The sequence below is a fragment of the Stenella coeruleoalba genome (genome assembly GCF_951394435.1).
Source record: "Stenella coeruleoalba genome assembly, chromosome: 9".
In the NCBI taxonomy this organism is placed as follows: domain Eukaryota; kingdom Metazoa; phylum Chordata; class Mammalia; order Artiodactyla; family Delphinidae; genus Stenella; species Stenella coeruleoalba.
The window spans coordinates 64,076,273-64,215,928 of NC_137155.1; the positions used below are offsets into that span (position 1 = coordinate 64,076,273).

At 46.8% G+C, this 139,656-nt stretch overlaps 1 protein-coding gene across 1 annotated transcript; it reads left to right on the forward strand.

The window, feature by feature from the left end:
- The first annotated feature begins 3,402 nt into the window (after positions 1-3,402).
- Positions 3,403-120,757, forward strand: EEPD1 (endonuclease/exonuclease/phosphatase family domain containing 1). Its single transcript, XM_079931653.1, has 8 exons — positions 3,403-3,849; positions 4,277-5,341; positions 78,754-78,805; positions 107,667-107,777; positions 111,177-111,311; positions 113,483-113,621; positions 117,956-118,150; positions 120,062-120,757. Exons 2-8 carry the CDS (start codon positions 4,464-4,466, stop codon positions 120,259-120,261), a joined length of 1,710 nt encoding a protein of 569 aa, XP_079787779.1. The 5' UTR covers positions 3,403-3,849; positions 4,277-4,463; the 3' UTR covers positions 120,262-120,757.
- Positions 120,758-139,656: the final 18,899 nt, after the last annotated feature.

Sequence of the window (139,656 nt, forward strand, 5' to 3'; positions counted from 1 at the left end):
TCGAGAGGACTTTGTGCAGTGGAAGATGGAGGTGTGCAACCCGCCTGGCCTTCACTCATGGGGTTCAAATAAGAGGATATCCGGCACCTCCATGGCCTTCGAAAGCGTAGTCTCCAAGTTAACTGGCAGCTCAAAGGACTGCCATGAGGCCACTAGGGAGACAAGAGGAGAGGACCCTGGCTGGAGCCACAGGCCGGCCCCTCCCCTGCACCTGGCTGAACTTCTGAGGCTAGACTGTTACCCCCCCACCCGCCCTGCATTTCTCTTCTTCCCTGCTCTTCTCCGTCTTGTCTTCCGTGTTTGTGGGGGAGGGGAAATGGCTCAGTAGAAATAAACGCAATCAAAAAACATGTGCTAATTTATTGTGTTTAAACACAATCATTTTAAAAAACTACCCTGCTTTATTGCTACAGCTGTCACAAGACATTCATCGATCACTTGGCCAGAGGAAGGCCCTCGCCAAAATTCTCTCGTGACCCAACTGAAAAAACAAAACAAAACACTTTTCTTGGGGGAAATCAACGTCTGGTGAAACCATCCTAAGAATGAGACAAAGGTCAATGAATTGTAAAGGGGACAACATTTGGAGCTGTGGTATTGGCTTTTCTTGCTGGGAAAACAAGGCCTGAGGATCACATCTATATGATACATATTGCTGTGAGACAACCACTTCAGTATTTGTAAGCTTAAAACAATGACAATGTATTCTCTCTCATGACACCTGCCTTCTGCGTCCCCAATCCTAACTGGGGAATGTTCACTGGTCTCTTCTGTTAGCTCCAGACTCACCTTCTTGGACCCCTTTGTTCCCCTTCAGCTTCCTCCTCTCCACCCCAGGTCACATATCCATCCCCCCTAAAATTACTGTCTTTTTTTTCTCTTTGTGTTCAAAGAGCACTCCTTTTTATTTTTTGACGATTCCCCCCAGTCTTTATTGAGGTCTAATTGAAGTATACTAAACTGCACATCTTAAAAGAGTACAGTTCTATCAGTTTTGACATACATACTCCAGTGAAACCATGACCCCTCAAACATTTCTATCACCCCCCCCCCAAAGTTTCCTTGTGTCGTTTTTTAATCCATTCCTCCATCATATCCCCAAGCAACTGCTGATCTGCTTTCTCTCTATATAGGTCAGCTTGTATTTTTCCCTGGAATCATACAATATGTTCTCTTTTTTTGCATGGCTTCTTTCATTCAGTATGGCTTTGAGATTCTTCAATATTGTGGGTATTAACAGTTTGTCTTTATTGCTGAGTAGTATTCCATTGTAGGGATATACCACAACTTGTTTATCCATTCTCTACTGGTGGATTTGGGTTGTTTCTGGGCTTTGGCTATATACCAAATTTCCTATTAAAATTCGTGTACAAGACTTTGGGTTTTATGCTTTCATTTCCCTTTGGTAAATACCCAGGGATGGAATTGTTGGCTTGTGTGCTAGATGTATGTTGAGCTTTTTAAGAAAGTGCCAAACTGATTTCCAAAATCATTGTATCTTCTCACACTCCCACCAGCAACGTGTGAGGGTGTCAGTGGCTCCACAGCCTCACCAGCATTTGGTGTGGTCAGTCATTTTAAATTTAGCCATCCTGTTGTGGTTTTTGTTTGTTTTAATGCACAGCAGTTCAGCTTTTGGCTTCATTTCTAAAAGGGGGAACACATGCTTATGTTTCTAGGAAACAAAACCAGATGATGCCTGTTGTGCCAGTGAAGTTAATAGTTCCCATCTTATCCTCCAAAGTGTTCTGGATTAAATAATAAAATATGTTCCAGCCCAACTAGCAATGCCCCCAGGCTGTCCATCCGTAGCCACAAAGGCCCATTAAGGCGTTCTGATCAACCGAGATTTCTTCCTCCTCTAAAGATATTTTTCTGTTAAACAACTTTTTTCCCCCTTATCACAACAGGATTACCGGAGGAAAGGAGTGGCATAATGTAGCCTAGTGCTAGGGTTGGGGAGCAAGTAGAGGAGGTAGAGGGGGTCAGACCAGGTCCTGATGACATCATTTGAGCTGGAAGCAGTCACGTGTGACATAGGTAAGATCTAGTCCTTAACTTTTTCTACACAAGAACCCGGAAATCCCTTAGCTTTTATGTCTAAGCTAGTTTGACTTGGATTTCTGTCACTTGCCATTAAGAGTCCCGACCAGTCGGTATACACAGTCAGCATGGCGATAGCATTTTGCCAAGCCTTGGCTGGCTCTCATTTCACATTTGAAGTGCCTCTGCGTTCCCTGAGAACTGGTTTTTGTTGACCTAGCCTGGGAAATTTAAAGCAGAAGCACCGGTCACATTGGTTGGGGATGAAACTTCAGAGGTCACTGAATACCCAGGATCAAAGTATTCAACGGTATCACCACACAGTTTGTTTAATCGAGTACTGTAGCTCCGTGTATCCACTGTAATGCTGCAGGCTCTTTAATCTTTAAATTACCATTTAGTGGTATCCAAAAACTCTTTTGAATTTTGGGAAGCATCCATCATGTCCAACGAGCACGTTCTTCCTCCTTAATAACTAGATTTAATACTTACAGAAAATATCCATATTTACTCAGTGCGCTAAACGTGCAAACGAGCAACGCTATGTGACCTATGTGAACACATCTCTAATCCGTGGTGCGCGCCGTCTCCTAGTAGCACAGAGTTGCTAGAGCTGTTTGAGGACATCTCCCAGTAAGCAAGGCAAAGGTAATACTCCACAGGAAGAAAAGAGGACGCCGAAACTGGGGGTCAGAAGTTAAAAAGATCCCATTCAGTCCTCTCTCGAACGTTCTCAGAACTGAAGCGAGGCCCCTGACCCGCAGGGGTGCCTCCCCCACTGGGAGTGCCCTCGCCCTGTCCCCACGCCCCAAAGACGGACTGAACTCGGGCTGGCGGCCCGGTAGCTTCCGCCGCGCCCCTGGGTGCAGCCCACCGAAAAGCAGTCGGGCAGGTCTCGCCCCGGGCGAGGCTAAAAAGCCTCCATCCCGCACAACCAGCCCTCGGTCCCCGGTAGCAACCCGGCCTCAGGAGCAGAGGACCCGAACACAGCCTCGCGTTGACCCGCCGCAGCTCTTCTGGCGTCGGCACCGCCTCTTCAGTCTCTAAATCCAGCCTCCGCGGCCCAGGGGCCGCTCCCTCCCCGCTGGGCCGTGCCTCCGCACTCCCCGTGCCATCACCACCCCCACACGCTCTGGCCAGCCCTCTCCCAGCACAGGCCAGCCTCTCACACTCCTGGGCCCAGCATTCCTCCACCTCGCGTCCTGGCCCCGCCCCCGCGCTCTCGGGTTTGGAGCTCCCAGGTCCGGGCCTAGCGCTCGGGCCCCGCCCCCACGTGCCCCGGAGTCCGGGGGAGGAGTTGGCGCTCGGGAGGAGGCGTGGCCGTGGTGCCAGCGGAGGCGCGGGCGTTGCGGCCGGGACTTTGGTTTTGACACGGACGGCGAACGGGAGCAGTGTCTGTGGTGCTGGGGTGTGGACGCGGTTCTTGCGGATCCCGCGTTCGAGTCGGGGGCAGGACTTTTTGTCTGGATCAACGCAACCGCGGCAACGCAGCGAGTCCTGGTGTAGCCGCAAGACTTGGTGCAGCCGCAAGACTTGGTGCAGCTGCAGCGGCCGGATTTCACCGCCGCTGCCGCCTCCGCAAAGCCCTGCAGCTCCTGCCGGTTCTGGGAGAGAGACTCTTGAGAGTTTCTCCAGCAGAAAGAGCTGGGACGCGCGGCCCGAGGCGGCGTGGGAGGGATCCCGCGGCCCGCCCCTGACCCGCACCCGCGTGGGCCGTGGCTCTGAAGGCGGCGGGCCAGCGCCGTCCTGGCCTCAGGCCTCGGAGCCGCAGGTGGAAGGAGGAAGCCCTGGAGGAGCGGCTGAGAGGTGGGGCGCCGGAACGGCGGCGGGTCTGGTAGGGGGCGATAAACCCCTTCTCCGTGCCCGCACTAGTGAGGACGGAATTCCAGAGTTGCTGGTGGCGCTGAGTGCCAGATGGGGGCTACCGAAGCAGGGGAGATGGCCCCAGTTCTGGGAGAGTTGAGAGAGGCAGGGACGAGAGGTGTAGGCTGACGGGGATAGGTCCCTTTCCAAGAGAAGCGGCTTATAGCGTTTTTGGACCCCAGTGTGATAAAAATTGGACCTCACCAGAAATCCTCATGGGCCAGCCCTCTTGTATGTGTGTTTTCAGAGGTTCACAGACAGGCATCAGCCCTGGACTCCTGGCTAAGAACTCCAGCTCTAGGTAGGGAGCGCTAATGCAAACTGATTAACTGACTCAATCGATTTGTATGTTTATTAATTTGTTTTCCAGGTGGCCAAGTGAAAGGTGATTTGGACACGCTGGGCATGGCTATTTAGTGTTTGTCTGTGGTAACCATTTCATGCCCTGAATCCTGCACCTTCCCTTCTGTGCCTGTGAGCTCTACTGCGCTTCCTTCCTAGCCAGAGAGTTCTTCTGTGGTGGTGAGGCCTTCCTGGCCCCTTGATCCTGGCCGGCCATGGGGAGCACCCTGGGCTGCCACCGCTCCATCCCCCGGGACCCCTCGGACCTGTCCCATAGCCGCAAGTTCAGCGCGGCCTGCAACTTCAGCAACATCCTGGTGAATCAGGAGCGGCTCAACATCAACACGGCCACGGAGGAGGAGCTGATGACCCTACCTGGGGTGACACGTGCAGTGGCACGCAGCATCGTGGAGTACCGCGAGTACATCGGTGGCTTCAAGAAGGTGGAGGACCTGGCACTGGTCAGTGGCGTGGGTGCCACCAAGCTGGAGCAGGTCAAGTTTGAGATCTGCGTGAGCAGCAAGGGCAGCTCGGCGCAGCACTCTCCCAGCTCCCTGAGGCGGGACCTGCTGGCGGAGCAGCAGCCTCACCACCTGGCCACCGCCGTGCCTCTCACCCCGCGCGTCAACATCAACACAGCCACCCCGGCTCAGCTCATGAGCGTGCGCGGCCTCACGGAGAAGATGGCCGTCAGCATCGTGGACTACCGCCGCGAGCACGGGCCCTTCCGAAGCGTCGAGGACCTGGTAAGGATGGGCGGGGTCAGTGCCGCCTTCCTGGACAGGATACGGCACCAGGTGTTTGCCGAGAGGTCCAGGCCCCCGTCCACCCACACCAACGGGGGCCTGACCTTCACCGCCAAGCCTCACCCCAGCCCCACCTCGCTGAGCTTGCAGAGTGAGGACCTGGACCTGCCCCCAGGGGGGCCTACACAGATCATCTCCACTCGGCCTTCGGTGGAGGCCTTCGGAGGCACAAGGGATGGGCGGCCCGTGCTGAGGCTGGCCACCTGGAACTTGCAGGGCTGTTCAGTGGAGAAGGCCAACAACCCTGGGGTGCGAGAGGTGGTGTGCATGACGCTCCTGGAAAACAGGTGAGCACAAGAACCACCAGCGGTGTTGGGTGTGAAGGCAGCTCTTGCGTGGCCTCATTTGTGCATGCAAATGAGTGGATTTTGTGGGGGTAGGGAGAGAGCACGATTTTTAAATCAGTGTTCTTGAGGCCCCAGCTAGTGCAGTGTTCTGAGTGGCTGAGCTCTTCTTCTGCTCCAGGATTTTCTGAGTACAGCTGTCTGGGCTTGAGGTCTGTATCTTGAACATGGTATATCTGAGATCAGTTCCTAACTTCGGGGTAAGTGGAGATTGTATTGGTGTTACTGCTTTGGAGAGTATAGTTTGGCTTACAAGACTTCATGGGGTTCACACCAGATCAGGCACTCGGAGCCTGGGAACTATTGCAGTTTTGCATGTATGAAAGAGCTACCTGGATTTCTTTTTCTTGGGAGGCAAAGTCACATTCGTTCCACCAAATATGCATATTTGTGTGCAGAAAATCATCTTCAAGGCCAGGTATTTGCAAACACACGTGCTATGTATATTTACCAAAATGCTGCGAATGAATCACTCTTCATTCTTTTCCTTATTTAGCCTGAAGTTGGTTTTTAGGCTCACAGTTGCAGCCCCAAATGTATGTAACCTCTCCTGTCCCAGAGTCAGAAAAGTCCAAGCTGGAGTGTGGTGAATATTGGCCAGATTTTCCCATTTGAACCGTAGAAGATGAGAGTTGTAGGATGGGCTCTTATCACTGAGTGTTTACATTATTCACAACACTGCTTTCTGTAGGAACTTCCGTTAACCCTCCCTAAAACAAAACAATATTATTGTAGCAGTAACTCCCACTGTTAGTGCAATAGTGTATTATATAACATAATCAACTTGGGGAAGGAAAGAAATGTTTCTAATGGTCCCTTCCCGGGCAGAAACCCTCTGATCCCGGTCTGGAGGGAATTGGCCGTGCCACCCCCCGAGACACAGTATGTTTAGGGCCACTCGCTGCTTTCTTTTGCCCTGAGCTGTTGGTGAGGCCGGTGAGGTGGCAGTTAGTGACATGAAGTGACTTCTCGGCGGGAAATCACAGTGCATCGTGGCAGAGCGTCAGGATAAATGAGTGAGGAGAAAACCAGGTCACAACGTTTCCCTGGCACCGTCCCACTGGCATGCTCCGTCACTGAGGACTGAGGGACCTTGCACCAGCTCAGGGAACGGGACCTGGGGAACCCCTGAGTGCTCTTCCTGCACCGCCATGTCCTCTGTTTTGCAGCATAACTCACTCCTTTTGCAAAATCATCTAGTTCACAGGTGAGAACGGGACTCAGCCTAGGACGTACTTGTCGGGAATGGCTTGGCAATTGTTCTCTCCATCCGTGGCTGCATGGGTGTATGTATGGGCAAGGAGAAGGGAGGAGGAGGAGGGCTAGCTGTTTAATTCCTATCATGAGTTTTCCTAAGGCTTAGTTTGGGGGGTGGAGGAGGATGAATCAGGATCTGAAGTTGCCCCAGTAAGAATGATAGACTGGGTAGCCCTTGCCCACTAACTGTGACAGAGTTTTCAAGCGTGGTCTCTGGACCAGCATCAGCAACTGACTCAGAAATTCTGGGTTTCTGTGTGTTCACGCACCCACTGGCTGGTTCTGATACGCACTAAGGTTTGAGCCCCGTTGTGCTGTGTATCGACAGTCAGCTATCCCTGTGGCTTGCCCTGTAGAGTGCCTTCCCCTGCACTGGCTTTTCTGACAAGGTCTGTGAGTCCAGGCAGAGCTTTCTAGGTACTATCTTCTTTGGTTGTTCTGGTCATCCTGTTATTCAACCATATGATGTTCTTTCTGGCCAGAGTTCGAATAATTTATTCAGATTCTAGAACAGATGAATGTAAAGGGTAGAAAATGGGAGAGTGAGCAAGAAACAGCCGACCTCAGAGTGGGCTCCGATCTGCAGGGCAGACCTGGGGCAGCCAGGGGCACACCGAGGAAGAGCGCTAGCTTGTCCAGCGAGGGATTTGTCCTGGTGTCTCTTGTTTGGATTTCCTCGAGGGGTGATGATTTGTTGAAGGTATTTGACTGCTGTCCTCAGGTGAGAGTGCAGGAAGAGCTTACCGAAACCCAGAAGGGTGTAGAAGGGAGCGTCTGGGAGTGACTTTAAATGTGACTTACGTCCCCATCACATTTCTCACACTTGGCCACATCTGTTGTCCTGTGGGTTGGTGGTTCCTTTTGCCTGTTCGCGACGTGTTCAGTATTCTGGGTGCTCCAAGCACCTTGTTAGTGTCCGGTAAACCTGAAGTAATTGGCTTAGGGCTTGACCCCCTGCAGACCTGGAGTGGGTCCATTTGCCTGTGTGGCTCTCCTAGGGCACCAAAAGATGCCTGGCTGCGATCCCGTGTCCTCAGAACAGCAGTGCACGTTCTCCAAGAGCTGTGTTCATCCTGATTCACAAAAATGTCTCGCATTCCAGTTGATCCTTTTATGAGTAAGAGGAAACACATTTAGTTGGATCAAGAATGGATGCATGTAATTTGTTGTGTGGCTGTTAATTTTCATGCATACATATATACGTAGTACAGGAGTTACCTGACTTCTGGGTGTGCCTTCATAGTTTCCAACAGCTTTCACATTCATTGGATTTCTTCAGTAACTCTGCGAAGTAGGTAATGCATGCTTTTATTAATGAGTCTCCATCTCTGGGTGAGGAAACTAAAACCAAAGAAGTTAAATGACTTACCTCCATCCCACAACTCATTAGTGACTCAGCTGGGACCAGGACCCAGAACCTTCTGACTTTAGACCCATGCTCTTCACAGGCGTGCCGTTTTGTAAGGACCTCACCTTTATCCTGCCTCTTGTTCAGGCATCCCACGCTCTGCCTAACCAAGGGCACTTGCCCAATTGTGTACTAGTCCCATTTTCTTACATTAAATCCATTGTAAAGGAAAAAAAAAAAAAAAAACCCAAAACGAAAACCCTTGGCTCCACCTCTTAATGTGTTAAACTGATGAAATTCCTTAACCTCTCCAAGTCTCAGTTTTTCCATATGTTAAATGTAGCTAATGGGGAAAAAAGCCCACAGAAACACAAACGCTTGGGCACTTCTTTTGCAAAGAGAATAGCTGGCTCTTGTTTTCCTTTCTGTGGGTTTGCTTTAGTAGGTGGGGGACTAAAGCATGCCTGGGTGGGGCTCTAACGGGATAGTCTGTTCTGGCCCTGAGATGCTGCTGCATTGGTGGACAAGTGTGTATGAGTTACAAGAAATCATGTTTTGCACATGAAGCCTGAGATAGGACAGCAGAAAGCTCGATGATCACACGATCACCAGGAGCCTTCAGGGACGTCACGCTATGGCACAGAACCGATGGGTTTCATCAGATTCCTTTGCCAAATCTCAGTCTTAGGCAGTGTTTTTCCTTGTTTTCAGTATTTATGGAGCAAGACTAAAAGAGGAATGCTTCTGCTAAATACTCTTGCAAAATTTGGTGGCAGCCTGCCTATGGAATGAAGATTGTTTCTTTTTTTTCTCTTCCAGTTTTACTGAGATATAATTGATACACAGGACTGTATAACGTGTACAGCATAACGATTTGACTTACAGACGTCATGCGGTGATGACCACAATAAATGTAGTGAACATCCATCATCTCATATAGATACAAACTCAAAGAAATAGAAAAAAACATGTGTTTTTTCCTAAAGAAACATGTGAGAACTCTTAGACTTTACTCTCCTAACAACTTTCATGTGTGACACACAGCAGTGTTCATGATATTTATCATTTTATACGTTAGGTCCGTAGTACTTCCTCATCTTTTAACTGGAAGTTTGTACTTCTTGACCACCTTCCTCCAGTTTCTCCTCCCTCTACACCCCGCCTCTGGTAACCACAAATCTGATCTCTTTTTCTAAGAGTTTGTTTGTTTGTGAGGTATAATTGACCTACAACACTAGGTTGGTTCCTGATATACAACATAGCTATTCGATATTTCTATGTATTTCAAAATGATTACCATGATAAGTCTAGTTATGATCTGTCACTATTCAAAGATGCTACATAATTGTTGACTATATTCCCCACACTGTACGTTTCATACCCGTGACTCATTTATTTTGTAATTTGCAGTTTGTACATGTTAATCTCCCTCACTTACTTTCTCTCCCCCCGGCCCCTTCTGGCAAGCATCTATTTGTTCTCTGTATCTATGACTCTATTTCTGTTATGTTTGTTAATTTGTTTTCTAGATTCCACATATAAGTGATATCATACAGTATTTGTCTTTCTCTGACTTATTTCACTTAGCATAATATCCTCCAATTCCATCCATGTTGTTGCAGATGGCAAAATTTCATTCTTTTTTATGGCTGAGTAATATTCCATTCTCTGTGTGTGTGTGTGTGTGTGTGTGTGTGTGTGTGTGTGTGTGTGTGTCTGTGTGTCTGTGTGTGTGTATAAACAATATCTTTATTCATCTATTAATAGGAACTTAGGTTGCTTCCACATCACGGTTATTGTACATAATGCTGCAGTGAACATAGGGGTGCATATATCTTTCCAAATTAGTGTTTTTGTTTTCTTCAGATCTATACCCAGGAGTGGAATTCCTGGATGATATGGTAGTTCTATTTTTCATTTTTTTGAGGAACGTCCATACTGTTTTCCATAGTGGCTGCACCAATTTCCATGCACCAACAGTGCACGAGGGTTCCTTTTTCTCCACATCCTCTCCAGCGTTTGTTATTTGTGGTCTTTTTGATGATAGCCATTCTGACAGGTGTGAGGTAGTATCTCATTGTGGTTTTGATTTGCATCTCCCTAATGATTAGTGATGTTGAGAAGGTTGCTTCATTTTTATTTTTTGTTTTTTGCTGAGGAGTTGTTCTATTTTGGAAAGTCCCTTTGGTTTCTGAAAGCATAAGTCCTGTGGGAGCTGACATAATCTCCAAAAGAAATAGGGAGGTTTAGCATCCCACTTGTACATTTTCCCCATGGCCTCCGTCAGAAGGGAACGTGAGTCTCAGAGTCTTGAGCCTTTTTACGGTCTGAATCTGTCTTCTTGCCTCGTGTTTGTTTGCGATATCAAAGCACAAGGTGAATTAGTGCCTGGCAGCGCGCACTCATTGTGAAAAAAGAGAGTTTATCAGACTTGATTAGTAGGCTCAATATAGACGCAACCCATCTTGTCGTTTGATTCATTCAATGAAAAACACCTGTTGAATGGCTGCTGTGTACGTGCATATGCTGAATTCCAGAGTTAGACTGGCCCTGTTTTTAAACCAAGTTAAGCAATGTTAATCAGCTTTTATGGCTCAGCCTCAAAACAGTCTGAAAAATCCATACATTTTATCAAAAGTCACTGAGTAGGACTGATACCTGGTTGAATTTTTCCTTTAAGAATAATGGGCTCGGGGCTTCCTTGGTGGCGCAGTGGTTAAAAGTCCGCCTGCCAATTCAGGGGACATGGATTCGAGCCCTGGTCTGGGAAGATCCCACATGCCGTGGAACAACTAAGCCCGCGCACCGCAACTACTGAGCCTGCGCTCTAGAGCCCGTGAGCAGCAACTACTGAGCCCACGTGCTGCAACTACTGAAGCCCGTGCACCTAGAACCCATGCTCCGCAACAAGAGAAGCCACTGCAATGAGAAGCCCGCACACCACAACGAAGAGTAGACCCTGCCCGCCGCAACTAGAGAAAAGACCGCGCAGCAACAAAGACCCAACACAGCCAAAACAATAAATAAAATAAATAAATTTATTTTAAAAAAGAATAATGGGCTCATCCTGAGGGACTGAAAGGTAGATGGATGCAGCCAGACGTAACATCTGGAGGCAAAGTGCCCAGCAATCCCCTTAAAGTAGAAATTGTGAAATCTACTTTGACAGCTGTGGAAACGGAGGCTCAGAGAGATTAAATGGCAGCCATGTGGCCTTCAGAAATGGATGTTGGAATCAGGTTTTGAAGCCAGACCTTTGTTTGATTTCAGAGCAGGGAGTGGAGGTGTCTCTTCCCAAATTCCACGTCCCTTGACTGACCCCCGGCCCACCTGCTCTTTCCTCCCTGTCTTGGGTCTGAGGCTGGCCAGGCATCAGGGCTTTGCCTAGACTCTCGGGACTGTGTCAAGCCGCTGGAGGCCTCTGCTCCCTTCCTGTTTTTGTTCCTCGGAAGGACAGGGCTTTTGGCCAGAGGTAGAGCACTCCAGAGGGCGCCAAGGCCCCTCCACGCGGACCCTCAAATGTGAGTCTGCGACCTTGGCTCCGCTCCAAGGCGGAGTTCCGGTTTTCTGAGCCAAGGAGATCTGGGTGGTTTCCAGAGAGAAAGGTGGTCAGAAATAGGACTGCTGAGGATTAATAAGGGAAGAGAGTGTGAATGAAGGGAAGGCCTGGGGTGGGCGGATGCAGGCTTCATTTCACCAAAGGGAAAGCTGTTACTTTTGTCTTTCCAGAAAGCTGAGCCCATTTGGGATCTGATTTGGTGAGGGTGGGGCGGGGATGTGGAAAGTATTGATTCTTCCAGGAGATATTCATTCCTTTATTATTTATTCATTCATTCAACAGAAATCTTTTGAGCTCTCACTAAGTGCCAAGCTCTGTGTCAGGCTCTGGTAATAAAGTGTAGGACAAGACAAAGCTGGTGCTCTTACGGAGCTTCCATTTTAGGTAAGAAGGTGGACAAGTCGGTTCACAGATAAATAATTATGGGTAGTGGCGAAGGCTGAGGGTGATGGAGGCTTGCTGAGTAGATGGGGGTCAAGGAAGCCTCAGCTGAAAGCTAGAGAGTCAGCTGAGGAGCCAGGCATGGAAAAACTTGGGGGAAAGAGTGCTTCACCCGAGGAGCCAGCAAGTGCAAAGGCCCTGAGAGTGTTTGTTTTGGAGAGAGTGGGGTCCCGGGAGTGGCGGGTGGCTAGGGCTGCAGGGGGAGGCAGGGCCAGGTGGGTGGGCCCTGCAAGGCTTTTACTTTAACAGCGGGAGGAGGCCGCAGAGGTGATGAATTAGCTGTTAGCAGGTTGTTCTGGCTGCGGGGGAAGCCGCTTGGAGTGGGTCCTGGGAGTTGAGTAGAGAGGCTGATACAGAATAAAGGCTGAAAAGGATGGTGACCAGGAGAAGCGGGTGGGGATAAGAGGATCTTTAGAGGCAGAAACTGGAAAGACTTGCCTGTGTTTTGGTTATTGTGGGGATTAACTGGGTAGATTCCTAGAAGACAGGCTCAGAGGCATTTAAGAAATCCCGGGGCTGACTCACAAGCCTCTGCATCGTGTCAGCATGAAGCAGCTTACTGACCTCGCCCCTCCATCTGCTGTGGACAGGTGTGGGATCTTGGTCCATCGTGGATGGAGGAAGAGGCCTTGTGGTCCTCTGTGCAGCCCGGGTGTTGGGCTGTACCCCGCAGTCCTCCAAGCCTTATAGTTGTCCAGCCTCGAGACGAAGAAACAGCCCAGAGACAGTGACAGAGACGGCAGTGGTTTATTGGACTGGGGAATCTTACACAAAGGGTCCTGGATCGACACCCCACCTTGTTCGGCAGACGGTGGGCAGGACGTGGCAGCAGTCTGTGGTACTTGCTGGAGAAGGAGGCTATTGTTTGTAGGGGGGAATTGACGTCCGGTGTGCTCATCAGTTACCAGGGACTAATTAAGCCCTATAATTAAGAGGATTGGGTAGTCATGTGAGTGAATCAGGGACTGGTCGAGCAGGGGATGTACAGAGAACAAGAGAACAGCCATCTTCAATGGCCTAACCACACACCGGGCATCTGACAAGGCCACTTCTGCTGTTTAGTATCAAGTACATGTAGAACGAGGACATATATGGGGAGTTTTAGGTAACTGTTTCTATCAGAAGACATTTCCAGAAGTTAAATTCAACACTGATCGAGCACTTACCTGGTGAGGTCAGAGGCACAGGGAGACCCTGTCCTGGCATCAGGGAGGTCACAGTCTTACAAGGAGACACGCTCACAGGTTCTTACCGGGGTGATGTGTGTTTTGAACGAGGAGGTCAAGCTTAAGAAGCACAGGGGTCTGGTACCTGTTTGCTTGGCTCTTGGAGGTGGGTGGAGACCTCAGCACAGAGGAAGGATTGGGGGCAGGACCAAGTCAGGTGGTTGGAGAGGAGTTAGTCCGGAGTGGGGGCTGGGGTCTGAGCGGCTAGGGTCTTGTCGGCGGGCGAGTCGGCCGCTCCCACTGCAGCCGCCTGGTGAGGGTCCAGGCTGGCCCCCCGCCCGGGCTCGGCTTTGGAAGGCTCAGACTGGGAACGTGGCAGGCTCCCCAACACGGTGCCTCACAGGAGAGAAGAGCGTTGAGGTAGGTGTTATTTTTATTTCAAAATTACCCTACCTTACAAAAGATTTTATCCTGGAGTTCCTTAATAACAGTCTCTGCCAGTAACAAATAAAATCACGCATTTCACTGAAATGTGATGTGTTCATCATGCATGGACACCCTGGTTTGCGTGTAGTCATGTGCAGCTTAGTGGAAATTCCACACCAGTGAGTCTTATCTGAACATCCAGGATAGGCCACAGAAATGTGCTGCTCTGCTTTTAGTCCTCAACAAATATTTAGGAACCTCAGAAACTTCCTGATTCTATTCCTGATGACTGTACACAGGCCAGATCCGGACAGCAATTCTTATTGTAATGTTTTGATTGACAGCTGCCAACCAGCTGGACTCCAGTGGGTAGAAACCCTGGGGAGATGTGCTCAGAGTTAAGCGGTTCATTATAAAGAAATTTTTTTTTAAATTTTAAATTTATTTTTTATTTATTTATTTTTGGCTGCATTGGGTCTTCGTTGCTGCTAGTTGTGGCTCACGGGCTCTACAGCGCAGGCTCATTAGTTGTGGTGCACAGGCTTAGTTGCTCTGCAGCATGTGGGATTTTCCCGGGTCAGGGCTCAAACCCGTGTCCCCTGCATTGGCAGGCAGATTCTTAACCACTGTGCCACCGGGGAAACCCCTGAAGAAGTCTTGAATCCTTGTACTAAACTACTGGGTAAAGAAACCCTGAGTTTTCTTTACTGAGTACAGCTGCCTACCTCTGTTGCTCAGTTGTTTGTTTCCAACAAGCCCTTGTTTCCTGCGAATTCTATTTTGATTCAGCCATTACCTGATTAAGCTGTTAAGCTGGGCCTTCAATTGTTTTATCTAGAAGCTGCTGTAAACTCCTGAAATGTGATGCCAAGAGAATGTTGTTCACGTGGCCACATGGAAGGTTGTGTGCATTTTGGGTGTGGTTTTATTGTGTTCTAGGGATCTGAACCTGGTTTGCTCACCCAAAAGCTGGAGGGTGAAGTCACTACTTCGTGTTTCTCAGCTTATGCTAAAAGCATGGTGTCTTTTAAAGTGGGAGGTCTCAGGTGGATTGTTGTTTTTAAAAATACTTATCCAATTCTCTATGAAAAAAATGTATTTTCATTAAGCAAATTCAGTCTGACTTAAATTTTCATTAAGCAAATTCAGTCTGACTTAAATATTTTTGCAGTCTCTGTTTTCTTAAATGGGAAAAAAGTAAAAATTTTAGTGGCCTCTAAGTACCAGTGATTAGGCTTGGGACTCACCTGCCGGTAGATTTGGGGCTTTGTCCTTCCTTGTTTGGTGAGCAGCCTCTGCAACTGCAGGTCATTGTGTCATTTTACTGGTTAGCTCTTTGCAAAGCGGTTCCCAGTTGTTTTTAATTTGAGGACTCATTTTAAACAGTGAAATACTGCGTGTCCCTCCCCCTCCACATATGGTGCTTATATTTTCAGTGTCCATGACCGTGGTGGTAGTAGTAGTTGTACCAACAACAAAAACAATGATAGTTAACACTGATGATTACTGTGGCTGATGGCTTATACACTGGATACCATCATCAGTCCTCTTACAGATAGAGGAGAGATGGCTCAGGGAAGCTGAGTCATTTTCCCCAGGGTCACACAGCTTTTAGGTGATGGAGCTTGGATTATAATCCAAGCAATTGGATTCCAAGGCTTGATGATAAAAAGCTACTGTTAGTTCACTAATGCTTTTCCACAAATTTGTATTTGATTCATCACCCCAGCCTTTTTACTGGACTAGGTGCTCCCTTAACCAAGACCTTGGTTTGAGTTCCCTAGTCATGATCTTTCATAAGTATGCTGATTAATAATATCATTTTGTGTGTGTGTGTGTGTATCCGGTATTTCTTTATTCAAAGTGGAGCAAGGGTATTTGCAAAGCAATCTGAGTGTGGGAAATTTTTTTTTTTTTTTCCTGCGGGACGCGGGCCTCTCACTGCTGTGGCCTCTCCTGTTGCAGAGCACAGGCTCCGGACGCGCAGGCTCAGCGGCCACGGCTCACGGGCCCAGCCGCTCCGCGGCATGTGGGATCTTCCCAGATCAGGGCATGAACCCGTGTCCCCTGCATCAGCAGGCGGACTGTCAACCACTGCACCACCAGGGAAGCCCGGGATACTATATTTTTATGACTTTCCAGTCTTTTTACAGTCATTTTGCCCACACCTATTTTGACAGCAGTCTCTTTAAACAATTTGCTTTCATAGAAGCTTGGCTAACATTCATCTTCCTTTTCTTAGAAACAACTTTTTCTGCTCACATTCCTGTTTCGACAGTCTATGTCACATTTAGGAGACCATAGCAATATATACAACTGACAAAAACAAGTCTGGGGACAGACACAGCTGACCCTGCATGAGCACGTGATGCCCCACTCAAGAGGGGAAGTGCACAGCTCATCCGCCAGGAGAACTCAGCGTGCCACGGGTGCCCAGCTCTCAGCATGTTTTAGGAAGGGAGTGGGGACAGTCTGGTGGATCCCTTGAGCAGAGGTTGGTTAGGAGAACCTCTGTTGTGTTTTTAAGAACACTACTACCTGGGCTCAAGTTATATTGTTTCTGTAGTCTAGAGACAGCATTTGCTGTGGATGTATATTGCAGACCCCTCACAGTAACTGTGGGTTGTTACTGATGCACTGTTATTTTTTCTAGAAGATTGACTCAAAAATATAACTAGTTATAAGGTCAGGAGTTCATTGACCCAGTTTCTTCCCCCAAATCTCGTGCAACTTTTAGAAATAAAAGAGGTGAAGGAATAATGAGCTCTTAAAAAAAATTTTGACCTAATACCTGTACTAGTCAGCATTTTCTTCGGTGCCTTAGATGGCCCGCTTATGAAACTCATGAGTAACTGTGAGCTGGGAGGGATTTAATAAGCAGGTGGACTGGAGTCGATGGTGTATAAAACACCTTTCCAAGTTTGTAACTCTGTACTGTCTTTTTTAGCCGTTCTGAGTTTAACGTTCGAGTTCAATTTTTGTTCATGTTAAATTCATGTTCATACATGTGAAACTGTGTAAGAGACTCATGTCTCAGTACTCACACACTGGGCTCTGTTAAATGCCAGGCAGGACTGTTTAGAGTAGATTTGTAATCTTGAATTGTATTAGCTTTGATGCTTCCAACATTTACAGTAAAAGTGCAGATAGTTGTTAGATATTGTGAGAGTTTCAACTTAGATATTGTGAGAGTTTCAGCTTGGAAATAAAAGTTGCTTCTGTCCTTTAGACTTTTGGGTAAATTGAAGAACATCTGAGACTCTAGCTGATTGTTCAGAATGTTACTATTTGCAACTATTTATCTAATCTATGAAAATCAGGAATTTCTTGTCATTGACCTACCAAAGCAAGATATAGAAATAAACTGGGTGATGAGTGAGAGATAAGACTGCAGGATTACCCATAACCCCTGATTCCACATACATATCTGTGTTCATCAAAATAACTGTGGTATTTTTATTGATGGATTATATTGATAAAGGCTGTATGTTTAAATGTATGCAGTTCTTCTGAATCACAAAATCCCTTCCAACCCTTAGGCTTTTTCTACAGAGAGGGAAAATCATCACTATTTTTACCAAATGCCCTTCAATTCAGAGAAGGAAAAGTATTTGTTTTTACAGTTAAGATTGTATTAGTTTGCTAGGGCTGTCATAGCAAAGGAGCATAGACTGGGTGGCTTAAACAAAAGATATTTATTTTCTCACAGTTCTGGAGCCTGGAAGTCTAAGATCAAGGTGTCGACAGGGTTGGTTTCTTCTGAGGCCTCTCTCCTTGCCTTGTAGATAGCCGTCCTCTCCCTGTGTCTTCACATGGTCTTCCCTCGGTACCTGTCTGTGTCCAAAGTTCCTCTTCTCATAAGGACATCGTCTTATTGGATTGGGGCTACTCTAATGGCATCCAAATATAGTCACATACTAGAGTACTGGGGGTTAGGACTTCAACATATTGGTTTTGGGGGACACGGTTCAGCCCATAACAAGACGGTGTAAGAAAAATCGCCCGGGGACTTCCTTTTCGGCTTTTTGTGAGGGGCCTGTTCCTCTCGGTTTTTTCCTGGGGCAGTGATGATTTCAAGTACTTGTTTAACAGTTTAAATGCTAGAGAAAGCTGCGTTAGAGTTCCTGGAGTGACAGTCTGCTGGACAAGAGGAACGGCTTTCTGGCCGGGCCACGGCAAGCATACACCAGCAGTTAGGGACTGGGATTTGTTTCCCTTGAACTTCTCTCCTTCCAACTTGCCAGTCCTTGGTTTTCTCCTGAAATGCCAGCAGTGACCTGAAACCTTCTACCCACCCCCGCCAAGGCAGCAGCTCCACTTTGCCAAGTTCTCTGCTTGCCCTTGGCTACAAGTAATGGTGACACATGAGTTTGTCTGCCCTTTAGAACTGTAGTGCCCTTCAGCATTGCCGTGGAAAGGTGTGATTCAGAGGGACCACTGTGAAACCTACTCAACTTCGACTGTCCCTGACCTATTGTTAAGCACCCCAGCTATGGGCTCCCCTATTGGCCTGCGTTTCCCCTCCCATAACAGGCATTCTGTTGTCATTGCCTGTGTGATGCCCTCTGTACTCCCAGACTGTACATACAGCCTAGTTTCGGCACCCTAACACTCAGGAATTTGTGGAAAGGAGAAACGACCCCTGACATCTATTGACTGTTTACTTTGCCCCATGTGCTGTTGCTCAGCCTTTTATATTCATTAACTAACTTAATGTTTGCACCATCCCAGTGAGGTTGGCAAAGTATTCCCACCTTACGCATAAGGAAACTTAAATAATTTAAGTAAACTTGCCCAAGTCACATGGTTGGTGAGTGTAGAGCAGAAGTTCAAAGCTGGGCAGAATTACTCAGAGCCCAAACACTTTTATATTCAGAGGCAGAGAATCCGTAAACCTGGAGATGGAACCAGGAGGTTAAGGAAGGGGACAGTTCTTTCCTAGTCTTTTATATCTAGAAAGTGTGAGAGACAAGTTTAAAAGGGAGGTGCTCCCTGGAACAGGGCCCAGCCGGCGCTTGAGGAAGTCATCCAATTCTATCATCCAGTGAGGTCAGGAATGCAGGGCTTTGGGGACACAGGATTTTTTAAAAATTGAGAGATAATTTCCATACCACATAGTTCACCCCTTTAAAGTGTACAATTCAGTGGTTTTTAGTATATTCACAAAGTTGCACAACCCTCACCACTCTTCCAGAACATTTTCATCACCCACAAGGATACTCCATACCCATTAGTAGTCACTCCCCTCCTCCCAGCCCCAGGCAACCACTGATCTATTTTCTGTCTCTTGTGGATTTGCCTGTCCTGGACATTTCCTATAAATGAAATTATGTAATATATGGCATTTTGTGTCTGGCTTTTTTTTTTACTTAGGTTCATCCATGTTGTAGCACGTATATTTCTTTTTTTATGGCTGAATAATATTCCATTATATGGATATACCTCATTTTCTTTATCCAGTCATCAGCTGATGGACATTTGGGTTATTTTTACTTTTTGGCTATCGTGAATAACGCTTCTATGAACTTTCACGTACAAGTTTTTGTATGACATACGTTTTCATATCGCTTGGGTGTATACCTGAGAGTGGAGATGCTGAGTCATATGGTAATTCTATGTTTAACACGTTGAGGAACTGCCAGACTGTTTTCCAGAATGGCTGCACTGTTTTACATCCCACCAGTGATATACGAGGGCTTCTGTTTTCTGCACATCCTCCCCAACGCTTGTTGTTGTTTCTTTTTTATTATAGCCATACTAATGGGCATGAAGTGGTATCTCATTAGGGATTTTAGTTGCATTTCCCTAATGACTATTAGTGATACTGGGTGTCTTCTCAGGTGTTTACTGGCCATTTGTATGTTTTCTTTGGAGAACTGTCTGCATAGCGCTGGGTGGCCTGTTGTCACACCTGTTTCTAAGCCGATAAAGTATATCTTTGTCCTGACTCCCTTTTCACTCCATAGTCCCCTTTTCCTTGCCCCTTAGTCTTAGGATCATTATACCCGAGCCTAACCCAGAATAATTGTTTTGTAATAGGAAAAAATGCCTGCCATCCTACAGAAACAAACCCCCCATCTGGAAAGGAACCTGGAGAATTCCATTTGGTGTGCTTCATTACATATTCTGGCTGGAGCAGTCTGGCTGCACTGGACTTGTAACACTGTCCTTGAGAAGCACTTGGGGTCCTTTGATTTTCACATTTAAATTATGTGTTTTGGATGGAACTTCAGCACGTTTTTACTTTTTTCCAAAGTCAAAATGTAACATCCTATGCCAGGATTTGCAATGAGAGGTAATTTGGAGGTAGTTCATGACAATATCTGCAAATTCCAGAACCCTGGGCCAGGAAAGAACCTCCCACAGGACTCTGCCTAAGTCACCCCAGACAGATGAAATATGCATAATGTTAATTTCCTTATTCTTTTGAGCCCAGCTGTAGAGCGTTGAATCGTTAGACTCTTAAGTTTATCGCACTCTCTCATCCATCAGTGCTAGGCTCCACTTCTGTTTGGTTTTATTTAAAAATTGTCTTCTTCATCCCCCTCCCCATTCATCCCCCTCCCATAGATTCCCAGTGCACAGTGTTAAATGTATGTCCTTAGACATATCTTTGAAAAATGTAATGGTTTCATCAACAAAAAACCTTGTGTTTTTATGGTTTCCAGCTAGTTCTTTGCTCCTGACTGCTGCTTAGTCATTGGCCACTTGCAAGGGTGGGCCAGTGTCCATCCCCAGGTGATGGCGAACCAGGCTGCCTCAGGCCCCCTGCTACCATGTCCTTCACATACTTTTCTAGCCATTTGGATTTCCCCTCTGGGGGACACCTTTTCTCAGCCTTTGCCCATTTTGTAAAATGTAAAGTTGCTTTTTATTTTTCAGTTGTTTTGAAATGTTCATTTACATTCTAGATGCCAATCCCCTTTTTGGTCTCAGAGATTGCAGAGCTCTTCTCCCACTTTATCACCCTCTGTAACTTTGTCTGTGGTGCCCTGCACACAACAGAAGTTCTTAATTTTGCTGTGGTTAAATCTATCAGTTCCCTTTTGGATGCTGTTGAACGGATCCATCTCACCCCAAGTTCATTCTTACATTTTCCTCTTAGCTTCTTAGTTGTGTGGTTTTTTTATCTTTTGCATTTAAGTTTTCACTCTATCTGGAGTCTACCGTTGAGTAGGTATGAGGTCGGGATCCAGTTTTCTTTTTTTCAATTTTTTTGTCCCGTCCGCAAACAACTTGCTTCTTCCCCACTGATTTGTACGCGCACTTTATCCTCCTTTATCATATGTGCATGGCAAATTTATCGTGTGTCAACTCATGCGTTCCGGTGCTGTAACCACACTGTTGTTAATACTGTGGCATCTGGTCAGGTAACTCTCCTTCCTTGTTTTTCTGCTTAAAAAATGCCCTGACCTGAGAGAAGGGGAGTGGCTGCCTCGACTCTGGCTTCCCCGGGGCGGTGGGTTTCTGCCCTTGACTGCAGGTGGCTGTGAGGTGAGCGCCCGGCCACTGGGCCTGGTGGGGAAAGCGGGCCCCAAGGGTGAGGCTGCCATAGGGCGGGTGGGTGACGCCGTGGAGACCGCCTTCCCTGGGTCGGGCCGAGGCCTTAGGTGCGGCCGGGGCCTTCGTGGGAGGAGACAGTGCCCCGGTGCCTGAGCCCCATCTGGAATGGACGGGTGGATGTGGTGTGCGGATGGGTGCCCTGGTAAGGGTGGGAGCCTCTGCCGGGCTGACCCCCCGGGTCAGGCTCTGATTTGAGGGGCGGTGAAGAGCGCTCACTTTTTGTGCCGGCCCCAGTTGGTTTCTCCGCCGGTTGGGGCTTCAGCCCTCTTCCACCGCTGCACAGGCCGGGCCGGTGTGGGGCTTGTCTCGTCCGCCATCATTCTGCGCAGCGGCTCGTGGCAGGCGCTCCACAACAGGAAGGAGAACGTGGGGAGCGGAGCGGGGCGGGGTCTGGAAAGAGCTTTGGAGCCAACTCTGCCAAGGTTCCAAACGTGGCCACGCCCGGTATTAGCCTGGTGGCGTGGGGCAAGCTGCTTAACCAACTTTGAACTTTGGCTCCGTCATTTGATAGGGGCTGTCACACTGCAACCTTGCTGGTCAGTGCAGAAGGTCAGAGGTCTATCGAGCACCTAACACTGGGCTGCACGTGGTAGGTGCTCAGTACGTAGGAGTTGTCATCTGGGTGTTACCTTACAAGAAAGTTCTCTAGTTCATTAAGCATGTCCTGTGCCAGGCTGTGCCAGGTATTGGGTATCCAGAGATGAATGACCTAGCCCCACCCTTTGACAAGCTCACAGTTCAGGGTGAGATAGTAGTAGGTAGGTAGGTAGACAGTAGCTAACCCCGATGCTAAGATCAGGGTGTAAACTCAAGCTGTGGAGGATGCATCCCTTAGCCCAAGCTAGAGGTCCAAGGGAGGCTTTCTAGAAGAGAAGAAGCCTGAACTGAATCTTGGAAGGTGACTGAAGTTAGCTGAGGGAATAAAAGGCAGAAGGGCATTCCAGGTAGAGGGACTGGCAAGAACAAAGCATGGAGACAGGGAGCATAGTGCATGCTGGGAAAAAAAAAATCTCTAACCAGACAAGTTTTACAATCAGTTTGAGTTTCTCAAATATCCTGTTGGAATTTTGATTGGAAATGCATTGACTTTATACATGAAGTTTGAGACAATTTGACATCATTGAAATGATAAGTCACTTTTTCCTGGAAAATCTGTTTCTTCATTTATTTATGTCTTCTTTTGGAACTTTTAATAAAGCTTAACTTATTTTTCCACGAAGGTCCTGTGCATTCTGTGTTAGCTTAGATCTTAGATACTTTGATTCCCTGTTTTTAAAATCCCCAGAGAATAAAGTTCCAAAGTTTTGTGCTGTTACTAATTCCAGTATTTAACTGTTCTTATTACCATGATACTCTTCCTTCACTTACTGTACATCCCTTATTTGTAGTTTAGGCCCATTTTTCTAAGTCCTTCCTAGTAGAAGTAAAAACCAGCCAGTCAGAACCTCTGTGAGGCTCTCTCTGTATGTTTGGAGACCTCAGTTCAATCTCCTTCCACCTTATATTCTCACCCGGAATAATTTTAGTTCCTTTTGCCTTTCTCCATGATTCATATTTTTCAAGCATAAATCAATTCTTCTTTTTAAATCTCAGATTGCCCTTCTTGTATGAGTAGGTATACAAGTATGAGCAGGCCCGGTGGAAGAACCAAAACATGGTCGCTGGCTTTAAACAAAAAAAACCAAAAAAAAAAAAAAAAAAAGTAGTGACCATAAATTATAAATGTTTAAATTTAAAATTAATTTTCTTTGTTCAGGGCAACGCTAGCAGTGAGTCAGACTTTATTTTATGTCAAATTTGAGATTAAAGAACTTGGAATTATCTTCTATAGTTCAGGCATCATTTACTGAGTCCCATTTTTGCAAATCTTTTTTGCTTCTCACATGTCCATGGATTCCTGCTTGACCACAGACATATGTCTGTACATGCCTCCACCCACAGAGTGTCTGGGTATGTGTGAGTTATAAATATACCCATGTTTTAAAATAGATCTTTGTCTTTACTGTTAATTGCTTCTTTGCTTCTTCCACTTTCTCAGTGAGTAAGTAGAGTTGGGAAGACCTGTATGCAGTTGGCTGTACACTGCCTTCTAATTATTTGCAGGCTCTCCTCCTTGGTTAGTTTCAGCCAAGCCCAGTGGTACTGGCATCTGATTTCACCTAAAAGCAACCCAGGTGAAAATTAGAAGTTTCTTTCTCTTTAACCAGGTTTCCAAGTGGCCTGGTGGCTGCTCCCATGTCCTTGGTCTTTTGCACAGTTCTAGGCCAAAGAGTGAAGTTTGTTTTTTGGCATCCAAGTAGGGACCTTTAGTTTTGATATGAAACATTTAAAACATATAAAAAATATAAATAATACTTGGGCCCTTTTTCCCCTCTTGTCAATGCATTTTACTTTTCTGAGGACCCAGAGCCCTTATATCCCACTGTCATTCCTTTAGGTCCCTCCCACTTTACCCCTTCTGTGCTTAGAAAATTTCTGTCCTTATAAGACTTGATGGGCAGCAGAGTCCACCACCCACAGGGGAAGCTGGAAATGCAAAGGCTCACTTTCCCAGCATCCTTTGCAGCTAGGGCCTGGGCTCTGCAGGTCAGTGTGTCCATTCCAATCTCTGAGTTGGGAGCCAGTGGCACTAACAACTCAGGAACTATGAAGAGTTCACTCTGAATTTATAAACATGTCAAGTCTCTGTGTTGTACACCTGAAACTAATATGATGTTGTAAATCAACTATACTTCAGTAAAAAAAAAGAAATATTTAAATACATCCACCCAAACTTCAATTTATAGGGACTTTATAAAAAGAAGCAGAGGAAAAGAAAAAAGTTGTTACAATTAAAAAAAAAAAAAAAAAGAGCTCACTGTGGCCATAGGGACAGTTTGCACAGGATCGTGTGAGAGAGAGAGTATGGCTGGTGACAGGGAGCGATGTCCAAGGCTGGTTACTGTTAGCTGCACAGGCTGCTACATCAAGGATTTGGCATTGAGACAGTGGGGTCCTTTCTACCATAGTTCTGGGTCATGTTTGCGTCTTGTTCCTGATCGTCCAACCCTAGCTCCTTAATATCCTTTTAATGAAATACTTTTCTGCTTAAATCAGCCAGTGTTACTTTCTGTTTCTTGCAACTAAGAATCTTAACTGGGGGCTTCCCTGGTGGCGCAGTGGTTAAGAATCCACCTGCCAATGCAGGGAACACGGGTTTGAGCCCTGGTCCAGGAAGATCCCACATGCCACGGAGCAACTAAGCCCGTGCGCCACAACTACTGAGCCTGCGCTCTAGAGCCTACGAGCCACAACTCCTGAGCCCGCGAGCCACAACTACTGAAGCCCGCACGCCTAGAGCCCGTGCTCCGCAATAAGAGAAGCCACTGCAATGAGAAGCCCGCGCACCGCAACAAAGAGTAGCCCCTGCTCGCCACAACTAGAGAAAAAGCACACGCACAGCAACAAAGACCCAACACAGCCAAAAATAAATAAATAAAATAAAATAAATAAATTTAAAAAAAAAAGAATCTTAACGGATACACCCTGATATATAGCCCCTGCACCAGTGGTTTTAAAACTCTGTTTAGCCAAGGAAACATTTTTTTAAATGCAGTCTCATCTGGAAGTACAACACATAAAGCCCGTAAGAGGGCGTCTGCTCTGGGTTAGGGGCCCAGGAGGGGCCTGCACCACACAAAGCCCAGTTGAAACACACCTGCCCTGGACATTTTCTGATCCGGGATCAGTCACTGCCTCCCTGGCCTTGTGACAGGCTGTCCTCTGCCAGGCGGCCGCTGGACAAACGGAGGGTGGCGTTTGCTACTGGTTCTCCATGGTTTGTATTTTCAGGGCTCTTCACGTGCTGCCCATTCCAAGACCCTGGCCTTCTCTTTGCCCTCTGATCGCTCTTACCAGCTGAATGGTTATATACCGGGCTCATGTCTGGACCCAGCACAAGTATGGACACCTGGATCAAAGGACATTTGTTACATGTGTCTCTTAAGAGTCCTCTTCAAAACACAAAACCATTTTTAAGATTAGAAAAAACTTAACAGTTGACTAGTCAGTAAGGGCTGAAATTCACCTTCACATGTAAAGAAGGATGTGTTTTAGAGCAGGGTCTCTCAACCTTGGCAGTTTTGAATTTAAAAATTTTTTTCATTTTGAGGTTTACATAGATTCACATTCTGTTGACACTTTGAGCCAGGTAATTCTTGGTTGTGAGGGCTGGCCTGTAGCATGTTTATCAACATCCCTGGCCTGTACTCCCTAGATGCCAGGAGCAACCCCTGCCCCAGGTATGACAACCAAAACTGTCTCCAGATGAATGTCCCCTGGGAAGCAAACTCATCCCTGGTTAAGAGTCACTGTTCTCGAGCTATTCATAAGGGAGGCATCAAGAGCAGTGTGACCACTGTGGGGACCAGGGCCCAGCCTGACCTGGTGGCTTTTCCTTGGCTTCATAGAAGTGCTGGACCTTGGGGCCCAGGCTGGACATGGAAAGAGGGGAGCCAGAGGGGCTGAGAGGCAGACCACCCTGTGCCAGCAAGGTTGAAGAAGTGTGGGTGACTCTTTGCAGTTGGAGGGCTGGGGTGGTTGGAGACTGGGACGTGTACAGTTTCAGCCATGGAGTGAGTGGCATCGATGGAGCTGGTGGGATGTGTGTGGAGTAGAAGGCAAGGCTGAGGAGGTGAGGCCCAGGGACTGCTCTGCACCTGTGCCCCTTGCTGGCACTTCCAAGTAAAGCAGGAACTTGGGAACCACAAACGGATCCACCTCCCTGGTCATGAGGGTGAGCCCAGGATGGGGCAGGGCTGGGGCTGTGGGAAGAGCAGGGAAGCTAAGCAAAGGCCCCACGGAAGGAAGTGTCCTAAAGAGGGTAAAGAGGATAACGCAGGGCCTTCCCAGGGAAGGTCGATGCACTTGCTTGAGGGCAAATCATTTCAAGAACGGCCTGGAGAAGACTCCCTCCTTTACACAGCCCAGAACAGAGCAGAAGTTTGGAAGAAGGAGAGAAGAGGTAGGACTACTGGGCCTTGTTTTATGGTAGAAAAATTGGGTCTCATGGGAGCCCAGTAAATTCAGCAAGTTCTCTTATGCAATGGCTATTTGAATAAAATTTTTTCAGGTTACAGAACGGAAAAATTATTTCCGTTCAGATGCTGGGAGGTACCACTGTTACAGTTGTGAACAGGTAGGAAAAAATATTAGCAGGGTTTGACTTACTTGAGTATTAGTGTTTGTATTTCTGGTGGAGATGTTATCATTTTTCCGTAGTAATGACCCCCTTAAAATAAAAATGAACACTTGAAATAAAACGTTATTTTTGTGTACAGAGAAACATCTCACATTAAAGAGATAATTGTATTTGACTCTAGATCGTGCTAGCTTGATATGTGCTTGACTCTATTATAAATATACTCGGAAACAAACTGCTAATGCCAGAAAGCAGAATAAATCATTTTCAGTGAGGAGCAAAGAGGTGGGAGGGAAATAGCATATGGTATAAAATTGTACAACCTAAAAATAAAGCTGCCTGATTCTCCTCAAGTAGCTCTTAGGTACTCTGAATGTCTTCAGTGGAAGGAAAAATAATAAATCCCAAAATGATTCAATATATTTTGACTTAAAATGTTACTGCATACATTTTTTAGAGACAGAAAGTGGATTTGGTGGTCGGGTCCGGGGGTGGGAATAGGGATTGACTGCAAATGGGCACGAGGAGACTTTTTGGAGGATCTGAGTGTTCTAAAACTGGATTGTGGTGATGATAGCACACTATAGATTTACTAAAAGTCATTGAATTGTACACTTAGTGATTTCATGGCATGTAAATTTTATCCCACTAAAGCGATCACAGAGTTACTGCTCTAGGCTTTAGACATCTTACTTGACTTCTCAGCCATTCTCACGTCTGTTTCATTGGTCCTTTCAATGAGTGTCTGACTTAAGGTAAGTCATTTAAGCTCCCTGTGCCTCATTTTGTCCCAGAAAAGGGGGTGATGGTGGACCTCCCCAGAGGTTGTTGGGACAAATAATTGAATTAATAGGTGTAAAGCACTGACAGCAGCCTCTGGTTCCCAGTATCATCGTCACCATGACCATCATCTGTGTCATTATTTGTGGCTATGGTTGTTTTCTCCCCTCGATGGCCGAGACCTGGCTCTGGTCCAGGCCTCCTGCAGAGCCTCCCATCCGCTCCACTCCACACCCTGCAGTCAGAGTATGACTTCTAAAAGGAAGACCTAACCTTTCTGAAGTTGCTACCGTGGTGGATTCCCATGGGGCTTTCACATAGATTCCATACTCCCCATGCTCACAGGGAGCACCCCCTGCCACGCTCACACTGTCACCCCTCCTTTGTCCCTTGTCTCATCTCAAGTTCTCCAGCCGTCTCTCAGCCCTTGATGTTTCTGCCAGTCAGGAATTCTTCCACTTCCCATCTGGGCTCTGCCTGGGACCATCTTCCCACCCTTTCTCTTCCTGTTGGGGCCAGCACAGGGCCCCTGTGAGGCCCTCTTAATTTTGGGCCCCAATTTTGGGCTCACGGTGGGTACATGAATAATTATTGTAATTGCAACTCCGGAGGATTTGAAATTACTGTAATTACTCATGTACCCACCATGAGCCCTGCAAGGTAGGGCGTGCCCTGCTCCTTGCTGGTCGTAGCTTCCTGCACAGTGCGTGGCACTTGGTCAGCAGCTCTTGAAGATCAACTGTGTCTCTGAAGTGCTGACTTGCCTTCCTGTTTAATTGCCCCAGGGAAGTAACATGATCCTAGTGTGTGTTCTGTGTGTTCTGTTCATCTCAGGAAGCCTTAGGTCTAGAACCCTTTCTCTCTTTGTGCCTTTGCTCAAGAGAAAACTCCTGTTTGTTTTCCAGAGGTTTAACTTAAACTGAAAAAGAGATTATAGCCTTGGCATTTTGCCCGATGGTACTTTTCTAAGGGGAAGATCCTTCTACCATCTGATCTCCTGGGATCTTAAAACTCTAAATCAGAAATGCCTTCTTTGCATGAAATAAAAGAACTTACCCATTAACCAGCTGTTCACCTGCAAACCAGCTTTTTCCTGTGGAGATCCTCTATTTTCTCCACACATGCATTTTCAAAATATATTTAAGTGGAGCAATGTTCCAGGGCTTTAATCTGAGAGACTGAGTGGTTTACCGCCCACCCTGGTAATCAGCCTTTCTCTCCCCCCATCATTGCTGGGCCAATGGGGACTGGCGATCCCCTGAACTTCTATTTATGTGAATTTTATCTCATCCGTTTAATATTTCTATTTTAGCTGTACTTTATAATGTGCATACTGTTAGATTTCTACTTCTGTATAGTTTACCAGTAAGTAATATATAAGTAGGCTACATGCTCAGAATTACTGAGAGTGCTGTAAGGATGGTTGAGGTAGTGATGCCTTATTTTAAAATTAGGAACGGGGACTTCCCTGGCAGTCCAGTGGTTAAGACTCCATGTTTCCAATGCGGGGGGCACGGGTTCGATCCCTAGGGGAACTAGGATCCCACATGCTGTGCGGCACAACCCCAAAATAAAAATAAATAAATAAATAAAATAATAATAAAAAAATAGAATTAGGAACACGGTTATGGTTATATAGAAACTTACCTATATACAGTGGTTTGCAGGCCTTTAAAAATCAGCAGAAGCTTTCCTCGAAGGAAACTGTAGGTAGAACTCTAGAATGTACCAGTACACACACAGACGGAAGTGCCGCGGGCTGGAGCCGGGAGTCTCACCCACTTCACTTCCCCGGAAAGTGTGCTCAGCCCTCCTTGTGCATCACAGTCACCTGAGATGCTCTGAAGACGTTCCTAGGCCCACTCCCACCGAGATGCCCCTCTGCCGGCCTGGGGAGGCAGGCGCGGGTGTGCTCATCAGAGCTCCCCGCTGATTCTGAGAGCGGAGGGTTGAGAACGCTTCTCCCCAGCCCGGTGAGCAATGGCTTCTCTCGAGATTCCAGCCCAGGGCACCTGGATATTGGAACTTTAGTGCCACAGGGAAGACGCCAGGAAGACTCTTTTTCTCCAATAATAAATTCGTAGACGAAGGACTCAGGTAACTGGCAGGGCACAGGATGCTTAGGGGAATTCTGCAACACCTGGAGGAAGTGATGTGAGGTCATTCTCCACCTGTGCAGTATGTGTTCCCCCTTGTCACTACCAGGTGTCACATTGCACTGTCCCCTTTTCTATTTGGGGTTGACAGGAGAGGGCAAAGGTCACAGGGCAGCAGCTCTTTTCTTCCTTCTCTCCTTCCTGCCCACTCCCTCATTCCCCCTTCTAAGTACATGGGGGTTTGGAGGAAAAGTGTCCAGAAAGGCTGCAGGATCTCCCCTTCTACACCCTTCCAGAAACCAGGGCCATGGTGCCCCTCTCTGGCACTGCTGTTGGAATATTGGGGATTCTGTGACTGTACCCATAGCTGTAGCTTGTCATAGACCAGGGTGGTAGGCAGGAGAAACTTTAATAGACACACTCAGGGCACACACAGTGTGGCTTTGTGGCAGCCCCAGGAGGTGTGGACACATACCTACCTTAGAACGGTGGCTGTGAATTTCAGGAGCCTACATGCACCTGCCTTGGTATCTCACTAATGCCAGCTCATCCTCAGATCCCAACTTAAAAATCCCTTCCTCTGGGAAGCTGGCCTCCACCCTGGGCAGATCGGGCCCCTCCCCTGCTCTGTGCCTGTTTGGACAGTGGGCATCAGTTGTAAGTCCATTCACTTCTACCCTAACTCTGTCTTTTGTTCTATAAGCCCATGCCCTCAGCCCCATCATCATGTACCTGGCCTTGTGCAGCATCGTCCCCTTTACTGGTCTCCTGGCCTCCCACCTCCTCGTAACTTGCCAGCTCCAGAGTAGCCTGGATGGTTAAGGCCTGCCTGTCGCTCCTGTCACGCCTCACCTGCATTGCCTTCAGCAGCATTTCCTGAAGTCAGGTTGGATCATCTGCAGAATTACTCAGAGTGATTTTTTGTTGTGGATTCCTAAACCCACTTAATACCTACTAGATCTGACCTCTGTGGATTGCGCCTGGGACATGTGCATTTGACAAGCTCCCCGGTGACGTTGGTGCAGGCAGAAGTTTGAGCACCACTGAGCAGGGTCTACCAGGTGGTCAGAAGTTATCTGTCCACATGCCTTCTTCATCTTCTGTTCCTACCTCTCGCCCCTCCACAGTCCACCGCCACACCCTGCTGCCCTAAATTCCACCCGCTGCCTCTGTTCCCTTCCACACTTGGAAACTCTACAGTCAGTGCAGCACAGATGGGCCAGGTAACCCCTCCTTGCTGAGGCTCTCTTCTTGTGTCCTGTGCTCACCTCTGGATTTTGGCAACTATCGAACTGCCCATCCCAGGGTTGACTTTTAGGTTTCTCAAGGTGAGAGATCATGGGACTTTGCTGATGGTCCAGTGGTTGAGACTCCGAGCTTCCACTGCAGGGGGCACGGGATTGATCCCTGGTCAGGGAACTAAGATCCCGCATGCTGTGCGGTGCAGCCAAAAAAAAAAAAAAGAAGGATGAGAGATCGTATCTTTGCACTCCTAACATCTCACACAGCCTGACGTGAAAGGACTAAAAAGAAGATTTGGGTTGAATTTCCTAGTTGAGGGTGGCCAGGGTAAGAAGCACCTTGAGTTTGGCTTGTGTCTCACAGATCCTTCATGCTCCTAGCCCTCAGCTACCCCTACTCATTTTAGAGGGGAAAGCGGGTACATGTGGAAATACATTGGTGTAGGAGATAAATAAACATGACAACAGAGTTAGGAAACACCTGGAGTTTCTCTTGGTGTCCCCAACCTCAGAACCACAGACCAGCAGGGCAGTAGGGCTCAAGGCTTCCCTTTCCATAGACTTGTTAAGAGCATTTATTTCTGTATCCCATATGCTAAGCTATTCTTTTTTCAGCTCCTTATTTGTCAGTGTTAACAAGGAAGAGGAGAAGAAGGCGCAGGACCACGGGACAGTCTTGGCACATATACTATTATTCCTTCTCTAACATTGCCAACCAAAAAAAGGATTCCAAGACCTTTTTTTTTTTTTTTTTTACGGTACGCGGGCCTCTCACTGTTGTGGCCTCTCCCGTTGCGGAGCACAGGCTCAGCAGCCATGGTTCACGGGCCCAGCCGCTCCGCGGCATGTGGGATCCTCCCGGACCGGGGCACGAACCCGTGTCCCCTGCATCAACCACTGCGCCACCAGGGAAGCCCGATTCCAAGACTTTTGCTACCCCAGTTCCCATCTCTTGTGTTTCTCATCAGTGACTAAAGCCATTGACAAAAATAAACATGATTTATAAAATAGTAGCCTGGGGGGAAGGGGAATTAAAATCTCTAATATGCTTCTGGAATTTATCTTACAAACAAACGTGCACACAGAGAGTGAACTCTGGTTAAGGTTGCATGTTACACGTTTTTCTATGACAGCAGAGCCTGGAAACAGCCTGTGTGTCCACTGTAGCACATGGGGTCCAGCCACACAGGGGGACACTCTGCAGCTGTAACAGAGGAAAGAGAGGGCCCACATGGAAAGATCTCCATTCTATATTGTTAAGGGAAAGAGTAAGGTAGAGAACAGCATATATATTTGTGTGTAAGAAAGGGAGAGAAAAATAAGGCCATGTATTCGTATTTACTTGTGAACGCATTAAGAGAAGCCGGGTGAACACCAAAGATCCGATAAAATGGTCATGTATGGTGGGGGGGATGCATGGGAGACAGGGGGTGGGAGCTAGATTTCTCGGTGTGTCTCTCCAAAGCATCTTGATTTGTTGAACTATGTGAACGTATTACCTTCCAAAATTATATACAAATAAAAGACATCATTTAAAATATTTTATATAAATGTACTGATTATTCTTTTATAATTACATTCATCTCCCTGTATCCATGGGTTCGACAACCTTGGATCAAAAATATTTGGGGGGGAAAATTCCAGAAAGTTCCAAAAAGCAAAACTTGAATTTGCTGTGTGCCAGCAACTATCTACGTAGCATTTACATTGTATAATAATAATTATGTTATAAATTATTATAATCTAGAAGCGGTTTAAAGTATACAGGAGGATGTGCATAGGTTATATGCAAATACTGTGCCAGTTTATATAAGGGACTTGAGCATCCTCAGATTTTGGTATCAGAGGGGGTCCTACAACCTATCTCCTGTGGATACCTTGGGACGACTGTAAAACCAAACTGGTCTCAGCAGCTTTTGCCCCGGCTAAGTCCCCACCTAGCTTTCAGGGCAGGATCAGAACTCCTGATCCCCAGCTCGGGGCTCCATCTGTGCTGTTGCGCGATAGAAGCAGAGGCTCTTTCCCGTCAGCAGATGGACGCGGGGCCAACATGCAGAGGTAGGCACTGAAACGGCACCCTCGAGGTTAAATCCAGCATCTTGTACCTTTTCACCTTTTTAAAGTTTTGCTTCATGTCTGTAGATTGCTCTTTTGGGTGTTCACAACCTGTTAGCCTCTACCCTTCCTGTCATGCTGACCTTTGACCTTTTGCCTCTTCCTTCCTCTGTGGACAGTCATTGCCATGGCAACCCTAAAGCTCCAGTGGGGGGTGAGTCAGGGCTTCTAGATGGACTGGGTCAGGCAGACCTTGGAGAGAAGGCCCAGAGGGATGGCAATCCCTGTTTCTACGCCCCCGCTCCTGAGCCAGTTCACATGCCCAGCTGTCATAGCTGTTCTCCCCGAGCTTGAGCAGCCGACCGTGGGCTCTGAGTGTCTTAGGATGTGCAGATGGCGCGCACATTTCATCGTGCTCTCCACGGGTACCACAGCGTGGCTTGCTTGGCGCAGGTTTTATATTTGGCAGACGCACAGTCTAGTTGTGCTCCTGGGAGAAGATGATACTGGAGGCCCAGCAAGCCTGAGCGTGGTCTCTTTTTGATAAAATGCGGTCACATCTACTTAGTAGACCCTCCTGACAGAGGGCTCCACAGAATTGCCACTTTCCTGTTGTGCTGTCGAATAGTACAGTCGGCTCGGGTCGCAGGGAGCTGTCACGGGGGCAGTGTGGTCAGGGCATCACACTGGATGGCTTCACACTTGATGGAGAACAGCTTTGCTCCGAATAACTGTTATGTTTTTGTTTGTTTTCCTCAGACTACGTGACTTTTTCCACAATGGTGTACCTTTCTGCTTTGTCTGCTCAGAACACAGATTGGTATTCCAGTGTTGATAGTTGTGTAGATCTCATGCCCTGGATGGTCTTTCTGTCTGGGCCTGTCTCCCCATTCTAGCCAGAATATTCCTTGTTTTTTAAATTTATACTATAGTTTATTATATAGTCTAATAAGCAGCCAGTATGAGCACAGAAGCAAATTTTGTGTCTTAGGTTCTGTACCTGACCTGATTTATTTCTTAAACTTTTCTCTAGGACAAGGGAGGCAAGTTTTTTTCTGCAAAGGGTCAGATAGTAAATACTTTAGGCAATTACTCCATTTTCTGTTGTAGCGTGAAAGCAGCAACAGGTGAATGAATGTGGTTGTGGTCCAATAAAACTTTATGGACACTGGGGCCTCCCTGGTGGCACAGTGGTAAAGAATCCGCCTTCCAATGCAGGGGACATGGGTTCGATCCCTGGTCAGGGAACTAAGAGCCCACATGCCGCAGAGCAACTAAGCCCACGTGCCACAACTACTGAGCTCACACGCCTCAACTAGAGAGCCTGCATGCCACAAACTACAGAGCCCACGCGCCCTGGAGCCTGTGTGCCACAGCTAGAGAAGAGAAAAAACTTGCATGCCACAACTAGAGAGAAGCCCGCACGCTGCGATGAAAGATCCCGTGTGCCGCAACTAAGATCCAATGCAGCCAAAAATAGATAATAATTTTAAAAAATCTAAAAAAAAAACTTTATGGACACTGACATTTGAATTTCATATAATTTTCTCATGTTATAAAATTTTATTCTTCTTTCGATATTTTTCAACCATTAAAAAAAAAGTCAAAACCATCCTTAGTTTTACAGGTAGCACAAAAACAGCTGTCAGGCCGGGTATGGCCCATGCGTTTGCAGTTTGCTGACGCCTGCCCCAGCCCAGTGATGTGTTTTGGTCACTTCTAAGAAAGAGGAGGAGGGATTATGTACACTCAGCAGCCCCCAGACAATCTTTAACTGAGAGTTCGTCTTATCTGAGTGACAGTCACAGAATCAAGAGTCAGGTGTGCCCTGGGAATATCAGACCTTGGACTGTGTGAGGGCAGGAGAAAGCTCTGGAATGACAACCCTTTGTTTTTGCCTTCCCCTGAACATTTGCAATCCCTTCAGTTTGAGGCATGAATGATTCTATAGTTCTCTTTCATAATCAGGCAGTTTTTTTTTGTTTTTTTTTTTTTTTTGCGGTACGCGGGCCTCTCACTGTTGTGGCCTCTCCCATTGCGGAGCACAGGCTCCGGACGCGCAGACTCAGCGGCCATGGCTCACGGGCCCAGCCACTCCGCGGCATGTGGGATCTTCCCGGACCGGGGCACGAACCCGTGTTCCCTGCATCGGTAGGCAGACTCTCAACCACTGCGCCAACAGGGAAGCCCCCCAGGCAGCTCTTTAAAACAGTATTTTTGGAGCCCCATTGGAAGACATTCTGTATGTTCTACTTTCTTCTTTTGTTAAGGGAATAACCTTGTAATAAAGAGTCTGAGTCCAAAAATAAATAAATAAAAATAGTATTTTTATAAAATGCGTCACTACAAAAACTTCCACAACATATGTGTAAGATATAAAGAATTAATGATTCCAGGAATGCTCAAATGCCTGCCATCCAAGAAAGAGAACACCATTATTTTGAAGTTCCCTTTGTGCCCTCCCCACGCAGAGATCACTGCTTGCTGGAAATTTCATCATTGTTCATCATTTCTTTGCTTTTCTGTGGAGAGTTTAACCACATATGTTTATATCCATAAACAGACGCATCGTTGGGCTTCATATACGTTGAGTAGCACGCCGTGTATTTGTCTGCAGCTCACTTTTGTTCCACTCAACCTCATGCTCCTGAGATCATCCGTGCGGGTGCACGCGGCGGTGATCTGTTCGTGTCCCTGCTGTACATTCCACCTTGTGGGCGGTGGGTGCACCACAATCGACTTATCCATTCTACTGGTGGTGGACATTTAGATTGTTTCCAGTTTTGGGTTATCACAAGCTGTACTGCTGCAGACATTCTGGTATGTGTCTCTTGGTGCATGTGGGCAAGAATTTCTCTTGGGAATAGATTAGAGTGGCCAGCTTTTGGTGTCTGATTAAGGAATTTTTATTACATCGATCACACCATCATCAAGTATCCCTGTGCCAGACATGATGTAACAATGGTGAGTGTGTGGATTCCCAGATAACCTTGCCCTAAGTCCCATGGGCTGTGGTCCATCGCATTGCTACCCTAGAAAGATGCTGCCCTCTCCAGCTCGTGGAGGTCGCTGGTAAGATATGAGCATTCTGAGTTGGGGATGGCTCCTGTCAGGGAAAGAAAATCATGCCTCTGTGTCTGTTCACGGTTCCTAAGCAGCTTTGATGTTTTACTTTGTGCCCTTTGTGTCGGTGGCAGCATGTTTGTTTCGCGTGTCATCAGACTTTGCAAGGATCGTGTATTCTATATCAGGTTTTTTTAAGCTCCATAGAGAGCCTTTACCTTGGTGTAAAAGTGTACGGCATAAATCAGAATATCCCTTTACCAACTGGCAAAAGGGACCATTTAACATTGGAACAAGTATAACTGGCTGTTATGATATAAATATAGATACTTGAAGTACATTTACCTTCGCTTTTTCCTTTCCAGAGATGTATTTGTTCTGCTTGGTGGGTTGGATTCTTCCTGCGTATGCAGAAAACCAGCAGCATGTAATCGTAGCTCTGCATACCCGGGGGACCCAGAGGCCAAATGGCCAACACTTCGTTAGCATCCCGGCCTCACTCCAGCACCTCTCGGGGCCCTCCCCTTCCCTGCTGTTTCCCTTCCTTCTGTCTTTCACCCTCTTCTTCCTCAAAAGTATAGTTTATTTCCTTAGGGTTCACAGTGAGGGGTGATAATGGCCACTGAGGAAAGGACTTCGGGGCAGGTTGGCTCTCTGACCCCGAGAAAGTTTATCCCAAGTAGGAGCAGTCTGAAATTCCGAGTGTGATTCCCAGAAGGAGAAGCAGGGTCTGTGCCCCTCACACCAATTCCAGACCTTCAGTGGGAATCCATTGGGTTCAGTGGGGAACCCAAAGACGGTTCTGTAGCTTCATTTAAAGACAGCAGAAATGCATCACCACATTCTCCTGTTGGATTGTGAAATAGCAGCAGCCTACTGGAAGGATCCAATAATTGTCCATTTTTCCCTTTATGACTGAATTAAAATGTCTGCATTGATCTGAGGGAAGTAGAGTGATTCAAGGCAAGCAATTAAAAGTAACTCAAGATAAAATTTTAAAAAATAAATAAATAAAATGGATTGAAGACATTCAACTAAAAAAAGTAACTCAAAATAAATGTACAGGTAAGGATGCCTGAGTGTATACGTGTGTGGGTGGAGGTGGAGGCAAGGTCATTGCTGTGGCTGGGGTAGATGCAAATTTGGGCTGATTACAATTTAGTAAGCTCACCATTCTTTCAGTAGTCTTAAGGAAGTATTATTGGAAATGTTAAATACCAAATGTTTTAGCTACAACATGTATTTCTGTAACACAGGTTAGCTCATATGCTATTATGATTATAAGTATGGGAATGGTGTCAGTGTAATGTGGAAGTCAGTTGTTCCCAGCATAATAATATTTTACAACAGTGCACAAATCCAGCAGAACTCCGCAAGGCAAGGGAGAACACAGAACCCAGTCACCTTATTCTTGGTTCGTTTGGCTGCGTGCTCTGTTCAAGAAGTGATTTTGCACGGTTCTCTCTGAGCTGGGTGCATTTTGCCCTTGTCGTTACAGCTCAGCAGCCTCAGTTCCTCTGTCCCTCCTCTTCAGTCAAGGCACCTTTACCTTTTAAGATTTTAAGTGAAGTCTTCTTTCTTTTTTTTTCTTTTTTAAAATTGTGGTAAAATATATGTAATAGACAATTTACCATTTTAGTCATTCTCAAGCATGTTGGCATCAAGAACGTTCACATTGTTGTGCAGCCGTCACCACCATGCATCTCTAGAGCTTTTTTCATCTTCCCAGATTGAAACCACATGCTCATTAAACACTAACTCCTCACTCCCTTTTCTCCCCACAGCTCCCTTTTCTCCCCACAGCATAGTCGATGACAACTATTCTACTTTCTGTCTCTATGACTTTGACTGCTCTTAAGTACCTCATATAGGTGGAATTATACAGTATTTGTCCTTTTGTGGCTGGCATATTTCACTTAACATAACGTCCTCAAGGTTCATCCGTGTTGTAGCATCTGTCCAAATTTCCTTTCTTTTTAAGACTGAATAATATTTCTCTGTGTATATCCCACATTTTGTTTATCTATTCATCTGTCTGTAGACACTTGAGTCATTTCCACCTTTTGGCTATTGTATGAATAAGGCTGCTATGAACATGGGTGTGTAAATATTATCTGCTAGTCCTGTTTACTTATTCATAATTAGTTTTTAACTGTGCTCGTAATTTTTAACTTGTAATTGTTACTTGCTTTAGTTAATTCTCTGGGTACAAATTTGCATCAGTCTTGAACGGTCTCTTTTTTTTTTTTTCATAAGCTCCATTATATTTACTATAGGATTTTTAGAGCATGTACTTTTTTTTGATAATCAATATAGCAAAAATGATTATATTTGAGGACGAGGCCAGAAATGAATAGAAGAGGCACTTCCTGTTCTCCCTAACCATCTGTCAGTTATAATGATGCCATTTTATCCATCATTTCGTGTGTCTGGCACCTGCCGGCCCTGTGCTGGGGTCAGTCTCAATGGTGTAGTAATGGCCTTTGCTTCCCACAACACTCTATTGAGAGGTAGGATGCTGCAGCCAGCAGCATTGTGACTGCAACTGAGACAGGTAGGCTGGGTGGCTGTCATCTGGGTCCTGCAGGGAAGGAGGGCCCTGTGATCCCATGGCTATGTGTCAATAATCAGCTTCAATAAAAAGCAAACTTTCCATCAGGGCCTTTCCTTTGCTCAGATGAGGTCTCCAGTAAATAGGTGGTGAGAGTTAATTCTGCATCCTTTTCCTCTTGTCCTGCTTCCTAGTCATCTGCCAAAATGAGTGGTTTGCGTTCAAAAAAAAAAAATGAGCTCTGAAATGTATAGATAGCTATGTATAGGCATTTATTTTTAAATATGTTTGGAAAGCGAGTAGATGAATGCTTTTGAGACCCATTGGTTACTTCTGATGTTTTATTATGAAAATACTAAATGTTTTTAAGGATTTATATAATTTCATATTTAGAAATGCTTTACAACAATCTATTATCGAATACTGATTTCCACATTATGAAATATCAGTTTAATGCATGACAGATCGTCATTCAGTGGGTTTGATTTGACAGATGCTGTGGCTCTTCAGTAGTCTGATGTAGTGACCAGTGCCACTGAGACCTTCCTGTCCTTCACCCTGGCCTCTGCAGTGGGTGTTAGTGGGTGTTAGACCATTCCCACTGCCCCAGCCGTCAGAGCATGTGAGATCCAGTGAATAGCGCACTGCAGGGGCCGTGAGGGAGGGACCTAGAGCAGTGCCTGGCACAGTATGGTCCTCCAAAATATATTTGCTGATTAATTAACCCAGTTTATAGAAATTTCAAGATGAGTCCTAATCTTAATTTTGAAGGCTGGAACATTTTTCTGGTTGAAACACAGGGATTTTCAAAAATGCCAAGTCCTAGGGAAAAAAATCCGTGAATAGTTTTATTTAGTCTTGAAATATTAATACTGATGTTGTTATTAAATGTGCAAATAACTATGGTATAACAGTGAACTTCTTTATGTTATCAGTGGACATTAATATCCCTAAATCCTTTTGAAGTGCTTTGGCTGTATTAACTTTGGGAGGTAGACTTGCTGAATGTGAGAATCTTGAAATCTAGGCAGTCAGTCTTTACTGAGGTAAGAGCTCCAGTCGGCGCAGGTGCTTTGGCGATAAAAGAATGTGCATACCCTCCACTTCCCATGTTGACCGAGAAGGAAGGCTTCCCAGAAATTACTTACGCACGTGGCCTTGCTGAGGTTATTTAATACTGCAGATAGGAGCAGAGGTCTGCAATTAGACTTGGTTCGCATCCTGTGCCCCAGGCTAGCTGTGTCTGACAGGTTGGGCAAATTACATAATGTTTCTGTGCCTCAATTTCCCCATCCATAAAATAAAAGTGACAGGCGCCCCTTTGGTTTTGATGACGTGAAGATGAGAGGTGCACACAGGAAATCCCGCAGTCAGAGCTGACCACTGTTTTTAGCTCGGGTGACTCTTTTTTTTTTTTTTTAACATCTTTATTGGAGTATAATTGCTTTACAATGGTGTGTTAGTTTCTCCTTTATAACAAAGTGAATCAGCTATACATACACATATCTCCCCATATCTCCTCCCTCTTGTGTCTCCCTCCCACCCTCTCTATCTCACCCCTCTAGGTGGTCACAAAGCACTGAGCTGATCTCCCTGTGCTCTGCGGCTGCTTCCCACTAGCTATCTGTTTTACATTTGGGAGTGTATATATGTCCATGCCACTCTCTCACTTTGTCCCAGCTTACCCTTCCCCCTCCCCGTGTCCTCAAGTCCATTCTGTATGTCTACGTCTTTATTCCTGTCCTGCCCCTAGGTTCTTCAGAACCTTTTTTTTTTTTTTTAGATTCCATATATATGTGTTTGCATACGGTATTTGTTTTTCTCTTTCTGACTTACTTCACTCTGTATGACAGACTCTAGGTCCACCCGCCTCACTACAAATAACTCAATTTCATTTCTTTTTGTGGCTGAGTAATATTCCATTGTACATACGTGCCACACCGTCTTTATCCATTCATCTGTCGATGGACACTTAGTCTGCTTCCATGTCCTGGCTGTTGTAGATAGTAGCTCGTGTGGCTTGTGTCCGTCCTCCACTCTCAGTTCCCGTGACATAATCAGACAAAAATCAATCTGATCCTGACCGAGAAATGACTCTTGCTTGATTTTTCAAAGGCTGTGCGTCATTTCATCCTTAAGCACGGGATTACTTTTGAAGGTGACACGGTGGGAGCAGCGACCAGCACAGAGGGTGGCCTTCGCAGGCTGGCAGAGGGGAAAGCATCTGGCCCCTTCCCCCGGCTTCCTTTGTTCCTTCAGGTTTATTTTAGTCCTGAGTCTGATACCTAATGGAAGCCTGGCACATAAAAATAACACTCAACCGAGTACAGATGTAAAACAACCCGCTCTTTGAAAGGGGGCGGGTGGGGGATGAAGCCTGCCGCTTGATTATCCCTGTTATTTTTAGAGAGAAGCCCACCCTCAAGTAATCACACCTCCTTCCTGGCCTCTGCCTCCTGGGGTTGATCCGGGCCGGCTGAGAGCATGACCTGCACCCACCATACCCCAAGTGCTTCGGCTTCCTCATTTTGGTCTCGTGCCAGCCGTCTTCCCCTGAGTCATTACCGGTCATTGACCTCTTCCCCAGAAGAATGCTCAGGAGGTTTCAGAACTTGAAACCATATCCACATTCGCTTTTACGCAGGCGCTTTAGAGTTCCCTTGTTTGGGCTAGGTGGTGTAACACCAGGCCGCCCTAGGAAATAACCGTGGCGGTACCAAGTTATGAAGTGCCCATGGTTTCTGTCCAGGAAACACTCTCCTGAGAAGAGTTGGTTTATGCCAGCCCTCATTACCTTGGGCAGCTGGGTTGCTGGTCCTCAAATTAAGTGCGTGCTTGGACTGACAAGAGTGAGTTAATAGGATAAGGAGACGGGGCCCCGAGGTCAACCAGTCTGAGATGGCTTTGATTTAGAAGCTAAAATCCGCTGTTTCAGCCTCGAGCCCTTGCTGCGGGTGAAACTTTTCTGGCACAGCTGTAGGTAAGCGTGGGAGGGGGTGTGTGCTGCACACCAGAGAGACGGGGAGAGGCGGAGGCCCTGGAGTAGCCTGGCGTGCCGAGTCCGCCTCCCCTGTTATGGCCGAGACAAAGGTGGCACTGGCAGTGGCTAGCTATCGTTTACTTTCCACAGTGAGACTTGAGTCCACACTGAAGGAGCGAGATGAGCACTGGATTGGGAATGATTAGTCACGTGTTCAGCTGCCTGGTCAAGTGCGAGCCATCCTGGGAGGTGTAAATCTGGGCCCTTCTGATTAAAACCATCCCAGATGCCAACGCTGGGTCTCTGACCAGACGCACTTCATTTTGTGACTCAAGGTTGCTCTTTTTCGTTAGTCTGAGGGAGCTTATCCTGGGGGCAGTTTGTTACCAGAGACCACAGCCTTTTCTGGTTTAGGAGCCTGGGATCCTGAGGCTGTTTGTGACCCCTGCCCCATGCCCTTGAGAATGCATGGGTGGGTTTGGGAGGTCAGGGTCTGGGGCACCAATACTCTTCCAGGTTATCAGAACCTTGGAGGTTAAAATGCCTCATCTTTACAAGTCCTGCACAGGCACATAGGAGCTGAGTCGCATTTACAAGAAGGTGCTGGGCACCCAAGTCTCTCACCCTTTTCTAAAAGCGGAGCGCGTGAGCTTTGCATTGCAGATGTGATTTTTATTTTTAATCGCCGGGAGTGATGGTGTGCGAGCCGTGACGCATCTCCTGCCAGCTAATCTGTATTGTGTAAAAACACACAAACCACAAATTATTTTTAAAAGGGAAGAAAGCAAAAGAACAGATGCAGCAAACCCCTCTTGTCACGTGAGTCGAGGGAAGAACTCTGCAAGAGGCATCTGTGAGCAGTGGCAGAGGGAAGACCCGTGTGACTGGAATGAACAGGCAGCAAATTCTGCCTACGTGTCTTCTCTGCGGTAGCTGACACCTTCCTTTGTCTCTGATTTTCAGGGCGCTGATCATGTCCATTTCTATGTGCATGTGTTCCTTCTTTCTCTTTCCTTAACGTGAATTGGAATAATATTCTTGTGCATAGTGAAAAATATAGAAGTCAGCAGTATACAGCTTGTAGTATCATCACAAAGTGGACAAACGGGGGACTCGAGTGGGAGAATATTACCAGCCCTGCATCTCTGCACTAGGTAATACTGGGCAGACCTGGTTTACTAAAGTCAGAGACTATCATATAACCCAGCTCCCCTTATATTAAAAAAAATTGGTATTAAAATCTAAGAGTAGAAATGATACTCCTTGGGCCACCAGCAGAACTAAATTGTGTTTCCATGAATGAAATTAGAGACCTCTTGCATCAGAAACGAAAAGCATCAGAGTGGGAAGAATTCCTTCTTCCCTCTCCCTCATTCAGGGGCCGGTTGCGCTGTGCATTCTCCCTGAAGACCAGTGATGCCCTGATGCCCCTGGGCAGGAATGGAAGGCTGTGGCACAGCACCCCTTGTGCCCCTCAGTCTCCCGTGTGGGGCTCAGGTTGCTGGAAGGAGGGGGCCTGGGGAGGGACTCCCCCTGTCCAGATAGTCGCAGCCTGACTCTGCTGGGCCCTGACCCTGTGCCTGCTCTGAAGAAACTCCTGGTCCAGTGCTTGAGGCAGGCAGGGCACAGAGTTCGAAGTTGGCAGCAAGGATGCTAACCGAATCTTGGGGTGAGTAGGGTGTCAAGAAAGGGTCCCGGAAGAGCTGATGATAAACGCCGAGCTCCGAAGTGCCCACCAGGAGAAGTTAAACGAAGAAGGCGCCCAGAGAACAGAGGTCCCGAGAGGGAGAAAGTGAAGAGGTTTAGAGTATGAAGGCAAAGTATAGCTGGAGTACAGAAAGGAAGCCTTAGGGGGAAATATGGAGAGATGAGGCTGGGCAGGAAGGAAGGGACCCCTCCAAGTAGGCCTTTCAGAGGCGCAGGGTTACCCCGAGGGCAGAGGGAAGTGTGGAAGGAACAGAGGAGGGGCAGGAAGACCAGTGAAGCTCTGGATTTTTCATTAAGTATTGATGGAGTCACGCCCTGAGGTGGCCAGATTCCCTCTCTTTGTAGAGACAAATCTGGAAAAGCTCCAGGGACCACAGCTTCTAGGAGGCCCTTCCTTTGGACACTGTGGGGTGTTGTTTCATGTTCTATGAGGGGCAGTCTTATTTGACATGTGCCCAGGGCTGTGTTTCCTAGGAGGAATTCAGGAATCCGGGCCATCAGATGCCACCGTAGGTGGGTGACCAGTAGCAGCCTAGCCACCCTCGTCCTGGTGCACTGTTCTTAAGGTTTTTTCTAGAATAATCATCATCTCCCCCTGAGGTGCCCTTTGGGGCCATATCACAGTGCTAGGTAGAGCTGACAGCAAAATTTAGCCTCGGACGCAGCGTGAGGGGTTTGGAGAGTTTTGCCTGGAGCCTCTGTCTCCACCTGAGTCCTCAGGGCCAAGTAGCTTCCACCGATCCTGAGACTCACCAGTCCTGGGTTTATTTTGTGTGGCCTTTGAACTTCATGTTTTGAGTCCTTTTTGTTCCAGAAGAACTGTGGCTATTTGTGTCGTGAGGTCAAGAAAAGACCTGAGTTCATGTATGAGGGACCCTTCGGGTTTCTGGTTCCACGTGGGGAAGATGATGATGTCTGCAGTGGACGTCGTCCATTGGGCATGATTTCTGGGCCCTGGGGTCCTCCTTGGGAACAGCTTGGGTATATGTGGAACCAAATTCATGCTTTAGGGTCCGATCCTGGTCCAGGCATGTTAAGTACATGCTGAAGGAAGAAATCCTGGAACAGTGAATGAATGAGTGAATGCATCAATGAATGAATGCCAGTTCTAACCTGAGGCACAATTTTCGAGGTGGTGATTTTCATCCCAGTTCTTTTGGCGTCCCTCCCTGTCCATTCCTTGTGGCCCCCTCCAAGGTGAGTATCTCCTGGGGCAGGGGAACCTCACAGGACTTCCCCAGGCCTGGCCCCTACTGCTGCCACCTTCTTTCTGCATCTTGTTACTTCTCACTTCCCTTACATCAAAATGTAAGTCTTCTGAATCACATCCCCCAGAGCTTGTAACTACTCGGCTAAGATCCTATTCTCATGGGAAAAGCCCCCGTCTGGCTTTCCAGGGATACTACTCTAGTCCAGGTATGGCAAATGGGACAGACTCTAAGTGATTGTTAGTTCTTGCTAGAGCAGTCGTCCGCAGTGTCCCTCTACCGAAGGTTCAACCTGGGCATCCTTTTAGATGCGGATTGCCTGGTCCCAATCCCAGAGAGTCTGACCCAGCATGAGATGCAAGCCAGTGGTCATAATCCTTCTAACAGAATCCCAGGTGCTTCTGGGGCAGGTGGACAGTGGGGGTGGACAGTACACGTCGTGCTGGGTGGCAGGGTCCCAGGCTACATCTGGACTGGTCTGGGAAGAATGGTGAAGTTGATTTGGGGGCTCCCCCGTGAGAGAATTGGATGGGAGAGGCGGCACTGGGTCCTAAATCAGCCTTCCTCATCCTACCTTGCCTAACCCTTTAGCTTAGAAGTACACATTTTTAAAATGTGGGCACGTGATCAGAAATCCACGTTCCCTGTGTGCACCAGGACTTGTTAGTTGATTCCAGTGGTGATTTGGGTGTGTCTTCACCTGGTCTCCAGTTACTAGACGAGAATACTCGTGCCCCTGGAGACGACTGAATTCTTTCTTTTTGAAGCTAATCCCTCCTAATGCCCTAGATAGGGCTCCTGATGCAATCTTTTTCTGACTCATTTCTTCTTTTTGTCCATTTCTGAATTGCTTTAGTGATCAGGTATTACTGGTTGTCTGCCCTGCAGAGACCCGGCTGGGTCCTGGTGATACAGTAAAGCTTGAGGGGCAGGGCCCCCCCTTCCGAGTGCCACAAGCAGCCGCCCTATTAGTGTGAAAGGTGGGGCTGAGAGGGCTAGCAGGGCTGGCTTCTTGGAGGGATACTGGGGCCTGACAGACTTCACGGTAAGAGGAGGGCAAGGGGAAGCATGTCTGATTTGCTCACGGGAGATAAGAGGAGACTCAGAGCTGCCCTGACCCAGTGAGCCGGGGTCAGAGCCAGGCCCAGTGCATGGCTTCCCTGATGGGATGCTTCTGACCCTGAGATCAGGGGTGGGTCTGAAAAATGTTTCCCCTCTTAATGATTCATAAAAGAAGCTGAGAAAGCCATCCCGTAAGGCCTCATGCCTTTATGAACTGAGTTTGTAGTGTCTTTTCCAGTTTTAGTTAAAGAGCTCTGACAATGTGCAGTGGTGAGCAGGAAACTCTCTAGGTCTGCACACAAAGTGCAAAGCACTTGCATGCTAGAATATCAAGGACCTTCTTCCCTGAAGATAAGAAGGAAGCTTTATAAGATTAGACTCTCTGCATTCCTTGTGTGTGGGAACAAGATGGATGCTATGTTCAATCAAGGCATGGTTGAAGGTTGGTGGGTGCTCTGGTCGTGATTGTCCCCTCCCCGGAGGCCCCAGCCAGAGCTGTCTTCCTGAGCACGTGCTCGGGGTCACTTGGGTGGAGCCTACCCCCCACTCTACCCCCACCGCCCCCCATCCACTGACTTGCTGCTGCCTTGTGGTCTGAGCAGTGAGTCTGGGGGGATGAGGGTGCCCTGCTGGCAGCTCTCTCCATGAGGGGAAGGACCACAGGGAGAGCCGCCTTGCTGCTCCTCCAAAGCAGAAGAGTGCCTTACACATTGCCGGGAGTCTCAGGATTTCATGCTCACCCAGCCAGCCCCGTCAGGACACACAAGTCTCACGTAATGCCTTTGACTGGCATCCCGGCCCAGAAGTGCAGGTTTGTCCTCGGGAGATGGGAGCTCTTTTTCTCTCTGAGAAATCTGAAGACAGTTCTCCAGAAGGTGCAGTGTCTTGCCAACACTCAGCACATTTTGCCCTAGACCCGTTTATCCAGGTCCTGCCCCTCACCAGCCGTTTCTCGTTGGGTATCAGGAAACTAACGAGTTGCCTTGGTTTTCCGGTGCCAGGGCTGTCTGGATGATAAGAATTTTCTAGGAAGGGGGGGTGTTTATCATTATTATCGTTATTATTAAAACCTCATTATCCCCTACCTTTAGAATTTTAGCTGTTCTAATTATGGGCCCGGCCCTCGGAAGGAAGGGGGGAGGATGGGGACTTGCTGAGAGATAGCAGGACACAGTGTTTATGGGAAATGAGGCCTCATGCCTGGAATTAATAATAAGTAATAATTAACAGTAATGTTTGGGATTAATAAGTCTATGACGGGGCTTCCCTGGTGGCGCAGTGGTTGAGAGTCCGCCTGCCGATGCACGGGACACGGGTTCGTGCCCCAGTCTGGGAAGGTCCCACATGCCGCGGAACGGCTGGGCCCGTGAGCCATGGCCGCTGAGCCTGCGCGTCCGGAGCCTGTGCTCCGCAGTGGGAGAGGCCACCACAGTGAGAGGCCCGCGTACCGCAAAAAAAAAAAAAAAAGTCTATGACTTCTGAAACTTCCAGGACTCCCTGGACCAGTCTTGCAGAGCCTTTGGGGGAAAAAAATGAGGTAGAGAGACAGCCTGCCATTGGATAGGCCTGGTTCAGATTCCCATTCTCCCTCTCCTGGCTGGGTGATGGCATCCTTTCTGAGTCTCAGCTCCTGCTTCCCTAAAATGGGAATTATACCCTCTCTCCAGAAGCCGTGGTGCCCCCAGCATCTAGAAAGGGGAGGAACACTGCCCTGGGGGAAGGGAGCTGCAAGCATCAGAACCTTCAGAACGCAGGGGCTTTGGGGACTGTGATGAACTCCCCTCACCTGTATAGGATTGTCACAAGGACCGGCCCCGACACAAGACACACAGAGCACCTGGCCCTTCATAGTCATTTATGAACGGTCGCCGTTATTTATCACCTTGTAAGTCTTGAGTTCTTACTGCTCTTTTCTAAGATCTGTGGGTACTTCCTCCGGCATCATATTGCTTTAAGCATGCCCAGTTTTGCTGTAGAATTAGAGCTCAGTTCTAGAAAGCAGTGCTCACTTTCGAGGAATCATTACCTGCACATTCCAGTTTTCTAGCTTGGATGCCGTGAGTGCTGGATTTGCCCTTCAGAACATTCCTGCTGGGAGGTTGACACCGAGGCTGTTTTGGGTTTACGTTTTGGGGTTGTTTTGTTATTGTTGTTATTACCAAATTTCCCAGGCCGATTCGTGCCCAAGGCTGTTGCTGCAGATTTGCTGGGGTTTTCGGCAGCTTGTCTGTTGTGCCAGCTAGTGGTCAAACATGTACCCAGGCTTCTCTCCTGGGTGTATGAGTTCTGGCTCTCCTCACTGCTCCTCCAGCCCTGTGGCCCTTGAACTGGAGCCCACACCAGAATCATCTGTTCAGACATTTGGGCGGTCTCCAAGTAACTCCTCATGGGATGGTTATTAGTTGCAAAGGGAAAAGTGGTAACTTCCCAGTGGAGATGCCTGCGGACACTACCATGCGAGACATAGCAACCTCAATTATCTTCTGATATGATACCCCCAGAAGAGTACAACCTCATTTCTGTGGCATCTTTGCCAAAATGCGTGATCTGAATTTTATTTTATTTCTTTTTGCGGTACGCGGGCCTCTCACTGTTGTGGCCTCTCCCGTTGCGGAGCACAGCCGCTCCGCGGCATGTGGGATCCTCCCGGACCGGGGCACGAACCAGCGTCCCCTGCATCGGCAGGCGGACTCTCAACCACTGCGCCACCAGGGAAGCCCACGTGATCTGAATTTAATCACACGGAAACAACAAACAGACCCCAAATCAAGAGACATTCTAGTTAACTGGCCAGTACTCTTAAATTTGTCAGGGTCACGAAAGACAAAGATGATGGAACTGTCCCAGACTGGAGGGGACCAAGGGGGCATGGTAGCTAAATACAGTGTGAGGTCCTGGACTGGATCCTGGAGCAGGAAGGAGCCTTAGTGGACACTTGGCAAAATGTGAATATAGTCTGTAGAATATTACAGTTGAGAGTTAATGTTATTTCCTCACCTTTAGTGCTCTGATTTAGGTAATGAAGCTGTGTTTTGTTGTAAGATATTAACTTTGGGGGAAGCTGGGTGAAAGGTCCTAGCATCTTTTCCACACCAGGGTGTGGAGTAAGGTACTTGGATTTTGGAGCCGGAAAGGCCTGGTCTGGGTTCACACCTTGACTCTGATAACCATTAGCTGAGTGACACAAGGTAGGTCGCATTACCTGTCCGAGCCTCCGTTTCCTCATCCGCCCACCACCTGGTGTGGCTGTGAGGATAAATGAGGCGCTGTGTGCAGCCCAGAGTGTGTAACATTCCCTTCCCCAGTGATAAAGAAGGGGTTTGTCTTCTTTCCTACCTTCCAGCCTTCCCCTGACCTGCCTGCCCTTTATCTCCTTCAGTCTCTCCAAGTGAGAGAGTGCCCCTCTTTCAGTCTCCGCCGTGCACCCTCTCACGTGGTGTTTTCAGAAACCTGCACATACATTTACGCCCAAGGTCTAGAAAGCAGGTTCTGTAGATGAGAAACCCTCTGACTGGCTCTTGCTGGATGAAGGCTGAGATAGGATTGAGTCCCGGTCCATCCTGCCTCAGCTGCCCTTTTGCCACCTCAGGCATCCTGCAGGATTCTTGTTCAAAGCCCTCCAGCCCTTCCTGCTCCCGGACCAGCAGCACGGGCATCACCTGAGAGCTTGCTGTAGACACAGAGTCTCAGGCCCCACCCCAGACCCAGAGACTCAGAATCTGCATTTTACCAGGTGACAGGAGACTCAAAAAGTCCTCTACTCAAGGACTTGACATAGAAGAGGGCTCCAAACCGGGAGAGCAGTTTCGTTGCACGTCTCTATGGTGGGGGGCTAGATGAGAGTCGATATGAGAGCTGAGACGTGTGAGCTCAGGATAGAAAAGTCTTCAGGACGCAGCGCTCAGGCCCGGCCTTGTGTGGAATTCTCTCCCCCGGAGACTTTACAGGCCTGAGGCCCTGCCAACAGCCTGGAACTCCAGCCGGGGCCTCTACATGGAGTTGCCTGTCCAGGGTCTTGCCTGGGAGGGGTTGTTTATTTTCTGTGGGACTTGGGTTTCTCACCCTGTGTGCTCGTTCGTGCCAGGCACGCCTGGGGCCTCCATACAGAGGCTGGTGGCATCCTGCTGCCGAGGGTGCCCACAGGAAATGGACAGCGGCACAGGCTGCTGCTAGGTGACACAGGCTTTGTGGCAGACCTGATCTCTCTCAGCTGGACTCAGGTGCTGCGCAGGTTGTCTTTTAAACTAAGCTAACCTTTCTCTGATGACCCAGCTTTAAGTGCCTTTAAGTTTAACCATGATTAGGACTCTATGAGGTGGGACCACCACTAACCCCATTTTGCAGCCTTGGACTCCAGGACTTAGAAAGGCTAACAGGGGCCTAAGGTTACGTAGCTTGTAAGTAGAGCTGGGATTCGAGCCCAGAGCTTCCTTCAAGTCCAGCTCTTGAACCCTATGTTGTACTGGCCCAAGTTCCCTTCCGGTGTCTAAAGCAGGATGGCCACCCCAGTGCCCTCATACACAGAGGGGAGGCAGTGACCCTGCAGTGTCCTTCCTGCCTTTCTGTGCTCGCCCTGGGTGGACCACCTGCCAGGCCCTCTGGCCCTGCCCTCCGGTGGGGCTCGACCTGCTGACGGTCACTCTTGACATGCTGGGGACAGGTGTTGGGTTCTGGGTGTAGCTCTGCAATTCCAGAAGAAGGCAGAATGGCAGGCCGGGAGACCAGGTAGAATATAGGGCGATCGATGCTTGTTATGGTACAGCTCCTGGTGGCCAGGCTGGGCCAGGCTCCAGTTTCCGCACAGTGGCTTTGAAGTGTGGCCACTTTGACAGGGTCTGGGGCGGTCACGGGGTGGGCTACACCTGGGCAGGAAGCAGCTCAGGAAAGCACCGCAGATCGAGGCCACGCTGTGCAGTCGCTGTTCCCGTTCTGCAGTCATTTTCCTTCCTTTTCTTTCTCCTTACAGATGAGCAGAGGAAAGTGGAAAACCACCAGCAACTCTAAATTAATACCCAGCCCGTGTGGCTCATCCTTTCCCCACAACTCCAATGAGGGAGAAGCTGGTGTTTTAAAAACTCTGGTTCTCTTTCAGACTCAACTGAAAGGCTCAGAGGTAATTAGCTATTCTAGAAAGACTGTATCATCACCTTAAAAAGCTGTCTCGGGCTTCCCTGGTGGCGCAGTGGTTGAGAGTCCGCCTGCCGATGCAGGGGACACGGGTTTGTGCCCCGGTCCGGGAAGATCCCACATGCTGCAGAGTGGCTGGGTCCGTGAGCCGTGGCCGCTGAGCCTGCGCGTCCGGAGCCTGTGCTCCATAACGGAAGAGGCCACGACAGTGAGAGGCCCGCGTACTGCAAAAGGAAAAAAAAAAAAAAAAAAGCTGTCTCGTGGGAGTAACCATTATCTGTAGTGGGATGGGAACACGGCAATAAAAATAAACCCTGGACCCTCGTCTGCAGGAGCTGAAGGAAACCAGCCAATTGGTTTAATGAAAATTAGGCAGTGGGCCAAAAGTTGCCACTCTCTCGCTTTTTAATTTGGAAAAAAATCTCATAAAAAGAATACATTTTACTATGAAAATTTAGAGGAGTCGGAAAAGCACAAATAATAGAGAAAAATCACCCTTAATACCACCATTTGGGTGAATTGCTCTCAGCATCTTGGCAAATACACCTCCAGTCTCCATTTCCTTTGTTCATGAATAAATGTGTATTTATACAAAATTGGGATCATGCTGATGTATAGTTTTATAAATCACTTCTTTCACTCAGTAATATTTATCTTTTCCTCATGTCATTAAATGCTCTTATGGGCCGATTGAGCAGAGAGGAGAACAGTGTTAGTAAATATGGGTAGACTTTACTAGCGGCTGAAACAGATTTTTGAGGAGGTGAGATCTGACCACCCCGAAGGCCAAATCTGTGGCGAGCAGGCCTCCTGCATAAGCCCATTGGGTTGCGTGGGTGTGGGTCATTTGTTCATCTGAGTAAGGTGACCTTGACTCATGGCACCCCCATGAGACTGAGGGCTGTCTGGTCCTCAGGGATTTGCGGCTGCCCCAGAACAGACATGGAGTGAAGTCAAGGTATCAGAGCCTGGCAGACACGGGGGACCACCTGGGCTGCAGAGACTGGGGCTGTCACACTCCTGTGTGCACCTCCCCTGTCCTGGTATTCTGGAGAGCCTCCATGGAGTTCCTGAAGTGGCTGGACATCACTGTGTGACAGTGGTTTTAGAAAGGTGTGTCCTGGGACAGTGTAGCAAATGTCTGTTGATTCCTTCCTAGGTGCCAGATCCCGTGCTGGACACTGGGGGTGTAGGGACGAATAAATCCTGGCTCTTTCCCTCTAGGAACTGGTGGAAAGACCATCTGGTAATGGTTATAAGACAGGGTGAAAGGTTAGCTTTAAATGAAGCCGGGAACAGTGGTCCAAGCTCATTTCTGTTCCCACCAGTGGCCTGTGCACACAGGTCACCCCCCTGGGCTCTTAACTGTGCTGATTCTCAGCAGGGAAAGGGTTAGCTGTGCCTGGAGCCCCGGCCCTCAAGGCAGTGCAAGGTGGGTGGGGGGAGAGGGCTGGCAGCTGAACGTGACAGACATCACGTTTCATCAGAAACAAAAGCTAAGAATAGGGTAGAGGTGGCAGTGGTGTGAGCTTTCTGTCACTCACTTCTGTGCTCTTGGGATTTTTTTTTTTTTTACAGTGAGAATGCAGCCATGTTTACTGTGTTTGTATAAATAAAATAATTTAGAAGATAAACAATAGGAAAAAATTAATTAGTCTTGGACTCCAAACTCTTCAAGGACTCCTCTCCTTTCGAAACTGTATCGTATGTAAGTCACTGCCCCACGATTACTTTGCTATGAGGAAGACATGTACCGTATTTCACATGGGAGAGGAGGGAGTGGCCTGCAGAATATTTCTGGCCTCTCGAGCTTTGCAAGGGGTTTCAAGTTTCACTGCCAAAGTGGCCCTTCAGTTCTGGGTCCCAACGCTGTGTGGGGAAGAGTGAAAGCGTTTGTCTCTAGTGTAATTTAGAGAACTGAGCTGCAGGTGAAAAGCATGGAGTGTGAGTCTTCTCCCCCAGATGAGGTGGCTTTAGATTTTGTATTGCATGTTTCACTTTTGGAAATGGTTAACAAATTCCCAAAGTGAGCAGGCCATTTTATCAGGATGGTGGAGTGCGTAGCACTCAGAAACCAGAGCTCTAGCTATTTTGTTTTAAAGGTTTATCACCTCTGCAAAATGGCATTTTCTGCAAAGAGGGAACAGGGGTAGCAAAGAGTGTCGAAGACAAAACCCCATAGAAACTCTCTCTCGGACTCTGGGGTAATGGGGCCACTGACCTAAATAAGGGCAGAAATCCTCCAGTACAATGAGCTCACACTGCCAGGACGGGCTGAATTGAGGCCGCGACGTCCTCCACTCACACTCCAGCCCCATGTGCATTCAAGCCCCAGACGACATGCAGGCCGCGGGCCAGAGACAGCCAGACCTCGGCAGACCCTCCCCAAAAGGGTTTCCTGACTCCAGGCACCTGGTTGAAGGCTGGGTGATAACAAGGCTAAATTCCTGGACAGAGACACTAACTAAGGAATAGGGTTTTATCATAAGAATCCCAAGAAATGAGCAGATCTCGTCAGGCTCCAGGGCTGGGTCAGAGAGAACTGTTCTTGGTAGACCATCCAAGAACAGCGCTGAGGCGAAATACAACGTGAGCCACATGTGCAATTTTCAGTTTTCTGAAAGCACAGTTCAAAAAGGTAAGACAGAATAGGTGGCATTAATTTTAATTTAACCCAATATATCCAAAATATTTCCATTCAACATGTATGCGCATAATCAATATAAAAATTACTAATGGAATGCTTGACCTCCTTTTGCTGTGCTCTTCAAAATCCAGCATGTATTTTACCCTTAGCAGCATATCTCACTTCAAAGCCATCACATTTCAAGTGCCCAGGAGCCATATGTGGCTCATGGCTGCTGTCTTGGACAGTGAAGGTCTAGAAGCTGTATCACTCAGCATCTTACAGAGTGAGGCTGAAAGGCTGCCGGGATGCTGTCTGGACCTGTGGGATCCCTGTAGCTTTTGGTGTAGGGTCCTCATAGCATTCTTCTGCTGTTAAAAAGAAGCTTTCAACCTTAATAAGTTATAGATAATAATACTTTATATTTTCATAGGACTTTTCCATTACAGGATACTTTAGTATGCTCTCCTTTGCACCCCTAAAACTGTGAGAGAGGCCAGGCTGGTACCACTCGTTTGGAAAATGTTTATTAAGGGTCTGTTGGGTGCTAGGTCCTGATTGGCAGACAGCTCCTGCCTTCTTGGAGCTCAGATTCCAGTGAAGGAGAAAAGCAAATCATGTGTGACTGTAGTTAGAACTGTAGTGCGTATGAGCAGGGGCTATGGAAACACAAGAGAAATACTTCTAATTCTGCCCAAGACGTCAGGGGAAGCACTTCAGAGGAGAGATATTTGAGTAGAAAGATGGAGAATGACACCTTCGCTAGGCAGATAAATGGAGGTGAAGGGGAGACGTGTTCTGAACATGATCCATTCGGGTTAGAACTTCTGAACTGGTATGTCCATTTTACAGCCCAGACAGTTCAGGTCACCTGCTCAAAATCCTACTGGGTGTTCATAGGAGATGGATCCCAGAGGAGTTTGAGTTAGCTAGGCCTAGAGCAGCTATTCATCTGGGAAAAGTGTACCTGGGCACGATCTTTAGGAAGGGAATAAGTGGTGGGAAGAGCCCTACCCTGAAACTTAATGATCAGGTGACCTCACTTCCAGGGTCCTTTCCTGCCGGCAGTGACCATTTTTTGTTTTGAGATCTGACTTAAGAATATTTTGCATACAATTCTGTATGGTCGTTCAGTTAAAGTACAATAAGGATGCGTGCTTTAAGTGCTGTTTTCAGTGCTTCTATTGTAGTTACTGAGGAGTCTTGGGGGAGACATCACCATTTCTGGAGGTTTCCAGTCCCAGGTGAACTGACTGCCCATCTGGAATTTCAGTGCAAGGATTTTAACCCAGACAGGGAGCTGGGCTCTTGCCTTTTGTACATACAAGGCCATTGGCCACCACTAGGGCAGGACAGAGCGCCCACATGCCTGCCTGAGGCCTACTGCCCTCCAGGAATGGTGAGCCTCCTCTGCACTCAGCAGTTTTTATTTTTATCTCATCAGCGTGTTCCTCCTTTTAAAGTGTGAATCCTAGTGACCCGAATGAGCTGTCTGCCTGGGCCTGGGCCAGCGGGACCAGGTTACTCCAGTTCAGAGGCAGCTCTGGGCTGGGGTGGCAGGGATGGGGGTTCCCTGTGTGACTGGATGGAGTGGGGCAGAGAGCCAGAGTGGCCTGCCAGACTGACAAGCTCTCAAACTGGGAAAAGGTTACGCTTAAAGTAAAGCGGGCCCTGTATTCCTCCCTTCCTCATCCCCTTCGTAGTAGCTCTTTGAAAAGAACAAGCAAAGTTTGCAAAATTCTGATGTTAATATTTAGAAGCATGAAATCAAGTGTGTGTACCTCTCCAAGTTTGGCTGTAGATGGAATTCAGGCCTGTTGGCTTTGGCGTTCACACACGTGAGGCTCTGCTGAGATTTCATCCATGCTGATGCATCAGAACAGCATGGTTTCATACTTAGACCTTGAGCGTGTGTGTGTGTGTGTGTGTGTGTGTACGCGTGCTCTTTCCCTGGGATTGAGGGGCGGCTGCCCCAGGCTCTCAGGGGAAGGATAGGGTAGAGTTTTAGAAACAGGAAGGCAGACGGCCTGCCCCACCCCACTGCTGGCTCAGGAAACTGGCACGAATCAGAGGGAAGAAATATAATATTTGTGGGCCGCCTGTGCTGTACCAGGAACTGTGTTAAGTACGTTTCCTCTGTAGGCCCATGAGTCCCACACAGCTGCTCTGTGAGCTTATCATTATAGAGGCAGTTTTCCTTCCATAGGGCAGTGGTTCTCCAAGTGTGGTACGCGGACCAGCAGTCTCACCTGGGAACTTGTTAGAAATGCAGATTCTCAGGCCGCGCCCGCGCTCTCCAGACTGAGGACTCTGGGGAGGGGCCGAGCTATCTGTGTTTTAACAAGCCCTCCAGGCAACCCTGAGGCATTTCAAAGCTGGGGAACCCCTACCCCAGAGGTGAAAAACGCAGACCCAGAGCCAATCTGGGCTCAAACCTCAGGTGCGTGGCTTGGGGCAAGTTGGGCAACCACTGTGCGCCTCAGGGTCCTCATTTGTAGATTGGGGGTGTGAGTAGTACCTGCTTCATGGGGCTGTGTGGATTGCATTAGGTAATATATGGTAAAACTAGAGCAGTTGCATTAGGTAATATATGGTAAAACTAGAGCAGTTGCATTAGGTAATATATGGTAAAACTAGAGCAGTTGCATTAGGTAATATATGGTAAAACTAGAGCGATGCTGGCACATGGGGAGCAGGCCCTCAGTGTTTGCTCTCACTCACTCAGAGTCAGCCAGCTTTGATCCCAGGTCTGCTGGACCTCAAAGCCATCTACTTAGAAACCTAATTGTACCAGCTGTCCCTTAGAAACCTAATTCAATTAGCTGTCACCACGTCTCATCCTGCAAAAAATGTAGGCTGCTCTGTAGGCCTAGACTAGCCAGGGGTTCTCCTCTCTCTCTGCCTGCTCCGGTTCCTTAGTAGGAGGTGCTTGGAGCACGGAGAGAAGGATTTTAAGGCCAAGGCCGAGTTTAGCATGTGTGTACCTTTATTGATTAGTGTGTCTGTCTTGGTTACACAAGGGGTTCTTTTCTCCTGCTGTTGCTGGTTGTCAGGCAGCTTGGTGGGAATTTCTGATCCTTTCCTGTTACCGGGTTTTAATGGAGGCTGTTAGGGGTCACCGTGCAATGCGGTAGGCCAGAGGACTGCGCGGGCCGCACACATTCAGGGCGGGGCGGCCGGAGGCTGCGTGTGGCTCCTGGGCCTTGCCTGGCCCAGGAATTAACGTGCTGCTTGGCCTGGTGCTGTCTCTTTTGAGACTTGGGGAGGTGCTGTGGCCACAGGAAAGGGCCGGTTGAGAACCGGGATGCCCTGGATCCTGGCCAAATGTCTTTCCATTTTACCGTGATTAACAGGTGCTTTTAGCCCCATCTTGCAGCTATGGGAAGGGCTGCCATAACAAAGTACCACAGACGGGCAACTTGAACAATAGAGATTTATTTCCTCGTGGTTCTGGGGACTAAAAGTCTGAGATCATAGTGTCAGCAGAGTTGACTTCCGAGGCCCCTCTCTGTGGCTTGTCGATGACTGTCTTCTCTTCCTGTGTTTTCACATGGCCTTCCCTCTGCACCTAGCTGTGTCTAAATTTCCTCTTCTTCTTTTTTTTTTTTTGGCGGTACGCGGCCCTCTCACTGTTGCGGCCTCTCCCGTTGCGGAGCACAGGCTCTGGACGTGCAGGCTCAGTGGCCATGGCTCACGGGCCCAGCCGCTCCACGGCATGTGGGATCTTCCTGGACCGGGGCACGAACCCGTGTTCCCTGCATCGGCAGGCGGACTCCCAACCACTGCACCACCGGGGAAGCCCAAATTTCTTCTTCTTTTAAGGACATCCATCATATTGTATCAGGGCCACCCTACTGGCCTCATTTTAACTTAGCTACCTCTTTAAAGACCATTCTCTGATTACAGTCACATTCTGAAGTCCTGGGGGTTAGGACTTCAACATAGGGATTTGGGTAGAGGTGGGACACAGTTCAACCCATGACGCCCGGCCTTGGACTATCCACGTGGGTCTTTCAGAAGAGGGAATCCTGTGTGTCAGGTTGGCCCTGAGGTCACTGAGTTCACTGAGGGCAGAGAGGAGGAAGGCGGGGAGGGGGGTCGGACATCCGGTGGGCAGTGAAGGTTTCTCAAGCAGAGAGGTAGCTGGAGGTGGAGAGGCGGGGCGGGGTGTGAGGGGAGTGGGGGGAGGGAGGACCCCAGTTTCAGGAGGTGGTTGCTTGTAATAGTGCAGGCAAGTGACAGCGAGGGTCCAGAAATACACGCTGGATCTTCCGGAAGAAAATTTTCCACAATTTTACTGGTAGAGTTTTGAATGACTTGAATACGAGGAAAGGTAGACCAATTTCTTGGATGAGAATACTGTATTTCGCAAAGATGACAGTTCTTCCAGCATCAGTGCCTAGAGTATTTAATGATTCCAGTTAAATCCCAGTGGGCTTTTGGGAACACGACAGAATGATTCTAAGAATCTTTTGAAAGAATAAAGAGCTGAAAATAGTCCAGACGGTTTTTCATGAGAGAGGGTAATGGTGTCTCCTTGAGTTTGTTGCCCACACCCCGTCCCGAGTGACCTTTTAAAAACATGAGTCAGGTCCCATCTGATGGTGTCATCCTGTCGCACAGAACAGAATCCGCCTTCTTTACCGGGACCTGCAGGCCCTCTTGCCCGCTGAGCTCCAGCTACTCGGGCTTCCTCCTCGTCCTGGAGAACCCCTGGGCTCGTGGCCATCCTCACGCTCGCTGCTGCCTCTGCACAGAATTGTTCTCTCTGGTCCAGACTGTCTCCTGCCTCACTTGTTCTTGTGATTCAGCTCTGTGCTCCAAAGGCACCTCAAAGCCTTCCTCAAACATCCTGTCTGCACCACACTCTCTCCTGCCATTTACTCTCCTCTGCTTTTCTCTGGATTATACGCGTCACTTACAGTGAGGTGGGCTCCGACCTGCACCGCCTGGATTCATTGTCTGGCTTTGCCCCTTACTACTGTGTGACTACCTGGGCGTCCGTTTTCGTTGTCTATAAAATGGGAATGACACTGCCTATGTTATGGACCGTTGCGAGGATTAAATTTGACACGTAAAGTGCCCAACAGACCCTGGCACACAGAGTAGGCATTCAATAAATGTTGTTGTTATTGCTTGTTCAACGTTCATTCCCCCACTAGAAAGGGAAGCAGACAGAGGAATTCTTTGCCTGCTTCACTGGTGTGTCCTCAGTGCCCAGAACTGTGCCTCGCACACAGTAGGGGCTTGATAGATATTTGTTGAGTGAATATGTGAGAGCATGATGGTAAAACATATAAATGCACTGTAATTAAAGTAGTGATTGGTATATGAGTAGAGGTGCAGATTAAAGGAACAGAATACCTCAAAAGCCAACCCTGTCTTTTCTGAGAATTTAAAATAGGTTGCTGGAGCATCAGAAATCAGTGGGGAGAAGAGACGGATTATTTATTAAGTGACCAACACAAAATAATTACATCCTCTCTCACAGCATACACCAAAATAAGTTCCAATTTGACATTTCAAGTCAAACCATAAAAAAATAAGGAAATATATGGGAATATCTTATTTTCTAGGGAAGGGTTGGCTTTCTAAGCACAAAGCACTGGGGAAAATAAGAATAAAGAGCAGTGGATTGGACTGTCTTTACAAACTAGCTTCTGTATATCATAAGCATTAGAAACAAAGTTTATAGTCAATGTAGAAGAATTGCCACATGTAACAGAAAAGAAGTCCTTTACTGTATAAATTGTTGCTTATGTAAATCTGTAAGGAAAAAACATTAATAGCTCAATAGAAAAATTAGCCAAAGGGAAGATATAGACCATGCACAAAACAAGTACAAGCAGCCAAGTAATATGGGGGAAAATGTTTAACTTACTGGTAATCAAAGAAATGCAAAGTAAAATGAGATACCATTTTTTTTCCTATCAGGTTACCCAGCAGGGGTTATGTTGAGAAAGGCACTTTCCTAAATAGCTGCTGGGAGTATAGCTTGATAAAGCTTTTCCAGCTTTATCACAGTTTGAAGAGGCTTAACTATATACATACCTTTTGACCTAGTAAATCCAACTCTAAAAATGTAGCCTAAGGAAATAGGTAGAAATGCATCTGATATATGTGCAAAGATATTCATTATTCATAAATAATAAAAATGTGGAAAAAATCTGCACATCCAGCAATAGAGGAAATAGTGAGTTGTGGTACATATACCCAGGAAATATCATCCAGCCTTTAAAATTAATTTTTCTAAGATTATTTAATGTATCAGTTGTTAACCAGGGGCTTTTATTTGCATCATGCTTACTAATGTCCCGTTGGCCAAAGCAAGTCACATGACCAAACGCTGACTCGGGGGAGCAGACCGCAAAGAGGTGACTACTGATGCCCACCAGTGTAACAGTCTACCATAAATATTCATTATATGATTGCAGTTCCTAAACACAAGACACACAAAGACACATGCATATATGGAAATAGGACAGAATGTTATCAGTGGTTATTCTCTAATTTCTTATTCTGTGTATTTTCAAAAGTTCCTATAATAAGTATATATTTTATCATCATAAACAGAAGATATATATTGAATTAAGAAAGTATGGACTTCCCTGGTGGCGCAGTGGTTAAGAATCTGCCTGCCCATGCAGCGGACACAGGTTCGAGCCCTGGTCCGGGAGGATCCCACATGCCGCAGAGCAATTAAGCCCGTGCGCCACAACTACTGAGCCTGTGCCCTAGAGCCCGTGAGCCACAGCTACTGAAGCCCCCGTGCCTAGAGCCCGTGCTCCACAATAAGAGAAGCAACCGCAATGAGAAGCCCGCACACCACGACAAAGAGTAGCCCCTGCTGGCCACAGCTAGAGACAGCCCGCACGCAGCAACAAAGGCCCAGTGCAGCCAAAAATAAAAAAATAAATAAAAAATTTAAAAATTTCTAAAAAAAGAAGGTATGGCTCTGGGTTTGCAGAACTTAATATATGATAAAGGACAGATTCAGGAGATGATTGGATGGGTGGAATTAATTGGTGTTCGTGGCCTTTTAGATGACGCATGAGGCTGGGAGCAGGTGGGTTCAAGAGTAATGTGGCTCAGGCCTTGACTGGATGGTGTCCAAGATGCAGGAAGGGGATGGGGGGCAGGTTTCCTTTAATGTGTTGAGTTTGAGGTCCCTCCGCGGCATTGTAGTTAGAATTCAGCAGCTAGTGGAAATACAGAGCTGGAGTTCAGAAGAGAAGTCAGGGTTGGAGAAGGAAATAGTTTTTGAATCACTGGTAGTCATTGTGAGAGAGAAAATATGATTGGATCCTTGAGTTCACCAACCTTTAAGGTCCTGGCAGAAGAAGTGCCAGGCCCCTTCCAAGCCCTGACACTGCTTCACTGTAGCTTCACTCAGCGCCTTCCCTGGTCCAGACCCGACACCACCACCCCCGCCCCGTCATACGTAGTCTCAGCACCTTGTGCTTCTCTTTTGGAGCACTTGACATGTTTGCAATTAAGTAACCCCTTTTATAATTAATTGATCCGCGGAGGTGCCCCCCACTGGATTGTCAGCTGTGTGAGAGCAGAGCAGGGTCTGTCTCGTCCACTGTTGTTAATCAGGGTTGTCTGGCACAGGTTTTCCAGGAGGGTGAGTGAATGAAAGCACGTAGCAAGCAAACCAGAGAGGTAAACGGATAAGAAGGATTCAGAGAAGGTGTTGGGGGCCCAGGAGAGTTTCAGGAGAAGATTTTCAAGGAGAGAGCAGGCACCAGTGCCAGACAGAGGTGAGAGGTCGAGAAAGATCAATGGAGAAAATTTTAGAGTAGGGGTGCAAGCAGGTCCTGGGGGAAGGGAATGTGTTGTTCAAGAGCAAAGGTGGGCCGTTTGGTCTTGGAAAAGAGGACTGGAAGGTCTTCTGAGTGGAAGGATAATAAAGAGGGTGGGACAAACATGGTCGTCCCTCGGTATCCACGGGGCATTGGTTCCAGGAGCGCCCGTGGACACCAACATTCAGGGGTGCTCAGGTCTCTCATATTAAATGGACTAGCACGATAAATACAGTTGGCCCTCTGTATCCACAGACACCAGCATTCTCCAAAGAGCCCTCCTCACCAAGTCTGGCCAGGGAAATCTTAGATGCGTACCACGTATAGTTGGCTGTGTTGAAATCTTCACGAAAGTGGCATTCTTAGCTATCATACCCTAATTCAGTGGTTCTCAAAGTATGGTTCCCAGTTGGAACTTGTTAGAAATGCAAATTCCTATGTAAATAGAGGACGCTGGGGTGGGGCTCAGCAATCTGTTCTAACAGCACTAAAGCTCGAGAACCACTGCCCTAACTCCAAAAACACAAGCAAGTGTTTGCTGGAAATTAACTTGCTCCCCTGACATTTATGCAGGAGCCTCCAAGAGCAGGGATGTCTGTTTTCTTACCGCCTGCTTCCTGGAAGAGGTTTTGAAGTTGTCAACTCCAAACCTCCTTTGGAATTCCCTGAGGTTGGAGAACTGGGCTAATAAAGTTAGAGGCCCCTGTCTCGCAGAGGCTTCTTCCATGTTACGCGGTCAGCAGTTTCTGTTGGGATCCCGGGCAGCTTTTCTGGCCTGACTCTGAACACGAGTTTCTGAGCCAGCTGGGTCAGGGAGTGGGGAAGGGAATTCGCTATTTTAAATTGAAGACAGTGAATGACCCGAGGGGTTACAGACTGGAGGATAAGGTTTCACACATGGCAGCTGGAATTCATAGCTGTGGTGTCTGGAGCCTGTAGCTTTGAAAACTTGGTGAGATGCTGTCGCTTAACAAAAACCAGCCCCGGCCCACCCTCCATCCTCACCTGGACTCGGCACCATGCTGGGTCACCAAGCTTCTAGTGCGCCTTGGGGTTCCCCGGACATGAAAGCTTGTTGGCCCTGACGTGCTGCTGTTACTTTAAAGAAGATTGACTTAGCTGCAGCTCACAGTATGGACCCCAGCAGCAAATGTTAATCGCTGGAGCGGTAGAGTGGGTTTCCTCTTCTTCGTAATTCAGAGGGACAGATATCCAGAGACCAGCCAGATCCCCACGTATTAGAAGCTGACCCCAGAAACCAGGGGTTAAAATTTCCCAGATAGCCAAGGCCGTCAGCAAAGAGGAGGTGCCCATTTGCCCCTGCAGTGGGGTGCTCACTGGCCTTCTAAAAGCCTGTAGACACGATGTTTGGGGGCCTTGCTGCCTGGGATTTGTGTTCCAGACTGTTCTGCGTTGTTGAACAGTGTTGTGGGTAGATTCTGGGGAGCTGGGACCGGCCCCGTCCCCCGTTGGGGCTGTTCCTGGTGAGAGGCAACAGCAGGTAGGTGCCTGCACTGTGCCTGACACCACAGACTTGTGTCCAGTCTAACTAAACTCTTTGTCATCTCGCACACTTGTGAAGGTAAATCTTCCTGTGCTTCCAAAACCACAGGGAAGATGGGAGCCCTTCGTTCTGGTTCTAGTTTATTCACATGATTCTGAGCCAATGACTAAATCTTTCCAAATACTCTTTCTTTCTCTCTCTCTCTCCCATGAGAGGGCTTTAATCATTACTATTTCCAGCCAGTGGGCCTCTATGTAAAACTTTTGGGACAAAATATTGAAAGTAGTTATTTATCAAGAATATTTGGGAATCTAAAATTTCTGTATACACTATTCTGGTGTCTCCAGAGAATATCCAATTAACAAAGGAGAGGAGGGAGAGAGATGGTTCCAGAGCTTCAGCTAAGTTACAGAGGTCTGGTTGTTTACTGATCACCCTGTACAGGCTGCTAAAGCTCTCATGGGCCTAACGGTGTGACTCAGAGGTGCTGGAAGACGGTCCCCAGGACTGTCCCTGACCCCCGCACCATCATTCACTAGTTCTGATGAAAGAAGAGTTGAAAATGCCAATAAAATGTTCCATTTCTCTAGTGGTCAAATAAACGTAAACTTGAATAGCGTAGCAACACCTTTTCCACCTATTGGATGAGGGAGGATTTACAGAAATTAACTCAGGGCAAGGGAGTAGGTTGTATAACTGCTGGTGGAAGTCTAAATCTGCAAAGCAGTTTTGCAGAATTTTTTAAATCTTAAAAATGCACGTAGCCCTTGACCTCCTGGAAATGTTTTGTTTGAAACAAAGTTATGCAGAAAGTAGTATGTTCAAAGTTTTTCACCAAAATGATAATTAGAACAGTGAAAAATTAGAAACAGCCTTGATGTCCAACAAGGATTATTAATTATAGCATGCATCTATATTTGTATCTATATCTATCTTCATTAAAATTACATAATACTTAATGACATGGAATCATGTCAATTAATAATAATGACAATAATTTATAACTTAGTGGCAGTTTAAAAATAATAGAAACAGCATAAACATTATGATTCCAATTTTATAAACTATGTGTATTCACTTTTTTTAAGTCTAAAAGGGTATAAATCAAGATGATAATGGTCATTCCTAGGTAGCAGAATTATGGTTAATGTTACTTTTCTCTCTCTTTTTTTTTTTTTTTGGTATTTTCTAAAATTTCTGCAATAAATATGTGCTTTGTAAATTACTTCTTTTAAAACAATAAATAAAAGATTCCTGTGAAATATACCCCCATAATTGCTGCTTTAAACAACTTCCTTCCCAGAACATCTAACTGGCTGGTTTGCATTATAAAAAGGGATGAACGTTTGCTTTTTACTGATTAACGAGGAGGCCATTGCCTCTGACAAAGCCCAGAAGTGAATTTCATCTGGCGTAAAAAGGAAGAGAAGCCTTGGCAAGAGGTGAAAGGTCAGAACTGAAAGCCAGATAAAGAATTTTGGCTGGAGTATTAAGCTGGAATCACAGACCCTGTATTGTGTCAGATAACTTTCTAATTTCCAGTGTTTTCTGAGAGTGGAAATTTTTTTTTCTCTTGCGCATTCAGTTAATCATTCTTGCTCTATCCCAGAAAAATGAAACAAGTAACTAAGTTCTGAAGACGGTGGCAATGGCAGTTGAAAGCAGCAATAGTAAGCCTCACTGGGCACAAATGACACTCTGCCTGTTCCTAAGAGTTGGGTGATGGGCTGGAGGGGTCAAGAGCAGAGCTGCTCTCATTTCCTTTGGTAGTGCGCCCGGAGAGATCATTTATACCGAGAACTGCGTGAAAATACCATTCTTCTTGGCTGAAAATATGTGATCAAATGTAAAGCTGAGCTTTAGAAATATTTACTTCGTGGTGGCTCGACACGCTTAGGATGGAAACGTTAGACGATGGGAGAGGAGGGGGTGAGGATGAATGGCAACTTCGTCCAGGTTAGGAGGGGCTAAAGAAAGCGTTAAGAGAGAGCCAGAGAGGAAGGCCCTGGAGGAGAAGCATTGATCCGGGTCTGCAGTAGAGCTGTGGGGTGGAGTTTCACACTGGGGCCTGGACTCTGTAGGGAGCGGGTCAGTTGAAAATGAGAGGAAGAATTACTCTGAGATCAGCCTTTGTGTGAAATATCAGAAACCAAACCACTGGGCTGCAACATTACTTTGAAATGCATCAGTAACAAACAAACAAACAAAAAAGATGGATTGGTGGACCGTTAGGAAAAATGTGTGAGAAAGCAAATATGGGAAAATGCTAAAGGTTGTGGAATGTGGGTGGTAAGTGTGTGTGGGGGTGTTCACTGCACAGTTCTCTAAACTCTCCGGAAGGTTTGAAAAAAAAATCATAGTTAAAATACTGGGAACAAAAAGAGCAACTAGATGGCAAAACCTAAACTTGTGACATTTACACAGAAAACAGGTAACATGGAATCCCACAGGAATCCCCAAATACAAAAAGGTGGGGAACCAAACCCCCGCCCTCGAACCCTTAATTATTGATCTGAGAACTGGCCAGCATGCATTGAAAAAAATGTGTGTGTGTGTGTGTGTGTGTGTGTGTGTTGCCTCCATTCCCACAGGACTTGATACACATAGAGAAACACCTACAAATGCAAAAGATGAAAATGTTGGAAGGAAGCCTAGTGAGTGGCAAGGGAAGATAGGGAACTAAGATAAGACAAGATCACCCCTGGAGACACAGCCCACATGGTTCTGAACGAGTTGCTACAGGAAGACCACAGGAAAGCAAAGTGCAGAGGGGAACAGGGTCAGCTACAGTCCTCACCTTTTGCCGGGTGAGGTCATTCAGGAGGGGGACACAGTCCCCACTGTAGATACAAAAGTGTATTTGATCGGGTTGTTTCTCATACCTCCCCCAGTGAAAGCCAAGGAATACTGTAACCAAAAAGGGTTCAGGAAAAGCAGTTGGGGGAGGGTGGTGAAAAGTATTTCTTCCTGCAGGAAAAATTATCTTCTGATGATATTTGCAGCGTTTTCTGATTGTATTAGCCAGATGTCTCCTTTTTGTGTAAACATGTGTTGAAAAAAATTGAGGGGGAAGGCTCAAGTTCCAAGAAGTCCCCAATTCACTTGGATTAGGGAGGTGAATGGTACCAACTTGAGAGCCCCCTTGGTTTAGGGACGTCTGGACCTATGTCATCGTAACCACTTGGATTAAAAATGATCAACAAGAACCTCATCCAAGGTCTAAGGCTTCATCTCTCACCAGCTGGATGTGACACTGGGGAGGAAGTTTGGAATGGAATCAGGAGGTACCAGCCAGAACCCCGAGCCCTGCTTTGAATGACCACTTTGCTTTTGCTTATGTGAGAGTAGAGATTTTGTTTTGTTCATTGCTCTGTCTCTGGTGGCCAGAACCATGCCTGGCACACAGTGAGTACTCAGTAAATATTTGTTGAATGAATAAAAAGCAGTGAGTCCTTTTAAATCGTACAGACCAGGGTTCAGTTCCCTCGATCCCTAGCTCTTGTGTGGACCTTGCACAAGCCACAAAATCCCTCTGAAGGTGTGAAATAGGAGCTGAAATCCAGGCCTCTGCAGCTGAGAATAAAAGATCCCAAAGCCAGGAGTAAGAAAAACTAATTTTGTAGCATCCAGATTCCTGATTGCTCTTTAGCCTTGGAATCTGCAGTTTTTTACCGCTGCGTCGGGGAGGAAAAACTTGGAGGTGTGAGTGAAATAACATAATAAGGCCTTAGCAGAGCACCTGACATCTGGAAAACACTTGGTTAACAGCGTCCTCTCTTTCCCCTTCACTGGTTCTGTCCGCATTTCTGTCTGTTCCTTTTCTTCCAAATTTCCCAGGACTAAAATCACCCTGTCTGCTATAGTTTTCTCTCCTGCAGTGAAACCATGCTGTTAACTTCCTAATGGGCTTTCCTGTGGGGCCTCAGACCTTAGATTAGGCCAAATGTTTTGGCCTTTTAAAAAGTGGCATGAACTAGGCAGTTTGCTGCTGAAAAGGAACACTGTGCCTTGGGAAAGCCTTTCCCAGTCTCCAGCAGGAGCCACCCTCCCTCCACTGTCCTCCCTCCACTGTCTGGCATTGGGTCTGATCATCTTCAGCTGTTTTTCAGTTCACGGCAAGGCTTCCTCGCCTCTGGCAATTCCAGTGGTTTGTGCTTGGGGAGATTTCCAGAGGGCGCTGTCCTGATTCCACACAGAGGGGCTTCCTAGAGCAGAGGATCTGGGATGCCTGCCAGGTAACTCAGGAGCCTGGAGGCCTGAAGCCTGGAAGGTTGAGGAGCCAGACCTGCCTCAGGGAAACAGATTCCCTTTGGGAAACTTTTCCTCACACGCAGGGTGCAGAGCCCTGCAGTTTGAGGAGGAGCCAGTCTTTCCATCTGCTGAACAAGCCAGTTGCTAAAAACAGGAGACCAGACATCATCCTGCCCTGCAGAGACACTGTCTCTGGAAGCATCTGGTGGTTCTGAAACCGTCTTCCTGTTCATCAGAAAGACACAGGCTCCACCCTGGGTCCAGGTGCCATGTGGCTTGCAGTTCCTCCTGATTCCTTCCTGATACACCTATTGATGACACAGAAAAGTAACAACAGGCTGCCAAAAACCAAGAAGGATTGACAAATACCAGGATCTTGGAAGCATCAGCTGATGGCAGTGAGAAGACAGAGCTGGACCGCGGGGCTCTGTCCAGGATGTAGCTCATGCTGTGAAGGTTCATGGAGAGGAACCACACCCCACACCCCTGAGAAAAGTCAGAAGTTACTATAGTTTATACCTTCTCTATTGTTTAGTTCCTGACTCTTGTACTTGAAGCAAATTCCAGCTGATGGGCCTCTTTTTTTTTTTTTTTTTTCCTACTCTCAGCTACAGGCCTCAGAGGTGGGCTTTTGTAAGTCCATCTCTCTCTCTCTTTTCCCCCCCCGTATCCATGTAGAGAAAGAAAACATGGGAATAAAATCAGATGGGAAATAGGGGAAACGGGCATGATTTCAGTGCATCCCAGTAAGTCTACTCCCCCAAAGCAAAGTGCTTTAAGGAGGGTGCTCTGGGAGCTGTGCATACTGGAGAGCACTTTCTGTCTTGAGTCTCTGAGGAGGAGATGAACTTTGCTAGAGCAAGGGTTCTGAATCACTGGCAGCTGTGCCTTTGCCCTGTCCCCTCCCACAGTGGGTACAGGAAGGAGACACATCCTTTATGAAGGTGGACAGAAAATGGGACCACTGCCAATCTACTCATAACGTCTGTTGAAGTTTCATCATTGGTCTGGGCAAACTTTTTCCTTATTCAAGGATGAATAAAGACAAAAAAAGACTGCGTGGAAAAGTCCTGCAAGACAAGATAAAGGCAATAGCTTCTAAAGACCCAGAAGCAGTGTCTACTTTTAGAAAATCACCTACAACAGGCTCCAGAAGAGAATTTTGGGGAAATGTGTGGCATCCTCAGTATACTACAAAAAGACATGGCCTCCCTGGAACAGGAACAGAAAAACGTAAGGAAAAGATGGGTTGATGTGAAAAGGCAACAGAAAGAAAAAAAAGATATGGATTAAATGAAGAAAGGTTTTGAGGAAATAAAATCCAGCAGCAGAGCTCAAATCCAAATTAGCAGGAGTATAGAAGAGTATTAATGTGTGGGAAGCTGAATAATGCCCCCGCCCACAAAGATATCCATACCCTAATCTCTGGAATCTGTGAACACTACTTTACATGACAAAAAACGACTTTGCAGATGTGATTAAGTTGAGGATCTTGAGAGATGGAGAGGTTATTCTGGATTATCCACATAGACCCTAAATGCAATCACAGGTGTTCTTGTGAGAGATAGGCAGAGGGAAATTTGATGATGAAAGAGAAGGCACTGGGACCACAGAGGCAGAGATTGGAACGATGTGACCACAAGCCAAGGAATGCTGGCCGCCACCAGCAGCTGGAAGAGGCAGAGAATGGACTCTAGAGCCTCCAGAAGGAGTACGGCTGTTCTGATAACTTCATTTCGGCCCAGTGATACTGATTCTTAGACTTCAAGCCTCCTGAACTGTGAGAGAATGAATTTCTGTGGTGGGAAGTCACCGAGTTTGTGATAATTTGCTAGAGCAGTCACAGAATACTAATACAAATGCTATGGAAAATCAAACCAGTGATGTGGGTTCAGGAAAAATAAACTTGAGAAACTATTCTGGAAAATACAAGAAAGAGAAAGAGAGACAAGATTTAGATGTGGAAGACGGAACTGACAGCCCACATTCAGCTTATCGGTGTTGGTGATTATTGGCATCAGATACTTCCCTGAGCTGACGAGAGACTGTGTGTAAATGTAAAGAGCTCACTAACCATATTCTGAACAAACTCAGGGGAAAGAGGCCCACATCGGGGCACACCCCGGGGAAAATACAGAACAACAAGGATAAAGGGGAGAAGAAAAAACATTTCACAAGTGCCCAGAGGCAAGAATAATAAAAATCAAGCTGACTTTAGGTCTGTTCTCTATAACAAAGAGTCTGTGTCTACTGAACCTGTCAGATTAGGCCACAAGGGGGTTTTTGTTTGTTTGTTAGTTTTTAAGTTCAGATATATTCATGCCTATCTGGGTTGAGAATCTGAAACATTAAAAGTTCTTTTGGGGCTTCCCTGATGGCGCAGTGGTTGAGAGTCCGCCTGCCGATACAGGGGACATGGGTTCGTGCCCAGGTCTGGGAAGATCCCACATGCCGCGGAGCGGCTGGGCCCGTGAGCCATGGCCGCTGAGCCTGCGCGTCTGGAGCCTGTGCTCCGCAACGGGAGAGGCCACAACCGCGAGAGGCCTGCGTAAAGCAAAAAAAAAAAAAGGTCTTTTGATTATCAAGTGAGTTTGCCAAACCATCTATAAAGTTTTGGGGATTATGTTGTAACCCAACTACTTTATACTTGACTGAGATGTCTTCTGTGTATGAAGCCCATCAGAAAGGCATTCTCAGACATTCAAGGGCTTGGGAAAATAAGCATGTTCTTTTCTTTAAAATGTAAAGATATGTTGCAGAAGCCGAAGTGGTAAAGCAGAATAGAGCTCAAGAATAGGTAGCATAGGCACTGTAATCAGTAAACCTAGAGAGCAGTTTAAATTATTATTAAAGTCTGGTGATCAAACAAATACAAATGTCAGAAATTGTTCTTAAAATAAGCTATAGAATGGAAAGGCAACAGTATGCCTGTGTTCTGGGCCGACACCCTGGAGTGTTGTTAACAGAGATCAAAAAGGGAAGAGGAGGTAAAGGTTTGTTACGTTGCTTGTCTGAAATAGTGTTGGTAACAAAAAGAGCTATTTCCTGTATTATTCTAATCTTCAGAGAAGTGTTAATGGCTAAAGAAAGACTCTGAAGAGTATTGGTACCAATATCTGCCATTTTTGGAGGTTTACTCTGAGCTAACCAACATGCTACAAACTTTACCTTCATCATCTCCACTCAAGGCCCCAGGTGTAGATGCCAGATCCTTTCCCTCCCACCCACTGTTCTTAAGGTTCCTTAAGATCCTGCACCAGTAGGTGGTACAGCTTGAACCCCAGGCCGACCGACTCCAGAGCTCTTCCCTATCCCCTAATATGAAAAACTTACAGGTAAACACTGGGAGATCCAAAAACAAGTTCTGGAACTACCCAAACACTGGGGAATAGAAAAGGAAAACTCATCATAAAGTAGACCAAAAAAATGTATCAATAGTTTGTTTGTTTGTTTATTTTTGACTGTGTTGGGTCTTCACTGCTGTGCACAGGCTTTCTCTAGTTGTGGCAAGCGGGGGCTACTCTTCGTTGTGGTGCGCGGGCTTCTTATTGCAGTGGCTTCTCTTGTTGCGGAGCACGGGCTCTCGGCGCGTGGGCTTCAGTAGTTGTGGCACATGGGCTTCAGTAGTTGTGGCTCGCAGGCTCTAGAGCGCAGGCTTAGTAGTTGTGGCGCCTGGGCTTAGTTGCTCCGCAGCATGTGGAATCTTCCCGGACCAGGCCTTGAACCCATGTTCCCTGAATTGGCAGGCGGACTCTCAACCACTGTGCCACCAGGGCAGTCCCTGAATATATTTTTAAAAGCAGGAAAGGTACAGGGTACTTTCTCTAACCACAGTGGACTTATAATTACAGAAAATACAAAATTATAAAATTTAAAACCCAAAGACTTAGAGAAAAGCACAATCCAAATACTGTGGAGTCCAGTAAGAGACCAAATCTGCAACTGCAGACTAGATGGAAAGTAACAAGAAGGCTAAATAAGGAAATTTGAAGCAAGGACAAATACTTACCAAGAGAAAAATTCATGGCTTTATATGTAAGAAATCATTTAAATAAATGAATATGCAACTTAAGAAGGCAAGCAGAGAGGCTAACGAAAACAGTGGGAAGTTGGAGAAAGGAATTAATGAAGATAAATGTTGACCTTAATTAATTAGAAAAAAATGGTAGGCTTGATAAATCCTGTTGCTGATTTTCTCAGAAGACCAACAAAGTAGACTGATTTCTCACAAATCTAAGTTTTTAAATGAGAAAAAATACCTATACACATTAATGAGGAAGGGGGCATGACCACAGAAGCAGAAGCAGTTTTTAAGTTAAAAATGATTACTAGTACAATTCTGTGCTCAAAATTAGAAAATCTGAATGGATTGGACAATCTGCTAAGAAATTTCTAGGAAATGGAAATTACTGTAATTGATTCAAGCAGTTGAAAACCTGAGTAGAACAAAAACCACGGCACTGTCATCAGAGAAGTTTCCTGCCCACTGTTTTGCAGACTAGTTCTTGCAAACCTGCCAAGAAGAGTTACCCAAGCTAAATTCTGTGTAGACTGTTCTGGTGCTAATATAATAATTCAGCACTTGGCTTTGGAGAGGAACAACGAGATGCAAGCATGTTTGGCGGTGATGGGATGAAATGCTGTGGAGGACGCATGTGAGAAGAACCCTGCCTTCCCTGGGAGCCAGTCCTTTCTTCCCAGGTGTGCACCCACCTGCATCCAGAGTGATGCCCCGCTATGTTTTCCCAACCCTGAGCCAGTGGTGGGAGACAATAAAGCATTAGGGGAAATGAGTCTGAACCTAACACCCATGGCATCTTCTAAAATTTGGTGATCAAAGGAGAGAAGTCGTCCTTACTTTGCTCAGGGGAAGGTAACGTGTAGCCTTCCTTGAGAAAGGGACGTGTTCAGACAACTGGATTGACACGGTTGCTGGATTTGAATTTTGTGAAATCTCATAAGTCCCCCCACCCAGGGGCACGTGAGTAGAGAGTGGCCATTGCCGGTGGCCACTGGCCCCGCCTTCTATTCTACCTTCTCTCCTCTTGGCCCCCTTCTTCCTTGTTGGAAGGCTGCCTGTCCCACTCGCCCAGTTTTATCCTGTTGTCGCTAACTCTAGTCTCCTGCTGAAGGTGCACATGGAAACCCTGCTCCCTTCACTGGCCTGGCTGCCAGGCCTGGGGACAGTTTGGGCTGGTGCACTGGACACAGAGCTGGTGTCCCCAAGAATTTCACGCTCCTTCCCATTTTTTCCTTCAGAAGAGGTTGTGGAAATACTGTATTACAAAACAAAATCACCCCGGCACCATTTAGGACTTTCTTGACCTTCACTTTTCCCCAAATCATTGCAAATGGGGATTATGCTCTTGGAGAAAAGCTGGATCCTCTGATGATACCGTAAGGGGAGGGGGAGGGGAGAGGAGGGGAGGGGAGGGCAGGGGCGGTGGGAGCAAGAGAGAAGGAGGAAGAGGAGGGAAGAAGCCTTGAGAGGGGTGGTTGTCTGCACTTTAATAATTCCACGCACTTGGTAAGATGAGGACCTCTCGGCTTTGCCTTCTGCCCCTGGGCATCGTGCTGGGGGACTTGCCACCCTACCTGTTCTACCTCGAGTTTAATCTCATTATTTCCCCTTCTCCGCCTGTCATCCATCCTCTCCTCACCCACTGAAACCTGGCTTCTCTCTACCACCTCCTGAAACTTCTCTCTCCCAGATTACCAGCCCCAACTTCCCTGGCCTTCCTCAGAATCAGAGCCATTGCCCCCCTCCCCCCGCCCGACTTCTTTTATTTTTTTTTTTTTTTAACATCTTTATTGGAGTATAATTGCTTTACAATGGTATGTTAGTTTCAGCTTCACAACAAAATGAATCAGTTATATATATATACATATATTCCCATATCTCTTCCCACTTGCGTCTCCCTCCCTCCCACCCTCCCTATCCCACCCCTCCAGGCGGTCACAAAGCACCGCCCGACTTCTTGTATCGCCCTCTCCCCTTGGCTCCTGGGCCACGGGCTCTGGGTTTTCCCTCCACCTTCCTGGCGGTTCCTTCTCTGTTTCTCTGACAGGCCCTGTTCCTCTGCCTGCCTCTTTAGAGAGTAAATCTTTTTTTTTTAAATAAATTTATTTATTTTTGGCCTCATTGGGTCTTCGTTGCTGTGCGCGGGCTTTCTCTAGTTGCGGCAAGCGGGGGCTACTCTTCGTTGCGGTGCGTGGGTTTCTCATTGCAGTGGCTTCTCTTGTTGCGGAGCACGGCCTCTAGGTGTGCGGGCTTCAGTAGTTGTGGCTCGCGGGCTCTAGAGCACAGGCTCCGTAGTTGTGGCACAAGGGCTTCGTTGCTCCGTGGCATGTGGGATCTTCCCGGACCAGGGCTTGAACCCATGTCCCCTGTACTGGCAGGCAGATCCTTAACCACTGCGCCACCAGGGAAGTCCTCTGCCTGCCTCTTAAGTGGCAATGGCCCTTGGTCTTCTGTTCCTCTGCACAGGCTCCTGGGCTCTGGATGTGGACATCAGGAGCACCGTCCTTGTGCTCCTGGTGTCCACACCCAGAGCCCAGAACTTGCTGAGGGACAGCCAGCTGCTGTTCACACACCACTGAGGGATCCCACAGGCCCCAAAGTTAGTGTGTCCAAGACATAACTCACCATCGGCAGCCCACATAGATGGTCCCTTCAGCCCCCAGTTTCACAGGCTAGGAGCTGCGAGGATATTTCCCTCACATCCCTCATATCTGTTTCTTCATCAGGTCCTGCCAGCTCCTGATCTGTCTGGAATTAGCTCAGTGCCTTTTCCCTGCACCAGCCTCCATCATCTCTTCCCGGGACCCATCTCAGGTCTTGCTGCCTCCGGTCTTGTCCCCCGTGCCTCCCCAGCCCCATCCCTTCTCCACATCAGAGCCTTTTTTTTTTTTTGGTACACGGGCCTCTCACTGTTGTGGCCTCTCCCGTTGCGGAGCACAGGCTCCGGACGCGCAGGCTCAGCGGCCATGGCTCACAGGCCCCCCTGCTCCGCGGCATGTGGGATCTTCCCGGACCCGGGCACGAACCCGTGTCCCTTGCATCGGCAGGCGGACTCTCAACCACTGCGCCACCAGGGAAGGCCCCCCAGAGCCATTTTTATACCTTTACTGGGCATCTTCTGTGTCCCGGGCCCTCTACCACACCACAGCCCTAGATCATCGGTGGCCACTCCTTGCCCCCAAAGGACAGACCAAACGCCTTAATATGGCTTAACAAACCCTCTAAGAGGCCTGGCCCGGCCTGCTTCTGCAGAATAATCTTTCAGCACCTGCACCACGCCCCAGGCACCCTGTGTGCCCTGGCCAGCGTGCAGTCCCTGCGGGGCCCTGCCTGACCTCCCACCTCGTGCCTTTGCTCATGCTATTCCTGCCACCCCACCTCTCTGCCTTGTAAGCCCGTAGGTGTCAGCTTAGCAGCCACTTCCCAGGAAGCCTCCCAGCTTTATTATGCTCTTGCAGAGGGCCTCAAAGCACCCCGAGTTTGCCTCTAGAGAGCTCTCCTCACGTGGCTGATGTGTTACTTACCTGGTTCCTCCCTTACACTCAGAAGTTTGAAGGCAGAGGCTGCATTGTATCATTGTATTGTTGTACATCATCGTGTCCTCAGCATCCAATAGCGCCTGGTACATAATACATATCCCTTAAATATCTTATCTGCGCAGTGAACGTGTGGCTCCATGTATCACACCCTTTCTGCATTTATTGAAATCTGCTGTATCTCATGCACTATACTATAATAAATGCAGTGGAAACTCAAAGCGCCAGAGTCCTCAGAGAAAGGGAGCGAGAGTGAATTCTTGCTTCTGGTGCCCTGTAGCTCATAAGCTGTTCTGGAAGCGTGAGTTTCTGTGTAGTTGGGAGTTCACTCTTGAAGTGCTTTTGCTACACCAGGAGAGTTACATTTTATCCGCCTTTTCAGGGGTCACTGAGGATCATTCAGTCTGCAGCTCTAAGCCACCCCCCAGGCTGCAGGGGTGCCCTCCGTCTTCTGTCCCTTTAACTTTGCTGCTTTTCTTCCCTGCTGTCACTGGCTTCCTGGCACCTTCCCCATCACCACTTCAAATTACGTTACAGACCTCACTGTGCCAGCCACTATCTAGCTGAATAAGACATCTGCCCTCAAGCGCCTCACCTCCTTGTAGCTTACTTAGCAGACATTAATTGCATGCATTCTAGGTCCTTCTAAGTGCTGCCCATCTTGACTTCAGAACTTGGCCTTGAAATGGCCATTTTTCTAAATAAATCACGGCTGTCAGCTGCTTTTGTGTGATTTGCCTCTCTTCTCAAAGTCAAGTGCGAAAAAGAAATTGCAGCTCCCATCTGATGGGAGCCCTGCTGTTTTCAGGGGATGCTGACCAGGCACCAGGCCACCCGAGAGACATGCCCTGTTTAGCTCAGCTCTGTGGTCCACGTTGGAACCAGGAGAGTCTCAGAGAGACGTACCTCCCTGGGCTTGTGCCCTAGCAGGGACCATATTGCATTCATCTTTGTTTTCCTGGTGCCTGGCGCCAGTATATATTTGTAGAATTAGCAAAAGGACAGAAAGAGGGAAGGAAGGAGGGAGAAGTGGAGAAAGTAAGGGAGGGAAGGGGGAGCAAAGTCGAAACTGAGAGATGAGATTCCCTTCCAGGGTAAGAAGGTAGAGGTGTCGAATGGAGGATTTGGGAAATGGGCTCATTGCGTCTTCCTGTGTGTGAAATTTCCTCCCAGGGAGTATCTGATGTGCTAGAAGAATCTGATACCATCAGTACTGAAATAAATACTCCAGACTTGAAGAGTTTCCCATAAGGTAAGAACTAACAGTAGGATAGCTATATAACAGGAAACATCTCGAATACTCTTAAAGATTATAGCTCTAAGGAGGAAAAAAACACAACTTCCTGAAGAAATCCAATGTTATGAGCAGCTGTTGCAGTAACTTCTGATTAACATGTATTGTTTCCATTTTGAAACTCAAACCTTCTAGATTTGAGTGTCCTATCCTCTTTTCTCCATCTTTTCCATCTTTTCTCCTTTGTGTTGCTGGGTTTTAGTAGTGTGGAAAGGTTTCTATTTTTTTTTTCTGCCCCTACCCAATACATGAATCCTATTTGGTATTGGTTTTAGAGCGAAAGTTAAATTGGTTTAATCTCACATGTCAACTTCAGTAGATTGGTTGTGGTTCACTGGAGAGTTCAGAAAGATTCTGAAGCTGTATCTAAGTTAAAAGGGGGTGAGTTCCGTGGAAAGAGGTGAAGAGGATTGGAGAGTGTATGTGCCAAGTATTTGCCATTCCCGTTCAAGAGGAAAGTAAACTGGTGAGAGCAGGGACTAACATCCTTCAGGTTTTGACTAAGAAGAGTCAACTGAAGTTGTTTTAATTTCGTCTTCATTCAAAGCCTCAAACTGTTGGTTTTCAGATCATGTTCTACAGTGGTTTGAATGTAGTATCTTTGTGAATAGGGAGAAGAAGAGAGTTGAGTGTATTAACAGTGTTTAAACCTTTTCTCTAACCTGTCGATATCTGATACCTGATCCTAAACTGGACTTCATGACCATAGAGAAGGGCAGGAATGAGAAACTATTTTCAAAATTCCTCCAGTAAAAGTATTTTCCAGTGGTTATTTCAGAAGTAGTTTAAGCTTCTGAAACTTGATCTACAACTGGAGTCTCCTTAGCCTATAACTTGCTGTCCAAATTGATAACCTGGGATCTAGAGGTGTGCATTGGCAATCATAGTGCACTGACAAGTAGCCAATAGCTTTGACCTGCCACCAGACACATCCTGGCAGACATTTCTACGAATGCACATAGCACCGTTCACCCTGGGGAAGACACACAGTCATCTCACTGGAGGCCTTCCTTTTCAAGTGAGAAACTGAGGCTTGCCAGTGATTTTAGCTGTTCACACTGATAGCGACTTGGCCTCTAAGCCCCTGGACCCTGCCTGGAGGCCAGTAAATATTCCTGACTGTCCTTCCTGTGTCAGTTATAGACACTGCAGATGTAGTGAGAAGACCCTTGAGCTCCCAGTGTCAAAGAGCTTCCAGTGCTGGTTGGGAGGAAACAGACCAAAGCACCCTAACAAATGTTTTAAGGTACCAGTAAGTGCACTGGAAAAAAACACCCAAAAACGAACCTGGTGACCAGGGATGCTGCTTGGAAGAGGCAGCATTTGCACTTAGACTGAAATGATGCAATGGGATGCAGTCGGTGTTGTCAAGATCTTGGGGAAGACTGTTCCAAGCCAGAGAAACAACAAAAGGAAACCCGTCCAAGAGACGAAGGAAAGTCAGTGATTGGAGCAGAGGGAATGCCCAGGGTCCTGTCCATTAGCCCTGATGCCTGCTAACTTGTTGTTGGTAGTGGTGATGGTTTCCTGTAGGCCTTGAAAACCTTTATTGCACTTGCTGAAGTTGCTTTAAAGTAAACCTTTGCATTTGGTTGGACAGTGCTTGCTTAGCTGTGCAGAGAGATTATGAAGAATTCGTAGATGGAGGTGAATCTTATCATGGGCATAACCCCTTTTGATGGAGGTGTGTGGTACAGATGGGGCCCATTTCTGCTCCAGAGAACCTGTGCAAGTTGGTGGGGACACAGTGACCAGCGACCACAAGCAGATTAACTGGGTGGGGAAGGAGCACGATGACACCATCGACAGCTGACCCACCCCTAAACAGTCTCGTTGAGCTCCTGCTTCCTCCTGTGTGCTGGCCTGTCCAGCCTTGGCCGCCTGCTCACTGCGTCCGCAAACACTTCAAAAGCAATTTGTCACAAAAGGGAAAATACCTCCCCTGTAAAACCTGCTCCCATGTCTGAATTCCCTCACTTAAGCTGCTGGCTGCAGTCTGGACTCTGGTCCCTAAACTGGAAACTGATGAGTTGTGTACACTCGAGCCCTTTCTCTCCCCTTGGTGCCTTTGCCCCCCCTGTCTCCCTGCGGGTCACCTTTCTCCCCAGTCCCCTCCCCTGGCAAGGCTAACCCGGTCCCTCCTGCAGGAAGCCACCTCTGACCTTGGCCTGGCTGGGCTCCCCTCTGTGCCCCAGAAAGTCCACTCGGCACCCTACTGGTCCTCTTCTGCTCTGACTGTGGCCTCCAAGAGGCTGTGAGCTCCTCGTGGGCAGGCAGCAGGTCACAGTCATCAGGTGCCCTCGACCGCCTGCACACAGTAGGGCTCAATCCATGTACGGTATAAATGAGCAGCTGATCAGGCCCTCTTCATAAGGAGTGATTTAAGCTATTTGTTTGTTCTCATCAAAGGGACATCAAGGGAAGATTAATGCTGAACATGGGCAACTATTTTCTTCTTTATATCCCTCTGAATTTATTCAGGTTGCTTACATAAGCAGCTATCAATTACTTTTAGAAATTTTTGTGGTGAAATGTACGTAACATAAAATTTACTGTTTCAACCATTAGTAAGTATACAATTCAGTGACATTAAGTACATTCACATTGTTGTGCCACCATCACCACCATCTACAGAATTTTTTCCCAAACAGAAACTCCATACCCGTTAAACAATAACTCCCCGTTCCTCCCTCCCACAGCCCCTGACAATAGATAGAGACAACGATTCTACTGTCTGTCTCTTTGGGTTTGACTAGTCCAGGGACTTCATGTAAGTGGAGTCATATAATATTTGTCCTTCTGTGTCTGGCTTATTTCATTTAGCATAATGCTTTCAAGGTTCCTCTGTGTCATAGCATGCGCCAGAAGTTCCTTCTTTTTTTTTGTTTTTGTTTTTGCGGTACGCGGGGCTCTCACTGGTGTGGCCTCTCCCGTTGCGGAGCACAGGCTCCGGATGCGCAGGCTCAGCGGCCATGGCTCACGGGCCCAGCCGCTCCGCGGCATGTGGGATCTTCCCAGACCAGGGCACAAACCCGTGTCCCCTGTATGGGCAGGCGGACTCTCAACCACTGCGCCACCAGGGAAGCCCCAGAAGTTCCTTCTTTTTAAGACTGAATAATATTTCATCATATATTAAATGTGGACCATATTTTGTTTATCCATTCATCCATTGATGGATATTTAAATCGTTTTCACCTTTTGGCTCTTGTGAACAATGCTGCCATGAATGTGGGCGTGCAAATAACTGTTTGAGTCCCTGTTTTCAACTCTTCTGGGTATATGCCCGGAAGTGGAATTGCTGGATCACATGGTAAAATCACTTTTACAACTTAGAAACATTTTTAATAGTTCTGAAATGGTCATTTCAGTTCAAGCCAAAGGTTACCTTGAGGTGGGAGGTGATTCAGAAATGCAGGCTAAAATTTCAGACTTTTGTTCCTGTGACTTGTCTGATGCTTGGTGATATAAAATGTTTTGTTTTTAAGTGTGGTTTTAATTTTTTCTTACAGCATCAAGCTGCTAGCTGTGCAAGAACTACTTGACAGAGAGGCCCTGGAAAAGGTAAATATTTTGTGCCTCTTACCCCAGATTTACAAACTTAGAGCAGAGTGCCACACACAGGAAAAACTCAACTCCCTGTCACCAGAGACAGCACTTATAGCAGAGTTGATCTGTTATTTTGTGTTCTTAACAGTCAGTGAACCTTGCAAAATTTTCATCAACACGCCCCACATTGCTCATAGGCTATTAACACTTGCAAACTCTTCCTTGCTTGACTCTTTCAGAGTTGAGTGAAAGCAGAGGCTCGCCCTGCTGTGGGCCAAGCTCTGGAGCAGGCTTTCTGTGCCTGGAAATACCGCACACAGGACGCCGCCCACATGCCAGATGCTGTGCTTCCCTCCATCTCTGCTTGTGTGTGTTCTTATCTGGGCTTATGGATGGTAGAATTGAAGCAGCAAGGTTAGGGAACTTGCCAGAGGAAAATTACCTAAGTGGCAGAGTAAGGATTTGAGCCCCAGAGTTTCATTTCCAAAACCAATGCCTTTTCTGTTTAATAGGCTAGTTCATGAGTTTGAGCCCCTGTGGGGACTACTTCTGAGCATTGGGAAACTCCCTCCCACCTAAGCCCTGGAAGCAGCTATCCAGTGTGTCTCGGTTTTCTACGTTCAAGTCAAGTACTCAGCTGGGGATCTTTTGCCAGTTATGGGTTCAAGTTCTGTGTGGTGGGCTCCAAAAAGCAGGCTGGGCAGGTGCCGAGGAGGCCCAAGTGCCACCCCACGGGCCTCCCAACTCATACCAAGCTGCTCCCCTGGGTGGCTCAGGACTCTTCCCCAGTATGTGGCTGTGGGCGTTAGTTCAAATGTATAAGGTTGACGTAGAAGAAAATGGTTAGGGAGATAAGCACCCAAACAATATTATCTTATTTGTAGAATTTAAAATGTTTGGATTAGTGATCCATCTGCTGGTTGGCACTAAAGCAAATAAAGTCTTTAAGCACCAAGTGGTGGTGGAGGGGGGGAGGGGGAGGTGTCTGAGCTCTGGCTCTGAATTTAACGTCCCTGCAGCCTCATTGGTAACACAGGTAGGACAAGGGTGGGGCTGCCTGCCTGACCTCAGAGAGGTGACATGAGTCGGTGCAGTGGATGGGCGTTCTAAATGCCAAAGCACTCCACTCATATTAATTCTTAATTACTCATTGTAATTCTTTAATCCAGCCATGAAAACAGACTAAGTCCACGTTATTATATATGAAGATTCTTTGTATGTTTTTGAAACTTTTAAAAAGTTACTTCTCCAAAACCAATTCTCTTCTCAGTGTTCACTACAGGTAATTGTTTTACTCCTCAATTCTCATCCACCTGACTAGTTAAAGAACCACAAGGAAAGATCTTTGTGGACCATAGAGCTTTGCTACTCCAAGTGTGGTCTGCAGACCAGTAGCATCGTAAGCTTGTTAGAAACGCAGAATCTCAGCCCCTACGCAGACCTCCTGATTCAGTTTGCATTCTCACAAGACCCCAGGTGATTCTTGGCCACCAAAGTCCAAGAAGTTCTCCCTGAGGAGTAACATTTACTATCACCATCTCTGCTGTTGACTAGACCATCTTCACAGAGAACCTCTGAGGTGTCAGCTTTTTTGCTTTTGTGGCAATCAAGCTCCTTTTTTTCACACCAAAAGTGAAGTAAACACCATAAGTCTATTTGTAAGAACCCAGTTTCTTTTGTTTTCTTGGTTTTTTTTGTGTTTTCCATTCTTTTTTTTTTTTAATTGAAGTATAGTTGACTTACAGTGTTGTGTTAGTTTCAGGTGTACAGCAAAATGATTCAGTTATTCATATATATATACCTCTTCTTTTTCAGACTTTTCCATTATAGGTTATACAAGATATTGAATATAGTTCCCTGTGCTATACAATAGGTCCTTGTTGATTATCTATTTTATATATAGTAGTGTGTATCTGTTAATCCCAAACTCCTAATTTATCCATCCCCCTCTTCCGCTTCGGTAACCATATGTCTGTGAGTCTGTTTCTGTTTTATAAATAAGTTAATTTGTACCATTTTTTAGATTCCACATATAAGTGATACCGTATGATATTTGGTAAGAACCCAGATTTTATCTTTAGTTTGCCTGCTTCTTCCTTTCATTAAGAAGATAGTCTCATTTAACTTAATAGGTAGAGCCAGCAAGAATGACCTCAGTTAAACACACATCCTGCAAACCTCACACCTCTTCAACTGTCTTTGCAGCTGGGCTTCAAATGGCACCGTGCTTTCGGGTTTTGCAATTACTAAACTCCTGAGGTCCCACCACGGTAGGACTGGTCACTTTTAGACAGATAGTCTTTCTCTTATAAGAGGGAAGCTATTTTGAAGGGGTCATTTCCCTCACAGCTACTTGCAGGTTCAACCTGACCAGTAAAATATTTAAATTATGTAAAACATAATATAAAAGGCTAAAAAGCAGCCGCAGTGTTTTGGAGTCTCCTAGACTTCTAGTGCTTTTTCTCCCTAATATTAGACATTGTTATTATGATCTTAGCGTTTCAGTTAAAAATTACCAGCCATTTGCCTGACTTGTACTTTCCTTGGCTTTAGGTAGAGAGCCTGTCCATTTTTGGAAGTGCCAAGGCTTTCTGGGTTTCTGCAGTGCACAGAGTCTGTTGTAGAAGAGCCAGGGTCCCCTCCCAACCTCGCGTCTGTTTGGCTGTTGGACCTGGCAGAGGGCCTTCCTCGGAGGCCTGGGCCCCTTTCGTTACCCATAAAACTGCTTTCTATTCCTTCTGTGGTGCCTTCCTCTAAAAGTCTCTAAAAGTCTTGGGTTTCGCAATTGGTCCTTGATCACACTGTGAAGAGGGGGAAATTCTCCTTTTCATGCTCTGTTTTCTAGATTTTTCTCTGCTCCTTGCTCCAGTGATCCTTACTGGTTTGGGGGCTTCTGTGTTTCACCTGCAGGGAGAGGAGAATGGTGAACGCCTGCCCAGTGAACCCCATACATAGATCAGTAGAGTCCCAGTTTTTACCTCTTCAAATGCTCTTTGTTTTAATTCAGGTGCCATTGATTGGGGTGGAGACTGGGCACACCTGGGAGGTCAAGTCTCTGAATGTCTCTTCTCCACCAACACCACATAAAGCCATTTCCCAGACAAGTGACAGTGATTTTTCATTTATTAAAAAAATGTTATAAACCATACAATTAATAATTGCTTCTTTTTCTAAAAATCTGTTAGAACCTTGAGAAGATGGCTTACTATGCATAAATGTCAGGATATGTGACATTTCCTTGAAAAAGTGTTTTGGATTTGATGTGCTTTTTTGACCAGATCTCCATTAAACACCAAGAGCAAAGGCTTGCTCTGAGACAGATGCATGCCGTCCCACTCTCTCTGTTCTCTGTGCTTTAAGAGCAGGACGCTTTTGTTTTTTTGAACTTAAGTCACATAGACTTGTTTCCCAGGCTTTATAAACAGACCCCATCTAATCCCTTTAAACACGGCATTGCATGAAAGGAAATAAAAATATTGGTACAGCTTGATTTAGTAAGATCATTTTTCAATGACCCTTTCAAACAGCTTCCTGCAAAGCTGCAAACAATAGTTTGGCCATTCCCTCCAGCTGGAGGTCACCCTCTCCCTGGAAGGGCCAGAGGACAGAGCACCGACTGACCCCACCCGAGACCCAAGCCTGCCTGAAGAGCTGCCTGTGTGAGCCGGGCCTCCTAGAGGCTCAGGACGCCCAACCCATGGCCATCGCCAGTCCTACCCCTACCTCCGCCCACACCCCATTTGCAAAATTGTCTGGGACAAAATGCCTGCAGGTCTTCATGCCTGCTGCTGCTAGATATTTTTCCCAGAATCTCAGCTTTGAAGTCCCACTCTTAGTCTAGTTTTCCAACAGGTAGAGCAGATGATCTCTAAGACCTCTTGGTGCTTTCACGTGAGATAAAGCATATACATTTCACCAGCGAGCCTGAGACTAGAAAAACTGAACTTGACGTTTGCACACGGTGGCTAGTCAGGGACTCTTCCAGCTGAACCCTAGTGGTGGGCAACATTGGAATTAGAAGTTAGTAGCTTCCTGGAGATTTTCAGAAGGAAATAGGAGGTAAATAATTGTCACATAGAAGTGCATGAATAACCTAAGGATGCCAAGTGCTTGTATCTGTAACTGGTGGTGGTATGTTCTAAACATATACACACGCACATACATAAGCTCTAGCTCTGTTATTACACACTTTTGGAGTATTTTTCACTGTGATTTGGACTTCATGTTAATTTAGTGTGTGCAACAATTGAGTGCTTATGCTGTCCTAAATCGCACTACATACCAAGGGAGATAAAGTTATAAAAATACATTTGGGGCTTCCCTGGTGGCGTAGTGGTTAAGAAATCGCCTACCAATGCAGGGGACACGGGTTTGATCCCTGGTCTGGGAAGATCCCACATGCTGCGGAGCAACTAAGCCCGTGCGCCACAACTACTGAACCTGTGTGCTTAGAGCCACAACTACTGAGTCCATGTGCCACAACTACTGAAGCCTGTGTGCCTAGAGCCCGTGCTCCGCAACAAGGGAAGGCACCGCAATGAGAAGACCGCGCACCACAACGGAGAGTAGCCCCTGCTCGCCACAACTAGAGAAAGCCCATGTGCAGCAACAAAGACCCAATGCAGCAAAAAATTAATTAATTAAATTTATATTAAAAAATACATTTGAATGGCATATGTGGAAAACCAGAATGTCAGAGCTCAGGGGATCCAACCCTGTCATTTGTCATTTTGCAGACAGGACACAGAGACCAGAGGTGTTGAAGTGTCCTCCTCGTCCAGGGCCCGTAACAGTTGTGTTGGTAGCCTACCATCAACCCTGGTGGACTCAGCTCCGTTCCAGGGCTCCCTTCAGTACAGCTGCTGCCTGTCTTCCATGGTCTCGTTTATCCTGGGCGTCAGCTTTAGCAGACTTTGCTGGTGCTGCTGTCGCTGCATATTTCAGGGCTGGGAGCAGATGCAGAGGGTTGGTCCCTGGCCCAGGTGATGGAGAACTGAAACCCAGGTCTTCTAATCCTTGTGGCGAAACAGACACAGGCTTGTGGTGTTTGTCTCCATGAGCTCCTCTTGGCCCAGCAGGGGAGACAGAGAACGTGGGCTGGGGGTTAGAGGAGGAGGGCAGTCAGAGGTTCAGGGCTTGGGGTGTGGACACTGTCCGGGAGCATCTGAGAGCAGAGGACCTCTCAGAGGTGTGAGGGCGGCAGAGGGTCCAGGGGCCTGGGAGGGAAGGTGATGAGAAACGTGCAGGAGGGTAGAGAACACGCAGCAGACTCGCCCTTTGTAGGCTCTGTGTCAAAATGAATTGCTTCAAGAATCTTAACGTAAAATACACCTTTTACAAAACAGTACTCTGTTTTGATTTTAAAATATCAGAATGAGATTCTTCAGCTCCCTGGGTTTATTTTTCTCCCAGGCCTAGTCCTTCACATAGAGCTTAATTTGAATGCCATCTTGAGTGGTCAGTATTCATGTATCTGTTAGATTTTTTTTTAAGTGGATTGAGCCAGATCTGTGTCTAATCATGATTAAATTCATTGTAGTCATGTTCCTGGCTAGATCCCTTCCAGCAGGCAGCTTGCTACCTTCCTTGAAGGGCTAGTGAGCAGAAATGGGGGCCCCGGTGGAGCTCAGGCTCCTCGGGTTCGCTGTGTGGAGTCTGGCTGAGACCCGCAGGGGCCCCCACAGCCAGCCGCTCACCAGCTCTGCTTTGCAAACTGCACACTTGGGCCCTGACCCCGTTCTGGAAAGGGCTCTTGGCTGGGCTACACCGCAAGTACCTCAACTGTCAGAAAATGGAGCATCCTGGTGAATTATGGGTCAGGCTTCACAGTTCATTTTCAAAAAGGGAAGAAGATGCATTTTCTCCTATTCTTTTAAAACCGTCACAAGATACAATGTATTGAGGGGCTCCTGGTACCTTTCTCTGTTTATGAAAAGTTTTTATTTGAAGTGAGCAAAAAGTAGAGTCTCAAAATAGGACTTTTTAATTCCTTTTAGCTTTATTAGCTATCAAAGATCAGCAAATTAAACAATGAGGGATCTTTCTTTTTTTTTTTTTTTTTTTGGCAGTACGCGGGCCTCTCACTGCTGTGGCCTCTCCCGTTGCGGAGCACAGGCTCCAGACGCGCAGGCTTAGCAGCCATGGCTCACAGGCCCAGCCGCTCCGCAGCACGTGGGATCTTCCCGGACCGGAGCACGAACCCGTGTCCCCTGCATCGGCAGGTGGACTCTCAACCACTGCGCCACCAGGGAAGCCCGCAGGATCATTTTAAATGTACTATTACGTTGGCGAAGGTTTTTTTTTTTTTTTAAGAAGATGTTGGGGGTAGTAGTTTGTTAATTTATTTATTTTTGCTGTGTTGGGTCTTCATTTCTGTGCGAGGGCTTTCTCTAGTTGTGGCAAGCGGGGGCCACTCTTCATTGCGGTGCGTGGCCCTTTCTTGTTGTGGAGCACAGGCTCCAGACGCGCAGGCTCAGTAGTTGTGGCTCACGGGCCTAGTTGCTCCGTGGCATGTGGGATCCTCCCAGACCAGGGCTCGAACCTGTGTCCCCTGCATTATCAGGCAGATTCTCAACCACTGCGCCACCAGGGAAGCCCGGCAAAGGTTTTTAAACAATGATATGTAATGTTGAAGTTGTGACAACACCAGTGTCCCCATTCATTAGGGAGGGTAGTGACAAGGCGCTGTCCTTTTGAAGCTCTGGGGTGGTGTATTTCATTAGCCTTTGAGATGCCCCTACCCTGTGACCAAGGTAGATTCCTAGGAGTGTATTTAAGGAATGATCCATAAATATGTGGAAAAGGCATTTGACAGCATGCTTTATAATTATGAATCATTGCAGGCAGTTCACTGCTCAGTAGGAAGGGTGGGTTTAAACAGTCTGTGGTAGGTCTGCCCATGGTCTGGTGTATGTGGCCATTAAAGATGATAATCATTTAGCCTTGTAGAAATTCGATATAATGTTTACAAAAAGGAGGATAAGCAGTTGTACCTGCTGTAATTACAACTATGTAAAAATATAGGTATTCATTCTTTCAACCAATATTTATTAAATACTTGCGTCAGGCTTTGTACTAGGCTGGGAGACACATACAGCTGTGATCAAGATGACTATCTTTCCTACCCTCATGTAGCTCACATAATTGGTGAGGAAAATGTTAACAAGTAAACAAATACTTATTTAAATACAATAGTGATAAGCAATGCCCCCCAAAACACCAAAACAAAATCAGGTCGTGGTTGGGGGCACATAATGTTCTCGTAGCATCCAAGGAAATATGAAAAAAAAACATAATTAGGTAATTCATTTTCCTTTTAAATTTCCTTTATCATTCATTTAATATTCCTGGAATCAACTTTTTCACCCGCGGCACACGGGATCCTCCCGGACCGGGGCACGAACCCTCGTCTCCTGCATCGGCAGGCGGACTGTCAACCACTGTGCCACCAGGGAAGCCCATGGAATCAACTTTTGAAGATCCCGTAAGACCTCCAGCCGTGGCTGGAGGAGCCAGGGGGAAGGAACAAGGTGGATGGCAGGGAATCTGGAGGATGGGGCTGTGCACCAAGACAGAAGTGCCCTCTGAGTGCCCGGGAGTCCTGCACAGGAGGGTCTTTCTACATCAGGGCAAATGATGATGGGCCCTCCAGTCAAATGTGGTGATAGCTAGTTTTTAAACATCAAGTTTTATTAATATGCCAGTGCATCCATTCATTTATTCACTGTTTGTGGCTGCTGTCACATTACAATGTCAGCATTAAGTAGTTGTGACAGAAAAGGTATAACCCACAAAACCCTGAATATTTATTATTTGGACCTTTGCTGAAAGTTGCCAACTCCTGTTCTAGATCAGTGGTGCTTGGCGGCTGACCTCTGAAGTATCAGGTGAGAGCTGTACGACCCCATCCACAAAAATGCACCTATGAACCTATACATGCGGTTGAATTTACGTTCTTGAAGCTTCCCCATGGAGGCCTTCAGGGTCATACTTCTGGGCCCTGGTGTAGGTAGGACTCATTTCTCTACACCAGAAATGCTGAAATATCTTCTCTCATTACAAAATGGTAGCCTAGTGAGGAAATGTTTCTCAGAGTGGGACGGCTCACCCTTCCCAGGGAGGCATAGTGCCCAAGGTGTGCAGGAAGGGTCCTTCATGTGGCTAGAGGCCAGTCAGATTTTAGATGAGACTGCATCCCATTGGCACAGAAATAGCATCCCTTTGGTTACCTTTTTGTGATTTATGGTTGATCCCATATTGGTTATTCTAAGGAGATTATCTGGTTCATAGAGTACCTGTGATCCCATTCTTCACCCCTTTCTTTCTAGCATCATTTTCTTCACTGGTAACTTGAGACATATTTAGGTCTCCTGAAATCTGAAATGTGTTCCTACTGTCCTACTTTCCTCTTTGCTACTGTCCTATTTCTCTTCTTTCATGTACTCATAGTTATCTTGAATGTAAATTCCCACCCTACACAACCAACCTTCATCTCCTCTCAGCTGTCCTTAACCCTTAGGAGCCTAGCCCCTGTCCCAGTTAACCTAATAAATCATAGCTTACCCTAGCCAACTTCTAACCCAAAGCCTTTTTTTTTTTTTTTTTTTTTTTTTGCGGTACACGGGCCTCTCACTGTCGTGGCCTCTCCCGTTGCGGAGCACAGGCTCCGGACGCGTAGGCTTAGCGGCCACGGCTCACGGGCCCAGCTGCTCCATGGCATGGGGGATCCTCCTGGACCGGGGCACGAACCCGTGTCCCCTGCATCAGCAGGCGGACTCTCAACCACTGTGCCACCAGGGAAGCCCCCAAAGCATTTTTATTGAAAATATTTTTTGCTTTCTATTGAAAAGTATTATGAAATAATTTTATATAGAACTTAAAATTTGTATATGCAATTGTCTATTTTCTTATAATTTCTGGGTACCTATTTCTGTTTTTATGCTGCATCCATAATGATTTTATGTTAAAAAACATTTTAAAAAATTTTGAACCCATTTAGATACAAATAGGAGTGGGAAAAGGAAAGAAATCATTCCTAGAGCTTGTCTTATCTAGGTGAGCTGTACTGCTTGGGGAGTCTGAATCAACTGCTCTCTTCTACCTGTGATGGTTGTCCTTGGGGACACTCCCCTTGATGGTTCCATTACTTTGTCTTCATACTCTAAAAGCTTCATTACTTCTTAGTCTCCTAATTGATTCTGGACTTGTAGAGGAAAAGAAGAGAAATCTCATAATAGCCATATAGATTGCAAACTCAGGCAGAGGCCAAAGCAAGACCTATAACAAAAGCAGAAACATCATTTCATTCAGGTTTGAAAGTCAAGGGGGCCTTGAAAAATCACCCCTCTCCATCTTTTGCTAAGAATCATTTTATCATCAACTAGAGAGAATTTTGCTGGCATCTTCTGGTGGCTCATAAATGGTGGGCTGGTTTTGTGAACTTGTCTAACCTATGATTTAAACATAATGTGTTCGTGTTAATATTTTTCTTGTGCTGACTCTCCCCTTGAGACACCCTCTTTCCTCTCTGAGAGGGCATCTGGAGGTTCCACTTCTTGGTAATGCCAGAGTAGCTTGTATCAGACTAACCTTTCCTCAAATAACAATTATAAACTCTGGGTAAAGTGCAAACAACTATTTGAAGGCACTTAAGAGAAACCAAAAACTGGAGAGATGTCAACCCTCAAAAGAAGGAACTAGCACTGGGTGAGTTCCACATCTATATGGCTTTTCCCCTGACAGCATTCCCCAGTCTGTGTGGGCAGCTAGAGCTCAGGCAGGTTTGGGGAATGTCATGAATCTTCTCTCTCTTTTTTTTCTTGGTTAGTCTATCTAAAGGTTTCTCACTTGTGTGCTGAGCTTTTCAAAGAACTTTCAGTTTCATTGATTTTTCTCTGTTGTTTTTTATTCCCTATTTCATTCACTTCTGCTCTAATCTTTATTGTTTCTTTCCTTCTTCTTGGTTTTTGGGTTGTTTGGGGTCTCCTTGCTTTTTCCAGTGTCTTAAACTGGAAGCTTAGGTTATTGATTTGAGATCTTTCTTCTTTATTAGGAATCTACAGCTATAAATTTCTCTCTAAGCATTGCTTTTGATGACTCCCATAAGTTTTGGTATGTTGCATCTTCATTTTCATTCATCTCACAGTTTTTGTTTTAGATTTCCCTTGTGATTTCTTCTTTGACCCATTGTTTATTTGCAAGTGTGTTGTTTAATTTCCATTTATTTATGAATTTCCCACCAATTTTTTTGTTGTTGATTTCTAATTTCATTCCATTCCATTGTCATCAGAGAAGATACTTTACTTGACTTCAGTCCTTTAAATGTATTTAGGCTTATTTTGTGGTCTACCGTGTGGTCTATTCTGGAGACTATTTCATGTGACTTGAGAAGAATGTGTGTTTTGCTGTTGTTGGGATGAGTGTTTTGTGAATGTCTGTAGATCTATTTGGCTTATGTGGTTGTTTAAGTCTTGCAGTTCCTGTTGATCAGTTTAGTTCTATCCATTATTGAAAGTGGGGTATTGAAGTCTCCAGCTATTGTTGAATTGTCTGTTCCTTCCTTCAATTCTGACAGTTGTTGTTTTATGTATTCTGGGGCTCTGTTATTAGGTGCATATAATGGTTATGTCTTTCTGATTGATTGACCCTTTTATTATTACAAAGTCTCTTGTCATCTCTAGTAACAGTTTTTGTTTTGAAGACTATTTTTGTGATACTAGTATAGCCATTCCAGCTTCCTTATGATTGCTGTTTGTATGATGTAACTTTTTCAGTCTTCTTACTTTCAACTTACATGTATCTTTGAATCTTAAATTTATCTCCTCTACCCAGCCTGTAGTTGGATATTGTTTTTTACTCAGCTTGACAGTCTCTGCCTTTTCATTGGGTGGTTTAATCCATTCACATTTAATGTTATTATTGATATAGTTGAGTTTACATCTGCCATTTTACTTTTTGTTTTCTATGCCTTATGTCTGTTTTGTTCCTCCTTTTCTCTTTCACTGCTTTCTTTTACACTAAGTGAATATTTCCTGAAGTAGCATTTAATTTCCTTAATGATATTTTTTGCTATGCTTTTTGAGTTATATTCTTAGTGGTTGCTCCAGAGTTTACCATGTACATCTTAATTTATCAGATTTATACTAACTTAATTCCAATGAGATGTAGAAACATTACTCCTATGTAGCTCTATTCCCTCTTCCCCCTTTTTGTGCTATTGTTACACATATTACATCTAACTATGCTACAGACCCAACTATATATTCTTATGATCATTACTTTATATACTTTCATGTCTTTTAAAGAAGATGAGAGAAGGGAGGAGAACAAGTATATTTTAGAGAGTTAACTACATTTACCTTCTTAGTTACCATTTCTGATTTTCTTCATATGTCCCTGTGGATTCCAGTTACCATTTGGCATCATTTTCTTATTTTAACTCATCTTTACTCCTACCCAGCTCCTTTGTGGTGGTCAGCTATATTATATTTCTATATGTTATAGACCCAACAGTACAACTGTATACATGTATTAATATTCACACAATATGAATAAAGGAGAAGAAATATGTATTCATACTGTCTTTTATAATTATATAATTACCTTTACTGGTTCTTTTCATTTTTTTCATGAGGATTTGAGTTGGTCTGGGGTCACTTGCTTTCAGCCTGAAGAACTTTCTTTGGTATTTCTTATAAGGAAGATCTGCTAGGAAGAAATTCTCCCTTTTTTTTGTCTGGGAATGTATTTCATCTTCATTTTTGAAAGATTGTTTTTCTGGATATGATTCTTCATTGACACTACTTTGAATATGTCATTCTACTGCCTTCTGGCCTTCATTGTTTCAGATGAAAATTTAGCTGCTAATCTTATTAGAAACAAGTGAATTTTGAAAGCTGGCTATTTTCCTAGACACCACATTTACTGAAGGGGTATTTTATTTTGGGGGTTTCTGAAAAGTGGCTCTTACTCAGTGTCCCAAAGCTGGTTCAAATTTAGTGACACAATTTCATTTGTTTGAGGAGACTTCTAAGGCATTATCTCTATAAAGTCCAACAAAACATTTCACTTGGTTTTGGCAAAGAGAAAAATGAAAAGTAGACAGCATTTTGATATTCTAGTAAGACCAAAGACTTTGTACTAAGAAATATCTGAGTTTAATTCTCAAATTATAGGTTATGAAATCAATTGAGTAAATTACAACCATCATTTGTTTCATTGTATATGTATATGGATGGATTGATGGATGGATGAGTGGGTGGCTGGCTGGATGAATGGATAGGTGGATGGGTGGATAGATGGATACAGACATACCTACAGAGTTGGCAGGCAGACACATGGATAGAATATACCAGATTGACATATAAAAATTTATTTATTGCTATGAGTCATGGTCAGAAATGCTTGAAAACTGCCATTCTAGACCATTTCTTGGCTTGAAAGAGGGGAAGACGGCATGCTCTGGGATTGTTTTCCAGCACTGGAAAGGCTCTGCTTACCTTTGGGTATATCCTAAGCACTTTTCCTTCCTGCCTTGTTAGTCTCTTAACTCTTTTTTGCTTTTGAACAGTAAGAAAATATGCCCAACTCATTGCATTACCCCCAAAATTGTTCCACGTAGCCATCACCTTATACAAACACTCACACAGCCATGATGACAGGAGTTATATGCAATTTCCTGTCTTATTTGGTCCACCCTAAAATGCTTCTCTTACCAGGAAATGCTAACAATGAGTTGGTACAGAGAGAACTTTCAATTCACTGTTTTAGAGAATTCTGAGACTTTTTGTGAATGATTCATTCACTCATTTCTTGAGAGCATGACTTTGTATTTAGCAAAATTCAAGCTTCTTTATAATTTTAAATGAAACGGAAGGGCTGGCAGGTGAAACTATTTGGCTCAGTTGCTAAAAACATTTATGCTGCATGTTCTCATTAGGTAAAATTATCCTGATTGAGTTGGTCATTAAGGCTTGCTTTGCCAGAATTATTCAGTGGAGAGATCTATCAGATTGCTAACCACCTACTTAGAATGAGTAATTCCTACAGCTGATAAAGTATTTGTTGTTAACCTTTGGGAGGCACTGAAATGGTGAGTTTGGGCCTTAACAAAACTCCCAACTTCTGGGAAAGCATCCAACCCACTTTTAGAGATTTTGATCTATCTTTGCAGAAATTCAGAACCGTATACTGACATCCCTTATGAGCATAATCCAGGACCCTTTCTAGATCCTAGACTTGGTTTCCCCACCGCACTCTGTACTGCCGCCCCATTCCTTCTCTTGCCCTGTCTGTCCCCCCTAACCCTTGTCCACGAAATGCAGGCTTATTTTCACATGCAGAGTTAATTAGGTTGGAAGAAGCCAGGCAGGGAAAACAAAGCAGCTCTCCATATATGAGTTACTGTAAAATTACCTGCCCTCCTAGTTAGCAGTTAGTGGCTTCCTACACAAGTGGCCAGTCAAGAGATTTCGTGGCTCTGTAGAATCACTGTTGTGTCACAGAGCATCTTCCTGTTGTGTCCAGCTCTAGGGATCCAGAGGGATGAGAAGGACCCAGGACTAAAACAAGATCTCCGGCATTAACAAGCCAAAGGGCTGAACCTGGAAGGGAAGATGACAAGTTCTGGGTTTTTGCCTGAATTCCCAACATTTGCACCAGCTCCAAGGTTGAGTGGGGACGGGGGCATTAGAGCCTTTTCCCCCTTGATTATGAAATCATGAGACCGTAGTTTTGCGTTATTGCTAGTCTCCTCTGTCAGGCATGCTTTGTCTCCCTCCCTCTCTCCATCTGGCTGAAACCTCTACTTAGAAAATAAATTGCCGCGTATCGATTGTTCATTTTGTTTCTCATCACCCAGACGTCCTTGTTATGCACTTAGCTTGCTTGGCTGTGTTTGTGAACAAGAGGGGAAGAAGTAATAAGTATTTCTAGCCTTCATGTTAGGATGTGGGAGGGACTTTTTTTATGTTGTTTTCGGTGCTTAATTTATTTAGTAACAACACTGAATCACCTTTTATTTATGAAAAACAATAAAGCGTGTGTGTGTGCTTATACATCTTCTTCATGGACAAAGTTCAAGCCAATTAATTGGTGTTTATACTAAGACTTTCTAGAAAAGTGAAATGTCTAGAAAATGTGGAAGCAGAAAGAAAAGTTAAAACATATAAAATTACTACTTGGTCTGTGTAATTTTCATTTCAATCCTTCCTTTGTATGGTTACCAGAGTAACCCTCCTAAAATGCAAGTTTGATCCTATTACTGCCCTCCTTGTAGTTGCCTCAGCTGGAAGCTGCGTGCTATAATGGGAACACGGACATGGATTTGGGTCCCGGCTCAGCCATTTGCCCTATGGGTGATCTTATCCCCTCCAGCCCTACATCTCTCATTTCTTGAGCAAGGAGAATGCCTCTCTCACAGAGCCGTAGTGTGGGTCACATCACACAGCATGTGTAAAGAGCCAGCAGTGGTACTTGGCTCATGGCAAGTGTTCTAGTAAAGAGGACACCGGGGTTACAACCCATGAATATGGAGTCATCCTTGTGCCTGCAGGGCACTGTCATGACGTCCATGTGGCCCGGTCTGGTTGCAACTTGATCTTTGTGTCACTCCCCTCTGTCCTGTTTGCTTTCACTCCACCCACTCCCAGTAATTTGGAAGGAGCCAGAAAAGCCTGTGAAACTAACATCAGACAGTTTGGCTATTTTTACTTGCCTCTGGCCAAAAATGTGATGGGAAGGGAGGTTGACTGAAAGATAGTTCGGGGATTTGGCTTTCCATTCTTCCCATTTGCACAAAAAAATTGAGAACCAAGGGGTCTCAGGACATTCTCCAAAATGAGGATGCTATTTTCATGAACTACCACCTACAGTTCCTGCTGCCATAAAGTGTCTGGGAGTGAAAAATTGCAGGTCTTTCTATCCCTGGCTGCCCACATAGAAAAGAACAATCAAATCTATGTGGTTTGCCCTGAAATAAAATAGGAAATATGCAGGCTTTAGAGACTAGGATTTGGCATAATGCAAGTCAAAATAAAGTAAGTCATGAATCCGTAGTACTTTCACCCACAGCTTTGAAGTCTTTATGATTATTGCTGCTGAGGACGACAGGCTGCATAAACACCATTTAGAATATAGCTGGAGGCTGGAGTTTTATAAGAAAAATGGCAACCAGAGCAATTTCCCTGAATGGTCCATAAGTACTAATTCTGTTTAATGTGACAGTTCCTAAATAACTCTGCATTCTTCACAGAAACACGTATGGGCAGTGCTGGAGCCTTGCGGTCTAGAGTGAGTCTAAGAGTGAACTAGTCTGCAGTGTTTACGGATCGAGAAAATATCTCTCTGGGGTTTTAAAAAAATATGTGGGTGTTCATGTGGGAGGGTTAGGGTTGGGGAGCTGATGTAAACTGCTGGCTTTGTTCTGCTCCTCCATTATTTCCTTCGGATTTAAGTACCTACATAATCGTTTCCCACCCTTTTGTGTCAGCTTTCTCTCTCCCTGTCCCTACGCTTTCTGTTGCTCACAGGCAAAAATGCTCTTAGTAATCAGTTGTACTGTGGGATGGTTTGTTGGAGGTTAGAGACCGTCTTTCCTCCATCTATACCCGTCTTAACTCATTCTCTGAGCTTGTTTACCTGAAAATGTCAAGGGGGGAAGAGGACTCTAGAAAAGGAAGAACTGCGGTTGGCTAAAGCAACATGGTTTGTCTTAGGCAATGTTCTCATCATCTTGGGGCAGATGCCTTTTTCCTTTACACGTAAAATGTTGTAACATGTATGGTTGACATTTCCTGTCGAGTTTTTGGTTCAGCGTGTCAGTAGGAGGTACCAAATGAAACTCTGTGTCCTCCACCTTTATTGTTGGCGTGTTTCTCCAGCGAGGTAAAAGCATTAGCATCTATGGAATGGCATGTTTGGTGCAAGCCATGGTATGGCCATCCCAGCGTTTCTGCTCTAACTTGTGGGACTTCACTCTGCCTGCAGCTCTCCTACGCTCTTCTAAAATAGCCACAAAGTCCTCCAAAACGCTTTGCTATTTTCAGACCTGCTCTCGCTTAGAATAATTAGTTTCCAGCATTACTCACAAGTTTAGTGTCTAATTTGGGCAAGGGGTTTATTTTATTTGCCCTAAAACTGTCTTTTTTAAGCTTCAGAGAGCCTATATTCCAAGAATTACCGGCCTCTGCATGTCTCTCCCAGGTGCATTATATAACCATGTGGAGAGAAGGCTGGAATAACCCTGTCTAGAGGCGGCCTCCCCAGGGCTGTGGCCCTGCTTCCCTGCTCCCCACCTGATCTAGGGCTCCCTGAGGGACAGCCCGACTTCACAGCTGTACCTAGAATAGGATGTGGTATTTGTTGAATGAAAGAGTGGTTTCTCTGCTCTATCTTAAACATCTAGTCCATTGCCCAAGTCGCTTTTTAAATTATTGACATAAAATTCCATACCATAAAATTAATCATTTTAAGAGTCCACTTGAAAGTGAAAAATTCAGTGGCATTTAGTAGCTTCACAGTGTTGTGCGCCTGTCACCTCTGTGTAGGTCCAAGACATTTTCATCATCCGTAAAGGAGAGCCGGCACCTGTTGAGCAGTCCCTCCACATCCCTCCCTCCCCCTGGCACCTGGCGACCGCCTGTCTGCTTTGTGTCTCTGGATTTGCCTCTTCTGGACATTTCATGTGAATGGAATCATACGATTTGTGGCCTTTTGTATCTGTTTTTTTTCACTCAGTATAATGTTTTCGGGGTTCGTCCATGAGGTAGCAGGTATCAGTTCCTCATTTGGGGGGGGTTCGTTCAGGACTGTTCCAGCGTATGGATATAGCCCGTTTTGTTTATCTGTTCATCAGGTGATGGACATTTGAGTTGTTTCTGTCTTTTGGCTTTTGTGAATAGTGCTGCTATGAACATGCGCATAGCAGCGTTTGTTTTCAATTCTTTTGATCCAGGTTGTGCTTATTCCCAGTTATCTCTCAGATCTGTCTACTGCTCTCCTGTCAGTCAGGCCACCCTTATCCCTTACTGCACTACTTAACTGGTCTGGCCTTTCTCCATCCTAACTCTACACTGCAACCCTATAGCCTTTTCAAAATGCAGATCTGTTGTTCATGCCCTTCATTGATTTTAGAATTGCTCAGAGGGTAAGAAACAAACTCCTTTCAGGCCCACAGGGCTGCATGACCAGGTCTCTAACCATTCCTTTAAGCTCATCTCACCATTCAGCCCCTCACCATCTGAGCTGCAGCCACACTGACCTTCTGTCCGACAAACTCTCCAGGCTCTGCCCCATCACAGGCCCTTTGCACATGCTACCCCTGTTGCCTGGAATGCTCCCCTCTCCTCTTTGCCTAATTAACGCCTTCTCATCCTGGAGTTCTCAGTGCAAGCCTTACCTCTTCAGAGAAGCCTTCCCTGACTAAGTCAGACTCACCCCCACCGCCACTGCCACCATCATGGATGCCCACAGGCTCCTAACCGCTCCTTTGCAGCACAAGTTCAGCTGCATGTTTGGATGATTATTTGATTCATAACTGTGCCTGCAGAGACAGAAGGCAGATGTCCTCAGATCATGGGTTCTGGAGCCAGACTGCCTGGGTTCAAATGCTGGCTCTGTCCTTACTGCCTGTGTGATCTTAGGCAAGTTAATTAACCTCTCTGTGCCTCTGTTTTCACATCCACCAAGTGAGGATCCTAATAACATAACACCTACCTTAGAAGGCTGTTGGGAGAATGAAATAAACTCATGCGTGTTAAGTACCTGGCACTAAAATGACCTCAATAAAAGTATAATTACTGTAACTTTTTAAAAACATAAATAACTGTGCCTACGTTGGCACCCTTACACCCCTCATCCCCAGACTGTAAGCTCAGGGGGGCAGGGAACCATGTCTCTTTTGCTGGCGTTGGAGCTCCAGAGCCTAGCCCAGGATACCGACATGGTTAGTGCTTGTTACATTTTTATGGAATGATTGGATGAATCCATTCTCGTGCTCGCCAGAGAAGAATATTAACACTACTGTGTTCCATCTCTCCGTCCATATCTGAGTTTTAAGGGGCTCTGCCTTCCAGCATGCAGTGTGGTGGCACTCGGCTGTAACCCCTACTCCTGCCCACATCCCCAGCTGCTGCGTTTGGGGAACTGTGCTGCTGCATGTGGAGAGTCAAAGACGGGGATCCTGTGTCCTTGGCCCTATGCTGAGGGGGGGCCCAGTCTCTATGACAACCACAGGAACACGGAGGAGGCTTGCCGTGCACCAGGCCGTGTGCACCCCGCCTTACAAATATCCAACTCATGAGGCGGGAATGATTGCTATCCCCTGTTACAGCCGAGGAGAGGGAAGGCATGAACAGGGGAGCCATTTGGCCAAAGTCAAAACTCTTGGTAAGTGGCAGAGCCAAAGTTTGGATCCTGGGAGCTTTTCTCCCGAGTCTGCGCTCTTCACCTCCCCGTTAACTAATGAACATGACCCGCTTAAGCTCTGAGAACGCGGGAAGGACTCCTCCACTGAAGGAGTGGAGGCTCCTGTCCCAAGTCTGGACAGCTTTGTTTAAGGCCCCAGAGCGAACAGTGGACATTCCCACTGAGTTCCGGCTTGTGATTCCCCCCCCCACCCCCGGCCCTTCGCACCTGACGGTCCTAGCAGATACAGGTTGACATCAGGACAGATTCTCTAAAGAGACTTTAAAAACAAACCTAGAGGGGAAAAAATAAAAGTGAGAATTGTTTCTCTGCAGATGAAAGAAACTAAACTATTTACGAAGACTCCCACCTCTTATGTCAGTCGGAGATCTAAAAAAAGAGTGTTAACTTCCTTTTTGATGGTACATTTCAGGCGCTTAATGTCTGTGGTCATTCACTCTTTAGGCCCCTGGGCTGCCATCTGTTTATCACAAGTATGTATATTGAAAAAAAAAAACCTCTTGATTTACATTCAGAAACAAAAACATTACGACTTTAACTTAGGATCTTTTTTTAAACATGTGGATGAAACCATTGTGAGCACATAGGGTAGAGTGATGAGGTTTTATTGTTACCATAGTAGGTGATTTTAGGATGTTTATATTGAAATGAAATGAGCCCCCAAACAGCAGAAATTCCTCCCAGCCAACGAAACATCCACCACCAGGGGGCTAGCACATTGTGTCCATATGATAGCATGTTAGATGGTGCATGAAGTGAGTTTGGAAGAGTTTGTAATAATGTGGCACAGTTATAACAAAACTGTGTGTCTTTATGAATAAACAGATATGCATATATTAATAAAATGCATAGGAAACATCCTAGAAGGGAATCTACCAAAAATGTTAGCAGTGGTTGTCTTTGCACAATGATATTCTACTTAAATTTTTCTTTGTTTCTTTACTTTACAAATTGTCCTATAATGAGCTTGTGTTTACTGATAGCAGAACATAAACCTCAATTTGAAGAGGAGAGGGGACTTCCCTGGTGGTGCAGTGGTTAAGAACCTGCCTGCCAATGCAAGGGACACAGGTTCGAGCCCTGGTCCGGGAAGATCCCCCATGCCGTGGAGCAACAAAGCCCGTGCGCCACAGCTACTGAGCCTGCGCTCTGGAGCCCACGAGCCACAACTACTGAGCCCGCGTTCCTAGAGCCCATGCTCCACAACAAAGAGTAGCCACCACAATGAGAAGCCCGCACACCGCAACAAAGAGTAGCCACCCCTCGCTGCAACTAGAGAAAGCCTGCGCACAGCAACAAAGACCCAGCGTAGCCAAAAATAAATAAATAAATTTATTTTTTAAAAAATAATTTAAAAAATAATAAAGAGAAGGGGAGGAGCTTCCCTGGTGGTCCAGTGGTTAAGACTGCACCCTCCCAATGCAGGGGGCCTGGGTTTGATCCCTGGTCAGGGAACTAAATCCTGCATGCATGCTGCAATTAAGAGTCTGCATGCGGCCGCATGCTGCAACTAAAGATCCCACATGCCGCAACTAAGACACAACACAGCCTAAGTAAAGAAAGAAAGAAAGAAAGGGAAGGGGGAAAAAAACCCCAAAATTACTAGCACAGTCTTAACTCGCATCTCAGATTAAGAGTCTTAGCATCCAAAGAGAAGAACCTTTGGAAATGTCCCTGAAGAGCAGAAACAAGGGATGATGAGGACGGTGGCAGCATAGGAGTGTGGAATCCCCACAGGAGGGTCCCAGGCCCCCCGCATGCCTCTCCCTTCCCGTCCTAGCCTGGCTTCCATCTCCATGAATCTTCAACTCCCTCTTACTCTCCATTTTATAATTGCCCTTGCACAAAGAATCTAATTGCCCTTGCGAAGTCCCCTCCACCCCCCACGCTTATGTTTAACCATCTTGTTCAGGAAACATGTGCTGAGTAACTCCTGGGAGCACGGAAGAGAAGCTACCAGGACCAGCAGCTGCTCCGCTGACGGGGGGCATGTGGGTGTTACTTCCCTTGACTCTGAAAAAGCAGCTGATGATTAGCTGGTTGTGGAGGCTGAGGGGATGTCTCCTTGGTTGCTTTGTATCTTCCTCAGCATGCTAAGAATGTTTAAACAAGGATGAACAGTCCCGCAGTATCCTCTCGGGTCCCTATGGAGGAGTGTGCTCATTGCAGCTGACCTAGCTGGGGCTCGCGGGCAGAGTGATAAAAGGGCGGTAAGCCCATTGCTTCTCCGGACGGATGGAAAAGCAGGGGTCTGAGCTTTTAGGGCAAGGGCTCCCCTATAAAGCTCTAAATGCTTGGCTGTGTGTCCCACCGGTCCCTGGCCCCTACCAGGAGGAAGCCTGTAGTCTGATGTGTTGACCTTCCCGGGAGAGCAGCGTCCTCAGGACCCAGGCAGCCTGGTGCATAGGTGAGGAAACTGACATTAGCAGGGTGGTGGTGGTGCAGCTTTTAGCTCCAGAGGACCCACACACACATTGTCACACAGGGCAGTTGGCTTAATTTGTGTTTTCTGAGCCTTCTCTCCTGAGTTAAGTGCATTGGACCAGTAGAGTTGGCTACCCCAGGTTTAACCCTCCCCGGCCCACTTTCCGGCAGTGGGTGACCTTGCCGTGTTCCCTTTCTGAGCCCTGCTTTCCTCACGTGTCACATGAGAGAATTATTAACTGCCTCACAGGATGGTCATTAGGATCAAATGTGATAATACGTGACAATCGCCCACTTAATAAATGCTGGCTCCCTTCCCTCGCCCTTCCTCCTGCCTCTGGCTCTCTCTCTTTCACAGGGTTCAGAAGCTAACTTGGCCGGGGGTCATTGGCCACCTGTGTTTTCTTACTATTGCTGGATATACCCAAACTTAACCTATTAGAATTGCTACCTATTAAAAGTAAGCTCTTATTTTAGGCACTTCAGCAAGGAGTCTTCAGATGGGGCTTAGGGCATGTTAAGGAAAGCTGAGGCTGGTTTTTGGAAGAGTGGAATCCATTCTCCGCGTTGGGGAGAAAGCCTTTGGAAAGTTAACCCAGTGCCCTGTGTGTGACGCAGTCAGCTTCTTTATGGAGTTCATGTGGCGATTATGACAGAGAAAGAGGGAGAAAGGAGTGTTCATGTTTCTGAGAATCCTGTATTTTCTCTCCCAGTTTTATACTTCTCTCCCCCCACCCTCCTGCCTTTCCCTCTCTCCTCTACCCTCTCCTCCTAGTGTTCTGGAATCATGCTGTGTTGGAACTTGGAAGTACCCTTGGTGGGGGGGGAGTCATCTCCTCCCATCCCTTCACTTTACACATGGGGAGATAGAGACCCAAAGAGGTCAAATGCCAGGGGTGGCTGGGGTCCCGAGCTCCTCCAAGCTCCCCTTCTTCCAGCCCCTGAAAGTGGCCCTCTGAGGACACTTCCAAAGCTACAAGGAATCAAGCCCAGTTCTTTCTCTCAATATTAGAAAGTGATAGTTTTTCAGTGAGCCCCCAAGGGGCAGAGGAATGGTTTCCCTCTCTCCCTCCATGGACTCCAGGGCCTCTGGGAAAGGCTTTTAGAAGCAGTGCTGCAGCAGTGTTGTGTGAGGGGCTCAGAGCGGCCCTGGAGCCCCAAACACACGGCTCTCTGTCCCACCTTGCACCTGTCTCCCCTCTGGGATACGTTCCTGTGTTTGCATTTGAGCAGAGGTGACCACACCTCACCCTGGCTCTGTGAGAACAATCTCTTTCTCTTCCATACAGATTGGGGGAGAAAGGCGAGTGAAAGACTCTTCACTTTTGCCCTATGTCCATGGTACATTTTGTGTGTGTGCCCTGCTCTGGGGAGAGGTGGACCAGGGCCTTTAAGACGCCTAGGAACCGTTAAGGCACTTAGCGCTTAGAAGGAAAGAGCACAGTAACTTGAGCGTATTGCTGCCCCGTAGGCAATGTGGCCTTACAAAATATCAACATCTTAAAGTCTAAATATGCCCAGAAAACTTTGTAATAAGCTTATTTGTTACAGTCCAAAGGCCAAACATGATTAATACTGCTCCAGGCGTAACTGGGCTTTTGCACTGCCCAGTGTTCTTCTGAGAGTGTGTTGACGTTTTTAGTGCCCCTACCCATTCCTCGGTTTCACTCTCCACGTGATCACTGCCAGGTACCCAGAGATGTGCTGGCTTCTAACGTTGGCTATCACATAGGTGTGGTTGACCGTCCTGGCAAAGATGAGCCCTTGCTCACTATTAACATTTCACAAAATGTTGTCTGTGTGATTTGCTCGAGTCTTTTGACCTTGCCTGACTTAATACAGGGCTGCTTTCTTTTATGATGGAAGTTTATCTTTTTAAGGCACCTGTGCCTCTCCATCCACCACAATACACCGTGTTTCCAAGAGCTGAGTGCACAGAGGGAATTGGTGGTTGACAAGCGGAAAAGTCACCTCCAGACTCAAAGAGAAGTCACCTCCAGAATCAGGAAAGCAAGCGAAATAGCCAACTCAGGGAAGCAACTTCATCCGGAAATTTGACCCAGAGGATTCCAAGTGAAAACATACCCTCCCTACCCCCCAACTCCCCCCACCGTCCAGGAAGCGGGATAAGGGTAGCCATTTGGAGTTTGCTTTGGAAACGCCTGCCCGTACTCTGACATTCTGTCTCCAGCTGACTGTGCAGTCAGCACGAAGCAGGATGTCTTTATAACCAGCACACAGAGCCTCAGGTTTCCTTTCACCTTAACTGGATGCGGAAGATGAAGGGACCGCTGAGCTTGGCGGTGCCTGGACACGCCACTGAGTGAGGTTGGAACACCTTTCCTATTGTTATTTTCCAATCAGGACCAGATGAACTAAGGAGTATTCATTTCAGGAAGGGGGAAGGGTAGAAGGGAAGAAACAAAGTCCAAAGGTCCACAAGCAAAAATCAGTTGTGTCAAGCCTTGGAACCTTTTGTCACTGCAGAGATGAACAGAGTCCAGTGATCCAGGCAGACCCGACGTGCATCACATTCTAAGTGTAGCCAAAGGAATCTTGACTTTTAGGACCTGACGTTCCTGAATGCCGGTGCCTTGGACAACTTGGAGATTGGAGTTTAAATGTCTGTCTTGAGGCGCCTTATTGCCAAGGTGAAGGGTGGGGTGGATTTGGCCTTGACGATCAAGTTCTGCCATCTGACCAGCAGGTTGTGGGACAGGTGCTAAAGGATGGTGACATCACCCCTACTTGATCTGAAGCTCGAGAAACAAGTCCAGCCCATGGGGGTTCTTGTAACTTATCCTGGGAGAGAGAAGCCATAAGGTGGGATTCCCCCAGAGACACGCCTTTGATTCATTCATTCAGTAAATATCTGTTGCACGCTTTTTGCCGTACGGTGGCCAGGCTCCCTCTATGTGTTATCCTACGGGGTGATCTGCAAAGGGCCTCGGTCAGATGCTTCCACTGGGCAGGGTGGGAGAGCTGAAGTGGTATTTATTTGTTTTGAACAATAAAAGCTGTCTTTCCCGACCACAGGTGTTAAAAATGCGAAGGCCGAGTTCTAAAGCAACAGTTGTCTAAGCTTCTAAAACTTTGGTTTAAAATTGCTTGGGGGGGCTTCCCTGGTGGCGCAGTGGTTGAGAGTCCGCCTGCCGATGCAGGGGACACGGGTTCGTGCTCTGGTCCGGGAAGATCCCACATGCCGCGGAGCGGCTGGGCCCGTGAGCCATGGCCGCTGAGTCTGCGTATCCGGAGCCTGTGCTCCGCAACGGGAGAGGCCACAACAGTGAGAGGCCCGCGTACCGCAAAAAAAAAAAAAAATTGTTTGGGGAACTTGTCAGAAGTGCATACCTTGGCTCTAACCTCAGAGATACTGATTCAGTAAGGTGGGCAAATCTGCGGTTGAAAATAAGAGGCGGAGTAATTCTGACGGAGGCAGACAATGGGGCTTTAGAAACACCGGTGGCAGGTAGGAGGACTCCTGTTGGGGCTGCATAGATCACGGTTACCTGGGAGGCTTTTTTCCAATCACACTCACCTTCCCCCTCCATTTCCACCCTTTCTGCCCTGGTGAGCCACTTTTCCTTACGAGTATCATTTCTCCCTTCTGGTATGTGGGCGAGGCATAAAAGTTGAGAACCAGCCGTTCTTAACAAAAACAAAACCAAAAATCAGCTTAAGGCAGGGTTCAGGTTGAGGGCTCTCAGAGGATGCTTTTGTTTTCCTTTGAAATTTTTGGGAGATGGGATCTAAGGATTGGTAAAGGCCGGTTGGCCACACCCCTTGCTGCCTGCCCGGCCCCGCCTGTTCACCTGTTCTGGCCAGGAGGTGGCAGGTCAGGAGACAGACCTCAGTTCATACACACACACACCCCACCCCACCCCCCCACCCCCGGCAACCTCTGTCAGCTGTGCAATCTTGAACGTAAACTCACTTACGTTTGGGCGTAATCTTTCTGGGTTGCACCTCACTCCCGAATAACTGGTAGGATGTGGACTGTCGGTGGCGGGGGGGATAATAGGGGTGGTGTGTACAGAAGAGGAGGCGCTCTGGAGCAGGGTGCTCAGAGCTTGCCGAGCTTGTGAATCACCATGGGATCCTGTGAAAGTGCAGATTCCGATGCGCTAGATGTGAGATGGGCCTGAGAGCTTGCCTTTCTAACAGACTCCCAGGTGATGTTCATGCTACTGGTCCATGGACCACTCTCTGAGTAGCAAGAATTTAAAGGTGCCCCCCTCCTTAGGCTTGCTGCAAGCTGTTAGCGCAGACAGTCAGCTAAGTTAACGAGCTGGCAGTACTTTTTTCAGTCCTAGAAATAGAAGAAAATACCTACCCCTTACCTAATGCTGATCATGAAAATTGGAGCATAGAATGCTTTCAGCCGTAAACACTGTTCTGCCTGGTCCCTTATATTATTTCTCATCCCTAATAACATAAGAAATACTGAAGAAGAGGGTAGAGGGAGGAGTCATCTATTCTGTGGGCCAAGAGACTTCAGAGGTACAAAGTACAGGCGGCCCTTAGGGTTCAGGAATCATGGTTCCTTGTCTCCCAGAGTTTACCTGTGACAGAAAGGCTTTTAAATATAAAACAAAGAAAGAGGAGAGTGTCTTTCCTTCATTTAATAACACCAACTTTAAACTTGAGTCAGAGTCACCTGGAGGGGCTGTTAAAATGCAGATTGCCAGGCCCCACCCAGAGACTCTAATCCAGTAGCATTTTAGGTTCCCAGGGGATACTGATGATCACACTTGGGCTAACTGGCACATCTTTGAGAGCGGTGTGCATGGAAAGCAGTGCCAGCCTGTGCCACCTCCTCACCGTTCTGACCCCTCCCTTCAAAGTGGCATTGCCAGCAGCGGGAATGTTTAAGCTGGGCTGGCGTTTGGGGCGTGAATGGGAGATTCACCTGTCTTCAGGTGTCTGAAGGTCCTGTGAGGGTCAGGAGAGATGAGCTTTCTGGCTGCCTGCAGATCACTCTTCCCAGCACAGCCTGACCCCAGAAGCCCGGGCTCTCCAATGTAGCTGATTAGCTAATCACCTCGGGGGCTTTTTAAAACTAGAGCTTCCCAGGGGGCATCGTCAGAGATTCGGGCGAGCAGCCAGGTTCGGGACCCCCTGCGTGGAGAGCAGTGAGGCACCAGATGGGCAGTGGAGAGCTGCTCTCCTTTCTAATGATTCTTGGATTCGGCTCTAATGAGCGCTCAGCACGTAAATGATCGCCTGGCAGGAGATCGGACCCTCTGGAAGTGCATTTCCTGCTGGATCCCTAAAATTAGAGTCGATAAATTCCACCAGCATTTTCCCAAGTGCTTCATTTCCTACCCGAGGATGGCTACCAGCCAGGACCATCTGGCCATGGGGATTCATCCGAGGCAAAAGCCCCCCATCGGGAATAACACCATCCGTGGCAGTGTTGAAAGAGGAATGGGTAAAAGTCACTGATGACCAAATCCCAGAGAGAACACTTCCCAGGCAAACTCAAAGTCAGGTTAAAATTGAGGCAATTATTTAAATAATTAGCTTCAAGAAGAAATCCCTCCTTTTGTTTATCATACATGGATTTGAGGACTGTGGTCTTCCTTGGAGTTTCCTGGTTCACCAGCAGAGCGTCACTGGGCGCCATGCTCTGTGTCAGGTGGGTTTTATAAAGGTGACTTGGGGACAGTCCCTGCCCTTATGGTGTCCACCGCTGGGGAGAGGTAGGCACGTAAACACATAACTGTCAAAGCAGCATGACTCCTAGAACAGTAACCATCTAGAGAAGCCCTCCCAGCAGGCTCCGTCCTTGCCTGGTCTCATTTTCTCCATAGCGCTTGTCACTATGGCAATGACTGGCTGAGTACTTGCTTATGCCTCGTCTTCCCTCTTGCAGCATGAGCAATGGGAGAGCAGCGAACAGGCCCTTAGACCCTGGCATCTCTCAGCCATTGGATGTGAGCCTCCCAGGAAGGGCGCGAGTGCAGCTGTCTGCAGCTGAGGCATTCCCAGAGGGGGCTGCCAGCTGACGGCTGTGTGCCCACAGCGCCACCTAAATCTGGGGCGGATGCTTAGGGAGGATGTGGCAGCTGCAGTGGTTCTCAGACCTTCGCAGGCATCAGAGGGCTTGTTAAAACACAGGTCGCCGGGCCTCAGCCTAGAGTTTCCGATACAGTAGGTCTCGGATGGGGCCAGAGAATTTCTAACAAGTTCCCAGGTAATGCTGTTGTTCCTGGGCCCCAGACAACACTTTGAGAACCACAGGGGTGGTACGTCAGCATAGACGTCACAGGTTACCCAGTGGACGGATGGTAGGTGATCGAATGACAAAGAGGCAGGGAGACCTCTACAAGCTACGCCAGTGACCCAGGTGAGAGAAAATGGGTTCTGAAAACGGGCCACAACAGTGGTGCTGGAGAACAGAAAGAGGACACTCCAGACACACGTGATGCAGGGTGGGGACTGGTAAGCGCTGGCATGTGGGAGGAGAGGGAAGAGGCAGAGCAGCTGGAAGGATGCAAATGCCAGGAACTGAGATGGGCATGGGGGGGAGGGGAACGGCATGTTCCTTTGGGACCTGCTGGGTGTGTGCTTCTATGGAAACCTTCAGATGGGAATGTTAAAAAAGGAAGTTGAAATACAATTCAAAACTCGAGAGAGGAATCTGAGCTGCAGGTACAGATTTGGGGGCCTTTGGGATAGAGGTATAAGCTGAAGCTGTGGGGCTGAGTGAGGTTAGTCCAGGGCAGCTGATTGAAGAGATAGCAATGGGGCTTCCCTGGTGGCGCAGTTGCTGAGAGTCCGCCTGCCGATGCAGGGGACACGGGTTCGTGCTCCGGTCTGGGAAGATCCCACATGCCGCGGAGCAGCTGGGCCCGTGAGCCATGGCCGCTGAGCCTGCGCCTCCAGAGCCTGTGCTCCGCAACGGGAGAAGCCACAACAGTGAGAGGCCCGCGTACCGGAAAAAAAAAAAAAAAAGAGATAGCAATGATGCCTCCAGAAGGCGGGCAGAGAAAGAGATGAGTGGGGTGGTCCAAGGTCCTGAAGCAAAGGGACAGGAGGGTGTCACTGGGAAGGGGCAGTACCAGCTGTCAGAGAATCTCAAATGAGATGAGCCCAAATCTGACAAATTCTGGGGTCGACTCAAAAGAACCAGCCCTAAGAGATGGGGTTGTGTTTTGAGTCATGAGTTAAAGGAACCGGTCCACACACTCTGAAGCCCGTAGTTTTTCAACTCCTCATTTTACTTTGTGCAATTTTATTTTGCCTTGATGATAAAGTCGCTTTACGGTACTGTACTGGTGGAACACACATAAGCAAAAGGAAGCTCACCCCACAAACACACACGGGGCGTAGTTACCATCCACGACAGGAGGGCTTTCTTCTCAGAGGAAAACCAAGGTGAACAATATAGTGGTGCACGGTGAAGGTGGGTGGGGGGGTCAGTTGGTGTTTTTTTAATTGACGTATAATTGACTTACAATATTGTATTAGTCTCAGATGTACAACATAGTGATTTGACATGTTTATACCTTATGAAACGACCATTACATTAAGTCTAGTTACCATTTGTCACCACACAAAGTTATTTCACTATTGACTACATTCTGGGGGTCAGTTTTTGCGCCTCTAATATAAGCGGTGGGAAGACAAGACACCATGTATTCATCTTTTTTCCTCTTCATTTGATACCTATCTAGAGCCTTCTGGGACCTTAACCACTGGTTTTACAGGGATTAAAAGGATTCTGACAACTTGTTTTGAACTATTTGTGGTAAAATGCTACAAAGAGAATCGATTGCTGTGAGCTGAGTCCCCCAGTGATAATTATGTATTTCACGGGTAGACAGTTTGCTTTTTAACTTGTGGCACTTGTTTTGCCATCCAGGTCTTCGCAAACCCCGGTTTCTGAGAACACAGGGCTGAAGTCTGACAAGTGTCTGAATCAGGCGGATGAGTCAGGATCACACATTTTCTGGCTCCTCGGGCCGCCTGCAGCGGGAACGGCTTTAGGCGGGAACACATATTGACTTGTGCTCTGTCTTTACAGTTCTGTACGGAGCTAAACCAGCCAATCCTGCCCAACATCCGCAAGTGGAAGGGGCCCCGAGGATGCTGGAAGGCCGTTGTTTCGGAGAAGCCCACGACTCAGCTTCAGAAGGTACGCCCTCATCTGCAGAACTGGGCTTTCCTTTCCATTTTCTTTTCCCCTGATCACAGACATTTAAAATTATTTTCCTTTGCCAACATCGTTGATGTAATTTTGTATTTCTGCCCATTTTTTAGCTCTGGGCCATTTGTTTCAAAATGCCCTGGTTCTCCTTTCCTGTTTGGATCAGGAATGCACTGCCGCCCATTCGGAAATGGGAGTTTGGGTGTTGGGAGGAAAGGAGAAATCCTGTCTGGAGCCAAGGCAGCAAATGGGGCATTTCTGTCCTTTGTGCTCCTAATCCCTCCTCCACAGTTCTAGCTTCTGCCAAGTTTGTGGAGAGCCCATTGTTCATTGACTGAAAACTTCAGATTCACTTAATTCATACGTGAAGTGTTTGCTTTCAGTGGTAGGAATTGTGCGTATGGAAATGCTCTGTGGAAGATTTCAGCAGATTTTAATTCTGAATTTTCTTTCATTAGTATTGCCCATATGGGTTTGGGTAAATCTCTGTAATGTATACATTTTCACTCCTACCTATGATATTCAAGAGCAGTTTTTACTCACTGGAAATATTCAATATCAGTGGAGTTTTAGATTTTAAAAAAAAGACTCCTGATACTTAATTATGAGTGGATTATATCATTACATAATTTTCCCATAAATGCAGATGTTATATTTTTTATCTCTAGGATACCTAATATGCTTATAAACACATATAAATTATACTCATCTGAGTGATATTTGAGATTTGGGGCTTTTAACTTATAAATGTTTACTGGATTAAAACTATCCAGTCACTTCTTGACAATAAGCTCTCTTTTTAGCTACTACTTTAAAGTGTGATGTAAATCTTACTTCTCTGGGTTTTGGGGTGTAAGTGGTTCCTGCAGGTAACAGCCAGCGTACATTCACAAGGAGGCTGGAAATGCAGCCAAATTGGAAGGTATCTGGTCTTTACCACTCCAGCTCATAGCCGTCCCTTCTCAGTCCATGTAGAAATAGTTCTGATACCACCTTGCTTTTTTTTTTTTTTTTTGCGGTACGCGGGCCTCTCACTGTTGTGGCCTCTCCCATTGCGGAGCACAGGCTCCGGACGCGCAGGCTCAGCGACCATGGCTCATGGGCCCAGCTGCTCCATGGCATGTGGGATCTTCCCGGACCGGGGCACGAACCCACGTCCCCTGCATCGGCAGGCGGACTCTCAACCACTGCGCCACCAGGGAAGCCCACCTTTTTTTAATAGCACTTTACACAAATATGTAGGTTCACAGGGCTCTTACGGTCCATTTAACACTCTTTTTTCATCTGTTCAGCAAATCGTTGAAAAGGTTACTATGTGCCAGGCACTATGTTATATGCCAGACATTCACGGTGAGAAAAATAGACCCAGTGACCCAGCCCTGCCCAGGGGCTTGACTGAGCCTGACGGAGGCTCTTGGAGGGACAGGCCAGGTAACCCTACTCCAGGTCAGGTGTCAAGGCCATTGGAGAACAGCGTGTGGCTGCCACTCAGATCTCTCAGTCTCAATTCCTTCATCTGTAAAATGGGAGCAGCAGCCCCTCCCTCAACTCACAGGGTGGCTCTAGGATTTTACAAGATAATGTGCACTGAATGCTTGATTGACAGACATAAGCCAGCGCCTGGCGGGGTACACACGAGGCGGCAGGCAGATGTAGGGGGAGCTGGTACCCGTCGCAGGCTGCAGCTGGTCCAGTTTAGCCAGTTGTTGCCGAGGGTATAAGGAACCAGCAGTGGAAAGCGCAGCCTGCACAGCCTGGTGAGGCCAGAAAGGCCCAGGCTTGCTGGGAACATAGGTGAACAGGCATGAAAGGCAGCACTGAGCAGGGAGGTGCCCACCCGGAGGGCCCAGAGGGCAGTGGGCCGCAGAGCCACTGAAGGATTTTAAGCAGAAGGGGACGTGAGCAGTACTTTAGGGACGTTACTCTGGCACCACTGCCTGGGAAACAGTAAATGGGGGGACAGCCCCCTGAAGCCCACAGGGCAAATGCATTTCCCTCACTTTACGCCTGAGGAAACAGGTTTAGAAAACCAGAGTGGCTCCCCCGAGGTCCCAGGGCTGAGTGATTCGAGGGGATGAGACCCAGGTCTTCTCACTCTTAAACTAGCACGCGTTCACCGGGGTGGGCAAGTCAGTCATTTAAAAATAGAAAATGCACGGCACACAGGACACTGTTCCTTCCTTCCCCCCTCTTCAGCACACGTGTGGCTGGGACCTGAGCTGAACTTGGGGACTCAGCAGAGGCCACTCAGGATGTGCAAAGTCACTTCTTTCGCAAGAGCATCGCCGGCCCCTCGGATGACACTGCTGATCCCACCCGGGCAGCAGAGCCTCCAGCAGCTGGGATCGGGGCAGGGGGATCTTTTCTCTTTCCACAAGCCACCTGGTGACAGCAGCACGAAGCAGGCAGGTTCAGAGCGGCCCCTCTGATGGCCAGAGGTGCAGGGGTTTATTTAGCCCCAAGCCCTTGACCCTGCCGACACCACCCCCATCCATCCGCCCCACTCACCGGCCTTCTCAGTGCCCTGCACCGGGGCTTCACACCCCTGTGTGCAGCCCCGCAAGCCTGAGGAGGGCCTTTGACCAGTTCTAAACCACTGGGACTGGTAGCCCTGACGTCTCTTCATCCAGCAAATATTTATTGAGCTTCTGCTAGGTGCCAGGCCCCAGTTGCTATCAGCAGCAACTAATCAGTAAGCAAAAGCACCCCTTGGAGTCTTACATTTGACCCTCAGCATTGCCCTTTACCAGCTGTGGGGTTTCGGGGGAGTTACTTAACCTCTCTGAGCAACTGAGTCTTCATCTGACAGATGGGCGTGTGAGTGGCTACCTCATGGGAGGCGATTATTAAAAAGATAACTCCAGGGGGCTTCCCTGGTGGCGCAGTGGTTGAGGGTCCGCCTGCCGATGCAGGGGACACGCGTTCGTGCCCCGGTCCGGGAAGATCCCACATGCCGCGGAGCGGCTGGGCCCGTGAGCCATGGCTGCTGAGCCTGCGCGTCCGGAGCCTGTGCTCCGCAATGGGAGAGGCCACAACAGTGAGAGGCCCGCGTACCGCAAAAGAAAAAAAAAGATAACTCCATGCCTAGTCTGGGCTGCACCCAATCCCCCCAAAAGTAGAGCCCCGGCACCCCGGCTGTATGTGCAGCTCTCTGAAATTGCCTGTCTGGGAAATTTGGCGGGGGAACAGGGAGGAACATGCCGTGGCTTTTAGATGTGCTTTTGTCTCAGAAACAGGCCTTGGGCAGGTAACCCCAGGACCCGGTGTAGAGCCTGCTGCTTCCCCCCTCGTCTCCTCCTGGCCTCACCTGCCGCTTCCCCAGCTCCGGGCTGAGCCCCGCCACCAGACAGACCCCTCTGCACACTAACGCCTCGTCTTCTCCCGCAGGGCGCTGGGTTTGCAGGGTTCCTGTGGGACACCGCGGCTGGGGTGGAACTGAGAGATGCCACCTGGCAGGAGAGCTCGCCTGGCAATGGGCACGGGAAGCCCACAGGCCCCAGCCCGTACCTCGTGAGGTTCAAGGTACCGCTTGCTCATGTTGCCGTGAAGGGCCACTCCTTCTAAAAAGGAAAAAAAGTCCCCTTTTGAACTGGGAGCCAGAGAAGCTCATCTTTTTGCTTTGGTTTTCTTCTCTCTCAGGGCTGAGTCAGCATGCACTCTTGGGGTTCCCTTGGCTGGGAACTTGTCCAGAGCAGGAATGAAAGGGATTTGGGGGGACTATAGCTCTGGTAACTTTGACATCTGGGCAGGAAGGAGATCAGGTGGTTGCCTTTCAAACCTGATAAACAGCAGAATCACCTGGAGAGATTTTCTTAAAATCAGGGTTTCCTGGACCCTGCCCCAGACACACAGAATGTCCGGTTTTCAAAAGCACCTGCAGTGCTTCTTCCGTTCTCCCTGCGCTGGTTAAGGATGCTGGGCCTTTGGGAATTGCTGGATTAGAGGGCAGCAGAACTGCTCTGAGGACCCCCCTTCTCTTACCAGGGAGAGGGGGGACCCTCGAGAGGTCATTTGGGCTTGGAAGGAGCTCAGAAGAAGCTTCTGGGCGGTGGGGTGAGGGCAGCCTTGTAACTGACACCTCCAGGTGAGCCCTGTCTCACCAGAGCCGGGAGCAGCGAGCAGACTGAGCTGCCTCTTCGGTTGCCCTGGACGCCTCTGGGAAGTATTAAGGCACAGCAAACAGTCAGAAGCTGGGCAGCAGGAAGGAGGAGAACGCAGCAGCCTAAACAGATCACCAAGTCAGCAGCTGCCCTTAACCCCGTGAAGTGACAGGGTCAGGCAGGAGTGGTCCCCAGCAAGCCACCTGCAGGGTGTCTGGGTTCTCTATGCTCCAGAGCAGTTCTGGAGCCTGAGAGTTGCCACAGACCTCAGCACGGTCTCTCCCTGGTGGCACGGGGCTGGGGCAGCCCATATGCTGGGGGCTGTGGTGACTCTGGTTGAGGTCTAGCCCAAGCTCATCCCGCCTCGCACCCGTGCTTGCAGAGATGCTGGCGTTCCGTGTGCACACACACACCCGGGGGTGTCTGCGTGTTGTGCTTATGGTACTGATGCATAAATCAGCTAGGTATCACCTCTTCCCTGGGTCCCTTTTCTATGTAAAGTGACTGTACTGGCTTTGGCCAAGCAAGGCAACAGGCAGAACCAGCCAGTGTCTCTAGGGGGCAGGCTGTTTTTAATGGCCAAAGAGAAATGCTTTCAGATCACAAATTACTGGCCCAGATCCTCTAAATGAAGCGATCCCCTAGACAGGCACGTAGCCTCCTCTACTTTGTGTCTCATCCTAGGCCAGGCAAGTTGTAGGGACAGAGATGTGGCTTCTCTCTCCAGGCAGGTTTTCCCCACCCACGGCCTTACGGTGGTTCCCCCGGGGTCAGAGCCACAGCTGCAGTGGGAGCTCTCCCGGCTGGGCACTGGCCTTGGCAAACCGGGGTCACATCTGTAAAACGAAACTGGTAGCCTCCACTTCCCAGGGGCTCCCTCTGCACCTCCACTTCCTGGTAGGGTTTGGTGTTTGTTGCCATGACAAACAGAAGGGCGGGGTTGCCAAACCCAGAGCAGCTGAGCAGTGCTGCGGTGCTTGGGAGACCAACCCCGACTTTGCGCTTCCTCACCTGCCCTGGGGACACAGGATGGGCATAGCCTGTGTGCCGCCAGGGTTCGGGCAGCTTTCGTTCTTCACATGTTTGAAATCAGGTGAAAGTAAACCTCAGGGCGCAGTGGTCTCTGGAGGGAAGAGAACACATGGGGGAGGGGGAGGGGGGAAGGCGGTAGGGCCCATCAGCGGGTCCTGGCAGGGGGTGGCGGGCTGGCCCCGTGGGGAAGAGCCCCAGGGCTTTGTTAACGAAGCTGCTAACCAGCTGCTAGAGCTGCCTCTTCCTCTCTCATAGCTGCTCAGAAGGAAAAAAGCTACAAAAATTGGACATTTCTAGATGTGCCCAATTTTCCCGGCCCTAAGGAGGAGTAGGGGGTGAAATGTAAGGGGTACACCGATAGGACAAGACAGGTCTCGGTCCTGCAGGGGCCTCAGAAGACTCTTCCGGTGGCCGCCTTGCCTTCTCTCCGGGGGGTGCTGGCCTTGTGTGCGTTTCCCATTGTCGGTGTCGTGCAGGAAGCTATTCATGGGGCGGAGGTAACGGGTACAGGCAGGAAGAACATCTCTGCCTGTCCCTGATGATTTGTTTCCTGTTGCCCAGGTGGGAAGTCATGACTTGACCCTGGTGAACCTTCACCTGGCAGCCCTGACCCTCCCAGGGGGTGAGAACCCCAGCAAGAGTCACAGTGACAGCCACTGCTGGGCTAGCTTCGTGCAGACCTTGCAGGAAACCCTGAAAGGTAGGAAACCGTCTTTCTCTGCGGCTGGGCCAGCAGCCCCCACTTCTGCAGGGCAGGCGGGGGTCATCTCTTCGGAGCATCTCTACCCTCCCTTAGGCTGGCCGTCCTGTAGGTGGCGATGCATGCTGAGTAATGCATGGGAAACCACCATACCGCCTGCATCCCAGGGAGCCCGGCTGCCCCGGGCATGCTGACAGCTTTGTCTCTGTGGGTCTAGCGTGCGGGTTCCACGGTGTTGGTTTTGTGGCTCTCCAGCCTCTCTTTGATGGAAAGGATTAGGGGGGAAAAAACTAAGTGATGGTACCCTCCCCCGTGACACCCATCGTGGGCTCCGCTGCCCCGGGTGTGCCCCCGTGGTGGTCCTTCCTGCAGATCTGCACCTGCTCTTCTTGTGAAAGACAGTTGGTGACAAGGGGAGTGGGAAAGTCCTGACGAGCCGTAAGTTGAATTTTTCTCTGTGGTGGGATGCCGACCTTGTCAAAGGAGCCCTGAAGCCGACAGAAAAGCTGGATTTTAATCTTAGCTCTTTCAGCTGTAGGACAGCTGTAGGACATCCGGCAAGTCACCACCCTTCAAGCCCCATCTGATGGGGGCTGACAGTGCTAACCTCACAGGGCGCCCAGGGGCGTGGTAACCGTCTGAGGGAGGACCCAGCACATAGCAGGGGCTCAGCGGACATGAGTTGACTCACAAAAATGCCAGAGGGATTAAGAGAACATTGAAAGGAACAGAACTTCAGAAGAAAGGTGGGGCACTCTGCTTTCCAGGCTCCTGCCCCAGTAACACAGGTTTTCTGTGCGTGGTTTCCCAGAAGGAAAAGTTGACACGGCTGTAAAGACTGGGATGTGCTCCGTCGGGCTTGGCTTTTCAGAGCACTGAGTTTCTCCACGTGAGGGTTCACAGCTGGAGGCCTGCAGTTCTCTCCCATATTCTAGAGTCTTGACCAATATTCCCTCAGGCGCTAAGCCTTGTTTTCCCTTGTTGAACTGGTGCCCCCCGAAAGGTGATTTTTGAAGATTTGGCTACAAAAATAACTCAGTCAAACGACACATTTACAGTTTGAAAAGATTTTTATCATGGTAAAATGTACGTAACATGCAATTTACCATCTTCACCGTTTTTAAGTGGACGAGTCACTGGTATTAAGTACCTTGACATTGTTTTATAACCATCACCACCATCCATCTGTAGAACTTTTTTTATCTTCCCGAACTGAAGCTCTGTACCCATTAAACACGAACTCCCCATTCTCCCTTTCCTCCCAGACCCTGACAGCCACCTTTCTACCTTCTGTTTTCTATGAGCCTGACCGCTCTAGGTATCTCATGTCAGTGGAATCTTACAATATTTGTCCTTTTACGGCTGGTTTATTTAACTGACATTATGTCTTCATGGCTCGTAGTATATGTCAGAATTCTTTTTAGGGCCAAAGACTATTCCATTCGTCGGTCAGTGGACACTTGGGCTCTTTCCATCTTTTGGCTGTTGTAAATAATGCTGTTATGAACACTGATAACACTGCTAGGCAGCTTACATCTCAAACCAGGTTGTGCTGTGACCAGCGTTCTCCTTAAATTATGAGTCTTTGGGCTAAAAAAAAGTCGGAAAGATGTTTAAGTTGAGATACTTCATCCAAGGAGCAGCTATGTGGGAAATTGTTCACCTACAGCTACTTTCTAACCTATTAAAAAGGATGACTTGATAGCTTTTAAATCTGTGGACATTTCTATTGTTCTTGATCTCAAGCTTTTCCTCTACAGCTACTTTCTAACCTATTAAAAAGGATGACTTGATAGCTTTTAAATCTGTGGACGTTTCTATTGTTCTTGATCTCAAGCTTTTCCTTTACACGGAAGCAGAAACGCAAGATGCCAGTTCCTAACTTCTCTGATAACCTTAGGCCCTCACTGTTTTTTCTGATATCCGGGCAGGGAGCAGGTTTTTGTCAGAAAACCTGGGCAGGGTATTGTTCCAAGTTGCCAGGGGACTGTTGACCCACAGCCTGGCTAGGCCTTGACATGCCCATGTAAGGACAGTGACTTGTGTCCCCATGTCCCCCTGCTTGTAGCTAACATCCAGTTTGCTGTTAACACGGCAGAGCCGAGGATTCAGGAAGTGCTGCAGCCTGCCCGAGGGGCAACAAGGGTAAATCGATGAGCAGAGGTGGCTCAGCTAAAACAGAGACTAAGCCTTTATTCCACAGGCTTCTTTCTATCAGAGTAAGCAGAGCCGATTTGATTAGCAAACTCTGGGCCTTTCTGCCTTTGTCTGGTATTCAGGTTGGAGTCAGCAGGGGCTGGGGGTGGAGTGCCCATCCTCAGATGGAAGTTTCTTCTTTCAGACCCCACGGGGCCTGTTCTGTGAACTCAGCAAGAGTGAAACAGGGCAAAGTCATGCTTGACATCTGGGTAAGACCTTCTTCCGCTGGGGACTGGCTCCTGCTATTGTCGCTGGCATTTTGTAAATCTAGGGTCTCTGAGGAAGTCAGCCCCAGGCATTCTCCCTTCACTCCTGGAAACTAAGAGAATGACTCAGGAGCCCACCCTGGCGCACAGCTCCCTGGGAGAGATCAGGCGCCTGCACATCTGTGGATTCTTAGAGGCAAGGACTGTCTCGATGTCATTACCAAACCACTTTAACCAAAAGAAGGTGAGTTGTAAGAAACGGGACCTGCCAGTTCAAAAAGAGCCGTTATTTTCATTCCTGAAGTTACACAGAGCTGGGCTTATTGACCCAGGACACCAGCATCTCCCCTGGTTTCAGAGTTGTCTTTTTTTGGCCCGAATTTTTCAGGTCTGCACCCCAATGAAAACCTCTCTCATGATATGGGGAACCTTCTGCCTCAGCCTTTCCTAACTTCAGTTTTCCTTGATAGTCAATAAAGGTAGCCTCTTTCTCTTCGTTCCTTTTCAAAAATACACGGCACCTTAATTCTGCGGTTTTCTTCGTGCTTCGTCCATCATTTCTCTCCTGCGTGTTGATTGCGCGTCCGCCAGGCAGCAGGCTCTGTTCCAGATGTGTGGGGCTCTTCCATCCTAGCTCTTAGTAAAGAGCCCTGGATTTGCGGGCTAGCTCGGTGACTTTGGGCAAGCCCTTCCACCTCGCAGAGCCTCAGCTTCTTACCTGCAGGAGGGCCCGGCGCACAGTGAGGGTCATTGACACTGGCCACATATGCGTTGTTACTTGTATTCTTCTCAAGTTGGCTTTCCTGTTGGAAGTTGGCACCGATTTCTCAAGACAGCTTGGTTGGGCTCGCCCTGCTTTGGGTGCCAAGGTTGTTACGATCTAGCTTGAGGGCTACGGTTACCTCTCTGTTGGCCACACAATGGTAGCAGGAAGGCCTTGCTCCCGTCCTCTGCTGTCCGTCACGTCCCCTGGAGGAGGGCGTCATGTGCGGTGCGCGAGTTCCCTCTGCTGGTGGCTTGTGTTGTTTCACTTTAGATTTCTTTAGCCGTTATTATCGCAACATAATTCGTGTCCAGGAAGATTTTGCTGAGTGTCTCGGATGCCTTTGGCCCTAGTTTATTAATTGCTTTGCTTAAAGCTTTCCTTACAAGGTGCAACAGAAACGCCACTCCCTATGACAACGTGGCTCCCCGGAAAGGAATCTCGAGACAGGAAGTGACAGTGAGGCAGTGGATGGGAATCCCAGGGAGCCTAGCTGGGGCCCACTGTCCTTTCTGAGTGTCTCCTCACTTTGGAAAATACTTCATAAATATCCCACTTATTCTAGTAAATCAAACTATGAGAGAAATGTTGAAAATACTGAAAGATAAAAGCTTTCCACTTTGGCCCTGTATTAGTGTGCTAGGGCTGTCCTAACAAAATACCACAGGCTGGGTGGCATAAACAACAGACATTTATTTTCTCACAGTTCTGGAGGCTGGAAAGTCCATGATCAAGGTGCTGGCAGGGTTGGTTTCTCCTGAGGCTTCTCCTTGGCTTGTAGATGGCCGTCCTCTCCCTGTGTCTTCACCTGGTCTTCCCTCTGTACTCAATAAATGTTTGTTGAGCTTTTGTTAAATATCTGGGGAAGACCCTCAGGGCTTTCTGTGCTATAAGATTTGGAACCCATGATCCGGAACAGAGGTGATCTCTCTTATCACATTGTCCCCCATTTCCAAATGTGTCACTAACCTACTCCTAAAGGTTGGGGGGGGGGTGTTTGTTGGACAAGGAATTTGGAAAAATTGGGAGAATAAGAACCACGCCACAGTCCTAACCCTGGAGAGTCAATTCAGAGAGTCATGATCCTACTTAAATGAGTTGTGGTCCGTGTTGTGTTGACTTCCCACCACCTCTTACATTCCTGAATTTCTTTCTTCCACTTCCAGGCGAAAAAGAGGTGATAGTTTTAGGAGATTTCGGCCAGGGGCCAGACAGCAGTGACTATGATATCTTGAGGAAAGAAAAATTCCACCACCTGGTCCCCGCACACACCTTTACCAACATCAGCACCAAGAATCCTCAAGGCTCGAAGACTCTGGACAACATCTGGATCAGTAAAAGCTTAAAGAAGGTTTTCACAGGTAAAGCCCAAGTGCTGTTCGGAAACAGAGTGAGGATCGCCTGTCTGAGCTGACAGTTCTGGATTATCTGGTTTCAGCAAGAGCCAGGAGTGACCTTCCCTCCTCTGTGGGCATTTATCAGGTTATTGCTCAGGTGGCTGTATAATTATCATTCAAACAGAGCCACTTTTAAGAGTGAAGCGGGTGTGAAAAATAATAAAAGGCATTCACTGATCTGCAGCAGGGCCAAAGCAAGTGTGTCTTGGGCAAACCTGGTTCCGGACTGGCGGCATCCCCCAATTCCAAGATGAGCTGATACCTTAGGTTAATTTTAAGGACACTTAGCCCCTTCAGCAAACACTCCTCAAGCCCTGTCACATTCAGGCGCTGTGTTGTGGCCTGAGGAGCAGCAGTTGGAGGTGAGCTGACATGTCATCTGGCATCACGATAGGATGGAAAAGTTCTTTAGACAGGACTCCGCCAGGACCAGGGTGTGGTGGGTAATCTCAGCACGGAAAAGCACTCCCCCCCAAACCAGTCACTTGCTGAACAGACTTTGGGTCATGAAACAGTCATAAGCAGAAATGTGGAAGCAGCAGGTCTTTTGGTGAAGGACAAGAACGGTGGTTCTCAGTTCTACCTGGAAGCTTTGCTAAGCACCAGTGGATGCAGATTATACTTCAGTGAGACATTAAAAAAGTCTTTAGGTGCCAACGCTGAGGTCCCACTGTGAGACCCCAGCGTGCAGCCAAGACTTAGATCCTCAGGACTAGAATTTCCTGTTGGACGGTGTCAGGGGAGAATCCAAAGGGCGAAGAAAGTGGGTCTCAGAGGGAGTGGCGGCCATCAAACTAGGCAAGGTGCAGTTGGAGAAACGCACTGCTGGCCAGACCAAGGCCATTGGCAGGCTGCCCTGGGGCCCGGTGGGAGGGCAGTGCTGTCACCAAGGGAACTGGCGCGCCCGAGAGCGCGGGGCCGGGAGGAAGGTAGAGATGGTCTCATCTATCCCCTGCTCTTAAGTTGTAGAAACCGAGGTGCAGGGAGGAGGTGCCACCATCATGGAACTGTCACCTGGGCAGGCACAGCTCACACCAGAGCCCAGGTCTGGATGCACTTAATTATCCGCAACGGTTCTCACTGAGGGCCGTGCAAGTGCTTCTAATTGCTCTGTCCTTGCTTTTGTGACTATTTCATTGTTTTTTTTTTTTTTTTTTGCGGTACGCGGGCCTCTCACTGTTGTGGTCTCTCCCGTTGCGGAGCACAGGCTCCGGACGCGCAGGCTCAGCGGCCGTGGCTCACAGGCCCAGCCGCTCCGCGGCATGTGGGATCTTCCTGGACCAGGGCACGAACCCGTGTCCCCCGCATCAGCAGGCGGACTCTCAACCACTGCGCCACCAGGGAAGCCCTCATTGTTTCTTAAACGTACCTCCTGCTTCATGTATTTCTAAATCTTGACTTTAAAGATACCTTTACTTTCTCATAAACTTCTGTAACTTTCTCTTCTTTGCTCTTTTTGTAGAACTTCCTCCCCACGCCCCCGCCCCCCTGCCCCAGTGTCTTTGCTTTGTGAAGTAGGACCTTCACTTCGCTTTAGACATCTTTGCAGGGCATGTGTCCCTGTGTCAAACACTTAGCCTTGCCGGTCAGATTAGAAGTGGTGCATAGTGAGGCGGCGGCCCCCACACGTAGGCCGACGGGTGTGTGACTGGGCAGGAGGCCTGGACCCGGGGTAGTTTCAGGGCCTACACGGTAAACCCTCACTTGTCTGGCACATCCAATGGGCTGAAGCAGCTCGTTTGCACAGACAAGCCGGCTGACTTGAGGGGTCTTGTCAGGCTTGCAGACATACAGCACTGGCCTCCAACCGCCAGCCTGTGACCTCCACCCTGTCCCCCATCCTGATTTCTGGGTCTGTCTTCCCTCTGCCTCCAGGCCACTGGGCTGTACTGAGAGAAGGCCTCACGAACCCTTGGATTCCAGATAACTGGTCCTGGGGCGGAGTGGCTTCTGAACACTGCCCCGTGCTCGGCGAGTTTTACACGGAGAAGGACTGGAACAGGAAGGAAGGCCCTCGGAATGGCAACGGGGTCACCCTGGAGCGAAGTGAAGCCAACATTAAGCACGAGCGATGATGACAGCAAATCAGTTTTCCACCCCCTGACCCCGGAGGCGACGAGTTTGCCCTTCCTGGTGAAGATGCAGATCCCGAACTGCCTGCCCTTTCGTCCTCGTTCTGACAGCGCCAGCGCCCGGGACTTGACCCGCCTGCCTTCTTTGCAGATGCTTTTGGACTCTCATGGGGGAGGGAGCACGTCGGGCCCTCAAGGTGCTGGATGGTCAAATCAGAAGCCCGTGGAGAACTGGAAAGCCTCTGACCTGCGGATGCTGCCAACCTCAGCCGCTGCCCTGGGCTGGCCACCGCGCTGCTTGGACCTCAGCTCGAAGGGAACAGCAGTGGAGGCTGCAGGCAGAGACGGAGACCTGCCCGGGCGATGCCGGGAGCTCCCGTTTCTGACCACCAGTCTGCGATGTGCTGGCTGCAAATTCCATGAAGCTTTTAAATTGAGCACTCTCCTCAAATGTTTTGAGTGATGATTTTTAGTTTTGTTTTGAAAAAATAAACAGAGATGAACCTGCCTGGCCTCAGCGAGAGCCTGGGGGTGGGTCCCCTGCTGTGTGTGTTTTGTGCCCACTTCTGACGCCTCTGGGGGGGCTGTGGCCTGCAGGGCCCTGAACATGGTGAACCCCGGGAGCTCCTTTTACATCCCCACCTTGAGATCATGCAGACGCACCCGTCACACCCTCATTGACCCCCCGAGACCTCTGTAAAATCTTTAGATCGTCTCCTCCCTCCCATCCCATGCTTCATCCTCTGAGCCCTTTGCCGGACCGTGTGTTACTTTGAAGGTCCATTTGTGCCTCCAGACACCGTGGGTTCCCTTGTGCTGGACAAGCGTTCCATCAGAACGATCTTTCCTCCTTCCCCACCCGCTCCAGTTCCCCAGCCTACTCATTCTCTACCCAGAGCCTCCCTCTGCGGATCCCAAGGAATAGCTGTTGATTCTGGATCCGCAGGAAGCTAAGCCCCGGACTGTCAAGGGAAGGAGGGTCCTTCTTTGTGAGGGGTGTTGGGGGGGGGCGCTGGAAGCGTGGGTTAACTGCCACCAGGCACCCTCTTCCTTTCCCAGGTTGGGTTCTCACTTAGGTCCCCGTGAGACCAGGATTGTAATGCCGATTTCACAGCCGAAGAAACTGAGGCTTAGAGAGCTTCACCTCCTGAAGGTCACACAAGCAGTAAGTAAATAGACGGGATTCACACTCAGTCCAAAGCCCATGCACACATGTCAGCCCTGTGCTGCCGACACTGACGTGTGAGAGTGTTAACCCGGTGAACGTGTGGACCACCGTCACCACCAGTGGGAACTCAGTGGCTTGTTGGGCCCAGGGCCGGATGGGCAGTCAAAGGGGCCCGTTGTCCATCAAAGGCCACCTTGGGGGCCACCTGGTTCCAAGGAGCATCACTGGTTGTGAGCACGGGAAGGAAGCCCCTTTCTGGGGGCTCTGCAGGTACCTGGGCATCAGCCACGCCCACTCCCAGGGGGTGTCTCTTCAGTGGGAGGGTGAGCAGCGCCCGGAGGCCCGGAACCTGTGCCGGCTGAGCCTTGGCCGAGAGCAGCCGAGTTAGAATGCAAAGTCGTGGCGGGTAGGAAAGGGTGCTCCCCAGCTGAGCTGACCTTTTATGGTGCTTCATCTAAAGTTAAAAGCTCCACCTGCATTCACCAACCAGATGCCCCAAGTCCTTTTAGCCAGATTTTTGCAGCAAAACTGCGGTAAGCAAAGGGCTTCTTAAGTAAGGAGAGAGGGAAAGAAATCCAGTTAAACAACCTTTGTGAAGGTCATTTGGTTTGAGCCAGAGGCTGGGGAGCTAAACTGCATCGGCCACACCTGCTATAATGGAGTTTGCACAGGACTTCTGCTTAGCCTTGACACAAACTCACACCACAGACACAGTGGGGGCACTTGTCACCCGAGGGCCCCAGGAGTTGGGTCATTGCTCGGTGGCCACAGGCCCGGGGTTTGGAACCAGCAGACCTGGCTGCTGAGACCCAGCTCTGCCAGGTCCAAGGTGCGGCCCCTGCAGGTTGTGCTTGTCTGGCTGAGTCCCAGGTTTCTAACCTATTAAACGAGGAAGAATCCCTCAGGGTTGCAGAGAATAAATAACATCTATAAAATTCTTAGCATACTGTCTGACCACAGGGCACAACTCCAGGGGGAACCGTTCCCCAGGACACATGGTGAGAGCTCAATAAGCAGCAGCGGTTTTTTTAAAATTATTATTATTATTATTTTTGTTTTTCGCGGTACGCGGGCCTCTCACTGTTGTGGCCTCTCCCGTTGCGGAGCACAGGCTCCGGACGCGCAGGCTCAGCGGCCATGGCTCACGGGCCCAGCCGCTCCGCGGCATGTGGGATCTTCCCGGACCGGGGCACGAATCCGCGTCCCCTGCATCGGCAGGCAGACTCTCAACCACTGCACCACCAGGGAGGCCCTTTTTAATTATTTTAAATTATTTATTGTTTACATTTTTATCCCCAGAGTTCCCCTCAACTGGAACATGAGCTTTGTGGTTTCCCAACAGTGTGTCATCCTGGACTGTCCACTGGTCCAGCTGAGCTCTCAAAAAGAAAGATCCCCACCCAGTGGAGCCTGTCACGTGGACACTGGTCATCCGGCCTGCATTCCACTGAAGAAGACCCAAAGGCCCCGTAAGGGTCCAAGACTGCACCTCACGGTTCCCCCTGGTGGAGAAACTTGGTAGGACACTCAGTAAGTCATCTCTCGGGGACGGAACCTGTGATTTGTTCTATTTGAGTTGACAGGAGACGGCAGACTGACTCTGTCTTCCAGAAGGAGTAAAAGCCGGGCTCAGACGTGGCATCTTAAGTGGCATCATCGCTGGGCACACTTAGCCTTTGAAAGTCTCGATTGCCAGCCAGGCTGCGGAATGATGGAGCCTTTCCCTAGTAGAGCATTAGGCTATGGAAGCAGCTGTCTGGTCCTCTGCTAGCACCTGGCCGCCTAGTCTCCTCCCTGCCTGGGCCTGTGAGCCTTTAGCCCAGAGGCAGGATTTTCATAAAACTTCCAGAATTAAAAGCTCAAGTTTTCCAGAAGCGTTAAGATTAATTAATAATCAGATGGTCTATCTCTTCCCTCTTCCCCTGCACAGTAAATATGAGAGGATTGAGCAGAGCTTAAAATCCAAAGAATACTTAAATTGACAAATTGTGGTTAGTTGTTGAAGCTGGGTGATGGGAACATAGGAGTTCATGTCACTCTTCTTTCTACTTTTGTCTATGTTTGAAACGTTCCATGATCACAATGAAATAAATGCATAAATAATAAAAGGCCCAAGCCCCCTCCCCCCAAAAAAAGACATTGTTCGAAGATTTACACTTTTTAACAGAATACATTTCCCTGTAGACCAGGTGTGCTGAAGTCCTCACAGCAGAAGTGGAAACACGTGAAGGAGATTAAGTCCTATAATGCTTTCTTTTTATGCCACTCCCTGAGACAGCATTTTGCTAGGAAGGAGTCACTGAAGGTGATAGAGTGTTTCATTCTAGAATGGGGAAATGAAAATATATGTATTTGGAGAGTAAATTAGAAGTACCAGAGAGAAGAAAGGGATATTTAAAAGCCCTGGGGACTTCCCTGGTGGCACAGTGGTTAAGAATCCGCCTGCCAATGCAAGGGACACAGGTTCGAACCCTGGTCTGGGAAGATCCCACATGCCGTGGAGCAACTGAGCCCGTGCACCACAACTACTGAGCCTGCGCTCTAGAGCCCACGTGCCTAGAGCCTGTGCTCTGCAACAAGAGAAAAGCCACCACAATGAGAAGCCCGTGCACCACAACCAAGAGTAGCCCCCACTTGCTGCAACTAGAGAAAGCCCATGTGCAGCAACGAAGACCCAATGCAGCCAAATATGAATAAAATAAATTTATATATATAAAAAAAGCCTTGGGCTGCTTTTAATTCATCACCCACCAGGCTGGGCCCTGGGGGTGGGTGGGGGAGGGGAAGGAAGACCCCTGCCTTCCAGGGTCACTCGGCCATGGTCCTGGGCTGTGTGTGTCTGCGGTGTGGCACCCCTGCAGCTGTAAGGACCTGGATGTGTGGGATCCCCAGTATTCTCCATCCTCCTCTTGGTGAGCCTGGAAGGGTCTCCCTGGAAGGGGTAGCCCGCAGGGATCTGAGTGCTAGGCCATTGGGAAGCTCGCCTCTCTCTCTCTCCTGGCTCTGGGAAGCCTCTTGCAGAAGCCAGACAAAGCGATTCATTCCTGCATCTTCCATCTTGTAAGAAAACCATGGGCCCCTTAATAAAACAGAACCCTGAGCCCCCAGGCTGGTGATGCCTGGAGACAGTGCTCCGTGGGAGAGGGCCGGTCCCTTCCAGCCAGGCTGTCTGCCCAGTCTCCTTGCTGTTGCCCCCTGGCCTCAAGGCACACACCTGGGAGTGCTCTCACCCACCACACAGGTGAGCAGGTAAACAGCCCTTACCAAAGGCGTAAGGAGGCAAAGAAACAAGCCAGGGAATCATAACCGAGCTTCCTCCTCTTCAGCTTGTGGGGGCAGGTGGGGGTCTCCCTGCCTCACCCCACCTGGAGAGGCCAGCAGCCCCTGCCCTTTAGGAAGACCCGTGGGTCAGTCCGGACACCCTGCAGGAAGTCCAGAGTGAGGACAGAGTGGGCACCACGAGGTCTCCTGCGCGTCGAAGGCTATCGTCCGAGTTCCCTCTACGGGCCTGCACCTGGTCCCTTTCCCGGTTGATAGGCCCGGGGAAGAGCTCCGCCCCACGCACAGGGGTGCGTGCTTAGCCTAATTGCCGCTGACGGTGGGCAGGCGCAGAGGGGTGAAGGTGAGACGCGTTCCTGAGGGCAGGAAGGAAGGAAGCGCCCGGAGGGGAGCGGGCACTGCCTGTTTCCTGGGTGTCACACACCTGGCCAGGTGACCTCCACAGCTAACCTGAGGACATTCTTCAAGGATTCCAGGCCGATGCCATCGCCCCCATTTTACAATAACCTACCTGGGCCTCACAGCTGGTAAGTGACAAAGTCGGGATTCCGACTCAGCTCTGTTTGACTCCAAAGGGCTTGTTCTTAAAGTTCTTTAAGGGAGAGGCTCATAATTAAGAATAAACACAGGAAAACTTGTACAGGAGAGATACAAAGTGCTGTGTGAATCAGAGGAGTAGAGTATGTTTTCACCTGGCGGCAAACCCGAGGAGTCTTCCTGGGGAAGGTATCTCTGAGCCGGGACTTGAATGGGCAGGACTGGAGATGTGGAGGGAGAGTGGGAGATGGCGTTCTGGGCAGGGGACTGAGGACAAGGTGTGGAGGAGGGAAGGGTTCAGTATAAGTCACTTTGGCAAGAGTTTATGACGTGTGGTGGGGAGACTAAATGGAACCCGAGGCCAGATCTTAAATGGCAGCTGGCTAAGGAGCTGGGAGGCTGTTCTGCAGACTTTGTGCAAAGCAGAGGAAGAGGCTGCAGCACTCGTGCACCGGGGAGCCTGGAAAGGAAAGTGCAGGGCATCACGCTGGTCCCTGGGGAAGGGATGAAGCCGGGAGTGGAACAGCGGTGGGCATGGAGGGGCGGGGACATTGGTCTTCCCCCGAGGAGCAGGCCCCTGGAACACTTCCAGGGTGAGCCGGAGGCCCAGCAAGTTTGGGGGAACTGGTGGGAGGAGAGGAAGGGAAGCTCTGGGAGGGATTGAGAGCTCAGCTGTAATGGGTGTTATAGGCCCCGACTCCTGTTTAAATCCATCTGAAACTTATTATTGGTGTGACTTTGGGCAAGTTACTTGACCTCCCCTGAGCCTCAGTTTCCATATCTGAAAAATGGGGTATTTCTACCTACCTCGTAATATTGTCATAAAGATGAAATGAGATATTGGATGAATGTGGCAAGCCTCCTCCCCATCACCGTCATCATCTGTGGTGGCCAAGCTTCTCTGGGAGATGGCAGCATTCGGGGAGCTCCCAGGCCACTTCTCTGTGCCCAGATACAGTGGCAGCCCTCAGCCAAGCACGAGGAGGCCCCTTTGCGTGAACAACACCGTAAAGATGGACGTGAGTTCAGACGCCAGGGCCTGCCCAAGAGTGGGAGCGCGGGGAGACCCAGCCACCGCTGAGAAGCAGGCCACGGGCCTAAAAGCGGAGGTGGGAGGACTCTCTCTGGGGAGGAGTTTGCTGGGCATAAAATAAGCCACCCGTGGGGATGGGGGGATGACCTTGACTTTCAGGGTCAAACCTCACGAGGCAGCTTTCACCTGGCACTTTCGGTTCTGAGGCGCTTAATGGTGCCGGCTTAGCAAGCTGAGCTCCCATCAGTAGTCGGTGGTGGAAGATGGGCTCGCCTACATGCCCTGCTGCCTCTATGATGATGAATTATGTAATTAAACGATTCTTGTTGCTGGTGGGGGAGCGTGAGGACTCAGGTTTTACTGTGATAAGGAGTGCAGTTGGCCTAGGACGCGTCAAGGCAGATAAGGAGGCCTGTGGAAAACAAGTGACCTTGACAGGCGGGGAGTGGGGGAGGGTTGGGGGGTGCGGGGGGCTAATGCCAAAGGGACAGGCCCGGGAGCACTTCCTGCAGCCTCCTGCTCTCTGGAAACTGCTTGGGAGGCTGAGTAGCCAACTGACCTGGCAGTTGCCCCAGCAGCCCACAGACCAAGGAAAGCAGGTGGCAGAGGGCCGGAGTGGCCAGGCCCCCAGTCACTGTAGGCTGGGGCCTGGGTGCAGCGCGACACAGCAAGGACGAGCTTCGAAGGCAGAGGTGAGGTGTGGTCTGGGGCACCCCGGGGGCTCCATTCCTCCCTTCACCCCAGGGTAGGGACTGGAGGGGACACACTGTCTTCTCAGATCTGGGTGCCCAGGGGGTCAGGTTGGGCTTGGGAGCGTGGGAAGTCTCTCGGTGAGAGCAGTGACATTCACGGGCTAAACAACAGCAGGAAAAGAGCCCTGCCTCGTCCCCAGAGAGCTCGGTCCTGGTGCACAGGTGGTCCCAGGTAGCCTGGGCAGGACGGAGACAGGGGAGAGAGAGAAAAGGCCCCAGAAGAGATTCCCCACCTGCTGGCATTCCCTTGCCTTGGGCACACAGGGCAGGCTGCAGTTGGTGCCTAATAGTGTCTGCTTAGCGAGCCGAGCTCCCATCAATAGTCAGTGATGGAAGAGGGGCTCTCCGAAGCACCCTGCTGCCTCCATTGTGATGAATTATGTAATGAAATGATTTTTGTTGCTGGTGGGGAGCGTTAAGGACTCAGGTTTTACTGTGATGATGAATGAAGGCAATTGGCCGGCGTTGTGTGATTGCATCAGAACCGGCTGCTTTGGACTGAGCCCAAGTCTGCAGCTGGAGGAGGGTGTCAGGCCAGTGGGCCCAGGCCCACTGTGTATGCTGTGCTAATTTCTTCGCTCTGAGTTCAGAGATGTCTGAAGTAGCATTTTTATTTATTTATTTACTTATTTGGTTTTTTAATTTTAAATGTTTATTTTATATTGGAGTATAGTTGATTTACAATGTTGTGTTAGTTTCAGGTGTATAGCAGAGTGATTCAGTTATACATATACATGTATCTATTCTTTTTCAAATTCTTTTCCCATTTAGGTTATAAAATATTGAGTAGAGTTCCCTGTGCTATACAGTAGGTCCTTGTTGATTTGTCTATTTTATATATAGTCATGTGAATGTCAATCCCAAACTCCTAACTTATCCCTCCCCACCTCCACCTTTCCCCTTTGGTAGCCATAAGTTTATTTTTAAAGAGTCTGTTTCTGTTTTGTAAATAAGGTCATTTGTATTATCTTTTTAGATTCCACATATAAGTGATATCATATGATATTTGTCTTTGACACTTCACTTAGTATGATAATCTCTAGGTTCATCCATGTTGCTGCAAATGGCATTATTTCATTCTTCTTAATGGCTGAGTAATATCCCATTGTATATATGTACCAGATCTTCTTTATCCATTCCTCTGTCAGTGGACATTTAAGTTGCTTCCATGTTTTGGCTATTGTAAACAGTGCTGCAATGAACATTGGGGTGCATGTATCCTTTCGGACCATGTTTCTTTCTGGATATATGCCCAGGAGTGGGATTGCACGATCATACGGTAGCTCTATTTTCAGTTTTTTAAGGAACCTCCATGCTGTTCTCCGTAGTGGCTGCACCAATTTACATCCCCACCAACAGTGTAGGAGGGTTCCCTTTTCTCCACACTCTCTCCAGCATTTATTGTTTGTAGACTTTTTGATGATGGCCATTCTGGCTGGTATGAGGTGATATCTCATTGTAGTTTTGATTTGCATTTCTCTAATAATTAGGGATGTTGAACATCTTTTCATGTGCCTCTTGGCCACTTGTATGTCTTCTTAGGAGAAATGTCTATTTAGGTCTTCTGCCCATTTTTTGATTGGGTTGTTTGTTTTGATATTGAGCTGTTTGTAAATTTGGAGATTAATCCTTTGTCGGTCGCATCGTTTGCAAATATTTTCTCCCATTCTGTGGGTTGTCTTTTCATCTTGTTTATGGTTTCCTTTGCTGTGCAAAAATTTTTGAGTTTAATTAGGTCCCATTTGTTTATTTTTGTTTTTATTTCCATTACTCTAGGAGACGGATCAAAAAACGATGTGGCTGTGATTTATGTCAGAGTGTTCTGCCTATGTTTTCCTCTAAGAATTTTATATTGATAGTATCCAGTCTTACATTTAGATCTTTAATCACATTGGAACTGTGAAGTGGCATTTTTAAACAGAGATTCCTGGGATGGCTTCACCTCTTAGCCAACAGGGCACCGTCCCTGTTCTGTGCTTCAAGGAATCCTATGAATTTTCTACACTATAAAATTCCCCCCATTCACTGACTCTAAAAGCCCAGGCACAGGGAGTCAAGAAAGGCCAAGACGAGGCCCAGCTCCAACCACAGACTTGCTGGGCCCTGGGGGGCCACTTGTGAACTGCATTTCCCAGGCCCTCAGTTTCTATCCTGCTCTAAAGTGTTACATCTTACTGAGCTATCACACAAGGAGCATTTCTCTCCTAGGCAGTGGGGCTCCCACTTCAGTGCATGGAAGTATCTCCCTAGGAGCTCGCTGGCCTGCAGGTTCCTCAGCCCTGGCTGTGAGAGTCTGATGCTGGAACACTGGTTAGGTCTGCCTGTGGTGCAGCTGGGTTGATGAAGGTGCCCCGAGACACACACTTTGAGAAATACCGACGTGGAGGGGACTTCGTTTAAACAGAGTGCCGAGAAATGTGGCTGAACCCACTATAAATAATACCCCAAGACAGAGGTGGGGTGACTGAAGCTTCAAGAAATGCACTAGTTTATAAGAATTTTAGTGTGGCTTTCACTGACTAGGTAAGGGATTCCTTCAGCAGGGGTAATAACTACCTGGATCTATGAAGGAGATCAACAGGGTGCTCAACACATGAAGGGTCAAAGGTGACAAACGGCAGGAGAGCCACTGTGACGGTGACTGTTGTATCAGGAGTCTGAGTCCTTGGCTTGCTGTCCCAATGGAGCTGGCAGTGAGGATCTTTCATTACTTTAATTACCAAACAAGACCAGCTTTCAAAGACTGATGCTGGGTAAATCCTTATTATTTATAGAAGGGGTAAGCAACTGGAGCTCTAGGAATTTTTCTGAACTTTTCTTCCGAATTTTTCTGAACGTATCATTCTTCATTTGCTTATCCAAGTCCACATTACCAGAGGTTGTTTTAGAAGTCCAGTCTTTCCATATGTATCTCACAGAGGGGTCTTACGCACCTGCTGGCAAGCAGCCGTCACACTGAGTGGTTTTGGTGCTGAGGCCGGCTGGTGCAGTGAATGCCTGGGAGGACCAGCCCCCCAGCCTTCACAGGCAGCTTCCAGCTGGACTCTGAAGCCAAGGGCCCCGCTTCTCATCGGAAGCATACGGATGTTCACGTTCTCAAAGCATAGAATTGTCCCTGACAAAGCTAGTCACACATCTAACCCCGAAACACCTCAGATGTTTCCCAAAGGCTCTCAGGAATCCCAGTTTATAGGAGATCTGTTTACCTGGCGAATGGGGTGAGAGGGGGCTAGACCTCTGTGTGATTCCCAGTATTTTATTTGAAGATAACCCACAAGTTTAAAGGGTCTGAAGGCTGCATTGTCAGTGGGTGTCTTGGGTCTGGGACAAAACCTGAAGACCCACAGAGCTGTTGTGTATCAAAGCAAGATGGTGTTAAGATGAGAAGTCATCAGTTCCCTAGACTCACCTGTGTGTGATCCAGAAACAATGGGGACCCCAGGTGGTAGGCCATTGTTAGCTGCTGAGCTGAGAAATCTCTTTGGCCAGAGGATCTGGTGTCTTTTCTCTCTCATTTCTCTAAAAGGAAAACACTGGTTTTCCTGAGAAGTATCTTAGGTAATTATGTTAGGAAGCTGTGGTAAGATAAAATAGCATGTGAATATCAAATTGCTCTCATTTCACATAGATATTGCTTATTTGAAATAGACACGTTAAAATGTTATTGAAGATCTCTCTCAAGACTGTAAATAGTATATACTTTAGCATAGAATAGACTCGTATATTTATATACAGAGTATGTATTTTGCTTTTCAGCCCAACTCATCTCAAGGAATTTTATGACAAACTTGTCAGTGAGTGATTTAAACTGGACAAAGAGGAAACAGATTTTGGAACAGGCCTGCAGGACACTTCAGAAGGCTCAAGCCTTCTCTTGAGCTCTTTAAAGTGACATGCAAATTTTTCCTAGAAAAGTTATGTTTGCTTAAAATCAGAGTGTATAGGGTGTAGCTCCAAGGGTCAATCAGCGAGATTAATCATCTTGAGGGCCTCCAGCCTGAGAAAAGGAAAAGTTGCAAGAGAAGGGGAAAAGAAGAGCTTGTGGTCCCTCTGCTGGACAGTTGTGGAGTGGCACCCAGAAATTCATGCCAGAACTCTTTCTGGTGCTCAAATAGTTCACCATCAAGATAACTAGATCTTCCAACACAAAAAAGAGCTACTGTTCTACTAAATCCAAGGTCAGTTTACATGTAAAATCCAAGCTACATAATTAACTAGGAAAATACTGTAAATATTGATAGAGGTTATTTTTAAAAGGCAAGAAAACCAAATATCTGATTTATCTAAATTTTAGAGTTTACTCCTTAGGTCATCACGTATTTGCTGCTCTTAAGAACTTTGATATATATGGTGTTGGGACTTTTTCACATTTAGCTCATCCCCGTGTCAGAAAAAAATCTCCAGGGCTTTACAATCTCTTGAAATTGTCACCCACTGAAATTCTACTTTAAAAAAAATTGAAATATAGTTGACATACAATATTATGTTCATTACAGGTATGCTACATAGCAATTTGATATTTGCATACATTATGAAATGATCACCTCAGTAAGTCTAGTCCCCATACAAAGTTATTACAATATTACTGACCATATTCTTTATGCTGTATATTACATTCCTATGGCTTATTTATTTTACAACTGGAGGTTTGTATCAATACCTCTTAATCCCCTTAACCTATTTCACCCACTCCCCCAACCCCATGCCCTCTGACACCACCCATTTGTTCTCTATATGAGTCTGTTTTCATTTTTTTTTATTTGCTTTGTTTTTTAGATTCTGCATATTGGTGAGATCATACAGTATATGTGTCTTTGTCTGTCTGACTTATTCCACTTAGCATAATACCCTCTAGTTCCATCCATGTTGTTGTAAATGGCCAGATTTCCGTTTTTCCAAGGCTGGATAACATTCCATTGCATATATATATACCACATCTTTTTTATCCATTCATTTATTGATGGACATTTACATTGCGTCCATATCTTGGCTATTGTAAATAATGCTGCAATGAACATTGGGTGCATATATCTTTTCAAATTAATGTTTTTGTTTTCTTTGGGTAAATACCCAGAAGTGATATTCCTGGATCATATGGCAGTTCTATTTTAAATTTTTTTTAGAAAACTCCATACTGTTTTCCATAGTGGCTGCATCAATTTACAATCCCACCAACAGTACAGGAGGGTTCCCTTTTCTGTATATCCTTGACACTGCTTGTTATTTTTGTCTTTTTCATAATAGCCATTCTGACAGGTGTGAGGCATAACTCACTGTGGTTTTGATTTGCATTTTCCTGATGATTAGTGATGTTGAACATCTTTTTATGTGTCTGTTGGCCATTTGTATGTCGTCTTTGGAAAAAATGTTCAGTTCCTCTGACCATTTTTTTAATTGGGTTTTTTTTTTAATGTTGAGTTGTATGATTTCTTTGTATATTTTGGATATTAACTTTTTATCAGATACATTGTCTGCAAATATCTTCTCCCATTTGGTAGACTGCCTTTTAAAAAAAATATTTATTTATTTATTTATTTATGGCTGTGTTGGGTCTTATTGCTGCACGCAGGCTTTCTCTAGTTGCGGTGAGCGGGGGCTACTCTTCATTGCAGTGTGTGGGCTTCTCATTGCAGTGGCTTCTCTTGTTGTGGAGCACAGGCTGTAGGTGTGCGGGCTTCAGTAGTTGTGGTTCGCAGGCTCTAGAGAGCAGCCTCAGTAGTTGTGGCGCATGGGCTTAGTTACTGTGAAGCATGTGGGATCTTCCTGGACCAGGGCTCGAACCCATGTCCCCTGCATTGGCAGGTGGATTCGTAACCACTGCGCCACCAGGGAAGTCCCTGCCTTTTTGTTTTGTTGATAGTTTCCCTTGCTGTGCAAAAGCTTTTTACTTTGATGTAGTCCCATTTAGTTATTTTTGCTTTTGTTTCTCTTGATGGAGACAGATCCAAAAAAAATATCGCTAAGACCAACGTCAAAGAGCGTACTGCCTGTGTTTTCTTCTAGTGGTTTTATGGTTTCAGGTCTTACATATAATTCTTTAATCTATTTTGAGTTTATTTTTGTATATGGTGTGAGTAGTCCAGTTTCATTCTTTTGCATGTAGCTGTGCAGGTTTTCCAACACCATTTATTGAAGAGGCTGTCTTTACCCCATTGTATATTCTTGCCTCCTTTGTCATAGATTAATTGGCCATGTAAGCCTGGGTTTGTTTCTGGGCTCTCTATTCCATTGATCTCTATGTTGTTTTTTCTGCCACTACCATGCTATTTTGATCACTATAGATTTGTAGTATAATTGGAAATTAGGGAGTCTTATGCCTCTAGTTTTGGTCTTCTTTAAGATTGTTTTAGCTATTTGGGGTCTTTGTGTTTCCATACAAATTTTAGAATTATTCTAGTTCTGTGAAAAATGCCATTGGTATTCTGATAAGGATTACATTGAATCTGTAGATTGCCTTGGCTAGTATAATCATTTTAACAATATTAATTCTTCCAATCCATTTATGTCATCTTCAGTTTCTTTCATCAATGTTTTATAGTTTTCCAAGTCTTTTACCTTCTTGGTTAGATTTATTCCTAGATGTTGTTTTCTTTTTGATGCAATTATAAACGGGATTGTTTTCTTAATTTCTTTTCTCTATTGTTTACTAGTGTATAGAAATGCAACAGATTTCTGTGTATTAATTTTATATTCTAAAACTTTACTGTAAATATTAGTTTTAACAGTTTTTTGATGGCTTTAGGATTTTCTGTATATAGTATCATGTCATGTGCAATCTACAAACAGTGACAGTTTTACTTCTTCTCAATTTGGATTCCTTCTGATTATTTTCCTTGTCTGATTACTATGGCTAGGACTTCCAATACTACGTTGAGCAAAAGTGGTGAGAGTGACCATCTTTGTCTTGCTCCTGATCTTAGAGGAAATGCTTTCAGCTTTTCATATTGAATATGATGTTGGCTGTGGATTTGTCATATATGGCCTTAATATGTTGAGGTATGTTCCTTCTATACTCTGTAGTTGAGTTTTTATCATGAAGGGATGTTGAAATTTGTTAAAAGCTTTCTCTGTATCTATTGAGATAATGCTATGATTTTCATTCTTCAGTTTGTTAATATGGTATATCACATTGATCGATTCATGGATGTTGAACCATCCTTGCATCCCTGGAATAAATCCCACTTGATCATGGTATGATCCTTTCAATGTGCTATTAAATTTGGTTTGCTAATAATTTTTTGAGAATTTTTGCATTTATATTCATCACAATAGTGGCCTGTAGTTTTCTCTGTAATGCTGGCCTCATAGAATGAGTTTGGAAATGTTCCCTCTTCTTCAATTCTATGGAAGAGTGTGAGGAGGAGTGGCATTATTTTTTCTTTAAATGCTTGGTAGATTTCATCAGGGAAACCGTCTGGTCCTAGGCTTTTCTTTGTTAGAGTTTTGATTACTAATTCAATCTCCTTACTCAGTATTGGTCTGTTTAGATTCTCCATTTCTTTCTTATTCAGTCTTGGTAGCTTGTGTGTTTCTAGGAATTTATCCATTTCTTATAGGTTACCCAATTTGTTGGTGTATTATTGTTCATGGTAGTCTAAAATTATCCTTTGTATTTCTGTGGTATCAGTTGTAATATCGTTTTCATGTCTGAGTTTGATTCTTTTTCTTAGTCTAGCTAAAGGTTTGATTTCTTCTTTAACCCACTGGTTGTTCAGAAGCATGTTGTTTAATTTCCACATATTTGTGAATTTTCCAGTTTTCCCCTTGTTATTGATTTCTAGTTCATACTATTTTGGTCAGAAAAGCTATTTGGTATTATCTCAATCTTCTTAAAGTTTCTAAGACTTTGTGATATGAACTCTATCTTGGAGAATGTTCTGTATGCACTTGAGAAGAATGTGTATTCTGCTGCTTTTGTATAGAATGTTCTGTATTTGTGTTAAGTAAATTTTGTCCAAAGTATAGTTCAAGTACATTTCCTTATTGATTTTCTGTCTGGATGACCTACCCATTGTTGAAAGTGGGATACTGGAAGTCCCCAACTATTATTGTATTGTTGTCTATTTCTCTCGTCAAATCTATTAGTATTTAATATATTTGGGTGTTCCAATGTTGGATACACATATGATTGTTATATTCTCTTGAATTGACCTCTTTATCATTATATAGTGACCTCGTCTCCTGCTACAATTTTGGCTTAAAGTCTATTTTGTCTAATATAAGCATAGTTACCCCTGCTCTTTTTGGTTTCCACTTACATGAAATATCTTTTTCCATCTCTTCACTTTGAGCCTATGTGTGACCTTAAAGCTGGAGTGAGTCTCTTGTAGGCAACATATGGTTGGGTCTTGTTTTTTACCTATCCAGCCACTCTGTGCCTTTTGTTTGAAGAATTTAATCTGCTTACATTCTGAGTCATTATTGATATGAAAGAATTTATTAATGCCATCTTACTGTTTTCTGGAAGCTTTGTAGTTCCCGTGTTCCTTTCTCCCTCTCTTGGTGCCTTCCTTTGTGAATTGATGATTTTCCATAGTGATCTGCTTTGATTCCCTTCTCCTTATCTTTTGTGAATCTACTGTAGGTTTTTGCTTTGTGGTTATCATGTTTACATAAAACATCTTATAGATATAAAAGTCTATTTATGCTGATAACTTCAACTGCATACAAAACCTCTATCCTTTAACTCCTTCCACTTTTACATTTTTGATGTCACAATTTACCTCTTTTTATGTTGTGTATTTATTAACAAATTATTGTAGTTAGTTATTTTAATACTCTTGTCCTTTAACCTTTGTACTAGGGGTATGTGATTAACACACCACCATATTACAATATTAGAATATTCTAAATTTGGCTATATGTTTACTTTTACTAGTATGTTACTAATTAGTGTCCTTTCATTTCAGCTTGAAGAACTCCTTTCAGCATTTATATTATTGAATTTTGAGTTCTTTATATATTCTAGATACAAGTCCCTTATCAGATACATGACTTAAAAACTTTTCTTCTATTCTGTGGGTCATATGTTCATTTTTTTGATGGTATTCTTTTATGAACAGGAGTACTTAACTTACTTATTTTTTCTAATCACCCTTTCATATTAATTATAGATGTTTCCTTATTTTAGGGTTTTTTTAAATTTAACTTTTATTTTATGTTGGGGTATAGTTGATTGACAATGTTGTTTTAGTTTCAGGTGTACAGCAAAGTGATTCAGTTATACATATGCATATATCCATTCTTTTTCCATATAGGTTATTACAGAATATTGAGTAGAGTTCCCTGTGCTATACAGTAGATCCTTGTTGATTATTTTATGTATAGTAGTATGTATATGTTAATCCCCCAAATTCCTAATTTATCCCTCCCCTCCACCCTTCCCCTTTGATAACCAGAAATTTGTTTTCTAAGTGTGTCTGTTTCTGTTTTGTAAATAAGGTTATTTGTATCATCTTTTTAGATTCCACATATAAGGAATATCATATATTTGTCTTTCTTTGACTTACTTCATTTATTATGATAACCTCGAGGTCCATCCATGTTGCTGCAAATGGCATTATTTCATTCTTTTTAGGGCTGAATAATATTTCATTGTATATATGTATCACATCGTCTTTATCCATTCCTCTGTCAATGGATATTTAGGCTGCTCCCATGTCTTGACTATTGTAAATAGTGCTGCAATGAACATTGGGGTGCATATATATTTTTGAATTATGGTTTTCTCTGGATATATGCCCAGGAGTGGGATTGCTGGATCATATGGCAACTCAATTTTTAGTTTTTTAAGGAACCTCCATATTGTTTTCCATAGTGGTTCTACCAATTTACATTGCCACCAACAGTGTAGATTTTCTCCACACTCTCTCCAGCATTTATTGTTTGTAGACTTTTTGATGATGGCCATTCTGACTGGTGTGAGGTGATATCTCATTTTAGTTTTGATTTGCATTTCTCTAATAATTAGCGATCTTGAGCATCTCTTCATGTGCCTCTTGGCCATATGTATGTCTTCTTTGGAGAAATGTCTATTTAGGTCTTCTGCCCATTTTTTGATTGGGTTGTTTGCTTTTTTTTTGATATTGAGCTGCATGAGCTGTTTGTAAATTTTGGAGATTAATCTATCAGTTGCATCATTTGCAAATATTTTCTCCCATTCTGTGGGTTGTCTTTTTGTTTATGGTTTCTTTTGATGTGCAAAAGCCTTTAAGTTTAATTAGATCCCATTTGTTTATTTTTGTGTTTATTTCCATTACTATAGGAGATAGATCAAAAAAGATATTGCTGTGATTTATGTCAAAGAGTGTCCTGCCTATGTTTTCCTCTAAGAGTTTTTATAGTGTCAGGTCTTACATTTAGGTCTTTAATCCATTTTGAGTTTATTTTTGTGTATGGTGTTAGAAAATGTTCTAATTTCATTCTTTTACATGTGACTGTCCAGCTTTCCCAGCACCAATTATTGAAGATTGTATTTTCTCCATTGTATAGTCTTGCCTCCTTTGTCATAGATTAATTGACCGTGTGTGGGTTTATTTCTGGGGTTTCTATGCTGTTCCATTGATCTATATTTCTATTCTTGTGTCATACCATACTATTTTGATTAATGTAGCTTTGTAGTATAGTCTGAAATCAGGGAGCCTAATTCCTCCGGCTCCATTTTTCTTTCTCGGGATTGCTTTAGCTCTTTGGGGTCTTCTGTGTTGCCATACAAGTTAAAAAAATTTTTTGTTCTAGTTCTGATAAAAATGTTATTGGTAATTTGATAGAGATCATATTGAATCTGTAGATTAGCTAGTGTAGTATAGTCATTTTGACAATATTGATTTTTCCAATCCAAGAACATGATATATCCTTCCGTTTGTGCCATCTTCGATTTCTTTCATCAGCATCTTATAGTTTTCAGAGTACAGGCCTTTTGCCTCTTTAGGTAGGTTTATTCCTAGGTATTTTATTCTTTTTGACGCGATGGTAAATGGGATTGTTTCCTTAATTTCTCTTTCTGATCTTTTCATTGTTAGTGTATAGAAATTCAGGAGATTTCTTTGTATTAATTTTTTTATCCTGCAACCTTAACAAATTCATTGATGAGCTCTAGTAGTTTTCTGGTAGCATCTTTAGGATTTTCTATGCATAGTATCATGTCATCTGCAAATGGTGACAGTTTTTCTTCTTTTCCAATTTGGTTTCCTTTTATTTGTTCTTCTCTGATTGCCGTGGCTAGGACTTCCAAAACTATGTTGTATAAAAGTGGTGAGAGTGGACATCCTTGTCTTTTTCCTGATCTTAGAGGAAATGCTTTCAGCTCATTAAGTATGATGTTAGCTGTGGGTTTGTCATATATGGTCTTTATTATGTTGAGGTAGGTTCCCTCTATGCCCACTCTCTGGAGGGTTTTTATAAATCGGTGCTGAATTTTGTCAAAATCTTTTGCTGCTTTTGAGATGATCACATGGTTCTTATTCTTCAACTTGATGTGGTGTAATACACTGATTTTTGGATATTGAAAAGTCCTTGCATCCCTGAGATAAATCCCAGTTGATCATGTTGTATGATCCTTTTAATGTATTGTTGGATTTGGTTTCCTAGTATTTTGTTGAGGATTTTCGCGTCTAAGTTCATCAGTGATATTGGCCTGTAATTTTCTTTTTTTTGTGGTTTATCTTTGTCTGGTTTTGGTATTAGGGTGATGGTGGCCTCATAGAATGAGTTTGGGAGTGTTCTTTCCTCTGCAATTTTTTGGAATAGTTTGAGAAGGACAGGTGTTGACTGTTCTCTAAATGTCTGATCAAATTCACCTGTGAAGCCATCTGGTCCTGTACTTGTGTTTGTTGGAATCTTTTAAATCACAGTTTCAATTTCAGTACTTGTGATTTGTCTGTTCATATTTTCTATTCCTTCCTGGTGCAATCTTGGAAAGTTGTACCCTTCTAAGAATTTGTCCATTTCTTCTATATTGGTATACAGTTGCTTGTAGTAGTCTTTTATGATCCTTTGTATTTCTGTGGTGTCCACTGTAACATATTTTTCATTTCTAATTTTATTGATTTGACCCTTCTCTTTTTTTCTTGAGTCTGGCTAAAGGTTTCTCAATTTTATTTATCTTTTCAAAGAACCAGCTCTTAGTTTCATTGATCTTTTCTATTGTTTTCTTCATCTCTATTTCATTTATTTCTGCTCTGATGTTTATGATTTCTTTCCTTCTACTAACTTTGGGTTTTGTTTGTTCTTCTTTCTTTAGTTGCTTTAGGTGTAAGTTTCAGTTGTTTGAGATTCTTCTTGTTTCCTGAGGTAAAATTGTATTGCTATAAACTTCCTCTTATAACTGCTTTTGCTGCATCTGATAGGTTTTGGATCATCGTGCTTTCATTTTCATTTGTCTCTAGGTATTTTTTGGTTTTGTCTTTGATTTCTTCAGCGACCCATTGGTTGTTTAGTAGCATATTGTTTAGCCTCCAGGTGTTTGTGACTTTTACATTTTTCTTCTTGTGTAGTTGATTTCTAATCTCATAGTATTGTGGTCAGAAAAGATGCTTGATACGATTTTAATTTTCTAAAATTTACCAAGGCTTGCTTTCTGGCCCCCAGCACGTGACCTATCCTGGAGAATGTTCTGTGTGCTCTTGAGA

Bases quoted from the DNA above. Each gene is read 5' to 3' on its own strand.
- EEPD1 (XM_079931653.1), top strand. From the start codon at position 4,464: ATGGGGAGCACCCTGGGCTGCCACCGCTCCATCCCCCGGGACCCCTCG. The intron at 5,342-78,753 runs GTGAGCACAAGA...TTTTTCTTACAG, and splicing joins ATGACGCTCCTGGAAAACAG to CATCAAGCTGCTAGCTGTGC. The intron at 113,622-117,955 runs GTAGGAAACCGT...TTCCACTTCCAG, and splicing joins CTTGCAGGAAACCCTGAAAG to GCGAAAAAGAGGTGATAGTT.